The sequence below is a fragment of the Rhinoraja longicauda genome, chromosome 12 (genome assembly GCF_053455715.1).
Source record: "Rhinoraja longicauda isolate Sanriku21f chromosome 12, sRhiLon1.1, whole genome shotgun sequence".
In the NCBI taxonomy this organism is placed as follows: domain Eukaryota; kingdom Metazoa; phylum Chordata; class Chondrichthyes; order Rajiformes; family Arhynchobatidae; genus Rhinoraja; species Rhinoraja longicauda.
The window spans coordinates 44,075,066-44,219,244 of record NC_135964.1 but is presented as its reverse complement, the minus strand read 5'-3'; the positions used below and the strand labels follow the sequence as shown (position 1 = coordinate 44,219,244).

The 144,179-nt window shown below is 46.8% G+C and overlaps 1 protein-coding gene across 1 annotated transcript; it reads left to right on the top strand.

Moving 5' to 3' along the window:
- Nucleotides 1–57,993: 57,993 nt before the first annotated feature.
- bace2 (beta-secretase 2) lies at nt 57,994–128,903 on the top strand. Its single transcript, XM_078408777.1, has 9 exons — nt 57,994–58,442; nt 67,185–67,273; nt 87,383–87,599; nt 89,787–89,924; nt 93,009–93,143; nt 103,138–103,239; nt 108,216–108,365; nt 114,641–114,809; nt 127,722–128,903. The coding sequence occupies exons 1-9, from the start codon at nt 58,161–58,163 to the stop codon at nt 127,961–127,963; spliced, it is 1,524 nt and encodes a 507-aa protein (XP_078264903.1). The 5' UTR covers nt 57,994–58,160; the 3' UTR covers nt 127,964–128,903.
- Nucleotides 128,904–144,179: the final 15,276 nt, after the last annotated feature.

Below are 144,179 nucleotides of genomic sequence, written 5' to 3'. Positions count from 1 at the left end.
ACGGACCCCTTCAACCTCTTACAACTACCACCTAAGGTCACCTCCTGCTTTAAAAGGACATCCATAGTAACAGGAGGAAGATCAATGATCTAGCAGTGGTTCCAGAGTAAACAATCTTGCTCTCTGTATTAGCAAGACCATGTGGCCGATTGTTGACTTAGAAACGTAGAAACATGGAAAGTAGGTGCAGGAGTAGGTCATTCGGCCCTTCGAGCCAGCACCCGCCATTCAATATGATCATGGCTGATCGTCCAGAATCAGTACCCCGTTCCTGCTTTCTCCCCATAATCCTCTTGATTCCGTGAGCCCCAAGAGCTATATCCAACTCTCTCTTGAATACATGAAGTGGATTGGCCTCCATCCACTGCCTTCTGTGGCGGAGAATTCCACAGATTCCCAGCACTCTGGAAGGGGAAGTGAAGGAGCGTGTACCTTTTGTTTCAGCTGAACGGCAGTGGAGAGAGAGTGTTGACAACTTCAAGTTGCTGAGCGCACGTATGTCTGATGATTATGGCCTGGGCCTTGCGTATTGCAGTGGGATTGGTATTTGTTTATCATTGTCACGTGTACCCACTGGTACAGGGCGGCACAGTGGCGCAGCAGTAGAGTTGCTGCCGAGCAGCAGAAACGAAACAGAAATAAAATCTGTCATTTCATTTTCAAGATAACTTAAATATCATAAACTGCGGCTCCGCACTTCTAAAGTTAATTTCCAGTACTTGAGAGATTGTTCTCCATTATTAAGACATCGCACGGTTAAAAATGTACTTTTTCTGATGAGTTTAGTGGCTCACATCTTCATGGCCTTCTGTGCGTTTCATAAGCTCATAAGTCACAGGAACAGAATTGGGCCATTTGGCCCATTGAGTCTGCCCCGCCATACAATGTAAAATAGGTGAGGTGCATCAAATTGGAACAGCAACACTTACTAAGGTGTAAGGCAGTTCAGGTAAAAATCTCCAGTTCTTCGACGGAAGGAACTGCAGGTGCTGGTTTAAACCGAAGTCTGAAGAAAGGGTCTGGACCCGAAAAGTCACCCATACCTTTCTCCAGAGATGTGCCTGTCCCACTGAGTTACTCCAGCATTTTGTGTCTACCTCCTGTTCTTTTTTGGGGTTCTTTCTTTAGGATTAGGTTTATTAATATCACTTGTACCGAGATACATTGAAAAGCTTTGTTTTGCTTGCAACCCAAACAGATCAGATAGAATAAGTTCATAAGTTGTCGGAGTAGAATTAGGCCATTCAGCCCATCAAGTCTGCTCCGCCATTCAATCATGGCTGATCTATCTTTCTCTCTCAACCCCATTCTCCTGCCTTCTCCCCATAACCCTTAGCCCCCTTCCTAATCAAGAACCTATCAATATCTACCTTAATTCCATACACAGTTCAATCTCAAGTAAAATAGATAGCACAAAGGGGAAGATGCAGGGAGCAGAATATAGTTTGTTTAGATTAGTTTAGTTTGGTTTAAAGATACAGCGCGGAAACAGGACCATCAGCCCACCAAGTCCGCACCGACCAGCGATCCCCGCACACTAACACTGCCGGACACACACTAGGGACAATTTACATTTATTCCAAGCCAATTAACCTACAAACCTGTACGTCTTTGGAGTATGGGAGGAAACCGGAGATCTCGGAGAAAACCCACGTAGGTCATCGGGAGAACGTACAAACTCCGTACAGACAAGATCCCGTAGTCAGGCTCGAACCCGGGTCCCTGGCGCTGTAAGGCAGTATCTCTGCCGCTGCGCCACCGTGCTATCTTTGTGAAAACATCCATGTGCATCAGTTCCATAGGCAAAGTCCAATGCCCTCAATGGGAGAGAGGTGTATCGAACAGTGCCCCAACTTATGGAAGGACCGTTCAGAAGCCTGATAGCAGAGGGGATGAGGCTGTTCCTGAGTCTGGCGGTGCGCGCTTTGAAGCTTCTGTATCTTCTGCTGGACGGGAGTGGGGAGAAGAAGGAATGACCGGGATGGGACAAGTCTTTGATTGTATTCGGCTGCTTTTCCGAGGCAGCGTGAAGTGCAGATGGTGTCGATGGTGGGATATCTGTACGGCTAAATATTTCTGTTCAAAAAATCAAGCTGCAGTCTTCTCATTGCTTTGCTTGTTCCCTTGCTCCTGAATAAACGTGCTTGCTCAATAAAGTCTGAAGCAAGATCTGATGTGATAGTCTGCCACTATTTATAAACGAAAAATAAGATGCTGTGGAGGCGCGGATAATTACGGTGGCTGGACTAATTAATGCAAAATGTTTTCCCTTATTGTTCGAGACAGGATTGAAATGTCAGGAGTATTGCGGAAACTTTGGATGTCAGAAGGAATTAGGATACTTCGAAGAATAAAAATAGTATAAAAATCTCAAGGAGGCAGACAAAAGGATAAAAAAGATAACAAAACTATATAAATGCAAAGTGGTTCGATTGTAATTTGAATCAGTACAATCTGAAATAATCATGTTCTTCCTTAAAAAAAATGATAGAGAATAGATCTGCAGAAAAAGGAGACAGAACACTATTCCATCCAGTGAACAAATGTTATTTAGTTTCATCCTTTAGCAATATTCATTCAATTTAGGATAGTTTGTCTGTTTGTTTTTATGTTGATTGTTTTTGTAAAGCGCTTTGAGCACCCGATAAGGCGCTATATAAAATAAATGAATTATTATTATTATTAATTTAAATTAAATCTAGGTTTCATGAGCATTACTTTTTGCTTTTAAAAGCCTCTGAGCTCGGGCACAGTGATGCAGTGGTAGAGTTGCTGCTTTACAGCGCCAGAGACCCGGGTTCAATCCTGAACTACAGGTGCTTGTCTGTACAGAGTTTGTACGTACTCGCCTGTGACCGCGTGGGTTTTCTCCGGGTCCTCCCAATTTCCAAAAGATGTGCAGGTTTGTAGGTTAGTTCGCTTCTGTATATTGTCAATTGCCCTTAGTGTGTAGGATAGAGCTAGTGTACGGGGTGATCGCTGGTCGGTGCAGACTCAGTGGGCCAAAGGGCCTGTTTCCGCGCTGTATCTCTAAGTCTAAAATCTGTAAGTCTAAAATGAAGGCATTTCAGAGGAAAGACAATAGACAATGGACAATAGGTGCAGGAGTAGGCCATTCGGCCCCTCGAGCCAGCATGTGATTATGGCTGACCATTCTCAATCAGTACCCCTGCCTTCTCCCCATACCCCCTGACTCCGCTATCCTTAAGAGCTCTATCTAGCTCTCTCTTGAATGCATTCAGAGAATTGGCCTCCACTGCCCTCTGAGGCAGAGAATTCCACAGATTCACAACTCTCTGACTGAAAACGTTTTTCCTCATCTCAGTTCTAAATGGCCTACCCCTTATTCTTAAACTGTGGCCCCTTGTTTTGGACTCCCCCAACATTGGGAACATGTTTCCTGCCTCTAACGTGTACAACCCCTTAATAATCTTATACGTTTCGATAAGATTCCCTCTCATCCTTCTAAATTCCAGTGTATACAAGCCTAGTCGCTCCAGTCTTTCAACATATGACAGTCCCGCCATTCCGGGAATTAACCTAGTAAATCTACGCTGCACGCCCTCAATAGCAAGAATATCCTTCCTCAAATTTGGAGACCAAAACTGCACACAGTGCTCCAGGTGCTGTCTCACTAGGGCCCTGTACAACTGCAGAAGGACCTCTTTGCTCCTATACTCAACTCCTCTTGTTATGAAGGCCAACATTCCATTGGTTTTTAAGAGTTAAGAGTCAAACAGTTAAGAGTCAAACAAATACCTGTGATCCTTGGTGGGCCGAAGGGCCTGCTTCCACGCTATATCTCTAAAACTAAAAAAACTAAAACTAAAGCATGGAAACAGGTGCTTTGGCCCACCAGGTCCACACTCACCATCAATCACCCATTCACACTAGTTCTGTGTTGTCCCACTTTCTCATCCACTCCCTGCACACTCAAAGCAATTTTACAGAGGGCCAATTAACCTACAATCTCGCCCATCTTTGGGATGTGGGAGGAAACCGGAGCACCCGGACGAAACCCATGCAGTCATAAGGTCATAAGGAATAGGAGTAGAATAGGCCATTCGGCCCATCAAGTCTACTCCGCCATTCAAATCATGGCTGTTCTATCTCTCCCTCCACACCCCATTCTCCTGCCTTCTCCCCATAACCCCTGACACCTGTCTGTGCCCTTTCCCTTCAACCCCCCACACCCCATACCCTCCCCTCTCACCCCCCTCGCCCATTGGGGGACCGTGCAAACTCCACACAGACAGCTCCCGAGGTCAGGATCGAACCCTTGATCCGAGCACCTCTCGCTACTGAATCATTGTGTGTCACGTTCCCAATATGGATTAAATGGTCTGCACTTGAAGGAGGGTCTCGACCTGAAACGTCACCCGTTCCTTCTCTCCAGAGATGCTGCCTGTCCCGCTGAGTTACTCCAGCTTTTTAATCTTGCGCCTATTGAATGTCAGGGTTTAGAGAATCACCATTACAGACACTTGTCTTTCCTTCCAAATGTATGTGATCAATCAGATTTAAATACTCCAGCTGCCGTAATGGGATTTCAATTCGTGTTCTCGGATCAATAATTACGTGCGGCTTCGCCCATTTGCAAAATGACCATCTCATCTGAACGTATGGTGGATAATTAAGAAGCAATCTGAAACAGGCTCCGTTTCAACACTGAGCCAACATGATCTGCCTCAGAGCAAAAGGTGCCAGGTAGGAAATTAGCCAGCGTGTAGCAATTTGGGAGTTGGCAGCAGAGCAATAGGTACCCAACAGAAAGAGTTCATGCCCTGCTGGTTAGTGCACCAGAAAAACAAGAACTGGATAATATGTGGTTAGGCCGAAGTTTCAAAAGATAATTATAGTCCGCAATGATCAACAGCTCCCTTGAATACAAAACCTCTTCTCCTGCTGTCACCTGCTGGAGGATTTGGTCAGGTTTAAGAGTGTAAACAGTGTGAAGTTTTGCTTAAATAGGCTGAGATGTTGATGAAGCGAGTTTACAGGGACTTTACCCTCTGTGTGCGATGGAACCCATGACATGTGTAAACTGATTTTAGTTTAGTTTAGAGATAAGGCGCGGAAACAGGCCCTTCGTCCCGCTGAGTCCACACCGGCCAGCGATCCCCGCACTTTAACACTCACCTACCCTTGGGACAATTTTTACATTGATACCAAGCCAATTAACCAACAAACCTGTACATCTTTGGTGTGTGGGAGGAAACCGCAGTTCTCGAAGAATACCCACTTAGGTCACGGGGAGAACGTACAAACTCCATACAGACAAGCACACGTGGTCAGGATCGAACCCGGGTCTCGGGCGCCGTAAGCACTGCAAGGCAGCAACTCTACCGCTGCGCCACCGTGTGCCACTGTGCCATTCAGTTCTCGTTTGTTACAGAAGTAACTCTCTGTGCCTTAAAGGATTCAGAATAACAGAATGAGAGAAATATCCACTGATGGGGAAATCCAAGTACGGGAGAAAGTAATCTTAAAATTTAAGACGGCTTTTAATTTAGTTTTAGTTTAGTTAAGCTTAGTTTATTGTCTACGTGTTCTGAGGTACAGTGAAAAGCTTTTGTAGCGTGCTACACAGTTAGTAGAAAGACAATTCTAGATTACAGTCGAGACATCCACACTGTTCAGGTATGTGATAAAGGGAATAACATGAATAACGTGAACTTGGTTTCCATTTTCTTTCTCCTCACAAAACAGCCTGGAGGACAATCCATTCACCTTGTCACAGAGTCATAGAGTCATACAGATTGGAGCAGGCCCTTCGGCCCTATTGGCCACACCGACCAACATGCCCATCTACACTAGTCCCACCTGCCTGTGTTTGGCCATTATCGCTCTAAACCTGTCCTCTCCATGTACTTGTTTAAATGTTTCTTAAACGTTACTATAGTACATGCCTCAATTACCTCCTCCGGCAGCTCGTTCCACACACCCACACACCATTTGTGTGCAAAAGTCACCCCTCGGGTCCCTACTAAATCTAACCCCCACTCATCTTAAACCTATGTCCTCTGGTTCTCGACTCCCCTACTCTGGGCAAGAGACTCTGTGCGTTTCCCCGACTATTCCCCTCATGTGTAGGAAGGTACTGCAGATGCTGGTATGTACTGAAGATAGACAGAAAGTGCTGGAGAAGCTCAGCGTGTCAGGCAGCATCTCTGGAGAAAAAAGGAGGGGCAACGTTTTGGGTCAGGACCCTTCTTCACACATTGGGAGAGATTGGACCAAGGGAGATAGGATGGAAACGATTCCTCCCATGATTTTGTCCACGATCTGATTAATAAAATGCTGGATATATTCACCAGGCAAACATAGAAACATAGAAAATAGGTGCAGGAGTAGGCCATTCGGCCCTTCGAGCCTGCACCGCCATTCAATATGATCATGGCTGATCATCCAACTCAGTATCCTGTACCTGCCTTCTCTCCATACCCCCCTGATCCCTTTAGCCACAAGGGCCTCCCTCTTAAATATAGCCAATGAACTGGCCTCAACTACCTTCTGTGGCAGAAAATTCCACAGATTCACCACTCTCTGTGTGAAAAAAAACGTTCTCATCTCGGTCCTAAAAGACTTCCCCTTATCCATAAACTGTGACCCCTTGTTCTGGACTTCCCTAACATCGGGAACAATCTTCCTGCATCGAGCCTGTCCAACCCCTTAAGAATTTTATAAGTTTCTATAAGATCCCCCCTCAATCTTCTAAATTCCAGCAAGGAGCATCTGTGGAGGAAGAAACAGTTAATATTTATGGTCAACTAGACCAAGTGGACCCGTTGGGCCCAAACCTCTCCTGCATTGGTGCAGCACCCTCTCCTCCCAGCCCCTCCCCCTCCACTCCTTCCCCTCCCCCCCACTCCATCCCCCTCAACCACCCTATCTTCCCCCCTCCTTCCCTCCCCCCTCGGAGATAGATTTAAACTTTAAAATGTGAATAACTTTAAATATATAACACTGATTTCAATGAAGCTTCTTCCATTAGCACCAAAGGGACGACGGTGAGTAAGATGGGCCTAAAATTGTCGTGCTATTGTGTATCGTTTTGCCTGTAACTAACTAACAAACAAACAAACGAGAGTTTTAGTATATAGATGACTCTTCCATTCTAAGTGAAGGTTGCTCAGTTTGCCTGCTGGGCATCCATGAATGCAAGCTTTAACATCTTCATGGTATCTCCATCTTTCATTTCAATGCAGCTGTCCACTTCTAATGTGGTGAACTTTTGATAGTTCCCCTTTTCATTACCCAGTCATCTCCTACTTCCTGGCTCTGAATCTCTCTCTCTCTCTCGCTCTCTCCCTCCCTCTTCAAGATATTGGATGAGCGCCAGTGATCTAAACTAACAAGACAAAGGCACTTTAGTTGTAAAAAGAGCCTGCATTGCACAGAGCAACATTTCTTACAGTGGCTTCGTCAACAGAGACAGATAGCTTCTCTCCAAAGGCAGACAGAGAGACCCTGGAAGCCTCTACACTGAAACATTTGTATCGACGGCATTATGAGAATAGTTGGCCAGATGCGACAATTCCTGAAGGGTTACACACAAATATTACATAAGATGCATTTGTTATACTTCCCAAAATGGGCTCTTATTGCTTGGGTCCTATTCATTCAGGTTTGTGTGTGCAACCTGTCTCCTTATCCAAGTTTGACTGAATGCATCTCAAGGCACTAAGGTCAGTTCATTCACCATTGAATCTATCCTCGTCTATCTTTGCACTATGCGCGCTCAATGCTCATTATATGATAACACTTCCTTTGGGAGTTCAATATTAATAACAGCATTTATGAGCTTGGTTGAATATTCCATGTAGCATGAAAGCAAGGAAAAGCATGAATAATTTAACACCAAATGCAAGATCCAAACAAAGAAGATAGATATCTAAATATTATTCTACTTAAGCAGAATCAGTGCAATGTTGGTCTGTGGCTTTTAGTTTAGTTTAGCTTCGCGATGCAGCGTGGAAACAGGCCCTTCGGCCCACCGAGTCCGCGCCGACCAGCGATCCCCGCACGCTAACACTATTCTACACGCACACACTAGGGACAATTTACAATTTTACCATGCCAATTAACCTACGAACCTGTATGTCTTTGGAAACCGGAGCTCCCCTGAGAAAACCCACGCAGGTCACGGAGAGAACGTACAAACTCCATACAGACAACACCCGTAGTCAGGACCTTCATCTCCCTGCCTGGCTCGGCCGCGGCACCTTCCATCGCCCGGTGGGGGCTCAGGACCTTCATCGGCCTGCTCGGCTCGGCCCTGGGACCTTCCATCGCCCGGCGGGGGTTTCAAAAGTCGAGAGCCTCGATCGCCTCGATCGCCTCGAAGCAGCAGTTTGACTGCCTGACCGCGGGGGAAGAATAGAGGAGGAGATAAGACTTCTCTTTGCCTTCCATCACAGTGAGGGTGTGCCTGGAGGAATCACTGTGATGGTTGTTTGTGTTAAACTGTAATTGTGTGTCTCGTGCTCTTTATTGTTTATTGTTTATGACTGCATGGTAACGACAATTTCATTCAAAAAATTATTTTTGAATGACAATAAAAGCCACTTGAATTTGAATTTGAATTTGAATTTGAAGCCTGGGTCTCTGCAGCAACTCTACTACTGGGCCACCAGGTCCTGGTCTTATTGAGCCCTGGTCTTATTGATTGGTCTTATAATCGTTTCAGCTTCCCCCAAACTTTTGTTAGCTGTTCCCCCACCGTGTGTGGCATTTAATTTGACAATATCTGTTGAATAGCTCGTCGTCGTCCAACTGTCTTATCATATCATATCATATCATATATATACAGCCGGAAACAGGCCTTTTCGGCCCACCAAGCCCGTGCCGCCCAGCGATCCCCGTACATTAACACTATCCTACACCCACTAGGGACAATTTTTACATTTTACCCAGCCAATTAACCTACATACCTGTACGTCTTTGGAGTGTGGGAGGAAACCGAAGATCTCGGAGAAAACCCACGCAGGTCACGGGGAGGACGTACAAACTCCTTACAGTGCAGCACCCGTAGTCAGGATCGAACCTGAGTCTCCGGCGCTGCATTCGCTGTAAAGCAGCAACTCTACCACTGCGCTACCGTGCCGCCCTACTTCTCCCTTCTTGCCTGGGGTCAATGGCTTTTATTAACACGAGCACCTTTTGTCTCACACAAAACCACTCCTTCAAGTCTGAAGAAGGGTCTCGACCCAAAACGTCACCCATTCCTTCTCTCCAGAGATGCTGCCTGACCGGCTGAGTTACTCCAGCGCTTTGTGTTTATCCTTTAATCTATTCCTCTGCCTAATCACAACTTTTCCATTTCCCTTTCTTCACTCCATCATTGTAGCAGAAGACAAATTGAAGGAGCGAGCGACAACCATTAGGCAAAGTGAATTGGTGATCACTGCACCATACAGATTGTTACAGCATTTTGGCTAAGAGTCTTTCGCATCAATCGCGCTCTAAATTACATCAAGAGAGGCAATGGAGTGTTTCATTGTCATACCCACTGGTATTAGAACAATGAAATTCTTACTTGCTGCAACTTTACAGGCACATTAACTCAACAGCACAAGGAAATAAATATACAATAATCAATAATACATTCAATTATCAGTAATAGAGGGATATGGGCCAATTTTAGAGCGATACTAGACCAAGTGGACCCGTTGGGCCCAAACCTCTCTTGCATTGGTGCACCACCCTGTCCTCCCCCCCTCCCCTGTCTCCTCAACCCCCCCCTCCCCTCTCCCCCACTCCCCCCTTCCCTCCCTCCTCCCCTCCCCTCCTTTTAAACTTTAAAATGTGAATAACTTTAAAAATATAACACCGATTTCAATAAAACTACTTGCATTATCACTAAAGTGGCAATGGTGAGTAAGGTGGGCCTAAAATTGTCGCGCTATCGTGTACCGTTTCAGCTGAAGTTCAGTCACAAACAAGATAACAAACGAGAGTTTTAGTATATAGATGTGCCAACCATGAACGAATGGAACTAGCTTAAATGGGGCATCTTGGCCAGCAGGGATGAGTTGGGCCAAAGGGCCTGTTACCATGCTGTTTTACTCTATGACTCTTATACTAGCAACCACACCACAATAGTGCAAAGTACATTGTGCAGCCTAAACAAAGTCCATATTAGATCGTGGCTGAGGCAGTGTTGTGAGTTGGGTTGTGCTGGATGGTTCAAAAGTCTAACGGTTGTTGGAAGGAAGCTGTTCTTGAACCTGGAGGTCATGGTTCTCAGGACCTGTCCCTGTACCTTCTTGCCGACGGTAGCAGCGAGATGAGAACAGCTCGTCAAAAGGATGGTGTTTGTCTTTGAGGATATTAGCTGCCTGCCTTTCTGAGGTAGAGCTTCCTGTAGACCCCTTCAATGGTGCGATGGTCGATACCTGTGAAGGACCGGGTAATGCCCACCATCTCTGCAGCCCTCTTCATTCTTGGGCATCCAAGTTACCGTATCAGGCCAGGATGCAATCAGTCAGCATCTCTCTACCATACATCTGTGGAACCAGCTACAGAGATATGTGCACCTGGTGTGAAAACGCACACCTCCAGGTTCAGGGACAGTTTCTCCCCAGCTGTTATCAGGCAACTGAATCATCCTACCTCAACCAGAGAGCAGTGCTGAACTACTATCTACCTCTTTGGTGACCCTCGGACCATCCTTGATTGGACTTTGCTGGCTTTACCTCGCACTAAACTTTATTCCTTTATCATGTATCTCCACACTCTAAATGGCTCATATGTAATCATGTACTGTCTTTCTGCTGACTGGATAGCATGCAACAAAAGCTTTTCACTGTACCTCGGTACAGGTGACAATATTACTAAACTAAACTGAACAGGAACCTGAAGTGTTGATTCGCTCCACCTCAATCCTGTTGATGAAGGCAGCTTCATAGACCCTTGGCTTTCTCATCCTGAAGTCAACAATCAATTCCTGTGTCTTGCGAAAGTTGACACCAAGGTTATTGTCTGGCACCATTCATTCTGATGATCAATCTCGCTCCTGTACTCTGACTCATCATTACCTGTAATTCGTCCAACAACGGTGGTGTCATCGGTGAATTTAAAGAGCTGTGTCTGACTGCACAGCTGTGGATATTGGGAGAGTAGAGTGGCGATCCGAGCATAAAGCCTTGAGGTATGGAGTCTAAACGGCCATCGTTGACATTCAGTTCTATTGTCACTGCGTCCCCCACCATCAATATAAATGTGGCATGGTGGCGCAATGGGCGGCACAGTGGCGCAGCAGTAGAGTTACTGCCTCACAGCGCCAGATACCCGGGTTCAATCCTGACCACGGGTGCTTGTCTGTACAGAGTTTGTACGTTCTCCCAGTGACCCCTGCGTGGGTTTTCTCCGAGATCTTCGGTTTCCTCCCACACTCCAAAGACATACAGCTTTGCAGGTTAATTGGCTTGGTGTAAATGTAAAATTGTCCCTAGTGTGTGTCGGGCAGTGTTAATGTGCGGGCATCGCTGGTCGGTGCAGACTCGGTGGGCCGAAGGGCCTGTTTCCGCGCTGTATCTCTACACTAAACTGAACTAAGAATGACTGAAAACAACCAATGATTCATTCACACAAATTTTGAAGGTGCCACCTTTAGAAGATCTTTGCCATAAATAGCCAAGGATTCCAATATTGTAGTACCATGTGACAGCCTGGATGGTAGAAGGTGAATAAGTAAAACTTGGCTCTTTCGTCATCCAGAATATCTCGTACTCCTATGTTTAAAAATGTTTGAGATGGAAACAAATGTCGTTATTCTTCCTTTATCCCATCCCATTGAAGGCCTTTCATGGGGACATCTCTTCCTTTAGCAGAAGAAGTGCAGGAGAACTGAGAACGTAGCTTTAAGTTGAGGGGGAAAGATTTAAGATCCTGAGGGGTAACTTTTGCACACAGAGTGCAGTAGATGTATGGAACGAACTGCTGGTGGAGGTAGATGAGGCAGGTAGTATCGCAACACTTAAGAAACATTTGGACAGGTACATGGCTAGGATTGGTTCAGAGGGACATGAGCTAAACGTGGGTAGGTGGGTCTAGTGTGATCGGTGTGGGCAGATTGGGCTGAGGGGCCTGTTTCCACGCTGTATAACTCTATGACTTTACAACAGGCATGAAGTGGGTATCAATACTGAGTCAGGATAAGTTCCCAGAGGACATCATTCAAACACTGTCCCACGGACCGGGGAACGAGCTCTTGCAGGATATTTTTGACCTGACGTAATTTGAACACAGAATCATTAAAGCAGAGATATTGCATTCCCATGATTGATCCCCCCCCCCCTTACCTTTTTAAGAGTTTAGAAAGTTTAGAGAGACATCATGGAAACAGGCCCTTTGGCCCACCCACCCATTCACGCTGGTTCTATGCTATCCCAGAGGCCAATTAGCCTACAAACCTGTACGTCTTTGGAACGTGGGAGGAAACCAGAGCACCCGGAGGAAACCCACGCTGTCGCAGAGAGAAGGTACAAACTCCGTCCAGGCAGCGCCCGTAGTCAGGATCAAACCCGGATCTCTGATGCTGTAAGACAGCGACTCTACTGCAGCCGCCTCCAGAACTACAAGCCTGCGTTAATCGACAAGCCTGCACATCTTTGGGATGTGGGAGGAAACCAGAGCACCCGGAGGAAAGCCACGTGGTCACGGAGAGAATGGACAACCTCCACGTAAAGATCACCTCTAGTCAGGACGGAACCCGGGTCTCTGGCACTGAGAGGCAGCAGCTCTACCAGCTGCACCACCCTGACAATCATTTCACCTGCAAATATTGAACCACAATTGCATCTGCACCTGCAACACTTTCAGGCAGTGAATTCTGGACCAGTGACACAGTGGGCGTGCATTTTGTTTTTTCCTCTCTTCATCCTGAATTGTTTGAGTTATTACCTGAACAGGTGGTTCACTCGCAGCTGTGTTTGCTCATCGTACCTTCGTTTGAATTGCTGTGTTGTTCTGCTGATGATAAAAAGAGATGCCAATAATCTCGCCGGTAAAACGTTCAATACTGAGCGAGTGAATTGGCATTGACACGATTAGCCCACTGCTGTTTGCAAACAGTGTACGATTAAGCAGGGAGGCAAGACGCACCGTGTGACTGACTATTCCTGTCTTCTGAATGTAATAGCTCGAAAGATACATGGGACTATGCAGATGGGAATCAAGAACCAGAAGACATAGGTTTAAGGTGGGGGGGGGGGTAAGATTTAATAGGAGCCTGAGGTGTCACTTTTTTGGGTGGTGGTAGGTGTAGGGAACGAGCTACCGGAGGAGGCAGTTGAGGCAGGTACTGTCGCAAGGCTTGAGAAACATTTAGACGGGTACATGGATAGGATAGGTTTAGAGGGATATGAGCCAAACGCAGGTAGGTGGGACGAGTGTAGATTGGACGTGTTGGTCGGCCTGGGCAAGTTGAGCCGAAGGGCTGGTTTGAACCAGGAATGGTTCCATTTCCCCTGGACAGGAGTATGGCTGAGGGGTGTCCCCACTGGACTCTGCCCCTCGATGTCTAGCAGCAGAAGGACCCTAGACTGTGGTCCTCCCCACAGAACCTTGCCATCAGCTGCACCGAGCCTCAGTGCGTCCCTCAGCACGTACTCCTGCAGTGTGGAGCGGGCCAGTCGGTAACATTCACCGACGAACATCTCACTCCGCTGGGAGGCCAATAGGTTTCAGGCATCTTTCACCGAGCTGATGGTCTTCCACCAGCACTTGATGTCCACCTCCGAATATATCCCTAGGATAAGCCCATAAACCTCTTCAGGATTTATTAGTGCATCAGGCAGTATTAACTAACAGGTACATGGATAGGACAGGTTTGGAGGGATGTGGACCAAACGCAGGCATGTGGGACTAGTGTAGCTGGGACATGTTGGCCCATGTGGGTAAGTTGGGCCGAAGGGCCTATTTCCACACTGTATGACTATATGACTCCATCGGGTTAGCTGGCCAATTGCCGATGGACTCAGGACCTGATGCAGAGTCTCAACCGGACATGTCAACTTTCCCCTGTCACCCACACAGCTGCTTCTTGGCCTGCTGAGTTCTAACAACATTGTGTTTTTTGTTCCAGATGCCAGCACCTGCAGTCTATTTCGACTTTAGATGACCACCACTGGCTCACTCCGCCTTGGCCTTGGCGATCTCCCAGTGGCCAAACATTTCAACTCTCCTTCCCACTCCCACACTGACCTTTCTGACCTGGGCCTCCTCCACTGCCAGGGTGAGGACACACGCAAATTGGAGGAACAGCGCCTCATATTTCACTTGGGCAGCTAACGACCCAACAGCATGAACATTGATTCCTCCAACTTCAACTGCCCCATGCATTCCCTCTCTCTCCATTCCTGTCCCAATCTAGCCCTCTTGCCAACTTCACCATTTGTATTCCTTCGTTATCACCTCGTCCCCAGCCAACAATGGACCATTGTGGGCTCCACCTTTCCTGAGTCATCGATGCAGGCTCTGATTTGTTCTGTACCATTCCCATACCTCCAGTGTCCCCCCTCCCTGACTCTCAGTCTGTAGAAGGGTTTTGACCCGAAAAGTCACCCATTCCATTTCGCCAGAGGTGCTGCCTGACCTGCTGAGTTGCTCCAGCATTTTGCGTCTAACTTTGGTGCCAACCAGCATCTGCAGTTCCTTCTTACACACTGGATTCTGTGGGTCTGTCATAGAGTCATAGAGTGATACGGTGTGGAAACAGGCCCTTTGGCCCAACTTGCCCATACCGGCCAACATGTCCCAGCTACACCAGTCCCACCAGCCCACGTTTGGTCCATATCCCTCCAAACCTATCCTATCTGTATAGGTAGGATACTGTCTATAGTATCCTATAGACTATAGGATAGTCTAACTGTCTAACTGTTTCTTAAACGGTTAAGAAACTGTCTAACTGTTTAACCGTTTAACTGTCTAACTGTTTAACTGTCTAACTGTTTCTTAAACGTTGGGATAGTCCCTGCCTCAACTACCTCCTCTGGCAGCTTGTTCCATACACCCACCAACCACCCTCTGTGTGAAAAAGTTACCCATCAGATTTCTATCAAATGCAGGAAAAATGTTCCCGATGTTGGGGGAGTCCAGAACTAGGGGTCACAGTTTAAGAATAAGTGGTAGGTTATTTAGGACTGACATAGGGAAAAGGTTTTTCACCCAGAGAGTTGTGAATCTGTGGAATTCTCTGCCACAGAAGGCAGTGGAGGCCAATTCACTGGATGTTTTCAAGAGAGAGTTAGATTTAGCTCTTAGGGCTAAGGGAATCAAGGGATATGAGGAAAAAGTCTGAACAGGGTATGGATTTTGGATGATCAGCCATGATCATACTGAATGGTGGTGCTAGCTCGATGGGCAGAATGGCCTACTCCTGTACCTATTTTTTTTGTTTCTATATATCACCTTAAACCTATGTCCTCTGGTCCTCGATTCACCTACTCTGGGCAAGGGACTCTGCTTCTGCACGATCTATTCCTCTCATGATTTTAAACGGTTCTATAAGATTACTCCTCATCCTCCTGTGCTCCAAGGAATCGAGTCCCAGCCTACTCAACCTCTCTGTATAGCTCACAACCCTCTAACCCTGGCAACATCCTCGTAAATCTTCTCTGTACTCTTTCCAGCTTGACAACGTCTTTCCTATAACATGGTGCCCAGAACTGAACACGGTACTCTAAATGTGGCCTCACCAACGTCTTATACAACTGCAACATGACCTCCCAACCTCTTTACTCAATACATAAAGATCTGTCTGGCTTACATAACAGTTTGCAGTCTGCTAACAGCAAATAAGTTGGTGCACATCTCCTCATTGAAAACGTATAAGATTATTAAGGGGTTGGACATGTTAGAGGCAGGAAGCATGTTCCCAATGTTGGGGGAATCCAGAACAAGGGGCCACAGTTTAAGAATAAGGGGTAGGCCATTTAGAACTGAGATGAGGAAAAGCCTTTTCAGTCAGAGAGTTGTGAATCTGTGGAATTCTCTGCCTCAGAAGGCAGTGGAGGCCAATTCTCTGAATGCATTCAAGAGAGAGCTAGGTAGAGCTCTTAAGGATAGCGGAGTCAGGGGGTATGGGGAGAAGGCAGGAATGGGGGTACTGATTGAGAATGATCAGCCATGATCACATTGAATGGCAGTGCTGGCTCGAAGAGCCGAATGGCCTCCTCCTGCACCTATTGTCTATTGTCTATTGAGTCATCGAATCCCCACTATCACCTATCGTACCTCATGTGGCATCATCAGCAAATAACAACCCCTCCTTTCACATTATCCCACAACTCCACCAATCTTCGTATCAATGGCTGATCTATCTCTCCCTCCCTCCTGGTGACGCAGCGGTAGAGTTGTTGCCTTACAGCGCTTACAGCACCGGAGACCCGGGTTCGATCCCAACTACGGGTCTGTCTGTACGGAGTTTGTACGTTCTCCTCGCGGCTGCATGGGTTTACACTGAGATCTTCGGTTTCCTCCCACACTCCAACGACGTCCAACGAGGTTTGTAGGTTAATTGACTGGGTATAAATGTAAATTGTCCCTGGTGGATGTAGGATCGCTGGGTCGGTGCGGACCCCATCGTGGGCTGAAGGGCCTGTTTCCACGCTGGACCTCGAGGCTAAAAACTAAAGGAAAGTTAGGTGATTTTCTGCTCGACATTTAATTGGATCTGCAACGCGGGGTCCTGATGCAGGAAAATTTAACGATGACGTCTGCAGTTTTCGCTCTACATAATTCATGGCACATCACGAAAAACTGTGCAACTTCTGCTGCTGCTCCTGGAGACTGGGCAGCCCGGCGGAGCACTGTGCGCCACCTGGTGGCAAGCCAGGGAACAGTGGATGAGGAAGAGAGGAAACCTGCATTTTATCAGCTGCATTCACATCTTCAGAGCGTCTGCACACACATCTGTACCAATGACTTCATTTTCACTGCAGGTATTTTTCACCCCACCCCCGATTTTCCACCACTTAACTCGGGGAAATCTGTCCAATTCCTACTAAAATAATACATAATAATAAAATGCCATTTAACAGCTTTGTCCACCGTTTATTTTCTGACCTTCTGTGAAAGTCATCCAGCACAACCAGAGGCAGCTCCTCAGAAATTCAGCCCCCGATTCTACATGCGTATGCGCCAGGTAATCCAGCAGCTGGTTCATATACATTCGACAATAGCAGGAGGTTTACAAGAACGATCCCAGGAATGAGTAGGTTAACCTGTGATGAGCTTTTTGTCGGCACTGGGCCTGTACCCGCTGGAGTTTAGAAGGATGAGGGGGGGTCCTCATACAGAACAGTGAAAGACTTGGATGGAGTGTATGTGGAGAGGATGTCTCCACTAGTGGGAGAGTCTAGGACTAGAGGTCGTAGTTCTTTTCGGAAGGAGATGAGGAGAAATGTATTTAGTCAGAGGTGGCGAATTTGTGGAATTCTTTGCCACAGAAGGCTGTGGAGACCAAGTCAGTGGATATTTTTAAGGCCGAAATAGATACTTGATTAGTACGGGTGTCAGAGGTTAGGGGGAGAAGGCAGGAGAATGGGGTTAGGAGGGAGAGATAGATCAGCCATTGATACGAAGATTGGTGGAGTTGTAGACAGCAAAGATGCTTGCCCAGGGATACAGAGGGACATAAATTGGATAGAAAGTAGGGCGCGGAAGATAACAAATGGAATTTAATTCAGACAAGTGTGAGGCATGAACGCTGATTTCTCTAATTTCAAGTAACACCTGCATTCCTTTTCCCCCCTTTTCTCCCTCCCAACCCCCCTCCCCCCGCACTAATCATTTTACTGGTTCCACTGTTCGCATCCTTGTACCTCTGTCATTAGCACCTCTTCCCCAGCCAACAATGGCCCATTGTGGGCTCCACCCTTCCTGAGGTCATCTGTTGCCAGCCCTGCTTTGTTCTGGCCTTCTCTATCTTTCAGTCTGAAGAAGGGTCTCGACCTGAAACGTCACCCATTCCTTCTCTCCAGAGATGCTGCCTGTCCCGCTGAGTTACTCCAGCATTTTGTGTCTATCTTAAAGTGTGAGGTAAAACATTCTGGGTCACTTAATACTGGCATACATCTGCAGTAAACGGCAGGGGCTTTAAGAACATTGATGAACAGAGGACCTGTGTGTGAAAATGTAAAGCCCCCATGAAAATGGCGACACAGGTGGTTATGAGAGTGAAGAAGGTGTTTAGAGTGCTGGAAGGAACTGGAGATGCTGGTTAAACCGAAGATAGACACAAAATGCTGGAGTAACTCAGCGGGACAGGCAGCATCACTGGTGAGAAGGAATGGGTGACGTTTCAGGTCGAGACCCTTCTTCAGACTGAAAGTCATGGGAAAGGGAAATTAGAGATATAGACAATGATGTAGAGCATTATAGAATGACAATAGCGTTGAGAGATAGCCCTAAGAGCTAAATCTAACTCTCTCTTGAAAACATCCAGTGAATTGGCCTCCACTGCCTTCTGTGGCAGAGAATTCCACAGATTCTCAACTCTCTGGGTGAAGAGGTTTTTCCTCATCTCAGTCCTAAATGGCCTACCCTTTATTCTTAAACTGTGACCCCCTGGTTCTGGACTCCCCCAACATCGGGAACATTTTTCCTGCATCTAGCCTGTCTTATCCTTTAAGAATTTTATATGTGTCTATAAGATCCCCTCTCATCCTTCTACATTCCAGTGAAATCAAGCCCAGTCGACCCATTCTTTTATCATATGTCAGTCCCGCCATCCTGGGAATTAACTGGTGAACCTACGCTGCACTCCCTCAATAGCAGGAATGTCCTTCCTCAAATTAGGAGACCAAAACTGCACACAATACTCCAGGTGCGGTCTCATCAGGGTCCTGTACAACTGCAGTAGGACCTCCTTGCTCCAATACTCAAATCCTCTTGCAATGAAGGCCAACATGCCATCAGCTTTCTTCACTGCCTGCTGTACCTGCATGCTTACTGACGTTCAAGCACACCCAGGTCTCGTTGCACTTCCCCTTTTCCTAATCTGACACCATTCAGATAATAATCTGCTTTCCTGTTCTTGCCACCAAAGTGGATAGCCTCCCATTTATCCACATTATACTGCATCTGCCATGCATCTGCCCACTCACCCAACCTATCCAAGTCACCCTGCAGCCTCATAGCATCCCCATCACAGCTTACACTGCCACCCAGCTTTGTTTTATCCATAAACTTGGAGATGTCACATTTAATTCCCTTGTCTAAATCGTTAATATATATCGTAAATAACTGGGGTCCCAGCACCGAGCCTTGCAGCACCTGCCTGCCATTCTGAAAAGGACCCGTTAATTCCTACTCTTTGCTTCCTGTCTGCCAACCAGTTCTCTATCCATGTCAATACCCTACCCCCAATACCATGTGCCCTAATATTGCACACTAAACTCTTGTGTGGGACCTTGTCAAAGGCTTTTTGAAAGTCCAGATACACCACATCCACTGGCTCTCCCTGATCCGTTCTACTCGTTACATCCTCAAAATATTCCAGAAGATTAGTCAAGCATGATTTCCCCTTCGTAAATCCATGCTGACTTTGACCGATCCCGTTACTGCTTTCCAATAAGTATTGGACAGGACTGAAAAAGACTCCATACAGTGTCAGGCAAACATTTACCCAACCATACCTGGGCAGCGAGATCAGGGGTTGATGTCCTATCCAGTGAAGTGTCACCTCCAACAACATGGTCCTTCGTTGGCACTGAGAGGTCAGTCTTACGTCACATGTTCTACTCATGAGAGAGACTTGAATCCATGAAAGCCAAGCTGACATTTAGCTTAGAGCTCAGAGACACAGTGCGGAAACAGGCCCTTCAGAGTGTGGGAGGAAACCGGAGCACCCGGAGGAAATCCACGCAGGCCACGGGGAGAACACACAAACTCCGTGCAGACAGGATGGTACCTGGGTCTCTGGTGCTGTAAAGCAGCAACTCTACCATTGCGCCACCCTGCCACCCATTTAAAGTGATCTGGAGTTTGCATTTGATCCACCTCCTGACTTTAAACAAAGTTACCACTTGTCCCATACCTCCAACTCAATGAAAGACTTTGCATTTATTTACAAAGAAAAGACTCATGTATTTTTAGAGCGCCTTTCATGTTCCATTCAAATGCATGAAGGCACTTTACAGCTAAATAAGTACTCTTAAAGTGTTGTCATTGTTGTAATGTGGGAAATGTGGCAATTTGCACTTAGCCACCTCTTGAAGAGGGGAACACAAAGTGCTGGAGTAACTCAGCGGGTTAGGCAGCATCTCTGGAGGACATGGATAGGTGACGTTTCAGGTCAGGACCCTTTTTCAGACTGATTGCAATGGGGGGGGGGAGAGCTAGAAAAGAGGTGGGGGCAGGACAAAACAAGATGTCTTTAAACTGGAACGAGTGCATTCAAGAGAGAGCTAGATAGAGCTCTTAAGGATAGCGGAGTCAGGGGGTATGGGGAGAAGGCGGGAACGCATTGATCACATTGAATGGCGGTGCTGGCTCGAAGGGCCGAATGGCCTCCTCCTGCACCTATTGTCTATTGTCTATTGAGTGCAAAGAAGATCTACAAGTATATTGCCAGGACTTGAGGGGCTGAGCTATGGGGAGAGTTTGGGAAGAGATTGGATCTTTGTAAGCGCTCTTTATAGGTGACAATTTGCATACCTTGGGTATGCAAACAAAGAATTTCACTGTGACAATAAAGTATTCAATTTGATTCAATTCAGGCTAGGACCTTTATTCCTTGGAGTACAGGAGGCTGAGGGCGATCTAATAGAGGCGTTTAAAATCATGAGGGGTATAGATAGTGTAAATGCACAGAGTCTTTTATCCAGGTTAGGGGAATCAAAACCAAGACATATATTTAAGATGAGAGGGGCAAGATTTAATACGAACCTGAGGGGCAACTTTTTCACACAGAGGGTAGTGAGTATATGGAACAAGCTGCCAAGGGGAGTAGTTGTGGCATGTACTATAATGGCATTTAAACAACACTTAGGTACTTGGAAAGGAAAGGTTTAGAGGGATCAGGGACAAATGTAAGCAAATGGGACTAGCTTAGATAGGGAATCTTGGGCTGCATAGACAAGTCGGGGTAAAGGGCCTGTTTCCATGCAGTCTGACCCTATGACTATAACTAGCTATTTATTTAGCTTGAAGAGGGAAATTGATGCCAAATAATCTCTCTTTTGGTGCTGATTGAGGGGCGAATATTTCCTTCACTTTTTGTTTATGTTTGAGGCTGGCAACTGCCCTCAGATGGTTCACCTCTCAAAGGCAAATCATACTATAACTGAGTGACTAAATCTTATGAGGACGAGCAATTGAGGAGCAGAGAAGAACTGCCAACCCAACTAGCACTTAATGGGATAGTGGTGATCCGGTCCAACTGAGTTACTGCAGCTCATCTTTAATTTAATTTAGTTTAGTTTAGTTTAGTTTAGTTTAGTTTAGTTTAGTTTAGTTTCGTTTAGTTTCGTTTAGTTTAGAGATACATTGTGGAAACTGGCTCTTTGGCCCAACAAGTCCATGCCAAACAACGATCACCCATACACTAGTTCCGTCCTACACGCCTGGGACAATTTACAATCTTTACGAAAGCCAATTAACCTACAAGCCTGCACGCCTTTGGAATATGGGAGGAAACCGGAGCCCCCGGAGAAACCCACGCAGTCACAATCACAGTACAAACTCCGTACGGACAGCACCCGTAGTCTCTCTGGAGCTATAAGGCAGCAACTCTACCGCTGCACCACTGTGTTTTGGGCTGGTAGGTATCATGCCTTTTGATGCAACTTAGTGGTCACGTTAGAGCCTCACCAGGTAAGTAAGGCAGATCCTGCCTTTAGATGCTTGTTTAATTCACTGCCACTTCACACCCAGTGACATCATCACTTTAGCCTGATGTCTCTGACTCTCCATGGATGCTGCCTGACCGGCTGAGCATTTCCTGCATTTTCCATTTCCTTTTTATTCCTGATTTCCGGCATCTGTACAATTGTGCTTTTGAACTGTGGCACACTACCTAAAAGACATTCGTGTATCAGGACAGCCGGATGGTTTTATGGTCACCATTAGTTTTCTGTTCCAGATTCGCTTAATTCAATTTAAATGTCAATGTGGAGTTGAATCAATAATCCACCTTGTTTGGTGCCAAAAATGGCAGAGTCTTGTAATATATGTAAAACGAATTTCACTGTGCAGTTGCATGTGTGATAAATAAGCACCATTGAATTGAAGAAGGGTCTCGACCCAAAACCTCACCTATTCCTTTTCTCCAGGGATGCTGTCTGACCCGCTGAGTTACTCCAGCTTTGTGTGTCTATCTTCAGTTTAAGCCAGCATCTGCAGCTCCTTCCTGCACACCATTGAACCATTGATAACTATTCAGTTCCCTCGAAGGAAGGAATGGAAAGGTCGCCTGATGCTATCAGTAAGATAGTATCAGTGTGGAGAAGTTGTGCCTGGAAGTAATTGGTTTTCTTCACGTGCATTAACTCGGAAAAGTACTGACGTTACCCTGTTCAACTCATCGCAGGTGAACAATAAAGATGAGAAAGAGACCCTGTCCTATTCATGTGCAGGAAAGAACTGCAGAATCCGGTTTACACCGAAGATAGACACAAAAAGCTGGAGTAACTCAGCGGGCCAGTCGGCATCTCTGGAGAGAAGGGATAGGTGATACTTTGGGTCGAGCCCAAAGGGCCTGTTTCCACGCTGTATGACTTCATGACTCTATCTATCCGCCTATTGTCACTCATAACCATACCCCCACCTGCCCAACCGCCCAATCATGGCAACAACAAAAGGCAGCAATGGAGCATTGAACTTGGCAAAAAAACTCCTTGATTTTAACTATGTTCGTAACAAATTAACATCATCACATCCAGGACAGCAAGGATGATGTATGCCTTAAACAATATTCATGTTTCAAGAATGACCCTGACCGGAGTGGGTAAAATAGATTTATGGAAACTGTGCTTGGATTTCTAGTGACGTTAAATAGTAGCAAAATAATTCAGCATGTAACCTTTGATAAAATGATTATAAATTATGCTGTGAGTTTGCATTCTGTTGATTGATGTTGGTGAGAGTGTCGAATTAAAGCCGTGTGTGACCTCATCTTAGAAATCACCAAACTACATAAAGCATGTGCTTTGGAAGTAGATTAAATGAGTTTAATGAGTTTAGAGAGAATCCAGAAGAAGCAAACATAGCAATATAATTTATGATAGTTCATCCGGAAATTGAACAAACAAACTTCAAAGTGCTGTTGTCATTTGGGAGTCAATAGAAATTTCGGAACTGATAGAGTCATGGAATCACAGAGTGATACAATGTGGAAACAGGCCCTTTGGCCCAACTTGCCCACATCGGCCAACATGCCCCATCTACACTAGTCCCACCTGCCTGCGTTTGGCCCATATCCCTCCAAACCTGTCCTGTCTAAATGTTTCTTAAACGTTGTGATAGCACCTGCCTCAACTACCTCCTCCGGCAGCTCGTTCCATACACACACCACCCTTTGTGTGAATAGTTACCCCTCAGGTTCCTATTAAATCTTTCCCCCCTCACCTTAAACCTATGTCCTCTTGTTCTTGATTCCCCAACTCTGGGCAAGAGAATCTGTGCGCCTACCCGATCTATTCCTCTGATGATTTTGTGCACCTCCATAGGATTAGATCTTTGTTTAAATTAGGGTGTTCAGAGAATTGGAACCAAGACTTTCTAAAGTAGGAAGCAAAATGATTTCCTTGAATGGCAGGACAAAGTCTAAAGGAATTGGATAGGCTTCTCCTGCTGCGATGAAATCCATAACAATGTTGTAGTAACAACAGGCGGTGCCCCCTTTAGAATGATACCTTACTCTCCCGGGGAACCCACCTGAAGGCTCGTCGGGAGGGAGCTGGAGATGTCAGCCATGGGAAGCAAGGACCAGTAGGCAGGGATAACCCGGCTATTCCCTCCGGCGCCTTCAGGACTCAAAGATGGCTGGGCGAGGAGAGGAGAGGGACGTCGGTTCACGGGAACTGCTCCAGTACATCGAGCACCCAGGGCCGAGCGGACTTTGGACTTGACTGCGGAGGAGTTGGCTGCGCCTAACGGCTGCGGCTCTCTGGCAGTCTGTTGTCTTTTTTTCTTTTTTTTTTGTTTGTGTCGGTGTTGGGATGGTTTTTGTTTCTGTTTTTGGCTGTGTATGTGTGGTGGGGGTGGGGGGTTGTGGGGTGGGGGGGGTGGGGGGTTGTGGGGTGGGGGGGGGTGGGGGGTTGTGGGGTGGGGGGGGGCGGGGGGAAACCTTTCTTTTATTGGGTCTCTTCCCCGGGGCGCGGCTCGGCTGTGGGCCTTAACATCGCAGGCGCGGCTCGGCTCGGCTCGGCCGCGGGACATTTCAGTGCCCGGTGCGGCTCGGCCGCTGGACTTAACATCGCCCGGTGTGGCTGCGGGACGTTTCAGTGCCCGGTGTGGCTGCGGGACGTTTCAGTGCCCGGTGCGGCTCGGCTGCGGGACGTTTCAGTGCCCGGTGTGGCTTGGCCGCTGGACTTAACATCGCCCGGTGCGGCCGCGGGACGTATCAGTGCCCGGTGTGGCTCGGCCGCTGGACTTAACATCGCCCGGTGTGGCTGCGGGACGTTTCGGTGCCCGGGGCGGCTCGGCCGGGGGGCCTTCCATCCCCTTGCGGGGGCTGTGCGTGTCGTTTGCCTCGGTAGGGGTCGAGCTGCCTGTCCGTGGGTGCGGGGGGAAGAGAGGGGAAGTTTTGTTGCCTCCATCACAGTGAGGGGAGTTTGGAGTCACTGTGATGGATGTTTGTGTTGGGGTCGGGTGTCCTGTGTTCTTTTCTTTTTTGCTGTGTTTTGTGTGACTGCTGAAATTTCGCTCGGTGTTGTGCCGAGTGACAATAAAGTGTTGTTATGTTATGTTGTTATGTTACAGAGAAACATGGAAGCATCGAAACATAGGTGCAGGAGTAGGCCATTCGGCCCTTCGAGCCAACACCGCCATTCAATATGATCACGGCTGACCATCCGAAATCAGTACCCCGTTCCTGCTTTCTTCCCATATCCCTTGATACCATTAGCCCAAAGAGCTAAATCTAATGTAATTCTCTCTTCCTTGCTTTATAGTTAATAGCTTTATGGCTAATTCTCCTTGCTTTATGGTTTTAAAATAAATGATCATTTTTCATGACACTTGGCTGTGCATGAATGTGTTGCTGTTTCCTCTCATGAACCAACAGCAACTACAAATAAATGCCTTTGAAGTGTTTTGGGCTAATTCCTTCTACGGTATCAGCCAACTTTCAACGTTCAAAACTCTCCTCTTTGCTGCGAGGTGCATATATAGAGTGCAATAAAGTTCTCACCCGCCTCCTTGGAATGGCACATCGGATATCAGGCTTTGAATAAGGCTGCCAAAAATGGTGGTGCCCGCGTGTGTAATAAATGCAAAACGAATTTCACAGTGTAGTTGCATGTGTGACAAATAATGCACCATTGAACCATTGAACCATGCCGAGGAAAATGGTCTCTAGCCTTGGCTCACTTTCACTGTCGGCCCATGATCTGTGACACTTGAACTGGTACACGGTGAAATAGAGACAATAGAGGCTGTGGGCCCTGGAATCTGGTGCAATACAATAACTACTGGAAGAACCTGGGGCAGCTTTACAGCGCTTCCGGCGCCGGAGACCCGGGTTCGATCCCGACTACGGGTTCTAGCTGCACGGAGTTTGTGCGCTCTTCCCGTGACCTGCATGGGTTTTCTCCGAGACCTTCGGTTTCCGCCCACACTCCAAAGACGTGCAGGTTTTTTTTATTGTCGAAGGAATGTTAGAATAATATCTCTATATACAGCCAAACTTGGGCCTCCAAACTGTTAAAGAAAAAGGTGAATCATTCATCCTCTGTGATAAGCTGCAAAACTGCATCACAATCTGAAAGAATTAAATTATTTTCAAAAGGACATACCATTTTAATCTCTAAATTCTCTTTCCCTTGCAACACACACTCCCTCCCACCCAGAATTACCATCCCATCACGACATCACAAATTAAATCATTGAATTGCCCATAGATTTATGGGCGGCACGGTGGCGCAGTGATAGAGTTGCTGCCTTACAGCGCTTACAGCGCCAGAGACCCAGGTTCGATTCCGACCACGGGTGCTGTCTGTACAGAGTTTGTACGTTCTCCCCGTGACCTGCGTGGGTTTTCTCCGAGATCTTCGGTTTCCTCCCACACTCCAAAGATGTACAGGTTTGTAGGTTAATTTGCTGGTATAAATGTAAATTGTCCCTGGTGTGTGTAGGGTAGTGTGAATGTGTGAGGATCATTGGTCGGCGCGGACCCGGTGGGCCGAAGGGCCTGTTTCTCTACTGCCTGTATCTTTAAACTCAACTAAACTAAATTAAATGAGCCTCCATAATGAGCGTACAGCATATAATCCTCTGACATTTTCGCTATAAAACTCACTAGGGTCTCCTCGATATCCCACAGCTCCGCTCTTGCTCCCCTTCCCCCCCATTCGTAACAAGGACAGAGACCCCCTTGTCCTCAGCTTCCACCCCATTGGCCGTCGCATACAGCATATAATCCACTGACATTTTCACCACAAAATCTAACGGGATCCCACTACTGGCCACATCTTCCCATCTCCAATCCTTCCTGCTTTCCACAGAGACCATTCCCTCCGCAACTCCCTGGTCAACTCGTCCCTTCCCACCCAAACCAGCCCCTCACCAGGTATTTTCCCCTGCAACCGCAGGAGATGCAACACCTGTCCCTTTACCTCCCCCCTCGACTCCCTTCAAGGAGCCAAACAGTCTTTCCAGGTGAGGCAGAGGTTCACCTGCACCTCCTCCAACCTCATCTATTGTATCAGGTGTTCTAGGTGTCAACTTCTCTACATCGGCGAGACCAAGCGCAGGCTCGGCGACCGTTTCGCTGAACACCTCCGCTCAGTCCTCCTTAACCTACCTGATCTCCCAGTGGTTCAGCACTTTAGCTCCCCCTCCCACTCCCAGTCTGGCCTTTGTGTCCTGGGCCTCCTCCATTGTCAGAGTGAAACCCAGTGCAAATTGGAGGAACAGCACCTCTTATTTTGCTTGGGTAGCTTACACCCCAGCAGTATGAACATTGACTTCTCTAACTTCAAATAGCCCTTGCTTTCCCTCTCTCTCTCCACCCCCTCTCCCTTCCCAGTTCTCCCACCAGTCTTACTGTCTCTGACTACATTCTATCTCTGTCCTGCCCACTCCCCTGACATCAGTCTGAAGAAGGGTCTCGACCCAAAACGTTACCCATTCCTTCTCTCCAGAGATGCTGCCTGTCCCGCTGAGTTACTCCAGTATTTTGTGTCTACCTTCGATTTATACCAGCATCTGCAGTACTTTCCTACAGATTAAATGAGCCTCCATATTGATTCTTATAAGGCAGCCCCTTCTGTGATTCATTCGTGCCATTAAGGTGCAGTTATGACCGCACTCAATCAATGTTGTGTTTACAAGCTTAACGAACTACTAAGGCTAGGCAGATACTATAAGACTTTACTGGAAGGCACCAAACTTCATATCATTGAATCGTGATGACATAGAAAGAGACCATTTGTCTCAGTGACTTTATTTTGGCTCATTGAGTCATGGAGTGATACAGCGTGGAAACTGGCCCTTCAGCCCAACTTGTCCACACCAGCCAACATGTCCCAACTACCCTAATCCCACCTGCCTGCGTTTGGCCCATATCCCTCCAAACCTGTCCTATCCCTGTACCTGCCTAACCGTTTCTTAAACATTGTGATAGTCCCTGCCTCAACTACCTCCTCTGGCAGCTCGTTCCATACACCCACCACCCTTTTGCGTGAGAAAGATCACCCTCAGATTCCTATTCAATCTTTTCCCCTTCACCTTAAACCTATGATTTCTTTGTCCTCGATTCACCCGCTCTGGGCAAGAGACTGTGCATCTACACCAACTATTCCTCACATCAGAGAGCAATTCTGGCAAACGCCCCTGTTCTTCCCCCCAGAAATGTGCGATTATTCTCTCTCACAGGCCTATCCAGTTCCATTGGTAATTCTTCCTCTGGGCCTATCCCCAGAGTTCAGCCAGAAACTATCCAGCCGGAGAAAAACCAGTCAGCGCGCACAGTGCAACACGGCCCGGACCTCTTTTAAAAGTTTATGAACACCAAGCAAAGGCCACAAATAAAATACAAATATTATTATTAATATTAATATTAAAATAAACACACTACAAATATTTCATCACAAGATGTTGCTAAAGACGATATGACATTCAACACAAGTTGCAGTACGTTTATAAGACCTCTCTATTCTGTAGTGTTAACCCTTTATTGTAACATCTATGTTGACTCCATGCAGGTAATCAACACCATTAACAGATCCCTGAAAGTGTGTTCTTTAGATATTACTCATTCATTGACTCTTTACAGATAATCAATTCTATCCTTAGAGTCCGGAAAATTGACAAGTTTATCTTGACTTTATAATCCAAAATTCAGATCAGCAGTGGTTTGTTTGATGTAACCTGATGATTATATAATCTTTGGTTTAGTTTAGTTTAGTTTAAAGATACAGCGTGGAAACAGGCCCTTCGGCCCACTGAGTCTGCGCCAACCAGTGATTAACCGTACACTCGTTCTATCCTACAGACTAGGGGCAATTTACAGAGGCCAATTAACCTTTGTGGGAGGAAACAGGAGCACCTGGAGAAAACCCTCGTGTCCACAGGGTGAAAGGACAAACTCTGTACAGACAAGTACCCTTAGTCAGGATTGTCCGTGGATTGTCGCGTTGTTGTGGTGGAGAAGCTTGTGTGGTCCAGAGATCCTGAGAGTGATGCCGTCTGGAGCTACGCTCCTGGTAGGGTCACCCACGGCGTACGGTTGAGGGGGAGGTCCCTGACAAAGAACAATCCAACCAAGACCTCAACGGTGGAACAGACGGAGGATGATGGCTGACTTTAGTGGAGCGTCACAACGGCTGGGAAGGCTGATGAAGGCTGCAGCAGAAAAGGGTCCCCGGTCGTCTTGGACTCCATGCCACTGGATCCTGACCCAGATCTGTCAAGGACCGTGTGGTGGCTGTCTGTGCACCAGTCTCCCCACGTTGAACAAAGTCACGCACAGGCGTGCTCCATCAAGAGGACAGTCATATGTCCTGGTTGGGTTGCTCCTGGGCCTGGCCAAGCTGGCCATCCGCGACTCACGGCGCCAGGCAGAAGAGGGCTCTGCCCGAGCCAGCTACCTACCCCTTTTCCGGGGTTACATCCGCGCCCGGGTGGTGTTGGAGAGAGACTACTCGCTGTCCACGGGCACCCTGGAGGATTCCCGGGACCGTTGGGCACCGCGGGGGATTGGATGTATCCTGGATGGGGATTATAATATAATTGTATAATAGTTTCAATTGGCATATTTGTTTGTATAGTATTCTGGTGGTGGGTTCTGTTTTGGTTTTATTGTATTGTATATATTATTTTAATATTTGAATAAATATTTTTGATTGTTAAAAACATTTAAAAAAGAGGACAGTCATACTCGCTTCGAATGACCGGCGATGATGAGTCAGGATTGAACCCGGATCTCTGGAACTGTACGGCAGCAACTCTACCGCTGCGCCATTGTGCTGTGGGCTGCTCGCTTGCTTCAAGTCCATGAATTGTTTGATTTGGAGATTGACTGCTGGAACACCAAAAGTGTTCTAGTGGGAAAAAGTCAGCTTTCTTAACTGCAAAGTTAGTGATGGCAACATGTCTGAGTTTCCCATCTTCAAAGACAAAACTGGCCACACCAGGGCCACTTGAATGATCTGTAAATTCCTGGTGATAACCAGGCTGCAGGGGTTCAACATTGCAAGCCTGTGTTTACATAAACGCGTTCTTGAAGATGCCCTCTCGGCTTATTGTTTTAAAGGTGTGTTCGAAAAATCCAACAGTTTCTGGTGGCGTGCTGGGATGGAACCTTTGGTCAATTTTGGCTCAGCAGGAGTTAAATGCAATCTTGTAAATGTTTTTGATTGCAGGCAGGAATTCCGTACCATAACTTCTCTCAGTGTAACATACTCTTTACTCACGATCCCCCCCGTGGCTGCAAACGTTTGTCACTTCACGAGTCTGAACTGTGAGGAAGATGCTATGAGGTTGCAGGGTGACTTGGACAGGTTGTGTGAGTGGGCGGATGCTTGGCAGATGCAGTTTAATGTGGATAAGTGTGAGGTTTTCCACTTTGGTGGTAAGAATAGGAAGGCAGATTATTATCTGAATGGTGTCAAGTTAGGAAAAGGGGACGTACAACGTGATCTGGGTGTCCTAGTGCATCAGTCACTGAAAGGAAGCATGCAGGTACAGCAGGCAGTGAAGAAAGCCAATGGAATGTTGGCCTTCATAACAAGAGGAGTTGAGTATAGGAGCAAAGAGGTCCTTCTGCAGTTGTACAGGGCCCTAGTGAGACCGCACCTGGAGTACTGTGTGCAGTTTTGGTCTCCAAATTTGAGGAAGGATATTCTTGCTATTGAGGGCGTGCAGCGTAGGTTTACTAGGTTAATTCCCGGAATGGCGGGACTGTCATACGTTGAAAGACTGGAGCGACTAGGCTTGTATACACTGGAATTTAGAAGGATGAGAGGGGATCTTATCGAAACGTATAAGATTATTAAGGGGTTGGACACATTAGAGGCAGGAAACATGTTCCCAATGTTGGGGGAGTCCAGAACCAGGGGCCACAGTTTAAGAATAAGGGGTAGGCCATTTAGAACAGAGATGAGGAAAAACTTTTTCAGTCAGAGAGTTGTGAATCTGTGGAATTCTCTGCCTCAGAGGGCAGTGGAGGCCAATTCTCTGAATACATTCAAGAGAGAGCTAGATAGAGCTCTTAAGGATAGCGGAGACAGGGGGTATGGGGGGAAGGCAGGAACGGGGTACTGATTGAGAATGATCAGCCATGATCACATTGAATGGCGGTGCTGGCTCGAAGGGCCGAATGGCCTACTCCTGCACCTATTGTCTATTGTGTATTGAGTCTCTGTGTTGTTTCAGCTGCCCACTATGTCCGTCCAAGGGATCTACAAGAGTCGCTGCCTCAAAAAGGCAGCCAGCATCGTCAGAGACCCACACCACCCTGGCCACGCACTCACTTCACCCCTGCCCTCATGAAGAAAGTACAGGAGCCTGAAAACTGTAACGTCCACGTTCAGGAACAGCTTCTTCCCTTCAACCATCAAGCTATTAAACACCACAACCTCTAAATCGGCTCTGAACTATATAGATTTGGGAGCATTATTTTGTGACTTTGCATAATTATTGTTTATTTATTTGTCCAATTGTTTATATATATATACATTTTCTTTTAACCAGAATATGTTATTTAAATACGTTAAAATTACATTTTAATTTTTTTATTAAATATTTAAAATATTAGCAAGAATTTCATTGTTTGCGGTTGGGAACACATTGCCTTAAAACATTCTTGCCTGTCTTGACTCTTATCTCATGTTCATATCAGTTTATTCAGATTAGAAATGGTAGCAAATTGTGGACGCAGCCCAGACCATCACACAAGCCGACCTCCCTTCTATTGACTCCATCTACGCTTCACGCTGCCTCGGCAAGGCCACCCAGCATAATAGACAATAGACAATAGACAATAGGTGCAGGAGTAGGCCATTTGGCCCTTCGAGCCAGCACCACCATTCAATGTGGTCATGGCTGATCATTCTCAATCAGTACCCCGTTCCTGCCTTCTGACATTCTGGCCTTCCATCACAGTGAGGAGGAGACTCACTGTGATGGATGTTTCTTTTTTTTTTGTTTTGTGTTAGTTGTGGTTGTGTAATTGCGTATTTTATTGCTCTTATTGTTGGACTGTGGGTGACGAAATCCCGTCCAAAAGACTTGTTTTTTGGATGACAAATAAAGGTAATTCTGATTCTGAATTCTGATTCTGATACCCCCTGACTCCGCTATCCTTAAGAGCTCTATCTAGTTCTCTCTTGAATGCATTCAGAGAATTGGCCTCCACTGCCTTCTGAGGCAGAGAATTCCACAGATTTACAACTCTCTGACTGAAAAAGTTTTTCCTCATCTCCGTTCTAACTAAATGGCCTACCCCTTATTCTTAATCTGTGGCCCCTGGTTCTGGACTCCCCCAACATTGGGAACGTGTTTCCTGCCTCTAAAGTGTCTAACCCCTTAATAATCTTATATGTTTCGATAAGATCCTCTCTCATCCTAAATTCACGTGTATACAAGCCATTCAGATCAAGGATCAGTCCCACCCTGGTCACTCTCTCTCCTCCCCTCTCCCGACAGGCAAGGAGTACAGATGTGTGAAGACGCCAACTACCAGATTCAGGAATCGTTTCTTTCCAGCTCTCATCAGGCAACTGAACCATCCTACCAACAACTAGAGAGATGCCCTGAGTTACTATCTACCTCAATGGAGACCCTCGGACTATCTTTAATCGGGCCTTACTGGATTTTATCTTGCACTAAACATTGTTCCCTTTATCATGTATTCATACACTCTGCACGGCCCAATTGTAATCATGTATAGTCTTTCAGCTGACAGGGTAGCACGCTACAAAAAAGCCTTTCACTGTACCTCGGTACAGGGTGACAATAAACGAAACAAAACGAAACAAAACTAAAATTCATGCACACCCGGGTACAATGAACCTCGCTCGTCCTTCCTTGCCTGAAGCTGATGGAGTGTACAGTCTACATAGTAATGGTGGATGCAACAATGTGTGCACCAACAAATGCAAAACAAAAGAATGGTGCATAGATTGTAGTGAAGACTGAAGTAGTGCAAAAACGACTTTTCTCCTATTTTAAGGTAGACACAAAATGCCGGATTAACTCAGCGGCCAGGCAGCATCTCAGGGGAGAAGGAATGGGTGACGTTTCGGGTCAAGACTTCTTCAAACTTTCCTATTGTACCACACTTCCAAATTTAACGTGGTCCACGGCCACAGAAGTTTTGTCCTGCAAATCCACGTCTGCCGCTTTAATCCACACTGATCAAGGCAGTGGTTCCAGCACTATAATTCCTGATGACCAGCCCCACCTCATATCCTCCAATCTGAAACAAAAATAAACCCCTCTTTGTTTTTTGGCATCAAGCCAATTAATTCCTTATCCACAGTGCTCGTGACTCTCTTTCCTTGTGGTGGCTGCAACGTTGCTAAACTGCCTCGTGTATCATATGTCAGCACAGACAAAGAAATTCAGAATAAAGAAAAAACATTATGACTATGGGAAGGCAGGCAGGGCCCAAACAAAAGATAAGGCCTCTTGCAATCATGTAAACAGAATGCTTAACGAATCAAACTTTAACTCGTTTTCACCTGGCCCACAGCTAACAATGGCCTGTTTCCTTTATCATTGTTACTTTTTTGCATATATTTCATTCATTTGTTCTATCTCTACTCTTTATCACCTCGTTTCCCTTTCCCCTTTTCCCCGACTCTCAGCCTGAAGAATGGTCTCGACCCAAAACATCACCTGTTCCTTTTCTCCAGAGATGCTGTCTGAGTTACGCCAGCTTGTTGCGTCTTTCTTCAAACGATAGTTACCATGGGCATAACCCTGTACCAGAGAATACATCCAAGACTGGTCGGGAGGTGTATCAAATGTCACTGGTGTGAAATGAGGGTTCACTGTTTAAGCTCTGAATATTCCTTTCAAACACATGGACACAGGGTAGAGTTGCTCTATTACAGCGCAAGAGACCCGGGTTTGATACTGACTACAGGGGGCTGTCTGTACGGAGTTTGTATGTTCTCTCCGTGACTTGCGTGGGGTTTCCCCGGGTGCTCTGGTCACCTCCCACACTCCAAAGACGTACAGGTTTGTAGGTTAATTTGGCTTCGGTAAAAATTGTAAATTGTCCCTGGTGTGTGTAGGATAGTGTTAGTGTGCGGGGATCGCTGGTCGGCGCGGACTGGGTGGGCCGAAGGGCCTGTTTCCGCGCTGTATCTCTAAACTAAACTAATAATGGAAAGGCTCTAGAGAAAAATACTCTGTATTTTTATATATACTCTGTATATACTCTGTATATTTCAGCGGCGGTGTTGGTTTATGATTGCGTGTGTGTTATTGCTTATTTTTATTGCTCTTATTGTTGGACTGTGGGTAATCTTTCATTTCACTGCACATTTATGTGTATGTGACAAATAAACTTGACTATTGACTATTGACTTTTAATTATTTTGTTGCAATCAAAATTTGACTGTCAATCGGAGGTCATGTCCAAACTTCTCGACACTGAGACCAAGTTTAACCTCAGTGCGTGGTGATCCAACCCTTGGTGTTTGCACACTCACATGATGGAGCCACACATAAAGTTGGCCATTGGGACACGTTGGACATGTTTGGCCATCTTTTGTTTGGAGGATCCTGTCGTGATACACGTGATTAATTTGGATCCTCGAATGAAGAGTACTAGGGGTCATGTGGCAACTGAACAGTGTATGGGCTACACTTTTTTTTTCAAAAAATATATTTTAATCATAATTTAAACTCGTTGTGATGGCAAGAATTCCATTTTTGGTTCAGTCACTTCAGAAAGGAGGTGAGGAGACATTTCTTTAGTTAGAGGGTGGTGAATCTGTGGAATTCATGCCACAGACAGCTGTAGAGGCCAAGTCAATGGATAATTTTAGGCGGAGATTTGACGGATTTTTAATTAAATAGGTGGCGTTACAGCGCCAGAGACCTGGGTTCGATCCTGACTACGGGTGCTGTCTGTATGGAGTTTGTACGTTCTCCCCGTGACCTGAGTGGGTTTTCTCTGAGATCATCGGTTTCCTCCCACACTCCAAAGACGTCCAGGTTTGTAGGTTAATTGCCTTGGTACAAATGTAATTTGTCCTGTGTGGGACAGTATTAGTGTGCGGGGATCGCTGGTCAGTGCAGACACAGTGGGCCGAAGGGCCTGTTTCCACGCTGTATATTTAAACTAAAGTGAACTACAAAGGGCGTCAAAGGGTTATCGGGCAAAGGCAGGAGAACGGGGTTGAGAGAGAAAGATAGATCAGCCATGATTGAATGGCGGGGTAAACATGATGGGCCGAATGGCCTTATTCTGCTCCGAGAACCTCTGAAGTTGCTGTTGAAACCGACCATTCATGCCTTGCTTCCTCTTTGCTTATTCTAGCTAGAAAAGTCCAGGCAAGTCTCCCAACTCCAGTCTTATGTAAATCTACACTCACCAATCATCAGATCTAAGAGATTGTATATGTTTAGTGTCATTAAGGCGTGGATTTACACAGCCACTGCATGACTGCTGGATGTCACTTCAATTATGCAAACTTCATAGAGCTTATTTTATCAAACACACTCCGCTCTCCTTGAAAGTGAACGTTGCTCGTGTATTTGTGTTACATTCAAAGCGACTGGGGCTGTGGCTTTGAAATTTTCAACTGAGTTCTGCTGTGACATCTTTGCGACGGGTCTTTCATGCTCGGTGTCATAAGAGTTTAATGTTAGCACATGATGAACTTGTTCAGTGACACCTTAACAGGCTTCTCCTCCGCGCCTCTCTGCGTCTCAGCAAGTCGGCAATGTGGTGGGTTGTCCACATCGCTGACTGATTCCACAGGCTCCAGCCATTCAACGCAAGGGAGCAAATTCACAGCTGCTGCGTTTATAAGCGTTTTTGCCTCTCAACCTCGTGCAACAGTTTTGGCAGTTACCGCCTGCTTCATTTGGACTAGTTTGATATGGAGAGGGCACAAGTGCTGGAATAACTTTGCTGGAATCAGGCAGCATCTTTAGATTTTTTAGATTTAGAGATACAGCGCGGAAACAGGCCCTTCGGCCCACCGAGTCCACGCCGCCCAGCAATCCCCGCACATTAACACGATCCTACACCCACTAGGGACAATTTTTTACATTTTACCCCGTCAATTAACCTACATACCTGTACGTCTTTGGAGTGTGGGAGGAAACCGAAGATCTCAGAGAAAACCCACGCAGGTCACGGGGAGAACGTACAAACTCCGTACAGACGGCGCCCGTAGTCAGGATCGAACCTGAGTCTCTCAGGCGCTGCATTCGCTGTAAGGCAGCAACTCTACCGCTGCGCCACCGTGCCGCCCAAAAGACAGACACAAAAAGCTGGAGTCACTCAGTGGGACAGGCAGCATCTCTGGATAGAAGGAATGGGTGACACCCTTCTTCAGCGTCTTTATTTTAGTTTAGTTGACAGATGCAGTGTGGAAACAGGCCCTTCGGCCCATCGAATCCACGCCAACCAATGGCCACCTGTACACTAGTTCTATCCTACACGCTGGGGACAATTTATAGAAGCCAATTAACCTTAAATCCTGCACGCCTTTGGAATGTAGGAGGAAACCAGCACACACAGAGAGAAACCACATGGTCACCGAGAGAATGTACAAACTCTGTACAGACAGCACCCATGGTCAGGATAGAACTTGGGTTTCTGATGCTGTAAGGCAGCAACTCTACCGCTGCACCACTGTGCCAGCCATGAAGAAATTACATCTGAAGAAGTGTCCCGGGCCAAAAGGTCACCTATCCATGTTCTCCAGAGATGCTGCCTGACCACCTGAGATACTCCAGCACTATGTGTCTTTTTATGTAAACCAGCATCTGCAGTTCCTATTTTCTACCTATTGACTGCTCGACTTCGATATGGAGAGGCAAGGGTTCTTGGGGTAAATTAACACTCTTTAAAAGAAATGTTTTATATAAAGCTTGTCCTCTCTGATAGGTGTCCCAAAGTGCATTGCAGTCAATCAAGTGCATTCTGAAGTCCATGTTGTAATGAATGATATACAACGGACACATTGTACACAGAGAGCTACCACAAATAGTATCGTGATAACTAACGAAGGAGCGATTTTCAAGTGATCTCTGTTGTGGATTAAATATTCACCATATTCCCTGTCCTTCTTTGAAACAGTGTCATTAGATTTCTGTTTCAGCTTCATCTAACTCACCTTCATCAGTTGCAGGTTGTCAGGTCTGCTTTTGCTCAATGGAGTCACAGAGTCAAAGAGTGATACAGTGTGGAAATAGGCCCTTTGGTCCAACTTGCCCACAACGGCCAATATGTCCCAGCTACACTAGTTCCACCTGCCTGCGTTTGGTCCATATCCCTCCAAACCTGTCCTATCCATGTACCTGTCTAACTGCTTGTTAAACGTTGGAATAGTCCCAGCCTCAACTACCTCCTCTGGCAGTTTGTTCCATGCACCCACCACCCTTTGTGTGAAAAAGTCACCCCTCAGATTCCTTCACCTTAAACCTATGTCCTCTGCTCCTCGATTCAACCTACTCTGGGCAAGAGACTCTGTACATCTACCCGCTCTATTACACTCAGAATTTTATACACCTCTATAAGATCGCCCGGGTTCGATCCCGACTATGGGTGCTGTCTGTACAGAGTTTGTACATTCTCCCCGTGACTGCATGGGTTTTCTCCGAGATCTTCGGTTTCTTCCCACACTCCAAAGACGTACTGGTATGTAGGTAAATTGGCTTGGTTATAAAAATGTAAATTGTCCCTAGTGTGTGTAGAATAGTGTTAATGTGTGGGGATCGCTGGTCGTTTGGGTCTCGGTGGGCCTGTTTCCACGCTGAATCTCAAAACTAAACTAAACCCCTCATCCTGTTGGAAGGAACTGCAGATGCTGGTTTAAATTGACGATAGACACAAAAAGCTGGAGTAACTCAGCGGGACAGGCAGCATCTCTGGAGAGAAGGAATGGGTGACGTTTCTGGACGAGACACTTCCTTCAACCCCTCAGCATCCTGCGCTCCAAGGAATAGAGTCCCAGCCTATTCAACCTCTCCCTATAGTTCAGGCCATCACATTAGATGTGATGTTTAAGATGTATTCATTTCACAGTAAGTCACACACAACGGCAGCATTTATTATCCATCCCTAAAATAACTGCTTCCAGGAAGAGACGGTTAAGAGTCAACTATATTGGTGGGCTGGTCACATAGGTGGGCCAAGTATGGTTTCTTTCCCTGAAGAGCACAGTGAACCTGATGATTTTTTTACAAATGTTCCCGTAACTTCACAATTACCATTTCCAAGAGTAACATTTATTAAACTTGTATCGGTATTGTGTTTTTTTACAGTTATGGGCACAGAGAAAAGCTGTTCTGCGAGCTATCCAGGCAGACCATCGTGAGTGCAATCATACCATGCATAACTACAATACGATCATAAGATCCTAAGTGATAGGAGTAGAATGAGGCCATTCGGCCCATCAAGTCTACTCCGCCATTCAATCATGGCTGATATATCTCTCTCTCCTAAACCCATTCTCCTGCCTTCTCCCCATAACCTCTGACACCCGTACTAATCAAGAATATATATCTATCTCCGCCTTAAAAATATCCACTGGCGTCCTCCACAGAAAGAATTTCACAGATTCACCACCCTCTGACTGAAGAAATTCCTCCTCATCTCCTTCCGAAAAGAACGTCCTTTAATCCTGAGGCTGTGGCCTCTAGTCCTAGACTCTCCCACTAGTGGAAACATCCTCTCCACATCCACTCTATCCACACTTAATCCACTCTATCCACACTTAATCCACTCAATCCATCCATAGAAGCAAAAGACAAAATAAACAGAGTGCTGAATATAGTATTACAACTACAGAGAAAGTGCAGTTTTTTTTAAAAAGTGCAAGGGCCACAACAAGGTCAATTGGCAGATCAGGAGTATATCTTTAGCATATGAAAGATCTGTTCAAGAAGCTGATAACAGCAGGGAAGAAGCTGGTTCTTGAAAGTGTTTTTTTGTATTTAGATGTCCCATTATGAGATTCATATTCATGTGCACAACGCAATGGCCCAGAACTTTACCTGTTAGTCCAATAACTCCACTGCTCAGCTCTTGTTCCTCCTATTGATTAACAGGGTTGTCCCTGCACGCTTTCCATAGTTGGTCCAGTTGGATTTGCTGTGAGTAATATCTGTCTGTTTTTTCACATCGCAGTTGATAATCCTCTGACTACATTTAGACTTCAAAGTAAAGCAAGGATCTAACTGCTGACAAGCATCGAGGTTTGCCGGTGAATCTCTACACTGCCACCTGGAGATCCTTTATGAATTATTCAATATCCTATTGTCAACAACCAACAGCACTCCAAGAACATTATTACTGTTTTCTGATCGTGAGCCATGATCTGAGTCAGTTATGGGGTATGGTCATCATTAGCAAATCCACGGTTTACTGCTCATCTTTCTTTGCTTTGTGGAGATGATAATTGAGTTCATAAGTTCATATGTCATAGGAGCACCATAAGGCCATTTAGCCCATCGAGTCTGCTCTGCCATTCAATCATGGCTGATCTATCTTTCCCTCCCACCCCCATTCTCCTGCCTTCTCCCCATAACACTTGATACCCTTACTAATTGAGTACCTGTTAATTTCTGCTTTAAATTTTTTGTTTGCTTGTTTCTCATGTGTATGTATGCGTGTGTGGGTGTGGTTGTATATACACACTGGACATTTTTTTCACATTTATTATATTTACACTGTAATGGATGTTTGTGTTGTATTATGTAGTTGTGTGTTTTTGTTGCTGTTTTGGTGTTGTGACTGCCTGGTAACTAAATTTCGTTCAAACTTGTTTTGAAGACAAATAAAGATATTCTGTTCTATTCTATTCTATATTCCTTTTTGCTGCTGCAAGTAAAAATGTCATTGTTCTATTTGGGACATATGACAATAAAACACTCTCGACTCCCTTGACCAAAAATACCCAAAGCCTTGGCCTCCACAGCCGTCTGTGGCAATAAATTCGCTAAATTTCGATGCTTTCCTGAATGCTATAGTTCTTGTGGTATTTTGAGGCAGATGCACATCAAATATTGAATTCAACCTTGCATTGTGGTTGTTAAGTATAGATATAGAAAAGGAAGAAAGTGCAATTATCTATGTACTAAAACTCGTTTGTTTGTTTGTTTGTTCTTGAACTACAGCCAAAACGGTACACGATAGCGCGACAATTTTAGGCCCACCTTACTCACCGTCGTCCCTTTGGTGCTAATGGAAGAAGTTTCATTGGAATCGGTGTCATATTTTTAAAATTATTCACATTTTAACATTTAAATCTATCTCCTAGGGCGGGAGGGGGGAGGGAGGAGGGAAGGGGGTGGAGGGAGGGGGGGCGGGAGGGAGGGAGGGGGGAGGAGGGAGGGTAAGGTGGGTTGAGGGGGATGGAGTGGGGGGGAGGGGAAGGGGGGAGGGGAAGGGGAAGGGGAGGGGGAGGTGAGGGGAGGGGGAGGAGGGAGGGGGAGGCGAAGGGGGAGGGAGGGCGGGAGGGGGAGGGGAGGGGGAGAGGGGGAGGGGGGAAAGGGGGGGGGGGAGAGAGGGTGCTGCACCAATGCAGGAGAGGTTTGGGCCCAATGGGTCCACTTGGTCTAGTCTCTATTAATCTTTCCCCCTCTCACCTTATGGCTCTGCCCACTAGCATTGGACATTTCTACCCAGGGAAAAAGGTTCTGACTGTCTACCCTACCTATGCCCCTCATCATTTTATATGCTTCGATCAACTCTCCCCTCAACCTCTCCCCTCAACCTCCGATGTTCCAGAGAAAGATGATTTGATATTCTGTAGGCAGTCACTCTCTAAGCCTTCACGGGGAATGAAAAACTAAAAAGGACTGGGGAGGAAAATTAAACAAAAAAAATAATTATTACGTCACTCCTTCTGATAAATCCGAGATTTTTTTTTTTAAATGTGAATGCTGAAAATCAGACGCAAAACACTCAGCAAGTTAGGCATCATCTGTGGAATATTGCAATATTGTCCGAAGCTGGCACAGGCGGGGACCTTACCTGGAGAGGGAAGACCACTGAGCCAGGCCCCTCCTCACCCCTAGAGACCAGGAATCGGAGAGGAAAATGGAGGGAGACGGTAAAAAGAACCGGGGTGGTCTTAACTTCTGTACCCTCAAGGACAGCTGTAGGGCGCACCCTACCGCCCACCCCCCAACACCCCATTACCCCCCACCCCACCTCACCCAACCCCCAAACCACCCACCAGCCCAGCCCCACGGCCATAACCCCACACCCCCCTCCCAACCCCCCTACCCCACACCACTCCCACCCCCCCTCCCCAACCCCCAACCCCAAGCCCACAACCCCACCCCCCACAACCCTCCCACCAACCCCTCAACCCACATCCCCATCCCACCCCCCCCCCCCCACTTATACCTTGAGCCAATTAACCTACAAACCTGTACGTCTTTGGAGTGTGGGAGATAGAAACATAGAAAATAGGTGCAGGAGGAGGCCATTCGGCCCTTCGAGCCAGTACCGACATTCATTGTGATCATGGCTGATCATCCACAATTAATAACCCGTGCCTGCCTTCTCTCTATATCCCTTGATTCCACTAGCCCCTATCTGACTCTCTCTTAAACCCATCCAGTGATTTGACCTCCACTGCCCTCTGTGGCAGAGAATTCCACAAATTCACAACTCTCTGAGTGAAAAAAGTTCCTTCTCGCCTCAGTTTTAAATGGCCTCCCCTTTATTCTAAGACTGTGGCCCCTGGTTCTGGACTCGCCCAACATTGGGTCCATTTTTCCTGCATCTAGCTTGTCCAGCCCTTTTACAATTTTGTATGTCGGAGAAAAACCCACGCAGTCGCGGGGCGAACGTACACACTCCATACGGGCAGCACCCGTGGTGGGGATCAAACCCAGGTCTCCGGCGCTGCAAGCTCTTTGGGGCAGGAACTCTACCACTGCGCCAGGACAGGTGGACGTTTTGGGTGGGCCGAAGGACCGTTTTCTGTGGTGTTTGACTCGATGACTCAATGGTCATGTCAAGTGAAGGAGTGAATTTCCAATTAAGCCGTTCCCATAGAGCACACGGTGGGGCTCATCTTACACTGGTAATGCAACCGCAGTTGTGAATCTCAGCCTACAACCTGGCATTACACATCTCTGGTTCTGTCCCTGTCAAGCATGAGCCATTGGGTGCAGAGTACAAATCAATAGCCTTCCTCGCATTTCTTCAGCCTCAGCTGTTAATACCCACAGATTCGATTTACAGGGCAAACTATCAATCAGCCCGACAGATAATCATTTAACAGCCCGTATACACTGTTTGGAGGCACCTATCATTAAAAGACCAAAGGATGGGTTGGCTAACATCAAATTCTCATCTTCTCAAGCACCTTGGGGTGTTTTACTATGTTAAAGGCACTATATAAATGCAAGTTGTTTTTTTTCTTCAATTTAACAGCCTCAGAAAAGTAGGATAACGAGCACAGCATTACAGGTGTACTGTATATGGGCCCTACATTTCAATATGAGATGTCAGATATTTGCTTCTTGGACTCACTAATATCATAAGTGATAGGAGCAGAATTAGGCCATTTGGCCAATCAAGTCTACTCCGCATTCAATCATGGCTGATCTATCTCTCCCTCTCAACCCCATTCCCCTGCCTTTTCCCCCATCGCTCCTGACAGTCGTACTAATCGAGAACCTATCTATCGCTGTCTTAAAAATATCCACTGACTTAACCTCCACAGCCTTCTGTGGCAATGAATCCCACAGATTCACTACCCTCTGACTAAAGAAATTCCTCCTCATCTCCTTCCTAAAACGTCTTTTTATGCTGAGGCTGTGACCTCTGGTCCTAGACTCTCGCACCAGTGGAAACATCCTCTCCACATCCCCTCTATCCAAGCCTTTCACGACCTAATTCTCTGTCGCTGTCCAGATCATACAATAGACGAGAAGCTAATGATGAGTGCAGATCTGTTCTCTTGTGCGATACATGTTGTGGACGAGAACTGAAAAATTGTACAAGGCTTTGGGGAGGAAAAGTGAAAGGGTAAATTCTATCTGCTCGACCTTTGTCTTTCATTACATGTGACAAGTGTGCAAAAGATTTTTTTTAGCTCTGGTTGTAACATTCAAATCTATGAAGGTAGACACAAAATGCTGGAGTAACTCAGCGGGTCAGGCAGCTTCTCGGGAGAGAAGGAATGAGTGACGTTTCGGGTCAAGACCCTTCTTCAGACACTTGGACAGGTACAAGGATAGGAAAGGTTTAGAGGGATATGTGCCAAACATGGGCAGGTGGGATTAGAGTAGTTGGGGTATCCAGGTCATAGAAACATAGACATAGAAACATAGAAAATAGGTGCAGGAGTAGGCCATTCGGCCCACCGAACTTGCACCGCCATTCAATATGATCATGGCTGATCATCCAACTCAGCATCCCATACCTGCCTTCTCTCCACACCCCCTGATCCATTTAGCCACAAGGGCCACATCTAACTCCCTCTTAAATATAGCCAATCAACTGGCCTCAACTATCTTCTGTGGCAGAGAATTCCACAGATTCACCACTCATCTTGGACAAGCTGGGCCATAGGGCCTGTTTCCATGCTGTATGACTCGAATGGGTAGCATTTTGAAATCAGGAAGAGTAAAATGAGTTGTGTGCATTGATAATGTGAAAAGTGCAGGAGAGGGTCTGTTTTACAATGATGGCTTGAAAAGTGGCGTTGTACAGATGTCCAGCATGTTGGAGTGAATGACCCCATTGCGGAGGTTGGTCCAGGATCACTTCCATCATCATCAACACACTGCTTGTGTTCCAGGCATGGCTGCATTGTAGCCTTGCAAAGTGATGGATGTGTTTCATTTGTGAAATAGAGAAAACCGAGGCACAATACCAGAGGTACTCCTTGGAGAGAGAATGATGTTTAGTTTAGTTTAGTTGAGTCTAGTTTCAATTAGTTTAGTCCACTGGAGTTTAGAAGGATGAGAGGGGAACTTATAGAGACATATATAAGTTATAGAGACATATATAAGGGCGGCACGGTAGCGCAGCTGTAGAGTTGCTGCTTTACAGCGAATGCAGCGCCGGAGACTCAGGTTCGATCCTGACTACGGGTGCTGCACTGTAAGGAGTTTGTACGTTCTCCCCGTGACCTGCGTGGGTTTTCTCCGAGATCTTCGGTTTCCTCCCACACTCCAAAGACGTACAGGTATGTAGGTTAATTGGCTGGGTAAATGTAAAAATTGTCCCTAGTGGGTGTAGGATAGTGTTAATGTGCGGGGATCGCTGGGCGGCACGGACTTGTAGGGCCGAAAAGGCCTGTTTCCGGCTGTATATATATGATATGATATGATGATATGATAAAATTATAAAAGGACTGGACAAGCTAGATGCAGGAAAAAATGTTCGCAATGTTGGGCGAGTCCAGAACCAGGGGCCACAGTCTTAGAATAAAGGGGAGGCCATTTAAAACTGAGGTGAGAAGGAACTTTTTCACCCAGAGAGTTGTGAATTTGTGGAATTCTCTGCCACAGAGGGCTTTGGAGGCCAAATCACTGGATGAATTTAAGAGAGAGTTGGATAGAGCTAGTGGAATCAAGGTATATGGGGAGAAGGCTAGGCACAGGTTACTGATTGTGGATGATCAGCCATGACCACAATGAATGGCAGTGCTGGCTCGAAGGGCCGAATTGCCTCCTCCTGCACCTATTTTCTATGTTTCTATGTTTAATTTATTATTGTCACATGTTCCAAGGTACAGTGAAAAGCTTTATGGTGCTTGCTATCCAGTCAGCAGAAAGACTAGTCATAATTACAATCAAGCCGCCCACAATGTACAGATACAGGATAAAGGGAAATAACGTTTAGTGCAGGGTAAAATCCAGTAAAGTCCAATTAAAAATAGTTCCAAGGTTTCCAATGAGGTAGATGGTAGTTCAGGACCGCTCTCTAGTTGGTGGGAGGATGGTTCAGTTGCCTGACAACAGCTGGGAAGAAACTGTCCCTGAATCTGGAGGTGTGCATGTTCGCACTTCTGTACCTCTTGCCTGATGGGAGAGGGGAGAAGAGGGAGTGACCGGGGTGAGACTGGTCCATGGTTATGCTGGTGGCCTTGCCGAGGCAGCGTGAAGTGTAGATGGAGTCATATGAGGCTAATGCCGCTCATCCTCTTAGCAATCATAAGGAAGAATGGGAGCAAAATAAAGAGAGTTTACATCTTTGAAAGAACCAGTGCTACTTTGCAGGTACAACTTTATAGGACAGTTGCAAATGAGGCGTATTAAAACAGTCTTTATTTCGTCGTCTAAGGAATCTACTGGAACACTAAGCTGGACGTTTATTCTCCATCGAATCCAAATGTCTGGACAGATGACATGGGGACACAGGTTCAAATCTCACCATAGCAACTACAGAATTATAAATTCAGTTGATTGAATAATCTGCCGTAAAGGTGCAAAAAACTCGTGTTAATAATGGTGACCTTGGATTACCTGATTATAATAGAAACGCATTTGCTTCACTAATGCCCATTAGAGTTGGCAATCCGCCATTCTGACCTCATCTGGTCTTTTAGACTCCCACGGCCATCTTAGAACTGTGGAGATACAGTGCGGAAATGTGTCCTTCAGCCAACCGAGTCCGCCCCGAACAGCAATCACCCCACACACTCGAACTAGCCTACACACTTGGGACAATTTACAATTTCACCAAAGACAAATAACCTACAAGCCTGCACGTCTTTGGAGTGTGGGAGGAAACCGGAGCACCCGGAGAAAACCCACACGGTCACTGGGAGAACGTATAAACTCCGTACAGACAGCGCCCGTAGTCAGGATCGAACCCGGGTCTCTGGCGCTGTAAGGCAGCAACTCTACCGCTGTGCCACCATGAAGCCCCTAACCTGTAACCTGTGCTCTAAGCAAGCTGCTCAGTTGTACAAAACAAGACAGTGCCTTACAGCACTTACAGCACCAGAGATCCGGGTTCGATCCCGACTACAGGTGCCGTCTGTACGGAGTTTGTACGTTCTCCCCGTGACCTGCGTGGGTTTTCTCCGAGATCTTCGGTTTCCTCCCACACTCGGCCTCGGCTATGAGGAGAGACTGAGCAGACTGGGGTTGTTTTCCCTGGAGCAGAGAAGGCTGAGAGGGGACATGATCGAGGTGTACAAGATCATGAGGGGCATAGATAAGGTAGATGGCGGGGAACTTCTTCCACTGGTGGAAGGTTCAACAACGAGGGGACATAGATACAGGGTAAGGGGAGGGAGGTTTCGGGGGGATGTGAGAAATAACTTTTTCATCCAGAGGGTGGTTGGAGTCTGGAATTCACTGCCTGGGGTGGTGGTGGAGGCGGGAACACTCACAACGTTTAAGAGGCATTTGGATGGGCACTTGAAATGCTACAACATTCAGGGCTACGGTCCAAATGCGGGAAAATGGGATTAAAATCAGACTGTATTTGGTAACGGGCGGCGCGGACACGATGGGCCGAAGGGCCTCTTTCTGTGCTGTAGGACTCTATGACTCTATGACTCTATGACTCCAAAGACGTACAGCTTTATAGGTTCATTGGCTTGATATGACTGTAAATTGTCCCTAGTGTGTATAGGACAGTGTTAGTGTGTGGGGATCGCTGGTCGGTCACTTGGGACTCGGTGGGTCGAAGGGCCTGTTTGCTCTCTGCATCTCTGAAACTAAACTAAACTAAAAGACATAACCACTCACTGCCTTGTTGCATCTTGGCTGGGCCTTTACCGCATTAGCTGCCGTGGTTCAAGTCGAGAAGCTCGCTCCCCACTAACATCCCAAGGACCTTGAGAGATCAGCAGTAAAAAAAATACCCTTGCTGGCAATGATTGCAGCCTGTAGATGAATGAAAAACGTCAGCCAAGGAGAATTTCTTCATAGTCCCTCATTTACCAGCTTTGAGAGGCTGGTCCTCTCACACATCAAATCCAGCATCCCTGACTCACTGGACCCACATCAATTTGCAGACAGGGCAAATAGATCCACAGAGGACGCCATCTCTCTGGCTCTTCACACTGTCCTGACTCACCTAGAGAGACAGGGCATGTACGTGAGGATGCTATTCATAGACTATGGTACGGTAGCACAGCGGTAGAGTTGCTGCTTTACAGCGAATGCAGCGCCGGAGACTCAGGTTCGATCCTGACTACGGGTGCTGCACTGTAAGGAGTTTGTACGTTCTCCCCGTGACCTGCGTGGGTTTTCTCTGAGATCTTCGGTTTCCTCCCACACTCCAAAGACGTACAGGTATGTAGGTTAATTGGCTGGGTAAATGTAAAAAATTGTCCCTAGTGGGTGTAGGATAGTGTTAATGTACGGGGATCGCTTAGCGGCACGGACTTGGAGGGCCGAAAAGGCCTGTTTCCGGCTGTATATATATGATATGATATATGATATGACTATAGCTCCGCCTTCAACACGGTCATCCCCACCAAGCTCATCACCAAACTCCACCAGCTAGGCCTCAGCTCGTCATTATGTGACTGGATCCTGGACTTCCTGCTGGAACGACCGCAGGCAGTGAGAATGGGCCTGTACCTGTCCTCCACTATCACCCTGAGTACCGGCACACCACAGGGCTGTGTTCTGAGCCCCATGCTCTACTCCCTCTTCACACACGACTGTGTTCCTGCATTCGACACCAACACCATTGTCAAGTTTGCAGACGACACAACGGTGATCAGGCTTATCACCAACGGGGATGAAACAAACTATAGAGCGGAGGTGCAGAACCTGGCGGACTGGTGCTCTGATAACAACCTGTCCCTAAATACCACCAAGACCAAGGAGCTGATCATCAACTTCCGTAGGTCACATAACGGGGAATATGCCCCGATCTCTATCAACGGGGACAGTGTGGAGAGAGTCCAGCTTCAAGTTTCTGGGCACTCACATTTCGGAGGACCTAACATGGTCCATTAACACTGCTGCGCTGGTCAAGAAGGCACAACAAAGACTGTTCTACTTAAGAACACTGAAAAAGTCTGGTCTACCCCAACAGCTGCTGACGACCTTCTACCGCTGCACCATAGAGAGCATCCTAACGCATGGCATCCCTGTGTGGTAACTCAGCTGCACGGAGGCAGAAAGGAAAGCTCTACAGCGGGTAGTCCATAGAGCTCAGAGGGCCATCGGAACACAGCTACCAGACTTGGAGGGCATCTACAACACACGATGTCTCAGAAAAGCCACCAGCATCCACGAAGACTCTTCACACCCCTGCAACAGTCTGTTCGAACTCCTTCCATCGGGCAGACGATACAAGGCCTTCTACGCCCGCACCTCCAGACTCAGGAACAGCTTCATCCCCAGGGCCATAGCTGCTATGAACCGGTCCTGCTGAGCCGGATGGCCACAACGCATAGATCAACTTGCACTTTACCCTGTCTAAAACTGTTACAATTGTTTCGTTTCGTTGGGTTGCTGTTGTCTAAATTACTTAAATTATTGCATCGTATGGGAGGCGCATTCCCAATCTCGTTGTACCCCTGGGTACAATGACAATAAAGATATATTGTATTGTATTGTATTGTATTGTATTTACCTTGCATCATTGTGAATCCACAACCTATGTTTTACTCTCGCAAGTAATTTAAGGCCTGCCAGGGAAGCTTTTAGTACAGATTAATACAAATGGGTAATTTAGAAGTATATTAAAGAGCCTCTTACAAAGGTTAAACATGCTACATTGTGTTGAGTCTCAACAAGCCCGATTGGAGGTTTAAAGATTATTTGCAGCCTGTACCGTTTCTAATACCCTAATTTGCTCAATGTATATTTAAGGCAGATTTATAAATGATTATTATTATCCTTACAAGTCAACAGCACCGCTTACATTTTCTCTGCTGACTGAAAACTCGACATTGCCGTCGTCAAGGCAGTAAGGTTTTCGAGCACTGAAATTGGAAACATGTGGTCAGGGATTAAGGAATATTGCTTTAATCCAGGATTTCCCATCTATCCCTGAATGTAATTACAGCGAATCCAATACCAAGCGCAAACGAGAACAGATGCTCAGTGTCTCAGAAAAGAATTATGTACTTAATATATCCCTGATGCTCTGAATTAACGCAGTAAATGGAGGTCAACTATCCCTTCCAAAACCTAACGATACAGTTGAAATTCTGGATTATGCACAGACCTGGTGTGTGGACATATTGGTGGGTGTGCAAATTTAAATTGAACAGAGAACATCGACATGCAAGTAATCGCCCAGCAAGTAATCCACATTTGTTTAGGTGGTGCCAGAGGTACCTCGATCCTGTGTAATTGTGTAGGAAAATGACAGGGCAGTGGCCTAATCTCAGGTCGTCTCGAAAATCTCGGTTGCAATGTAGTTTAAATTAGTGTAGTTTAGCTTATTTTTATTTTACTTTAGCTTAGCTTAGTTTAGTTTAGTTTAGTTTAGCTTAGTTTCATTTGGTTTTGTTTCGTTTCGTTTAGTTTAAACCGAGGATAGAGACAAAATGATGGAATAACTCAGCGGGACAGGCAGCATCTCAGGAATGGGCGACCTTTCGGGTCAAGACCCTTCTTCTTCGGTCAGGAATCACACAGGGGGAGCAACGAGGGAAGGTGTTCCAGAATGCTCGTCAGAGAGAGGGGGAGAACCTCTTCAAAGTGGGCATACCTTGAGGAGATTTCGCAATGGAGCAGACGAAATGTGTAGGAAGGAACTGCAGATGCCGTTTTGCACTGAAGATAGACACAAAATACAGGAGTAACTCGGCGGGACAGGCAGCATCTCTGGCCAACTATGGTCAGCTTAGTTTAGTTTAACTTGGTTTAGTTTAGTTTAGTTTAGTTCAGTTCAGTTCACTGGTGCAGCACTTGAAATAGGCGCTTCATCCCACCGAGTTCACGCCAACCATTGATCACCCGTTCACACTAGTTCTATGTTATCCCACTTTCTCATCCACTCCCCACACATTAGGGACAATTTTACAGAGGCCAATTAACCTACAAACCCGCACGTCTTTGGGTTGTGGGAGTAACCCGGAGCTCCCAGAGGACACTCACAGGGAGAACGTGCAAACTTCACACATACAGCAACCAAGGATAAGATCAAACCTGGGTCTTTGGTGCTGTGAGTCAGCAGCTCTACCAGCAGCAGCACTGTGCCCCTCTAAAGCAGTATCGCATCAAAGGAAAGGAATGAACGGAAAAACAATGGAAAGGAAGGAAATGAGGAAATTCCTGTGTCCGTGTGGGTTCCCTCCCACACCTCAAAGACAAACCGGTTTGTAGGTTAATTGGCTTTGGGAAGAGTTGTAAATTGTCCCTGGTGTGTAGAATAATGCTAGTGTACAGGGATCGCTGGTCTGCACGGACACAGTGCCCGGATCCGCGCTGTATCTCCGAACTAAAATGAAACTGAACTAAACTTTGATTTTTGTGCTCAAGTTTCTAGACTGCGACTTGGACCCAAAGCTTTAGTGGGGCAGGGATATTTAAAATGCCACCCTCCTCTTTCTCAAAATTCTTATATGTGAACATTGCCAAACAACTGCTACCTCACAGCTGGCTAAAACTCACGAGGAGTCAACTATGCGTGATCTGGACATGCTGGTGGGGAACATGGTAACCCTTCAATTTATTAGAGGTATTTATTCACAAAATGCTGGAGTAACTCAGCAGGTCAGGCAGCATCTTAGGAGAGAAGGAATGGGTGACGTTTCGGGTCGTGACCCTTCTTCAGACTGATGTCAGGGGGGCGGGACAAAGGAAGGATATAGGTGGAGACAGGAAGATAGAGGGAGAAACTGGGAAGGGGGAGGGGAAGAGAGGGACAGAGGAACTATCTAAAGTTGTACCAGCATCTGCAGTTATTTTCTTACATTTTGTGAATAAATACCTTCGATTTGTACCAGCATCTGCAGTTATTTTCTTACCTTCTCTTCCTTCTCTCCTGAGATGCTGCCTGACCTGCTGAGTTACTCCAGCATTTTGTGAATAAATACCTTCGATTTGTACCAGCATCTGCAGTTATTTTCTTACGCCTTCAATTTATTAGAAACAGAGCCTAAAGCCAGCACAGTCCCAAACCTGACAGCTGGTAGAATAACGGCCCAGAATGGCCAATTTGGTAGGACTATCTTTCATTTTAAAAACATCTTTGAAGGTTAGGGTGCGCAAAAAACTTTGTAGTCTCACAAAGACAGTGTAAGGTTAGTTCCTGCGTCCTCAAATTCACCTTCACCCCACCCTTTATCCCTACCTTTGCTAGTCATTGTGGGTCAGCATGGTTTCCCACTGCTCTACATTCACAGTGCTCTACTGATCAAATTCTGACTCTTTCCACCTGCTTCAAGCAAGAACCATTATAGATGAGCTCACCTGAGGTTAGTCCTTTGAGGAAGTCCATTCACAGCTGGTGGGATGGTTGGTGTAGGGCAAGAGGTAGCATTTATCCTTTTCTTGGCCAGAATGAAGGTCCCAACTGCATTTTTGGTGATATGGCAAGAACATGGGAGGAATAGATTGGGCAGACGCACAGAGTCTCTTGCCCAGAGTACGGGACTCGTGAACCAGAGGACATAGGTTTAAGGTGAGGGGGGAAAGATTTAATAGGAACCTGAGGAGTAACTTTTTCACACAAAGGGTGGTTGGTGTATGGAATATGCTGCCGGAGGAGGTAGTTGAGGCAGGTACTATCACAACGTTTAAGAAACATTTAAACAGGTACATGGATAGGACAGGTTTAGAGGGATATGGACCACAAGCAGGCAGGTGGGACTAGTGTAGGTGGGACATGCGATCAAAGTGGGCAAGTTGGGCAGGAGGGCCTGATTCCATGCTATAAGACTATGAATCTATTATATGGATAGTCCCGTCTAAGAACCATTCTTTAGACCATTTTATTGCCCATACCAGTGTGTGGTGGTACCTGTTACTAACTGAAACATGCTTCTGGTTTATGCAAACCCATCTTGAGTTGGTTTCTTTTCTGGCACTTGGCCTTCTCTGTAACAAGAAGATTTTCTATAGACAGTTTGAAGTACATTTTCAACAACTTACTCAATAGGGCAAACAGCTGAAATCTCTCTCCACCCCCACTCCACTATTGCCACCTGTTGTAATTTATAAGTTGTCATTCTGAAGATATCAACAGGAATTAGTAATACTGGAATCAGACTAAACTAGAAGCATGGAGTCGTACTGCATAGAATGAAAGAATGAATGAATGAATGATACTTTATTGTCACATGTCACAGGTCACAGTGAAATTCTTTGTTTTGCATCCTCAAGGTATGCAAAGAGTCGCCACCTAAAGGACGCTGACAAAGTTACAAGTTTTCCATGTTAACACAAGCCATTTTCAACACATTCCATTTGCGGTTCCCCTTTGTTCTTGGTGGTGTCCCCCACGCCGTCCTCCTTTGTTCTCAACAGGCCCCTTGTCCATATTGACAAGAGGCCCCATCTAAGCGAGTCCCATTTGCTCATATTTGGCCCAGATCCCTCTAAAACTCCCCTATCCATGTACCTGTAGGAATGTATTTTAAATGTTGTTATAGTGCCTGCCTCAACCACTTCCTCTGGCAGGTCATTCCAAATACCCACCAATCTGTGTGTGAAAAAGTTGCCCATCAGGTTCCTATTAAATCTTTCACCTAGACAGTCACACCTAGAGAGTCATAAAGCGTGGAAACAGGCCCTTCGGCCCAACTTGCCCACACTGACCAACATGTCCCATCTACACTGGTCCCACCCTGCTTGCATTTGGCCCAGATATTCTTGTATCTTAGACGTTGCAATAGTCCCTGCCTCAACTACCTCCTCTGGCAGCTCGTTTCATACACCCACCGCCATTTGTGTGAAGTTCTTACCTTAAACCCAAGCCCTCCTGTTCCGGAGCGACTAGGCTTGTACACACTGGAATTTAGAAGGATGAGAGGGGATCTTATCGAAACATATAAGATTATTAAGGGGTTGGACACGTTAGAGGCAGAAAACATGTTCCCAATGTTGGGGAAGTCCAGAACCAGGGGCCACAGTTTAAGAGTAAGGGGTAGGCCATTTAGAATGGAGATGAGGAAAAACGTTTTCAGTCAGAGAGTTGTGAATCTGTGGAATTCTCTGCCTCAGAAGGCAGTGGAGGCCAATTCTCTGAATGCATTCAAGAGAGAGCTAGATAGAGCTCTTAAGGATAGCGGAGTCAGGGGGTATGGGGAGAAAGCAGGAACGGGGTACTGATTGAGAATGATCAGCCATGATCACATCGAATGGCGGTGCTGGCTCGAAGGGCCGAATGGCCTACTCCTGCACCTATTGTCTATTGTCTATTGATTCCCCAAACATGATAAAAAAAAAGACTCTGTGCATTTACCCTATCTATTCTTCTCATGATTTTATACACCTCCATAAGATTAGCCCTCAGTCTGCTGTGTTCCAAGTCCTAGCCTGCCCAACCTCTCCCTGTAGCCCAGGCCCTTGAGTCCTGGTAACATTTTCAGAATTCGCCTTGGCATCTTTCCTGTAGCAGGGTGACTAAAACTGAACCGAAAACTCCACGTGCATCCTCACCAACGTCTTGCATGACTGTAATGTAATGTTTCAAATTCTATATTCAATTACTTGTCTGATGAAGTGACACAAAAGCCTTCTTCACCACCCTGTTTATCTGCGAAACCACTTTCAGTATCATCCGACACTTTTTCAACATCAATGTCTACCTTTGCCATGAGGTGGCACTCTAGATATGAGGTGTTGTTATCAGAGGACAGTGTGTCAGGGAAAGAAAAGTAAGGTTAAGGTTGGAGAGGAGCTATGTTTAGTTTAGAGTTTAGTTTAGTTTAGAGATACAGTGCGGGAAACAGGCCCTTCGGCCCGCCAGGTCCACACCGACCAGCGATCCCCGCACATTAACACTACCCCTACACACACTAGGGACAATTTACAACTATACCAGGCCAATTAACCTACAAACTTGCACGTCTCCGGAGTGTGGGAGGAAACCGAAGATCTCGGAGAAAACCCACGCAGGTCACGGGGAAAACGTACAAACTCCGGACTGACTGCACCCGTAGTGAGGATCGAACCCGGGTCCCTGTAAGGCAGCAACTCTACCGTTGCGCCATCGTGCCGCCCAAACGCGTCTTAAGGATCTTGCATGTGTGGCCACCCTCTGAGATAGAAACAGAAACATAGAAAATAGGTGCAGGAGTAGGCCATTCAGCCCTTCGAGCCAGCACCGCCATTCATTGTGATCATGGCTGATGTGTCCTCAAAAGCTTGGAGCTGGGCTTCTGAACTTCAACAAACTCAAATGTAATCTCTACAATGCAGCTCTGCCATCGTGACTTGGGGACCTTGATTCGAGATGCATTCGTTTTGGTCATCGCATTGTAGGAGAGATGTTGTCGAGCTGGAAAGGGTGAAGGGAAGATCTATGAAGATGTTGCCAGGACTCAAGGGCCTGAGCTTAGGAAGAGGTTGAGCAAGCTAGGACTTTATTCCTTAGAGCGCTGGAAGATGAAGGGTGATCTTATAGAGGTGTACAAGATCATGAGAGGAATAGATCAGATAAATGCACAGTTGTTTGCCCAGAGAAGGGGAATTGAGAACCAGAGAATTTAGGTTTAAGTTGAGGGGCGAATAATTTGCTAAGAACCTGAGGGGTAACTATTTTTGAACAAAGGGTGGTGAATGTATGGAACAAGCTGGCAGAGGAGATAGTACTATCATAACGTTTAAGAAACATTTGGACAAGTACATAGTTAGGATAGGTTTAGAGGGACATGGAACAAGCACTGGTAAGTGGGACTAGTGTGTATGGGGGCATGTTGGACCCCATTTAAAACTGAGGTGAGAAAAAACCTTTTCACCCAGAGAGTTGTGAATTTGTGGAATTCGCTGCCACAGAAGGCAGTGGAGGCCAATTCACTGGATGAATTTAAAAGTGAGTTGGATAGAGCTCTAGGGGCTGGTGGAATCAAGGGATATGGGGAGAAGGCAGGCACAGGTTACTGATTGTGGATGATCAACCATGATTACAATGAATGGCGGTGCTGGCTCGACGGGTCAGATAGCCTCCTCCTGCACTTATTTTCTATGTTCTATGTTTCTATGTTTCATATGCAAGTTGGGCCGAAGGGCCTGTTTCTATGCTGTATGACTTTCTACGGCAAGAATAACCACATTTTTAGTCTGCCCTCCATGAAGTGGCTGCCTCCAGACCATCCCACACCAGAGTCATCCTCCTCTCACCTTAAAACCATGCCCTCTAATTTTTCATTCCCAAAGCCCCTGGGAAAAAGATTCAGTGCATTCACCCCCTCTATTTCCCTCCTGATTTTATACACCTCCAAATCTTGGCTGGGTACGTCCTTGGCCAGTGGCTCTTCCGGAAGGGCAGGGTATTTATGCTTTCAAACACCCTGCCCATGCTCTGAAATGAACCACTGTGCCGCCCTCGAAATCTCTTACTCCTCATCTTAAACCGGAAGAAGTCCTCTGATCTTAGTCAGGGCTTCCATGGGGGGAGAGTTTCCCACTACCTTCCTTGTCCACGTCTCATGATTTATATTCCAGAGCCAAGAGTTTAATTCGTACTGAAACCACAACAGGGAAATTCTAACTTGCAGCAGCACAACAAGCTTGTAAACACAGCAAGCAGGCAGCACGCATTTTACACGTTTGATTTATGTGTTTTTGAAATAACGTGCTTGTTTAATTAATACCAAAATCTAAATTACATAGTTTATCTTTTAAATAGTGTGCTCAAATTTACACCTCCTTAGATGTACATGTTTAATTGACGTGTTTTTGAATTACGCGCAGCTCATCGGGACTGCCGCCCCTGCGTAAAACGCACGATGCCTGTACATAGACAATAGTGTTATCGTATTAGAGTCTTGCAGCATGGAAGCAGGCCCTTCGGCCCAACTTGCCCACATCGGCCAACATGTCCCATCTACACTAGCCCCACCTGCCTGCAGTTGGCCCAAATCCCTCTTCCTTTTTTACATGCAATTCAGTAACAATATTACTATCCATAATCGTATTAAGTACACATGTATAGGATTTTATTCACAAAATGCTGGAGTAACTCAGCAGGTCAGGCAGCATCTCAGGAGAAAAGGAATTGGTGACGTTTCGGGTCGAGACCCTTCTTCAGACTGATGTCAGGGGGGCGGGATAAAGGAAGGATATAGGTGGAGACAGGAAGATAGAGGGAGATCTGGGAAGGGGGAGGGGAAGAGAGGGACAGAGGAACTATCTAAAGTGGGAGAAGTCGATGTTCATACCACTGGGTAGGAAGCTGCCCAGGCGAAATATGAGGTGCTGTTCCTCCAATTTCCGGTGGGCCTCACTATGGCACTGGAGGAGGCCCATGACAGAAAGGTCAGACTGGGAATGGGAGGGGGAATTGAAGTGCTCGGCCACCAGGAGACCAGTTTGGCCAACGCGGACCGAGCGCAGGTGTTGAGCAAAGCGATCGCCGAGCCTGCGCTTGGTTTCACCGATGTAAATAAGTTGACATGTATAGGATTAGTACTCTAAGACCATATACAAGACTATGTTTTGGCGCCATGTTTCAAGATTCAGGTCAAAGAGTCATACAGCACAGAAACAGGCCCTTCAGCCCAACTTGCCATACTGGCCAACTTACATTACATCTACATTACATTACATTACAACTTAAATTACATCTACATTAGCCCCACCTGCCTACATTTGCTCCAGATCCCTCGAAAACCTGTCCTGTCCATGTACCTGCCTAAATGTTTCTTCAACATTGCGATAGTCCCTGCCTCAACTACCTCCACCGGTAGCTCGTTCCATATACCTATCACCCTTTGTGTGAAAAAGTTACGCCTCAGATTCCTATTAAATCATTCTCCCCCTCACCTTAAACCCACGTCCTCTGGTTCTCGATTCCTCTACTCTGGGCAAGAGACTGTGTGTCTACCCGATCTATTCCTCTCATGATTTTGTGTACATTTTACAGAATACAGATTTTGTCTAATGTATAATAAATAGAAATTCAATAAATGAATAGCAATAATACTTGCGGAAATAAAATCCCAAAGTCTTTTAAGTGCAACCAAAGACAACCCATAGAAGTTCATAATTGAGGTTTGAGTTGTGTTGTGTTTTTAAAGAGTTTGAAGGTTGTTGGGAATAAACTGTTCTTGAACCTGGTGGCCACAAAATGCCCTGCCCGGGTTTGAGGGACAGTGCCGAGGGAGTGCCGCACTGTTGAGAGGTTTCGACCCCCCTTAACTACTTCCACGGTGGGATTCATGGGCAGTTCAAAGAGTCATTGGTTATGAGGAGAAGGCAGGAGAATGGGGTCAGGAGGGAGAGATTGATCAGCCATGATTGAATGGGGGAGTAGACTTGATGGACCGACTACTCCTATTCCTTAAGACCTCATGTAAGTTTGCAGATAACACTAAAGTGGATGGCATTGTTGATAGCGAAGACGGTCAGCAAACATTACAGCAGGATCTTATTCACAAAATGCTGGAGTAACTCAGCAGGTCAGGAGAGAAGGAATGGGTGACGTTTCGGGGTCGAGACCCTTCTTCAAGAAGGGTCTGAAGAAGGGTCTCGACCCCGAAACGTCACCCATTCCTTCTCTCCCGAGATGCTGCCTGACCCGCTGAGTTACCCCAGCATTTTGTGAATAAACACCTTCGATTTGTACCAGCATCTGCAGTTATTTTCTTACAGCAGGATCTTTGTACCTGATCTTCAACCACTGAAGGTCACCTCACCTTCTGTCTCCTTTCTCTGTTCGTTTACTTATTTATCTATTTATTCACTTCCCTGTGTTCTTTAAATCCCTGTAAAGCGTCTTTGAGTGTATGAAAAGCGCTATATAAATGTAATGCATTATTATTAATCAGTTGGGGCAAGCAGGCTAGGGAATGGTTAATGGAGCTTATTGCAGATAAGTTCGAGGTGCTGCGTTTTGCAAAAATCAAACCGGGGGGGGGGGGGGGGGCAGGACCTTCGTAGTGAATGGCAAGGCCACTTATGATCTTTAGCGAGTGAAAAAGTTGACTTCTAGCCTAATGCTTTCAGCTGCGCGTTTGCTTTGCCCAGCCCTTTTTGAAGTCCCTGGTCCCATTTGCTCGTCACATCCGCTGAAAGTAAAGTTTGGGAAGTGCTTGAGGAGGAGGGGGAGGGTTGGTGTTGGGGGAGAAAAGTTGTCGAGAAAAGTTTTGATGCAAAAAGGCGAGGAGAAGGATATTGCCGTGGAGTTTCAGTGCGGCCGCGATGTGTCAGTTTCCAGGCGGGCTGGCACAATGAAATAACATTGGGCGACATTCACAGAGAAGAGTTGAGTGGACCTGTACATCACTGGGATTGAGATGAAGACACTCGCCAGGTTAATGCTGCCCTTCTTCCTCTGGGCGCTGGGCTGCTGCCGAGAAGGCTACCTGCGGCTGGACCTCAGGGTCTCCCCAGTCTCCAACATCTCCGTAGAGTTGCTCTTGGAAAGGAGGACCCCCTCCTTGCTGGATGGCATCTCCCTCGCCTCTCAGCCCGGCGCTGGTGGTTCGGTCAGCTTCATAAACATGGTCAACAACCTGAAGGGAGACGTTGGCAGGGGCTACTATTTCGAGATCCTAATGGGGACGCCTGTGCAGAGGGTGAGTCAGGAGCACTTTCTTTGTTCAAGTTTAATAGGAGTTTGGGGGAGAGGAATGGGCGACTTTTTCATAATGGGTCTCTGACGATTGCTGGCTGCCTTTTTGAGGCAGCGACTCTTGTAGGTCCCTTGGACGGACATAGTGGGCAGCTGAAACAACACAGAGACTCGTGAAGTGACAAACTTTTGCAGAAAGTATTAGGAAAGACAATAGAAACATAGAAAATAGGTGCAGGAGTAGGCCATTCGGCCCTTCGAGCCTGCACCGCCATTCAATATGATCATGGCTGATCATCCAGCTCAGTAACCTGTACCTGCCTTCTCTCCATACCCCCTGATCCCTTTAGCCACAAGGGCCACATCTAACTCCCTCTTAAATATAGCCAATGAACTGGCCTCAACTACCTTCTGTGGCAGAGAATTCCACAGACTCACCACTCTCTGTGTGAAGAAATGTTTTCTCATCTCGGTCCTAAAAGACTTCCCCCTTATTCTTAAGCTGAGACCCCTGGTTCTGGACTTCCCCAACATCGGGAACAATCTTCCCGCATCTAGCCTCTCCAACCCCTTAAGAATTTTATATAGCCTCTGGGGGAAACCCATTTGGGTCTGAAGAAAGGTCTCGACCCGAAACATCAACTATTCCTTCTCTCCAGAGATGTTGCCTGACACGCAGAGTTACTCCAGCTTTTTGTGTCTACCTTCGGTTTAAACCAGCATCTGTATGTAGTTTCTTCCTACATATCTCCAGTGTATATCTCGAGTGGGATAAATGAGGACATAGAAAAATAGAAAATAGGTGCAGGAGTAGGCCATTCGGCCCTTCGAGCCTGCACCGCCATTCAATATGATCATGGCTGATCATCCAACTCAGTATCCCGTACCTGCCTTCTCTCCATACCCCCTGATCCCTTTAGCCACAAGGGCCACATCTAACTCCCTCTTAAATATAGCCAATGAACTGGCCTCAACTACCTTCTGTGGCAGAGAATTCCACAGATTCACCACTCTCTGTGTGAAAAAAAACTTTCTCATCTCGGTCTTAAAAGACTTCCCCCTTATCCTTAAACTGTGACCCCTTATCCTTAAAACGGTGGACGATGGACACAAAGTCTGTTTGCATCCCTCGGGTACAGACAGCATCTCTGGAGAAGTTTAAGTTTAGTTTATTGTCACGTGTATCGAGGTACGGTGAAAAGCTTTTGTCGGGTGGGTGACGTTTCAGGTCGGGACCCTTCTTCAGATAAATAAGGGCAGATTTATCAGCTCTGCCCCCGCCCGGGTGGGGTCTGCATCTGAGGCAAACGGTTGTGCGTTTCATTCGTGCACTTGGCACCCTATCACAATTTTTTAAAATCCGTGCTGACTCCAGCCAGTAAGTGTTGTACTGCCTCTGTTTGAACGACCAAACCAAATCCTGGGTCTGACCACTTGGGTGGAGGAAGATGGTGTGACACTCATTCCAAAAAAAAGACATTGTAGTTGCCCACAGTAGCCTAAACTATTGGAGGAACAGCACCTCATATTTCACTTGGGCAGCTTACACCCCAATGGTATGAATTTTGATTTCTCTAACTTCAAGTAACCCTCTCTCTCTCTCCGTCCCCGTCCCCCCCCACCCTGGTTCTCCAACTAGTTTTACTGTTGGTAGACACAAATTGCTGGGGTAACTCAGTGGGTCAGGCAGCATCTCAGGAGAGAAGGAATAGGTGACGGTTCAGGTCGAGGCCCTTCTTCAGACTGAGATTCAGGGGAGCGGGGAAACTAGAGGTATGAATACGTACAGAATAAATCACAGCCGGCACTGATGACCAAGGAACGTCGGAGCCCACAATGGTCCATTGTTGGCTGTGTAAGAGGTGATAACAAAGTGAAACGAACAGTGAAACGAGCAGGGCGACTATGATGGAGAAGGGATGGAGGGACAGGGGGAATGCAGGGGGTTACTTGAAATTAGAGAAATCAATATTCATACCGCTGGGTTGTAAGCTGCCCAAGTGAAAAACTGAGGTGCTGTTCCTCCAATTTGCGTGTGGCCTCGCTCTGACAGTGGAGGAGGCCCGGGACAGAAAGGTCAGGGTAGGAATGGGAATTGCTTGAAAAAGATATTGTGACCAACGCCCAAACCAGCCAGCAGCTTGGAGTGAGTATGTGAGAGTGACTGTGGTTTCCAAATCATCTCGTACTGGTTTATTTTCACTGCTCTGCTGTCAGCCTCGAAAACATTGTGCCCCGTGACCAGAAACGATTCATAACCTCGTTAAAGTGACCATCAACTCCTGATTACATTTTCTAGAAAGTCTGAAGAAGGGTCTCGACCCGGATCGTCGCTTATTCCTTCTCAATAGACAATAGACAATAGGTGCAGGAGTAGGCCATTCAGCCCTTCGAGCCAGCACCGCCATTCAATGCGATCATGGCTGATCACTCTCAATCAGTACCCCGTACCTGCCTTCTCCCCATACCCCCTCACTCCGCTATCCTTAAGAGCTCTATCCAGCTCTCTCTTGAAAGCATCCAACGAACTGGCCTCCACTGCCTTCTGAGGCAGAGAATTCCACACCTTCACCACTCTCTGACTGAAAAAGTTCTTCCTCATCTCCGTTCTAAATGGCCTACCCCTTATTCTTAAACTGTGGCCCCTTGTTCTGGACTCCTCCAACATTGGGAACATGTTTCCTGCCTCTAATGTGTCCAATCCCCTAATTATCTTATATGTTTCAATAAGATCCCCCCTCATCCTTCGAAATTCCAGTGTATACAAGCCTAATTGCTCCAGCCTTTCAACATATGACAGTCCCGCCATTCCGGGAATTAACCTCCAGAGATGCTGCCTGATCCAGCCTTTTGTGTCTACCTTCCTACACTCCCTTCCATTGACTCCATCTACACTTCACACTGCCTCGGCAAGGCCAGCAGCACAATCAAGTACGAGTCCCACCACGGTCGCCTCCTCTTCTCCACATCTCCCATCAGGCAAAAGGTGCAGAAGTGTGAAAACGCACACCTCCAGATTCAGGGACAGTTTCTTCCCAGCTGTTATCGGGCAACTGAACCAACCTACCGACAGCTCGTGAGAGATTCTAAGCCACTATCACCCTCATTTGGAGAGCCTCGGACTATCTTTGTTCGGACTTTATCTTACACAAAATGTTATTCCCTTTCACATGTGTCAGTCTACTATAGATGACTCGATTGTAATCGTTAGCATGTGACTGATTAGCACGCAACAAAAAGCTTTTTGCTGTGCACGTGACAATAACCTAAGCTAAATGTTCATGTGCCTATCTAAAAGCCTCTTGTACACCATTGTGGTATCTGCTTCAAACACTTCCCCTGGCAGTGTGTACCAGGCACCCACCACTCTGTAAACAAAAACGCTTGCCCCATACATCTCCTTTAAACCTTCCTCCTCTCAACTTAAAGCTGTTTCCTCTGGCATATGACATTTCCACCCTGAAACAAAGGTTCTGACTGTCTACCCCATCTATCCCCCTCATAATTTTATAAATCGAACAGGTCTCCTCTCTGTTGATGATGCTCCGGAGAAAACTATCCAATTATGTCCAGCCTTTCCTTTTGGCTAATACCCTCTGATGGAGGCAGCTGTTCTGATAAACCTCATCTGCACGTTCCACACATCCTCCACAACCTTCCCGTGGTGGGCCAACCACAAATGTACGCAATACTCCAAATGCAGCCTAACCAAAGTTATACTCGGCTGCCATGTGACTTCCTGACCTGTACTCAATTCCCAGACTTGTGAAGGAAAGCAAACCATGAACATCGACTTCTCCAACTTTAGATAGTTCCTCTGTCCCTCCCTTCCCCTCCTCCTTCCCAGATCTCCCTCTATCTTCCTGTCTCCACCTATATCCTTCCTTTGTCCCGCCCCCCTGACATCAGTCTGAAGAAGGGTCTCGACCCGAAACGTCACCCATTCCTTCTCTCCCGAGATGCTGCCTGACCTGCTGAGTTACTCCAGCATTTTGTGAATAAATCGATTTGTACCAGCATCTGCAGTTATTTTCTTATACCTTCTTTACCACTCTTATCTACTTGAAATCGGCCTTCCCCACCTGCTTTGGTCTAGAGATGATCTACACTAACATGGTTGGTTCTGATGTGAACTGAGTAGCGTAATAGACCCACTTCTAGTCGTAATTAGAATGGGGAATCATTTTTCAATTTGCCATCAACATTCACATTCTGCAAATTCTAATGCAGGGCAGCACTGTGGCGCAGCGGTAGAGTTGCTGCCTTGCAGCGCCAGAGACCCAGCTTCGATCCTGACTCCGGGTGCTGTCTGTACGGAGTTTGTACGTTCTCCCTGCGACCACCTGGGTTCTCTCCAGGTGCTTCGGATCCCTCCCACATTCCAAAGACGTGCAGGTTTGTAGGTTAATTGGCTATTGTAACATTGTAGATTGTCCCTTGTGTGTAGGATGGAACTAGTGGATGGGTGATCGTTGGACAGCATGGACTCGGTGGGCCGAAGGGCCTGTTTCTGTGTTGGTATCTCTAAACTAAGCACAGCTCGTAGTGTTGGTGCTGAACATGTCAAGTTAAAGTATTCTCTTCTGCCTGCACATGATCCTTGTTCCTGTCGTTCCCTGTATACCACGTAGATTTTGACTATTCCATTCTTGCCGCACCCATCCTGCCAGCTTGTTTGTCTCTGATTCTTGTCTTTCCTCCCCCCATATTAAGCTCTGTTTGCTTAAGGAGGCGACCTAGATAAATGTAACGCCCTCCCAATATCACACATGTCTCGGGGGGGGGGGGGGGGGGGGGGGGGGGGGAAGAACTGATCTGAAGTGGCCAACTGATAAGGAAGTTAAGTGGTGCTGCAGTCCAGGAAAAAATCAGAAGATAAACACAAAAAACTGGAGTAACTCAGCAGGTCAGACAGCATCTCTGGAGAGAAGGAATAGGTGACGTTTCAGGTCGAGACCCTTCAGGCTGAGAGTCACGGCAAAGGGAAATGAGCGATACAGACGGTGGTATAGAACTATAGAACAAATTAATGAAAGAAATGCAAAAAAGTACCGATGATAAAGGAGCCGGGCCATTGTTAGCTGTGGGCTAGGTGAATATAGGAAAATAATGGCAGATGTTGGTACAAATCGAAGGTATTTATTCACAAAATGCTGGAGTAACTCAGCAGGTCAGGCAGCATCTCAGGAGAGAAGGAATGGGTGACGTTTCGGGTCGAGACCCATCTTCAGACTAGGGCTAGGTGAAAATGAGTTACGGACAATGAGACTCAACAAGACGAATTGCCAAAGGTTTTGAATCAAAATTGAGATTGCCGTTTTAAAACCTATTCTCACCTCCAAGCTGGCCTTAAGAGGTCTGTTTTAAATGATGCTTCTTGCAGCATCGAAATAATTAACATATTCTGAGCTGCTTTGAGTAACAAATTCTATTTTTATGCAAAATAGTGGCACAAAAGCACCTCTGAACTCACAGAATCACACACAGCATGGAAACGTGCCCTTTGGTTCACTGAGTCTGAGTCCACCCTAAAGCTCCCAGTTACAATAATTCCCCACTGAACCAATTTTGTTTTCATTCTCCCCACATTCCTATCAACGTCTGCAAGTTTATCTCAATCAACCCCACACTGGGGATAATTTACAGAGCCAGTTACCGATCAACTTGCACATCATTGGGTCATGGGAGTAAATGGCGATTAAACCATGCATTTTAGTTTAGTTTATAGACAATAGACAATAGGTGCAGGAGTAGGCCATTCGGCCCTTCGAGCCAGCATCGTCATTCTCAATCAGTACCCCGTTCCTGCCTTCTCCCCATACCCCCTGACTCTGCTATCATTAAGAGCTCTGTCTTAATTTAGTTTAATTTATTATCATCACGTACAGCGAAAGGCCTTTGTTTACAAGTTATCACAAGTTCACAAGTTATAGGAGGAGAATTAGGCCATTCGGCCCATCGTGCCTACTCTGCCATTCAATCATGGCTGATCTATTGCCTCCTGATCCCCATTTTCCTGCCTTCTCCCCAGAACCCTTGATATCCATTCTAATCAAGAATTTGTCCATCTCTGCCTTAAAAATACCCACTGACTTGGCCTTCACAGCCCTCTGAGTTCCACAGATTAATTACCCTCTGACTAAAGAAGTTCCTCCTCACCTCCTTTCTAAAAGAGTGCCCTTTAGTTCTGAGGCTACGACCTCTGGTCCCAGACTCTCCCACCAGCGGAAACATCCTTTCCACATCCACTCTATCCATGCCTTTCATTATTCTGTAAGCTTCAATGATGTCCCCCCTCAACCTTCTAAACTCCAGTGAGTAGAGGCCCAGTGCTGTCATGTGTACATCATATGCTAACCCACTCATAGACAATAGACAAAGGAGGAGGCCATTCGGCCCTTCGAGTCAGCACCGCCATTCAATGTGATCATGGCTGATCATTCTCAACCAGTACCCCATTCCTGCCTTCTCCCCATACCCCCTGACTCCGCTATCCTTAAGCATTCCTGGAATCATTCTTGTTAACCTCCTCTGGACCCTCTCCAGAGCCAGCACTTCCATCCTCAGATATGGGGCCCAAATTTGCTCACAGCACTCCAAATGCGGCCTGACCAGCCAAAGAATAGATTCTCCATGAATACAATCAAGCTGTCCACATTGGACTGCATAAAGTGTAATAAAGGCAAAAGTAATTTCACTCTGCAGTTGCATCTGTGAAATATAAAGCACCATTGAACATTGCACAGAATAAAGGGCACAACATTTTTCAGGATAATGCAAACTCCACATAGACAGCACCAGAGGACAGGGTTACGAGGTTGTGAGACAACAAGTTCTACTAGCTGTGGATAGACACAAAATGCTGGAGTAACTCAGCGGGACAGGCAGCATCCCTGGACAGAAGGAAGGGCATCCAGAGATGCCTGTCCGGCTGAGTCACTCCAGCATTTTGTGTCTATCTTCGGTGTAAACCAGCATCTGCAGTTCCTTGCTGCACAGTTCTACTAGCTTTATCATATTTCCAAATTATTTGCCCAGTGTTCTTTTTTAAATGTGCGTGGTTTTTTTTTCTGTATGTATGTTCCCTGTCTCCCAATTATGTTCGCAGTGCGGTTAACTGGATTTAATTTCCAACAATACTGTGATCTGGTAGGATTTAATATACTGGCATTTTGCTATGTGGCTGTCTAATTGCCCCTCTGTGAAGTGTCTTGTATGCTTCACTACTTTAGGCTCACAATGGGAGTGCAAGTTTGACTGTAATGTATATTTTAACTAAAGCCGAATGATTCTTGCGCTTAATTATGGAGACGTTGACACACGAAACAAGTCTTCCACTCGCAGGGAATGACACAACGGGAAGTCAATTATCGTGCAGTAGACGATCTATGTCTAATTCAACCAACCCCTTCAAACACGTCTCTGAGTTCTGCCTGTTTAAAATGTTGCAATCCGCAGCGCGGATTTCAGCTTGTGAAATCCTCTTTCCCTTTTATCACGCAAAGTCTCGGCCCGATTTTACAGAGGACACAAATCAAGCCTTCGGGCTCCCAGTTCAAAGTGAGCACATTCCTGAATGAAAGCGCACTTTCAGTCCTCCTGCCTCACATGGTTCCTCATGATTCAAGTGGGTGTGCTCCATGTGACCGGGATGTTCACACAATGCGCTTCTCACACACAATCCGTCGCCTTGCCCTGCCTCCTGCACGTAGAATCGGCCTTCGTGAACAATTTAACCTGGGATTCTGACAAAGTCACTCCAGGTTCAAAGTGAACAGGCGTTTTCAATGGCTCAATGGTACTTTATTGTCACGTGTGCTGAGGTACCGTGAAAATCAATTTTCCATACAAGTCAATAACAATATTACTATACATAGGCACGTTCATTGTTCAGTACAAGTGTGTGGGAGATATTAAACTGAGACAGTATACAAGACTTGCCATGTTTTGGTGCCATTTTTCAAGGTTCAGGTTATAGAGTCGATGAGCGTGGAAACAGGCCCTTTGGCCCAACTTGCCCACATCGGCCAACATGTCCCATCTACACTAGTCCCATCTACACTAGTCTCACCTGCCTGTGTTTGGCCCATAACCCTCTAAACCTGTCCTATCCATGTACCTGTCTAAATGATTCTTAAACGTTGCAATGGGACCTGCCTCAACAACCTCCTCCGGCAAGCTCTTGCCATACACCCACCACCCTTTGCTTAAAACAAAAAGTTCCCCCTCAGGCTCCTACTAAATCTTTTTCCTCCTCCCCTTAAACCTAAGTCTGCTCGTTCTTGATTCCCCCTACTCTGGGCAAGACACTGTGCTTTTATCCGATCTATTTCTCTCATGATTTTGTGCACAGAGGCCACAGGATGGGTCCGTATGGAATGGGAATTCTGAAGACGGGAAAGAGTCTGAGAAGTGACCATTCTGAAGACATCAGTGAGGGAGGTCTATAGAAACAAGGAACTGCAGATGCTGGGTTACACAAAAGACACAGAGTGCTGGAGTAACTCAGCAGGTCGCGCTGCATCTCTGGGGAACGTGAATGGGTGATTTTCTTCTGGTCAGAACCCTTCTTGAGCCTCGGAATTGGAAGGACTTGCTTCAGAAGAAGTGAGGGAGGTCTACTACTCCTCCCCATCTCCACTTTCTGAAGGTCGAAGGCTACACCAAGACGTTAAGCCCCACCAGTGTCTTTGTCTCTGCCTTTCTCGCTTCCAATTAACGATTGCTGTGTTTCCTTTGCTTGCAGATGAACATACTGGTTGACACAGGCAGCAGTAACTTTGCTGTGGCTGGAGCACCCACTAGCAATGTGGAGACCTTCTTCAACCCAAAACTGTAAGTCCATACGAGTTGGCGATGGTGGGCCTCCATTTGGTGGGAGTGGTGAGGTGGGGGGGGGGGGGGGGGGGGGGGGAGGGCGTGGTTGCTGTGGTTGCGGTGTGCGGTGGTTTGAAGAGGGTCTTTGTGCAGCGTAGGCACTAGTTCCGAGCTTGCAATATAATCGCTGCAATCTGCGACGTTTGTCATCATGTGTGAGAAGATTGCCTGCATTGGATTAGTGGTCCTCAGTGCGGCTACGTTTAATGTTAGTATTGTAGAGCTCCGCAATGGAGTTTGATGTGAGAGAAGTTCAGCATTCAACTTGAGAGGCAGGAGAATGGGTTTGAGCGGGAAAGGTAGATTGAAAGGTGTAGTAGACTGGATGGGCCAAATGGCCTTATCCTGCTCCTGTAACCTGTGAACTATTCTACACATTCATGAAATATTTGCAGAAGCCTATTAACCTACAGAACTGCATGCCTTTGGAGTGTGGGAGGAAACCGAAGCACCCGGAGAAAACGCACGCGGTCACAGGGGGGAACGTACAAACTCCATGCAGACAGCACCCGTAGTCAGGATCGAACCCGGGTCTCTGGCGCTGTAAGGCAGCAACTCTGCCGCTGCGCCACTGTGCCGCCCCGAGTTGATCCACCCTTTAGATATCATATAACCCTAATTCATGTAGGCTCCAAATGAATTATTGCAACTCTCTCTGTGTTGGGGGTTATATCTCCTGGGTAGACTCAATTTGAAACTTTCCATCCATCTTGGACAGTGGCAGAAGTACCTCAGTATGATTCTTGTTGTCTCCAGCTGGTTCTTCCTAATGATGAGAAGTAGAAGTATGAATTAGGAATCGCAACTGTGGTCCATGCACCATTGGCTTGTGGTTCAGTGTGTTGTACAAATTTATTATTTGGGTCCAAGTGGATGATGACCGTTTCTGTTTTAAAGTTGTATTAGTTTTTAGTTTTAGAGATACACTGCGGAAACAGGTCCTTTGGCCGACCCAGTCCGCACCGACCAGCGATCCCCACACGTTAACACTATTAAAAACACACCAGGGACAATTTACATTTAAACCAAGCCAATTAACCTACAAACCTGGAGTGTGGGAGGAAACACAAGATCTCGGAGTAAACCCACGCAGGTCACGGGAAGAACGTACAAACTCCGTACAGACAGCACCCGTAGTCAGGATCGAACCCGGGTCTCTGGCGCTGTAAGGCAGCAACTCTACTGCTGTGCCACCTACTTGCAGTACAGCTGTACATTTGTTGGCTTGAACTGATTCCAGTGATGTGCGCCCACTTATCTGTTCCGGCTCGTTGGAAGAGAGCTATGACTATTTGATTCTGTTTTTCTGGATGGTTAGATAATTCCACCAGCCAGCCTTATGGTTTTGATTAGCTGAAATATTTCAGTGAATTTTTGAAAATGGCAAATGTTAAAATGGAAGTAACAAAGGTCAAGCAACTGTGGAGCAAAACACTTATTAGGGGCAAATTCTGCAAATCGCCGGTTTGTTTAATGTGTGAACTAACAGTCCACAGCAGACTATTTTGTCAGGAATATTGAACCACTGCAGAGGGAATGACTGTGAATCCCCCAGATAATGGTATTCTGGACCTTCAAAGGATCTGCTTTGAAATCAAAGGAAGGGATGAGGTGGTTAGTGAGCTATCAATGCTCGTCTTCAATCTTGACTTTGCTGTGTCTCTTGTGTGTGAGGAATTAATTAAGTCTCCAAGGAATTGCTTTCACCTCTGAGAATGCAAGCATTCCCGACTCTCCAAATGTCATGTATTCCGCCAGATATTATTTTGCAGAATCTCTCTGCTTTTGCATCCTATTGAATGTCACATTAAGTATTTAATTTGTTTGACACCAGTAATAACAACACTTTTTTATTAGTTTTGGTAACTTTATGCTTTGGAATGTGGATAGAGGAAAATGTGTGTCAGTTCTCAGTTCCCATTAGGTAATATTGTGATGTTAATTATTAAGTGCAGGACATGTATAGCGCAACGAGCTTATATACGTAAAAAGGACACAGTGTTGGAGTAACTCAGCGGCTCAGGCAGCGTCTCTGGAGAACATGGATAGGTGACATTTCATAGGAAAAAAACTGCAGATGCTGGTTTAAATCTTCAGTCTGAAGAAGGGTCTCAATAGACGGTAGACAATAGGTCATTCGGCCCTCCGAGCCAGCACCGTGATCATGGCTGATCATCCACAATCAGTACCCCGTTCCTGCCTTCTCCCCATATCCCCTGACTCCGCTATCGACCCGAAACGTCACCCATTCCTTCTCTCCCGAGATGCTGCCTGACCCGCTGAGTTACTCCAGCATTTAGTGTCTACCTTAGGTGACATTTCGTGTCAGGAGTCGGAAGAAGGGTCCCAACCTGAAATGTGCCCTGTCCATGTTCTCCAGAGATGCTGCCTGATCCGCTGAGTTACTCCAGTACTGTTCTTTTGTGTAAACCAGCATCTGCAATTCCTTGTATCTAAGTTTATGTAAGTACTTGATTACGTGGTGTAGCATGGTACAGTGAAAAGCTTATATTTATTAGCTGTAAACATGAAACTAAATCACAGGGAAAACAAGTCTTAAGCTATTTTCTGACAGCATATTGTCTCTTAAGTCACTTTATTTAAGACACTTAAAGCAAGATTAGAGCAGTTGAATTTGTGTGCTGTTAGCAATGGCTCAGCAGGAACTCTGTCCACCTAGTGGGTCAAAAGGTTCTGATTTCTATTTGTTTAATTTATTATCGTCACCTGTACCAAGGTACCGTGAGAAGCTTTTGTTGGCGTGCTATCCAGTCAAAGGAGGGACTATACATGAATACAATCAAACCGTCCATGGTGCAGATAAAGGACACAACATTTAGTGCAAAGATATAACCTCGAAGTCCGATTAAAGAATTGAAGTTCGATTGTAACATTGAAGTCTGTTCAAAGGGCACCAATGGGGTAGATGAGCAGTCGGGACTGCACTCTAGAATCACACAATGTGGAAATGGGTCCTTCGGCCTATCTTGCCGACATGTCCCATCTACATTAGCCCGTGTTTGGTCCATATCCCTCCAAACCCGTCCTCTCCATGTACCTGTCTGGCTCTTTCTTAAACGTTAGAATAGTCCTTGCCCCAACTACCTCCTGTGGCAGCTCGTTCCGTACATCCTCCACCCTTTGTGTGAAAATATTACCTCTCAGATTGCTATTAAATCTTTTCCCCTTCACCTTAAACCTATGTCCTCTGGTCTTCGATTCACCTACTCTGGGCGAGAGACTATCTATTCCTAGCTGAAGAGGACTACACTCTATGATAATAATTGGCACGCATGGAGTGGACTTTATTTAGGCAATGGCAAGGGAACCTTAAAAGTCATGCAAGTCAATTCAATTATGTAGTTAGTTCTTTCCTTTTTTTTCCCTTTAAGAAGGATCTGAGAAGGTGGACCAGAGATGACCTTAGATAGTTATCTTGCTGCTGTAAAATCTGTTCCTTGTAAAAACAATCTTGTAAAACCAAGAAGGGTTGGAGAATAATGGCAAATATTAGATTAAAAATGTACTTGAGTGAGACCGGTAGTGACCTAACAAGATAAACACAAGTTAGGTTTATTTTTCGCATGTGCACCAAGGTAGAGTGAAAAGCGTTGTTTTGCATGCCAGGAAAATCAGATTGTGCTATACATAAATACAATCAAGTCGAACTCGAGTACAATAGGTAGAGCAAAGGGGAAGATGGTGTTGAATATAGTTTTGAGCATTGTAGTGTATCAATTCCATGGACAAAGTCCAATAGACAATAGACAATAGGTGCAGGAGGAGGCCATTCGGCCCTTCGAGCCAGCACCGCCATTCAATGTGATCATGGCTGATCATTCTCAATCAGTACCCCGTTCCTGCCTTCTCCCCATACCCCCTGACTCCGCTGTCCTTAAGAGCTCTATCTAGCTCCCTCTTGAATGCATTCAGAGAATTGGCCTCCACTGCCTTCTGAGGCAGAGAATTCCACAGATTCACAACTCTCTGACTGAAAAAGTTTTTCCTCATCTCAGTTCTAAATGGCCTACCCCTTATTCTTAAACTGTGGCCTCCCCCAGCATTGGGAACATGTTTCCTGCCTCTAATGTGTCCAACCCCTTAATAATCTTATACGTTTCGATAAGATCTCCTCTCATCCTTCTAAATTCCATCTCCAATGCCTGCAGATAGACGCAAACAGCTGGAGTAACTCAGCAGGTCAGACAGCATCTCTGGAGAAAAGGAATAGGTGACGTTTCGGGTCGAGACTTCATCAGATTGAGAGTCGGGGGAAAGAGAAACGGTGATATGGAGAGATAACGAAACAAATGTCCGCAATTGAGTAGAGGTGAATCAGGTAGTATCCCAACTTATGGAAGGAAAATTTATCCTATCCAGTCGTATCAGTGTGTTGGTCTATTCCATAATTCCTCCTGTCCCTATTTTGCTTTCCTTCATGGTCTTCTAGCACAATTCCACCCAGATTCTACTTTTGTGTACAATTCTACTCAAATTAGAGACTGTGGGCCTGATGAAGTGTGACAATTGATGGTGCCAGCTCTGTCAGCTTGAGCAGTGAATCAGAACTGGTGTAATGAATGGCCTCTTTAGACTTCTCTTTATACTTTAGAAATACAGCGCAGAAACAGGTCCTTCGGCCCATCGGGTCCATGCCGACCGGCGATCACCCGGTACACTAACACTATCCGACCAGCTAGGGACAACTTACAATTTTGCCAAAGCCATTTAACCTCCAAACCTGTAGATCTTTAGTGTGTGGGAAGAAACCAGAGCACCCGGAGAAAACCCCAGGCGGTCACGGGAAGAACGCACAAACTCCGTACAGACGGCACCCGCAGTCAGGATCTAACCCCAGGGTCTCCAGCGCCTTAAGGCAGCAGCTCTACCATTGCACCAGTGTGCCCTCCTGTAAGAGAGAGATGCAAGGATTCTCACTAGGGCTCAGGAAACCATTGCCGCCCCTTCTGAGATCACCACCACAACAAACACCCCGTCCCCCGGGATCTTCACTCGCACAGAGCCTCCTCCCAAATGGCCTTTGGCCTATTTTGACCCCTACATCAAGGATACTATCTCTATTGAGTTCTAATAAGACGCAGGCTAGATGCAGGAAAAAAAATCCCTATGTTGGGGCAGTCCAGAACCAGGGGTCACAGTTTAAGAATAAAGGGTAGGCCATTTAGGGCTGAGATGAGGAAAAACATCTTCACCCAGGAATTCTCTGCCACAGAAGGCAGTGGAGGCCAATTCACTGGATGTTTTCAAGAGAATTAGATTTAGCTCATAGGGCTAAAGAAATCAATGGATATGGGGGAAAAAGCAGGAACAGGGTACTGATTTTAGATGATCAGCCATGATCATGTTGAATGACGGTGCTGGCTCGAAGGGCCGAATGGCCTACACCTGCACCTGCTTTTCGATGTTTCTATGATGAAACAGGGGGCTGTGGAGGCCGTCATTGGATGTTTTTAAGGCAGAGATAGATGTTGTTGTTGTTCGTCCTTCGGGTTCGAAGATGACCATGACTTCACTTTCAGTTGGAGGATTGGTGACTGTGGGTCCGGAAGTGACTGGTGAGGCCAATCCGGGCCCGGAAGGCACGCCCACATGTAGGACACAAGTGGATGGGTGCTGCAGTGGAAGTGGAGGTAGCCCGGGCCTTGTGCGCGGTGCGTTTCCTCTGGGCCTCTGCAGTGCGTCTGTTCTCTGCTGCACGGGCTCCTGTGGTGAGCTTGCTAAGCCAGGTTGGACGGTCCAGAGCAAGAGACTCCCAATTTCTGAGGTTGATGTCCAAGTCTTTGAGGGACACTTTGAGGCAGATAGATAGATTCTTGATTAGTACGGGTGTCCGAGGTTATGGGGAGAAGGCAGGAGAATGGGGTTAGGAGGGAGAGGTAGATCAACCATGATTGAATGGCGGAGTCGACTTGATGGGCCGAATGGCCTAATTCTACTCCTGTCACTTATGACCTTGTGCCCCCTGAGGTTGTGAATTAAATAGAGTTGCAGCACTGATGACTACCGACATTAGCTCCCCATCTGCTTGTTGTGGAGTCCTGGGTGAGATGAGACAGTGAAGCATGTATCGCCCCTGGCAGAAAAAGGAGTGACATTGTTGAGTCGATCCTTGTTTCTTTTGAGCCCTTGAATTCTGCCGTCTGGGCAGTTGTTCCCACTGAATGGGTTTGATGCATTGCTTTCGGGAACTGCATTGCCATGTTTATGAAGAAACGTCTTTTTTGTGGGAGTAAATGGGAAAATTATTTGGTGGTGTGCCAAGAATCTGCCGGCCTTCAGGTGAAAACTCTCATCAGCAAACAGAATGGTTGTTTTCTTTCCAGAACCCATTCAGAACCTCCCCTGACCCCCAGTCTGAAGAAGGGTCTCGACCCGGAACGTCATCTATTCCTTTTCTCATAAGTTCCTCGGTTGTAGAAGCAGGCCATTTGGCCCATCAAGTCTACTCCGCCATTCAATCATGGCTGACCTATCTCAATCCCGTTCTCCTACCTTCTCCCCTGACACCCGTTCTTGTTGCATGCTATCCAGCCAATGGAAAAACTATACATCGAGCCGTCCATAGTCAGCTACTGTAGGTGAATTCGTTTCACCTCTGTCCCATTGCGAACATTGGATTTATTGCCCAACCTTGGTGGAGGGCACTGAACAATTTGGTTTAGTTTAGAGACACAGCATGGAAATATGGCCTTCAGCCCGTTGAGTCTACGCCGACCATCCATCACCTGTTCACACTAGTTCTATGTTATCCCACTTTCTCATCCATTTCCTACACACCAAGGCATTCTCGTTCTCCTTTCTATACTCCGTCTCATCTTTATTTGATATCCGGCCCGCAACTTGCGTACTTGAAAATTGTGTTTGATTTGTACATGGCTGCACAGTCGTGAGCGTACGAGAAGTAAAGAAGGGGGCTATGAAGATGGAGATGCTGTCTGACCCGCTGAGTTACTCCAGCTTTTTATGTCTGTCTTCCATCAAAATTCATGTCTGACATTCCCAAGCTGCATTAAGAGGAAGTGCAAAGATTACTTGGTTACACAGAATGCCCCCTGGTCTGTATTGTGGTAGAGACCAAAGATAATAGAGCAGAGCAAGATAGACCACTCGACCCTTAAAAACCGTAGTATGTCATGGCGCCATTTTAGTAGGCAGAAACTTGCAGAAACATTTAAAAATAAAAGTATCACAAATCTGTGAATTGACAGATGAGATATATTCTGCATTTTAATGGTATCATCACACATACTGTTCCCTCAAAACACTGATTACACTGCAAGAGGCAGAGCGAACGGCGGGTTTTGCCTACTAAAATGGCGGACGTTACGCTCCTTTGCGTACTACACTCCAGTATAAGCGATTTGGACAGAGTGGTCTATCTTGCTCCTCTAGTATCTTTGGTGGAGACCGATGGGGAAGATTGCTGCAAATTGGTAGGCGGGATTATTACTTTACAACCCGCTGCCAAATATCACATATAACTTGTTTTTAAAGTACCAATAAGATGTTGGGCTTCATGTTTAGTTGTGGGCCATTGATTAGTTGACCTCTTTATTCGGAGTGGTTTACAGTCTCAGAGCAACATAACCTACCTTCTGGCAAGGTGAATGTACGCTTGACTTACCCTTTACTTGTGACAAAGAGTTCCTGGTCTGGTGTATAAAAGTCCTGTTCAGTTTTGACGTATTTCTTCTCTGCTCATTCACACGGCTCATATGGCACTGGTCCCAGACTCCAAACTCCATCCCTTTCAGCGAAGTGTGACTGAGGAAAGGTTAGATGTGGTTGGAAAAAAAAAAAAGGCAAAGGATGTCACCCTTTCACGCAAAGGGTGGTGTGTGGAACGAGCTGCCAGAGGAGGTAGTTGAGGCGGGGACTATCCCCAACATTTAAGAAACAGTTGGACAGGTACATGGATGAGACAGGTTTGGAGGGATATGGACCAAATATGGGACTGATACAGCTGGGACATGTTGGCTGGTGTGGACAAGTTGGCCCGAAGGGTCTGTTTCCGCACTGTATCACTCTGTGACTCTATGATTGAGTGGGGCAGTAAATGTTGGGGGCAGGGAGAGAGGGGAGGGGGAAGTGGCGTTACGTTTTCAGTACAGGATAATGAACGGGTTCTGTTTCTACAGACATTCGTAATTTAATTAATTTTAAGTTAATTTTTATCCCTATATGTTGAAAAATATATAAAATTATCCCATGGTAACCACACCTGCATGGTATTGTAGGTAATAGCACACAAGACTGATTAGAAAAGAACATGTTGTTTTGGTCACTTAAAAAAAGTCAGGTTCGATCCTGATTATGGGTGCTTTCTGTATGGAGTTTGTATGTTCTCCCTGTGACTGCGTGGGCTTGCTCCGGTTTCCTCCCACACTTCATCGACGTATAGGTTTGTAGGTTAATTGGCTTCGGTTTAAAAAATAAAAAAAATTGTCCCAAGTCTGTAGGTTAGTGCTAGTGTGCGGGGATCGCTGGTCGGAGCGGACTCAGTGGGCCCAAAGGCCTGTTTCTAAACGAAACAAAACTTCTTCTTTCGTCTTTCGTCTTTCGTGCGTCAACTACAACAATCAAAAGTGGCAATTGGAGATTCAGAGTACCGTAGTTGACGCTTTGCTACAAATGCTGCCAGTTCTGTAGAACTGCCCAGGGTGATCGACCAGGGCGTAAAGCAGCTCCCACCCCGAAACAAAACTAAACTTGCACTGCAGAGGTTCAAAATGGCGCAGCTCAAGGCTGCCATCATCCAGCGTGGGCTGAAGATCTGACCGCCACACATACATAATCACAGAGCTTTTCCATTAGCAGAACACGCCAAGCAGCCAGGAACACTACAGAAATTACCCACCCACTTTAATTACCTACATACCCTTAAACACCGCCCTCTCGCTCCCCATCTCTCGTTAGTGCCAAGGGTTAGAATCTGGCCTCGAATCGTTAAAATGTCTAATTCTTTTTGGATGGAGCTTTAATTGTACATTTCAGTCCTACAGCGTTTCAAAATTAAAGCTGTGCATGAGCCAAAAATAAATTAAGCTAGTGGGTCTAAGGAGATAGGGATTTCCACAGAGCTGTCAGCAATCAAAAGATTGATGAGAATTCATTAACTCCGTGTGCAAAGACATTCGCTGTATGGTGCAAGCCTGTAATGAGGACACTGTACGATGAACTCGTTGCTGCATTTCTTAGCGGGCATCCATTCTGGAAATGTTAAGTGGTCTCCAATTTTAAGCCTGCCTCAGTTTTCGGGAGATGGACACAAAATGCTGGTGGAAACTCGGTGGGACGCGCAACATCTCTGGGGAAAAGGAACGGGAGACTTTTTCGGGTCGAGACCCTTCTTCAGACTGAGACTGAGAGCCAGGGGAGAGAGGGACTTGAGGTCTGGAAAGGTACAAAGAACAAAAGGTACGAAAGGAACAAATCAAAACCAGCAACGGTGATCAAGGAAAGGCAGAGCCCACAATGGTCCATTGTTGGCTGTGGGAAAAGTTGACACCAAGTAGATACCATTTTCCCTCCTGGGATAAATAAAGTTCTATCGTATAGTACACAAGCAGTTAAACTAAGCAGGACGGCAGTGAAACTAGTAGGACGACTCGGTGGGGGAGGGACGGAGAGAGAGGGAATGTAAGGGTTACTTGAAATTAGAGAAACCTGTAAATATGCGTTGCAAAACCAGACAAATATGAGTCCGGAATGCTCATTTGAACCTCTATTGTTCACTGCAATGGGCTGCCCATCCTGACCCTCTCCCTTTCATGAATCATGGAAACGCAGACATTATCAATCGTATGTCAGCGCGGCATTATCCAGAGAATGGAATGAAAACATGTACAATTTGGGCGGCGCGGTGGCGCAGCGGTAGATTTGCTGCCTTGCGGCGCCAGAGGCCCGGGTTAGATCCTGACTATGGGTGCTATCTGAACGGAGAGTTTGTACATTCTCCCTGTGACCGCGTGGGTTTTCTCCGGGTGCTCCGGTTTCCTCCCACACTCCAAAGACGTACGAGTTTTGTACGCAAAAGATGAATTGGCTGTAAATTACAAGATTTATTGGCTGTAAATTGACCCTCGTGTGTAGGATAGAACTAGTGCACAGATGATCGTTGGTCAGCTTGGATTCGATGAGCCGAAGGGCCTGTTTCCATGCCGTATTTCTAAACTAAACAAGTGAGATACACTGTGATTCAAATCTTTTCCTATGCGGAGGAAAATAATGTGTTTCTTTGCTCTAAAGTGGGATGATATTTTGTGCAGGGCATTGTTCAGTTAACACTGTAGGCGTTTCAGCCAGGCATTCTGTTCATTATTTCCAGTACTTTGTGTTGCCATATAACATTAGTAAAAGGCATCTGTCCTTCAAAACAATAATGGGTTTGGGACTGGCAGTATCGACTCGTGTAACACACCGATGGACGAAATCCAGGCCATGACCCAACCTTTGTACATCGAAGTTGCTGCTCTGTATGCAATGTCCAGCTTTTCATAGGTAGGAGCAGTATTTGCCCATTCGACCCATCAAGTCTACTCTGCCATTCAATCATGGCTGATCTATCTTTCCCTTTAACCCCATTCTCCTGCCTTCTCCCCGTCACCCCTGATACCCTTACTAATCAAGTAGCTGTCAATATCCATTGACTTGGCCTCCACAGCCTACTGTGGCAATGAATTCCACAGATTCACCACCCTCTGACTAAAGAAATTCCTCCTCACCTCCTTTTATTCTGAGGCTAGGTCCTCTGGTCCTACACTCTCCCACTAGTGGAAACGTCCTCTCCCCATCTACTCTATCCAGGCATTCCACTATTCGGTAAGTTTCAATGAGGTCTCCCCCTTCATCCTTCTAAACTCTAGTGAGTACAGGCCCAGTGCCGTCAAATGCTCGTTATATGTCAACCCAATCATCCCTGTGATCATTCTCGTAAACCTCCTCTGGACCCTCTCCAACGCCAGTACACCCTTCCTGGGATATAGGGCCCCAAAACTGCTCATAATACTCCAAATGCGGATGAGACATTTGAACCAAAATCCCACCAGTACCTTGTGAGGTACAGCAGTACTGCAAATATTACTGGAATAACAATCCAGAGGTTCAGGGTGATGACTGAGGGACATGAGTTCAACTCCCGGTCATTCGGCCGGGAATTTAAATTAAATTAATTAGTAATTTATGAGATTGCTCATTTATCCAGGAGATATGCCATCCTAATATTAGTGCTGGAGGAACTCAGTGGGCCGGGCAGCATCTGTGGAGAAACAAGGAACTGCAGATGCTGGTTTAGAAAAAGAAAAAGGCACAAAGTGCTGGAGTTTTTCTTCTTGCGTTTGAGGCAGCAGAAGTTATGTAACGCTTTCCAGGCGCTGAAGCCAGTTAGTCTCTTGGAGAAGGATTGCAATGACTTTGTGGGTCTGTGGCAGATGTTCAATGACGGTGGTCTTTGCCTTGGTGAGGTCTTCCACATTCAGCTGCAGCAGGGTGATGCCATCCGGTTCGGCATCCGTAGGTGCCCGCCCTAAGAAGGGCGCATGCTCCGGAGGTTGGCGCCAAGCGGCAGCGACTGGGGTTGCATTTGAGCTGCAAGCTGTTGCTGTTCATTCGTTGTTATTTCTGCTTCTGCTGTCTCAGTTTGTTGTCGTTCGCCTGACTGAGGTCAGTTGACAGGGCTCACCACGAGGAGGTCCACAACGTGAGCCCCAGTGCTGGAGGAACTCAGTGGGTGACTCAACTCTCTGGAGAACATGGATGGGTGATCCGTCTGAAGAAGGATCCCGACCCCAAGCTTCATTTATCCAAAGATATTGCCTGACCCGCTGAGTTACTCCAGAACGGTCTTGTTTTATAAACCAGCACCTGCAGTTCCTCGTGTCCACATCCACCCTTGGGATCTTGTAACGTCAATTCAGTTCAGTTCAGTTTAGTTTATTGTCACGTGTACCGAGGTCCAGTGAAAAGCTTTTGTTGCGCGCTAACCAGTCAGCAGAAAGACAATACGTGATTACGACTGATCCATTCACAGTGTATAGATACATGATAAGGGAATCGCGTTTAGTGCAAGGTAAAGCCAGCAAAGTCTGAGGGTCAACAAAGGGTTAAGGATAGTCCGAGGGTCACCAAAGAGGTAGATGGCACTTCAGCACTGCTGGGAAGAAACTGTCCCTGAATCTGGAGGTGTGTGTTTCCACACTTCTATACCTTTGACCCAATGGGAGAGGGGAGGAGGGAGCGGCCCAGATGCGACTCGTCCTTGATTATGATGCTGGCCTTGCCGAGGTAGCGTGAGGTATAAATGGAGTCAACAGAAATGGGTGCAGCCAACCTGTTCAGCCGCTCTTGAAATCTTCTCATTCCACAAAGCCAGTCTGGCGAATCTCCTTTGTCTCATTAGATAAGAGAATCAGAACTGTGTGCAGTATTCCTGGTATGGCCTGGCCCGGCCCACACCCAATATCACTGTAACAAAGCTTCTCTAGTTGATAAACCCAGCCCTGTTGTGATAAATGGCAAGATGATGTTTGCTATCTTACCTGCACTTGCTGCACCTGCCTGCACACTTTATTTTAATATTATGCGAAGAGCAGATGGATCCCGACATGTTTAATTCATTTCGACTTTTAAGGTGCAGCGTAGAAACAGGCCCTTTGGCCCACCGAGTCCGCGCCGACCAGCGATCACGCAAACACGATCCTACACGCTAGGGAAATATTACAATTTTTTTACGGAAGCCAATTTATCTATAAACCTGAAGATAGATACAAAGGGAGACTCCAGTGAGAAAAAACCCCACATATAAAATTCTTAAGGGGTTGGAGAGGCTAGATGCGGGAAGATTGTTCCCGATGTTGGGGAAGTCCAGAACCAGGGGTCACAGCTTAAGGATAAGGGGGAAGTCTTTTAGGACCGAGATGAGAAAACATTTCTTCACACAGAGAGTGGTGAGTCTGTGGAATTCTCTGCCACAGAAGGTAGTTGAGGCCAGTTCATTGGCTATATTTAAGAGGGAGTTAGATGTGGCCCTTATGGCTAAAGGGAACAAGGGGTATGGAGAGAAGACAGGTACAGGTTACTGAGCTGGATGATCAGCCATGATCATATTGAATGGCGGTGCAGGCTCGAAGGGCCGAATGGCCTACTCCTGCACCTATTTTCTATGTTTCTATGTTTCTCCTGCCTCTCCCTGCAACTGCTCCACCCCAGGCAACATCCTGGTGAGATCGACACAAAAAGCTGGAGTAACTCAGCGGGTCAGGCAGCATCTCCGCAGAGAAGGAATGGGTGACGTTTCGGGTCGAGACCCTTCTTCAGACTGGTTAGGGATAAGGGAAACGAGGGATATAGACGGTGATGTGGAGAGATAAAAGAACAATGAATGAAAGATATGCAAAAAAGTAAATAAAGGAAACGGGTCGTTGTTAAGTGTTTGTCGGGTGAAAATGAGAAGCTAGTGTGACTTGGGTGGGGGAGGGATAGAGAGGGAGGGAATGCCCCGGCTACCTGAAGTGAGAGAAATCAATATTCATACCACTGGGCTGTAAGTGTAGGACAATAACTGCAGGTGCTGGTACAAATCGAAGGTATCATAAAATGCTGGAGTAACTCAGCGGGTCAGGCAGCATCTCTGGAGAGAAGGGATGGGCGTCTGAAGAAGGGTCTCGACCCGACACGTCACCCATTCCTTCTCTCCAGAGATGCTGCCTGAGTTACTCCAGCATTTTGTGATGCCACTGGGCTGTAAGCTGCCCAAGTGAAATATGAGACGCTGTTCCTGCAATTTGCATTTAGCCTCACTGTGACAATGGAGGAGACCTAGGACACAAAGGTCTGTGTAGGAATGGGAAGAGAATTAAAGTGTCCAGCAACCGGGAGATCAGGTAGGTTCTGGCGGGCTTTGCGTGATTCCAACATCCTGGTGAGTCTCCACCTTGTTCCTCCCAGTGCTTTTACATCCTTCCTATCCCGTGATGATCAGGACTGACTCTGGATGTGTTTTGACCGAGTTTTTGTAATGTTGAAGTGCAACCCCTCTACTCTGTATTCAAAGCCCTGACTAATGAAGACCATTATTCCATATTCCTTCCCACTATGTTATCTAACTGTATTGCCACCCAAGGATCTAAGCATTTGTACTCCTAGATCCGTCTGTTCTACAGCAGTCCCCGCCTCATTAGTGCTCCCAAAAATGCATAATCTTTGCATATTTTCAGGATTAAATGATGCCATTTTTCAGCACATTTCATCGACACGTGGGCGGCTGAGTGGCGCAGCGGTAGACCCACTGCCTTACAGCGCCGGAGACCCGGGTTGGATCCCGGCCACAGGTGCTGTCTGCACGGAGTTTCTACATTCTCCCCGTGACCTGCGTGGGTTTTCTCCGGGATCTCCGGTTTCCTCACACACTGCAAAGTCGTACAGGTTTGCAGGTTAATTGGCTTGGTGTAATTGTAAATTGTCCCCAGTGAGTGTAGGATAGTGGTTGGCATGGACTCGGTGGGCCGAAGGACATGTTTCTGCACTGTATCTCTAAACTAAGCTAAACTAACCTGCTGCCTGACCTGCTGAGTTACTCCAGCATTTTGTGAATAAATACCTTCGATTTGTACCAGCATCTGCAGTTATTTTCTTAAGCTAAACTAAACATCACTATCTCTCTGCAGCCTAAGACTACCCAATTCACTTTAAAGAACTCTTTAATTCACTGCTGCGAGCATGTCCCATTCAAAGTGTAATGTAATTCTATCCTTATGATGTCCTTGACAAAAAAAAGATGCCATATGGAAAAATGTTAGGCTTGGTTTTACTGCCTTTATAATGTCCGGGGCTGAGAGGTGCATTGTGTTCCCTGAGTTCACTGTGACCTTGATGTTGTTTCCACAACATGGCCAGATTACTTGAGGATCTTGCACTTGGCTGCACTTTTCCACCTTCGATTACTTCTGGGGGATATTCAAAGTATAGACCATAGCATTTACAGAATCGCTTTTATTTATCTGTTAGCTCGAAGGAGGACGAGCTGGAATAGTTTTCTCTGGAACATCGGAGGCTGAGAAGAGACCAGATAGAAGTAGATGAAATGATGAGAGGCACCGACCGCTAAGGTGGACGGTCGGACCTATTTTCCCCGAATGGAAATGTCAAGGACTGGCAGAGCTTTGAGGAGAGGGGGTAAAGTTTAAATGAGACGTGCAGAGCAAGCTTTTTTTTAATACACTGAGTGACTTGTGCCTGGAACGTGCTGCCAAGGATAGTGTTTGATGCAGATATGGAGGTGGCATTTAAGAGGCTTCCAGGTGGGCAAGAAATGGAGGGCTGTACAAGAGAGAGGAGAGAAAGGCAGAGTAGATTAATTTAATTGGACATCATGGACATCATGTTGGACGTTATGGGCAAATGGGCCTTCGCTGTATGGGTTCTAAGGTGCCACTTCTATTCTGCATTCTCATCTGTTCAATCTTGCATGATATCTGTGCTTTTACCTTTCAGTTACTTACCATCCCCATCGCCTCTTCCAGCCCTGCATCTCTTCAATAATTCTAAAGCTCTGTCATTCTACCAGGTCTCACGCTTGGCTTTTGATTTTAGTTTTAGAGATACAGCGCAGAAACAGGCCCTTCGGCCCACCGAGTCCGCGCCAACCAGCGATCCCCGTACACTAGCACAATCCCTGGGGACAATTTCACAACTTTGCCGAAACCAAGTAACCTACAAACCTGCACGTCTTTGGCATGTGGGAGGAAACCGGAGCACCCAGGGAAAACCAGTGTGGTTACAGGGCAAATGTACAAACTCCGTGCAGCCAGCACCCTTAGTCAGGATTGACGTTGAGTCATTGGTAACAATACTGTCGCCTTCCAGTAAGCTCTGGAATCTGGGCACTAAACATTCCTGCATTATTAAGTAACTCTTCTGTACCTCAGGCTGTTGTGCAGTCATTGAGTTTCCTCATAACGCAGTATGTGACTGTCATGTTTTGCTTGATAAACTGTGAAGTGCCTGTGGCTGTGTGCTACATTAAAAGAGTTATATATAAACAAGCTATTGTCAGTCGTCACCCATTTAGATAAATATGTTTTTCCTGTCTGCCGTGTCTCTGAATAATTGTGTTTCGATCTCTCTGATGTTCCGGCGAATATCACAAGGAAATGGCATTTTCCACAATACTAGTGATTTGGGGGTTTTTTCCGCCAAAGAAAATATACCTTCACAAGCTGAGCCTTAAAAATATTTATACATGCTGCACTTGGTTTTTAAAAAAAATTCCGCCCAGCCCACAGCTCAGAAGCCAGAATTAAGATTTCACTATAATGTTGTAGGAAGAAACTGCAAATGCAAGTTTATACCAACGATAGACACAAAATGCTGGAGTAGCCCTGGGTCAGGCAGCATCTCTGGAGAGAAGGAACAGGTGGCAGTTTGGGTTGGAACCTTTCTTCAGACCAAAAGATTTAACTCCCTGGTGTGGGACTGAATTCACAGTCTTATGAACTGTGCTGAGTCATTACTCAGGCCCGGATTTGAATAGCTTGATTGATTCATCTAATTATAATTTACTCGACCATGTTAAATTTAACTCTTCCTGCTGCTTGCTTAAAATAATGGCTTTTGTATACTTTCAAATGTCGTTATAGTTTAGTTTGCAGACACAGCGTGGAAAGGGGCCCTTCGGCCCAACGGGTTCGCAATGACCAGTGGTAACCCGTACACTAGTTCTATCCAACACACGAGGGACAATTTACAATCTTTTTACTGAAGCCGATTAACCTGCAAACCTGTCCGTCTTGGGAGTGTGGGAGGGAACCTGAGCACCCGGAGAGAACCCACGCGGTCACACGGAGAGCGGACAAACTCCGTACAGACTGCACCCATAGACAGGATCGAACCCGGGTCTCACGGCGCTGTAAGGCAGCAACTCTACCGCTGTGCCACCTTGATCCATCTTTTTACAATTTACTTGATATTGTTAAATTTGCATACTTCCTGCTTGCTTGCTTAAAAATATCAATCTGAAGAAGGGTCTCGACCCAAAATGTCGCCCATTCCTTCTCTCCAGAGATGCTGCCTGTCCCACTGAGTTTCTCCAGCATTTTGTGTCTATCTTTGGTTTAAACCAGCATCTGCAGCTCCTGCCGACACATGCTTAAAAATATGGCCTTTGTTGTCTTTCAAATTCTGAAAGGGCTTTCTTTCATTTTCGATGATCATTGTTTGGATCTGTGGCAAGGATCAGGTATCGTTGATCACTGGAGCCCCACTTGGCACTGTGCTTTATTTCCTCGTGTTTTCTCCTCCACCTTGCTTTCTGCTCCGTCGTTTGTTTATTTATGTCCCAAGGCCCTCACTAGATAAATGGCCAAGACTCACAACAGTGGATGCATCGCGCGGCGCCCGGTGAATTATTTATTATGAAAATGACCCGTTTGGTTTTGGTGTTTATTGCTCTGGCGCACGACAAATCATTTCCACTCTGCGCTCCTGTTAAATGCTTTAAACTTCAGAGTTGTCTTTCCATGGCTCCTGGCTGTCTGCCAGACTCCCCGGGAGGTCTAATATCTGGTAATTATCGAGCAAGCCTGGAAAAAGTATTGCTTGCTGGGGCGTGAAATACTCCGAATCTGTCCTCGTTGAGAGAACAAAGTGAAGATTGTGCAGTAACCGGACGGAAGGGGTCACTTTGTAATGTTGTCTCCTGCTACCCAAGGGTAACGCGTATCTGGGAACCTCTTCGGGAGTCCACATGACCAGGTTTAGTTCATTGTCACGTGTGCCGAGGTACAGCGATAAGCTCTTGCGGACGATCCGGTCAGCGGAAAGACAATACATCATTACAATCAAGCCATCCATCCACAGTGTACAGATATATAGCATCCACAGTGTACAGATATATAGCACCTTAAAATAGTATTGGGTTTGGGACTGGCAGTGTAGACTCATGCAGCCCACGTGTCCCATGTTAGCCCACCATGTCTGCAATGGCCATCAAACATGCGTTAATCCAATTTTCATCCTGTACTCCCACTAACTTCCTCTTTCCAACGTCCTCACTGATTCTGTCCTCAACCACTAACGCCAGGAGTAATTACAGAGGACTATTAATTTATCAACCTGTATGTCTTTGGGAAATGGGAGGAAATGGAGTCAAAGCGACCGACAACATGGAAACGGGCCCATCGGCCCAACTCGACCAGGCCGACTAGCTTAGCTCATCTAGGCTAGTGCCATTTGCCCACATTTTGTCCGTATCCCACCAAAACCTTTCCTTATTTTAGTTTTGTTTTTTTGTCCCCTGTTCCGAGGTGCAGTGAAAAGCTTTTGTTGCATGCTAACCAGTCAGCGGAAAGACAATGCATGATTACAATCGAGCCGTCCACAGTGTACAGATACATTGATGTAAAGGGAATAACGTGACTGCCGTTTAGTGCATGGTAAAATCCAATCAAAGATAGTCCGAGAGTCTCCAATGGGGTAGATAGTAGCTCAGGACTGCTCTTTAGCTGCTGGTAGGACGATTCAGTTGTCTGATAAAGGCTGGGAAGAAACTATCCCTGAATCTGGAGGTATGCGTTTTCGCACTTCTTTACCTCATTCTCTTTGGGAAAGGGGAGAAGGGGGAATGGCCATTGGAGAGGATGCTTCCAGTAGTGGGAGAGTCCAGAGGGCACAGCCTTAGAACAAATGGACGTACCTTTAGGAAGGTGGTGTTATGGAATTTATTTAGTCAGAGGACAGTGAATCTATGGAATTTATTGCCTCTGACGTCTGTGGTGGCCAAGTCTTTGGGTATTTTTAAAGCGGAGATTGACAATTAATAAGGATGTCAAATGGCACGGGGAGAATGGAGCCAAGAGGGAAAGATAGACCAGCCATGATTGAATGGCGGCGTAGACTCAATGGGCCGAAGGACCTAGTTCTGCTCTGATGACTTATGAACTTGGTGATATCAGGTACCCATTGTGCAATGGCCAATAATCTCAAGGGATTGGTTGTTAACTTGGGCTCTCATCCAGGTAACTTAGGAGATAAAGCAACAATAACCAACCCCTCCCTACACTCTGCTCGAGTTCATTTTGTCTACTGTAGAATGCCACTGAAACCAGTGAATCCTCTCTGTGGGGATTCTCAGGGGTAGTGCCATGGGGTGTTTCTTGTTCACTCGAGGGTAACTCTGAAACTACTGGACTCTTCCATTACTCCACTGGAGCAGGTGATTTGTGTCACGAAGGTGGTATTTACACAAAACTAGCTCTCGGTGCTACCATTGAGCCAAACTGATTTTATTTTGGTGTAGCTTATTTTGAAATTTCATCTATAACGTTATTACATTATGCGTTGATTCTGAAGAAGGGTCTCGACCCGAAACGCCACCCATTCCTTCTCCCCAGAGATGCTGCCTGTCCCGCTGAGTTACTCCAGCATTTTGTGTCTACCATGTGTTGATTGAGTTCTGGCCAGGAGTTTCAATTACATATGCAAGCACCTCACAAATTATACATGTTGGATTTATGCGTTTTTGAAATGCAGTGCTTTTTCTTTTTAATTTGATTTACGCGCTGGTATTTTCGGAATAACGCACTCACATTTACTCCTGGCATCACCTTCGCATATATATTTAATTACGTGTTTTTGAATCACACGCTATTTTTCAATCATGTAACCCCCGTGTAAAACGCGAGGTGCCTGTACGTAGGGTTTAGTTTAGAGATACAGCGTGGAAACGGGCCCTTCACTTCATCCCACCGAGTCCGCGCCGACCAGCGATCCCCGCACACTAACACTATCCTACACGGACTAGGGACAATTTACATTTACACTAAGCCAATTAAACTACAAACCTGCACGTCTTTGGAGTGTTGGAAGGAAACCGAAGATCTCGGAGAAAACCCACGCAGGTCACGGGGAGAAGGTACAACTCCGTACAGGCACCGCCCGAAGTCGGGATCGAACCCGCGCTGTCTCCAGCGCTGTAAAGCAGCAACTCTACCGCTGCGCCACCGTGCCACCCTTCTAAAGCTCTGTTTTTTTGTTTTTTTTCTTCTTGCTCAGATCTACCACCTACAAACCCCTCAGCTTGGATGTCACGGTAAGATACACCCAGGGGAGCTGGGAAGGTAAACTTGGCTCAGATGTCATCACCATGCCTAAAGGTCTCAATGGCACCGTTAAGATCAACATTGCCACGATTCTACAGTCAGAAGACTTCTTCTTGCCCGGAATTAAATGGCAGGGGATTCTCGGTCTGGCCTACAGACAACTAGCAAAAGTAAGCTTGCTTATATTTTAATGGATAAGAAAAGAATTATTGTTCCTGTTATCTTTTCTCCTCGTTTGTCCTTTCTGAAGAAATCCAACTCGGAATAATTGAAAAGAAAGTGGAATTATTGGGGGGGGGGGGGGAAAATCTCTATCCAAAAAAAAAAGATATTCCCTTAACGTAGATGCACAGTGCTGGAGTAACTCAGTGGGTCAGGCAGCATCTCAGGAGAAAACGGATAAGTGATGTTTTGTATCGGGACTCTTCTTCAAACTGATGGTAGTGGGGGGAGCAGGAAAAAAAAACAATAGTAATGCAATAATAATAATAATAATAATAGTCTATTGTGGTTCAGAGCTTATTTTGAGGTTGCAGTATTTAACAGCCTGATGGCTGAAGGGAAGAAGCTGTTCTTGAACCTGGACGTTACAGTTTTCAGGCTCCTGTACCTTCTTCCCAATGGCAGGGGTGAAATGAGTGTGTGGCCAGGGTGGTGTGTCAAGTCAAGTCAATTTTATTTGTACAGCACATTTAAAAACAACCCACATTGACCAAAGTGCTGTACATCAGTTCAGGTACTAAGAAACGAACATACAATGGCACACAAACATAACAGCACATACATAAACAGTTCACAGCGCCCCCTCAGAGGGCCTCAAGATTCAAGATTCAAGATTCAAGATATCTTTATTTGTCATCCAAAAAACAAGTTTTTTGGACGAAATTTCGTCACCCACAGTCCAACAATAAGAGCAATAAAATAAGCAAATTACACAACCCCAACCAACACAAAACCCCCCAAAAAGAAACATCCATCACAGTGAGTCTCCTCCAGTCCCCTCCTCACTGTGATGGAAGGCCAGAATGTCTTTTTCTCTTCCCCTGCCGTCTTCTCCTGCGGTCAGGCTGTTGTCGTTGCCATGTTCCAGGCTGCGCCGGACGGTGAAATGTCCGCAACGGGCCGACCCAAGCCCCGCTGCAAGTCGGGGCGGTCGGGGCTCCCGACATTGAAGCCCCCGCCGAGCAGAGAAAATTCCGTGGCCTATTTCAGGCCGCGCCGGACGGTGAAATATCCGCGGCGGGCCGACCCAAGCCCCGCGATCCGGGGCGGGCGAACACGCTGCCGCTGCCGGAGCTCCCGATGTCGGCATCCACGCGGCCCGAGCCTAAGGCGAGTCGCAGCCGCTCCCGCAGCCTCCGAGAACGGCCGGCTCCGCTGATGGTGAGTCTGGTCCGCGGGCTCTGCGAACCAGAGCCCTGGAGGCCGCCAGCTCCAGGAGTTGGGCCGATGGTAGGCCGCAGCAGGAACGGAGACACGGCCCAGAACACAAAGGTCGGGTCTCCATTCGGAAGGGACACATATTTACAATGTTACAGTTCCCCCCCTCCCCCCCACATACACACATAGTACAAAAACACAAAAACACCACATCACAACTACAATTAAGACAACAAAAACAACGAAAACACAAAGACAAATGGACTGCAGGTAAGCCGCAGCTGCTAGGTCAGCGCCGCCATCTTCCCACTCAAACGCTAGGGAGTAGAAATAGGTTTTGAGCCTGGACTTAAAGGAGTCGATGGAGAGGGCAGTTCTGATGGGGAGAGGGATGCTGTTCCACAGTCTCGGAGCTGCAACCGCAAAAGCGCAGTCACCCCTGAGCTTAAGCCTCGACCGCGGGATAGTGAATAGCCCCAAGTCGGCCGACCTGAGGGACCTGGAGATAGAGTGGTAGGTTAGCAGATTTTTGATATAGTGAGGGCAAGCCCGTTTAGGGCTTTGTATGTGGATAGGAGGAGCTTGAAGTTGATTCTGTACCGTACTGGGAGCCAGTGGAGAGAGTGTGTCTCTGATGATGCCTGCCGCCTTTTTGAGGCAGCGACTTCGATAAATCGCTTCGATGGTGGAACCCAAGAGGGATACACAGTGTGCAGAAAGGAACTGCAGATGCTGGTTTAAACCGAAGATCGACATAAAAGGCTGGAGTAACTCAGCGGGACAGGGCAGGCAGCATCTCTGGAGAGAAGGAATGGGTGACGTTTCGGGTCGAGACCCTTCTTCAGACTGGTTGCGAACTGTGAAGCCAGTGAACAGACTTTTAGTGGCGGATGGGGGAGGTGAAAGGGTGGGGGACATTTGCGTTGCTGTTTCCAGCAGGGATCCATTCAATTGCTATGCGTTTGTTCCTTTTTCAGCCGTCCAGTTCCATCGAGCCTTTCTTTGACTCCTTAGTCAATCAGCTGGAGATTGCCGACGTATTCTCTCTTCAAATGTGTGGCGCGGGCCTGTCTCTGAATACGGAGGAGCAATCGAGGCCCGTGCAAGGCAGCTTGGTAAGTGATGGGGGTGGGGGGGGGGGGGGGTTGCCTTTCCATAATGCAAGACGTTGGTTGTGTGCACAGCCACGTGCTCCAAACCACGGGGACTTCCTAAAGTGTCGCACCGTGTTATTCCCACTGTATTGCAGAGAGCACCAATAACAAAAGATCGAGATGTCCTGGCTGAGTGACAATAGACAATAGGTGCAGGAGGAGGCCATTCGGCCCTTCGAGCCAGTACCGCCATTCAATGTGATCATGGCTGATCATTCACAATCAGTACCCCGTTCCTGCCTTCTCCCCATACCCACTGACTCCGCTATCCTTAAGAGCTCTATCTCGCTCTCTCTTGAATGCATTCAGAGAATTGGCCTCCACTGCCTTCTGAGGCAGAGAATTCCACAGATTCACAACTCTGACTGAAAAAGTTTTTCCTCATCTCCGTTCTAAATGGCCTACCCCTTATTCTTAAACTGTGGCCCCTTGTTCTGGACTCCCCCAACATTGGGAACATGTTTTCTGCCTCTAACGTGTCCAACCCCTTAATAATCTTATACGTTTCGATAAGATCGAATTAGACAGTGTGCATTAGACAGGGAGGTTAAGTATAGAGATACAGGTTGGAAACAGGCCCTTCAGCCCATCGAGTCCACGCCGGCCATTGTTCGCCTGTATACTAGTCTATCTTACCTTACTTGTATCCTACACATCAGGAACAATTTACAGAAGCCAAGTAACTGCGCGTCTTTGGAATGCAGCAGGAAACCCACGGTGTAAACAGGGAGAACGTGCCGACTCAGCACAATGCGGATCGAACCCGAGCCTCTAGCATTGTGATGAAGCAACTCTACCACTGCGCCACCGTGCGTTGTAGTGAAGTGTTAGGGTCATGGAGTCATAGAGTGAATTCCACAGCGTGGAAACAGGCCCTTCGTCCCACACCAGCCAACGTGTCCCAGCTACACTAGTCCCACCTGCCTGCGTTTGGACCCTATCCCTCCAAACTTGTCCTATCCATGTACGTGTCTAACTGTTTCTTAAACGTTGGGCTAGTCCCAGCCTCAACTACCTCCTCTGGCAGCTTGTTCCATACACCCACCACCCTTTGTGTGAAAAAGTTACCCCCTCGGATTCCTATTCAATCTTTTCCCCTTCACCTCGAACCTATGTCCTCTGGTCCTCGATTCCCCTACTCTGGGCAAGAGATTCTGTGCATCTATTCCTCTCATGATTTTGTACACCTCTATGAAATCACCCCTCATCCTCCTGCGCTCCAAGGAATAGAGTTGTAGTGTTGTTCCCACTCTATTGCAGAGAGCGCCAGCAACAATAGATTGAGCTGCCCTGGGTGAATGTGTATCTGGCAGTGAGGCAATAGCAAGCAGAACAGCCTGAGAGCAGAGAACCAGAGAGCAGTGCTGAACCACTATCTACCTCTTTGATGACCCTCGGACTATCTTTGATCGGACTTTGCTGGCTTTACCTTGCACTAAACGTCATTCCCTCATCACGTATCTACACACTGTAAATGCGTTGATTGTAATCATGTACTGTCTTTCTTCTGACTGGTTAGCACGCAACAAAAGCTTTTCACTGTACCTCGGTGCACGTGACGATAAACTAGACGGCTACAAACCTGTAAGCCACAAACAACTGGATGAACTAAACAGTTGTCCAGAGGTTTCTACTGTGGGTTGGGAACAGGAGTTCAGATCCCACAGCAGCTGATTGTATTGTCATGTCATGGTCCAATTGTAATCATGTACTGTCTTTCCGCTGGCTGGATAGCGCGCAACAAAAGCTTTTCACTGTACCTCGGTACACGTGACAATAAAACTAAACTGAGCATCCACAGAATTTAAATTTGTGTCATTGAACTTGGAATACGCAGACCATGAAACTACTTGCCTCCCTAATGGCATTCTGGAGAGGAAATCCACCATTTATTTCTGACCTGGTCTACAGTGACCAACTACGTATTGTAACGTAGAATGATGCCTATCGGCACATCTGGTCCCTGCTGGCTCATATCAGTTCCAGTCGTCTCATTTCTCTGTGGCCCGCCAACTTCCCTCTCAATTGTCTGTTATTTGTTATGCCAGTTGCCCACAATTAAGGAACGACTAACAGTTTAACCTACCGCATCTTTACGAGGTGGGAGGAAACTAGAGCACCCATTGGAAATGCCATGCAAGAAGACATAGGAAGACATAGGAGCAGAGTTGGGCCATTCGGCCCGTCAACTCTGCTCCTCCATTCGATCATGGCTGATGTACACTTTAGCGACAGAGCGTGGAAACAGGCCCTTGATACGTAGAGTATGCAGCAAAAGATCTATATCGTTCTCCCTGCTGACAAATAATCATGTGCAATCGTTGGTGAGCGATGAGGTGAAATCTGACTGTGGTGCTCCTGCAGTTGAAGAGCTGTTGACTTGCTGAAGACTTAACCATGAAGAGCAGCCAGCCCAGTGTGCAATACTGCACCCCAATATGCATTTGTTTCTTTTAGTTTAGTTTAGAGATAAAGCGCAGAAACGGGCCCTTTGGCCCACCGAGTCTGCATCGACCAGCGATCCCCGCACATTCGCACTATCCTACACTAGGAACAATTAACTTTTTTTAATACCAAGCCAATCAACCTGCGTATGTCTTTGGAGCATGGGAGGAAACCAAAGTTCTCGGAGAAAACTCACGGGGGGAACGTACAAACTCCGTACGGATAATGACCTGTAGCCAGAGTAAAACCTGGGTCTCTGGCACTGTAAATGGTGCAAGGCAGCAACTCTACCACCGTGCCATCCTCCATTAGAAAAGAATGGAGGGGTAATAAGAGTACCATTAATTTCATTAGTTTGGTCTCCGTCATTGACAGCAGCTTCCCCTCCACATCTTATGGAGACGCATAAGCTCACAAGTGAAAAAGACAGGGTAAATGCAGTCTTTTGCCCAGAGTAGACTTTAGAGATACAGCAAGTAAACGGGCCTTACAGCTCACTCAGTCCATGCCGATCACAGAAGACTTGATACACTCTTTTAATTATTGTTTACTTTCCAAAAAAAGTGCTGAATATTGTTTATTTTTCCTGTTCTTTTTTAGATTTTGGGTGGAATTGAACCAAGTCTTTCTCAAGGGGATACCTGGTACACCCCCATCAAAGAGGAATGGTACTACCAAATCGAGGTTCTTAAGCTGGAAGTGGGAGGACGAAATCTGAACTTGGACTGCACAGAGGTAAGCATGGTATTAATACAGAGGTGTGGTTTTCCTACAGGTGAGGCCTCACGGAGCCTCACTTTTCCTATCGGTAAGGCATGGGGCGACCTAGTGGTAGATTTGCTGCCTTGCAGTGCCAGAGACCCAGGTTCAATCCTGACTACGGGTGACAAAAGACAATAGGTGCAGGAGTAGGCCATTCGGCCCTTCGAGCCAGCACCACCATTCAATGTGATCATGGCTGATCATTCTAAATCAGTACCCCGTTCCTGCCTTCTCCCCATACCCCGTGACTCCGCTGTCCTTAAGAGCTCTATCTAGCTCTCTCTTGAATGCATTCAGAGAATTGGCCTCCACTGCCTTCTGAGGCAGAGAATTCCACAGATTTACAACTCTGACTGAAAAAGTTTTTCCTCATCTCCGTTCTGGGTGCTGTCTGTACGGAGTTTGTACGTTCTCCCTGTAACTGTGTGGGTTTTCCCCGGGTGCTCCGGTTTTCTCCCACGTTCCAAAGAGGTACAGGTTTGCAGGTTAATTGGCTCTGGTAAAAATTGTAAATTATTCCTCGTGTGTGGTATAATACTAGTGTAGGGAGTGATCGCTGGTTGGCATGGACTTGGTGGGCTGAAGGGCCTATTTCCAAGTCTAAATCTGAAGCAAAGTATCAGAATGTATCAGTTCAGGAAAATGTTAAGACTGATAACTTCAACGAGTTTACACACTCACACATTAACATGACAGGAACTTGAATTCAGTTTGTTGAGAATGTAGTAAAGTAAGTGTTTAATAACCTCATTATTAAGGTTGCATTTCTCGTTTTAAGATAAAGATCCCCCATTTAGAAATGTCTACTTTTTTCATTGATTATATCTCTAGCATGGAGATGTAATCAGTGCAATACTTCCAAATGTACAGCTTGCATTTATAATGCTACATGGAGTCATAGTAATTGAGTCACACAGCATGGAAACTGGCCCTTGAGCACAACTTGTCAATACTGACCAAGATGCCCCACCTAAGCTAGACCCATTTAGTTTAGATTGACATGAAAAGCTGGTATAATTCAGTGGGTCAGGCAGCATCGCTGGGGAAAATCAACAGGTGACGTTTCGGGTTGGGACCCTTCTTCAGATCTGAAACGTCAACCAAACATCTTCTCCAGAGATATAAGAAAATAACTGCAGATGCTGGTACAAATCGATTTATTCACAAAATGCTGGAGTAACTCAGCAGGTCAGGCAGCATCTCGGGAGAGAAGGAATGGGTGACGTTTCGGGTTGAGACTCTTCTTCAGACTGATGTCAGGGGGGCGGGACAAAGGAAGGATATAGGTAAAGACAGGGAGAACTGGGAAGGGGGAGGGGAAGGGAGGGACAGAGGGACTATCTAAAGTTGGAGAAGTCGACGTTCATACCACTGGGCATCAAACTGCCCAGGCGAAATATGAGGTGCTGTTCCTCCAATTTCCGGTGGGCCTCGCTATGGCACTGGAGGAGGCCCATGACAGAAAGGTCAGAATGGGAGGGGGAGTTGAAGTGCTCGGCCACCGGGAGATCAGTTTTGTTAATGCGGACCGAGCGCAGGTGTTCAGCGAAGCGATCGCTGAGCCTGCACTTGGTTTCGCCGATGTAAATGAGTTGACATCTAGAGCAGCGGATCCAATAGATGAGGTTGGAGGAGGTGCAGGTGAACCTTTGTCTCACCTGGAAAGACTGTTTGGGTCCTTGGATGGAGTTGAGGGGGAAGGTAAAGGGACACGTATTGCATCTCGTGCGGTTGCAGGGGAAAGTGCCCGGGGTTGGGGTGGTTTGGGTAGGAAGGGACGAGTGGACCAGGGAGTTACGGAGGGAACGGTCTCTGCGGAACGCAGAGAGGGGAGGGGATGGGAAGATATGGCCAGTGGTGGGGTCCCGTTGTAGGTGACGTATTGTAGATGCTGCCTGACCTGCTGAGTTACTCCAGCATTTTGTGAATAAAAATATTCTCCAGAGATGCTGTCTGACCCGTTGGTTTACTCCAGCATTTTGTCTATTTTTGGAATAAAATGAGCATCTGCAGTTCCTTTTCATTTCATCCCGTTTATGTTATCTTGGAGATAGTTCAAGATAACAACCCACCCAATCACCCCGTACACTAGCACTATCCTACACACTAGGAACAATTTAAAGAAGCCATTTAGCCTACAAACCCGCACACATTTGTAATGCAGGGAGAGGGAACCAGAGCACCCGGGGAAGACCCACACACTCACGGGAAGAACGTGCAAACTCCGCACAGACAGCATGCAAGGTCAGGATCGAGACAGGGTCTTTGGAGCTGTGAGGCAGCAACTCTACTGTTGTGCCACAGTGTCGCCAGATGCATTGCTCAGTGGTGCGATAGGGATGAAACCAAGTTCCAGAGACTTTCTGGACAGGAAGATGATGGGACTCTTATTGTGAAATCACACCTCTTTTTCCACTCGGCTAAATATGTGGTGTAACCTATAAACATTTTAAAACTTTGGGGAAAAGTTAACAGATTGTGTACCTTTTTGAGGGGTGGAGAAGCAAAAAGAACCACTTCACAACACATTTTGTGCAAGTGTGTTTTTTCCCCCCTGAAGTTTCCTTGTGTGTGTTTTTTTTCCACTTTCCTGTGGTTGCTTTTCTTTCTCAAGTTTCCTTTAGTTTTCAAAGGTGCAGCTTGTTATCAGTGTTCATCTTCAATAATTGTTTCCCTGAAAGAGGAGGGAAAGTTTCATCTCAATAGACAATAGACAATAGGTGCAGGAGTAGGCCATTCGGCCCTTCGAGCCAGCACCGCCATTCAATGTGATCATGGCTGATCATTCTCAATCAGTACCCCATTCCTGCTTTCTCCCCATACCCCCTGACTCCGCTATCCTTAAGAGCTCTATCTAGCTTTCTCTTGAATGTATTCAGAGAAATGGCCTCCACTGCCCTCTGAGGCAGAGAATTCCACAGATTCACAACTCTCTGACTAAAAAAGTTTTTCCTCATCTCTGTTCTAAATGGCCTACCCCTTATTCTTAAACTGTGGCCCCTGGTTCTGGACTCCCCCAACATTGGGAAAATGTTTCCTGCCTCTAACGTGTCCAACCCCTTAACAATCTTATACGTTTCGATAAGATCCCCTCTCATCCTTCTAAATTCCAGTGCATACAAACCTAGTCGCTCCAGTCTTTCAACATATGACAGTCCCGCCATTCCGGGAATTAACCTAGTAAAACTACGCTGCACGCCCTCAATAGCAAGAATGTCCTTCCTCAAATTTGGAGAGCAAAACTGCACACAGTACTCCAGGTGCGGTCTCACTAGGGCCCTGTATATATTGTACAATCTATTGTGGCCAATCGCACATTAATTAAAGCCATGCTTACAAGCTCACTGTCTGCCTTTTAAGCCATTTAAACCCCTGATCATCTCATGCCAGCGAGAGGGGGCAGAGACGACAGTCTTGCCCCAGCGAATTTCCTTGCTTGGGCCACACCAGGAGTACTCTGTTGTGAGATGAGGCGTAGGGCGGGATGGAGGGAGATGGAAACGTAGAGTCCGCAGCAAAAGGCCTCACACACGGCAGCTACATCATTCCTCCAGCTGACAAATAATCTTGTGCAATTATTGATGAGGTGAAATCTGATTGTGGTGCCCCTGCAGTTGAATAGTTGTTGTCTTGCTGAAGACTTAACCGTGAAGAGCAGCCACCCCAATGTGCAATATTACACCCCGATTTGGGTATGTTTCATCAGGGCGGCACGGTAGCGCAGCGGTAGAGTTGCTGCTTTACAGCGAATGCAGCGCCGGAGACTCAGGTTCGATCCTGACTACGGGTGCTGCACTGTAAGGAGTTTGTACGTTCTCCCCGTGACCTGCGTGGGTTTTCTCCGAGATCTTCGGTTTCCTCCCACACTCCAAAGACGTACAGGTATGTAGGTTAATTGGCTGGGTAAATGTAAAAATTGTCCCTAGTGGGTGTAGGATAGTGTTAATATACGGGGATCGCTGGGCGGCACGGACTTGGAGGGCCGAAAGGGCCTGTTTCCGGCTGTATGTATATGATGATGATGAAACGAATGGAGGGGGGAATAAGAGTACCATTGACTTCTTTAGTTTGGCCTCCAATATCGATAGCACCTTCCCCTCCACATCTTGTAGCAGTGTACAAATTTATAAGAGGAAAAGATAGGGTAAAGGACAATAGGTGCAGGAGTAGGCCATTCGGCCCTTTGAGCCAGCACCACCATTCAATGTGATCATGGCTGATCATTCTCAATCAGTACCCCGTTCCTGCCTTCTCCCCATGCCCCCTGACTCCGCTAACCTTAAGAGCTCTCTCTAGCTCTCTCTTGAATGCATTCAGAGACTTGGCCTCCACTGCCTTCTGAGGCAGTGAATTCCACAGATTTACAACTCTCTGACTGAAAAAGTTTTTCCTCATCTCCATTCTAAATGGCCTACCCCTTATTCTTAAACTGTGGCCCCTGGTTCTGGACTCCCCCAACATTGGGAACATGTTTCCTGCCCCTAACGTGTCCAACCCCTTAATAATCTTATATGTTTCGATAAGATCCCCTCTCATCCTTCTAAATTCCAGTGTATACAAGCCTAGCCGCTCCAGTCTTTCAACAAACGACAGTCCCGCAATTCCGGGAATTAACCTAGTAAACCTACGCTGCACGCCCTCAATAGCAAGAATATCCTTCCTCAAATTTGGAGACCAAAACTGCACACAGTACTCCAGGTGCTGTCTCACTAGGGCCCTATACAACTGCACCTTCTTTGATAAATGCACAGTCTTTTGCCCCGAGTAGACTTTAGACTTTAGAGATACTGCGCGTAAACTGGTTCTTTGGCCCACTGAATCCGCACTGACCGGTGATCACCCCGTACAGTGGCACTATCCTACACACTAGGGTCAATTTTACAATTTTGCCCGGGTCAATTAACCTACAAATCTGTACGTCTTTGAAGTGTGGTAGGAAACCAGAGAACCTGGGGAAAACCCACGCAGTCACGGGGAGAACTTACAAATTGTGTACTCATATTATATCATATCATATATATACAGCCGGAAACAGGCCTTTTCGGCCCTCCAAGTCCGTGCCGCCCAGCGATCCCCGTACATTAACACTATCCTACACCCACTAGGGACAATTTTTACATTTACCCAGCCAATTAACCTACATACCTGTACGTCTTTAGAGTGTGGGAGGAAACCGAAGATCTCGGAGAAAACCCACGCAGGTCACGGGGAGAACGTACAAACTCCTTACAGTGCAGCACCCGTAGTCAGGATCGAACCTGAGTGTCCGGCGCTGCATTCGCTGTAAAGCAGCAACTCTACCGTTGCGCTACCGTGCCGCCGTACTGATGGCACCCGTAGTCAGGATTGAACCTGGGTCTCTAGAGCTGTAAGGCAGCAACTCTACCGCTGCGTGGTAGAGTGGTGGACATTGTCTACCTGGATTTTAGTAAGCCATTTAAATTCCCCAATGGTAGGCTGATCCAGAATATAAGAAGCACAGGATAAAGTGTCTTGGTCGAATGGAGTCAGGGAATCGAGAGCCAGAAGACCTAGGGTTAAGGTGAAAGAGGGGGAAATATTAATAGGTACCCGAGGGTTAACATTTTCACACAAAGGATTGGTGGGTATTTGGAACGAGCTGTTGGAGGAGGAAGTTGAGGCAAGTATGATCATAATAATATTTAATCACAAAATGCTGGAGTAACTCAGCAGGTCAGGCAGCATCTCAGGAGAGAAGGAATGGGTGGCGTTTCGGGTCGAGACCCTTCTTCAGACTGATGTTAGGGGGGCGGGACAAAGGAAGGATATAGGTGGAGACAGGAAGGGGGAGGGGGGGGGAAGAGAGGGACAATTAAATTAAATAATATTTAAGAGACATTTGAGCAGGATAGGATAGGTTTGGTGAGATCTGGGCCAAGCGCGGGCAGGTGGGACTAGTGCAGATGGGGCATGTTGGCCGGCGTGAGCATGTTGGGCTGAAGGGCCCGTTCCCACGCTGTATGACTCTGACTACCTCTTCAACCACTGGGCAGGGTGACTAATCATTTACCGGAGAGTTACTTGGCAAACAAACCAGTCAGCCAATCTGATTTTAAATGATAAACTTCCAGGTAGCTGACGTGTGTAAGAGAGATCAGTAAAGCCACAGGAATGTTGATTTAAGGTGGTGTACCATCTGTGGAAACTTTTAACGCTGGCACCTGCTGAAACCCAATGGGGGTTTCCTTAAAGGAAACTCTGCAAGTGAGATTGGTGGCAGTCGCTTTCAACAGGAGTAGTTTTGCCCGCTGCAAGCAGCCTTTGACTGGGGGCTGAGAATGCATGTGGGGTTGTGCTGGAATGGGGCGTGGAGTGTACACTGCGGTGGAGATTAATGATTAGACAGATGAGTTTAGCATCGATTCATTCGGGTTTCACGCCCACTTCTGTTGGGGATGGAATGAAAGAATTTGCATGCACAGATCCTTTGTCAACATTGTTAGAGCTGACTCTGGGCTACGCTTTAACTGTTTGGTTACCTTCAATAGCTGAACTTGTTTTTAATGCTTGGCTCGGAATGTGTCAGAATGCTTCTCACCCACATTGAAGTATTTTTGTTTTTCTACAACTTGGTTCTTCTTTGAATAAACAATAGTTTGTTTTTTTAAACCAACGCAGTTAGAAAAACTGCCAGGAGGTGAATTTGGTTTGGGTGGTTAGGTTTAGGTTTTTTTAGTTAAGAGATAAAGGGCGGCTCGCTGAGTCCGCACCGACCAGCGATCCCCGCATATTGACGCTTTCCTACGCACACCAAGGACAATTTTTACATTTACCAAGCCAATTTACCTACATACCTGTACGTCTTTGGAGTGTGGGAGGAAACCGACGATCTCGGAGAAAACCCATGCGGTCGCGGGGAGAACGTACAAACTCCGTACAGACAGCGCCCGTAGTCAGGATCGAACCCGGGTCTCCGGCGCTGCAAGCTCTGTAAGGTAGCAACTCTACCGTTGTGCCCAGTGTATGGTGTGTGATTCTTAATGACCTTTGGATGATAAGGGTATCAGAACACAAGGAAATCCCGTTCAAAACTGACTGCAATGTTAATGTGTAGGAAGGAACTACAGATGCTGATTTCAACCAGAAATAGAGACAAAACCCTGGTGCAACTCAGTGGGTCAGGCAGCATCTCACACAAAAAGGAATGGGTGACATTTCAGGTCAGGTCTGAAGAAAGGTCTCGACCCGAAACATCACCCATTCCTTCCCTCCAGAGATGCTGCCTGTCCTGCTGAGTTACTCCAGCATTTTGTGTCTATCTTCGGTGTGAACCAGCATCTGCAGTTCCTTCCTAAACTTTTCTCCAGAGATGCTGCCTGACCCGCTGAGTTACTCCCTACACTTTATGTCTACCTACAATGTTAATGATTGGCAATAACTCTTAACACAAATGTGAATAAAATTGCTAAATCGCACGATAGCATGATTTGTCTGCACTGACAAAATTCTAGGTTGGCAAGTCAAATCATACCACCCTCCCACAGTAGTATTTGCCGGTTAAATTGTCTGAATTGAGGATCTGGACTATTAATCTAGGGATGTTACTTTAAATCTCCTGCTGACAATTGAGGAAATTGAAATTCAAGGCACTAAATAAGACTTGGAATTAAAAAGCTAGCAACATTATTGTGATGTTTGATGGAATGTGTGGGGTGGGAGGACCCGTTGCTCTTCCCGTGCAGCAGGTGGCGCTGCACAGGACAAAGGGAGATGTTTTGTACATAGTTATCTTGGCTGTACACAGTGTGGAGTGTGCAGTCAGATTGTGGGGTTGCAGCTATTTTAGTTGTCTTGCTGCCAGCATTGAGTTAATGTAATAAAGATTTCTGTTGTACCTTGAAGACTTGCAAAGTTTCATACAGGCATAGAACAAGAACACGAAAGTGGTGTCAGGAACGGGAGGCTTCAGATTGTGTCCAAAGACCCAGATAAGAGCCTATTTTTCGTTTTTTTTGGTTTTTGAAAAAATTATGTCTATGAAAATAGTGAATTGTCATGTAAAACCTGTTCAATTGTTCACTGAAAACCAAAAAAGCCTGAAATAAAAGGAAAATGTAGGGAAACTCTCAGTCACTTTGGCAGCATTTGGGGTAGGAGAAATAGAGTTAATGTTTCTGATTTAAGAAACTCTGTCAGAGCTCATTAAGTTGGATCGGCACTGTAGCGAAATTGATAGAGTTATTGCCTGAGAGTTCCGGTGACCCAGGTACAATCCTGACCTTCGGCATACACTCTCCCGATGGCCATGAAGGTTTCCTCCAGGTGCCTCAATGTTTGGTGGAGCAGTATCTCTAAGATGACACTTCCACAAAGTGGTCCACATTCACTTTAGTTTAGTTTGGAGATACAGCACAGAAACAGGCCCTTCGGCCCACCGAGTCTGCACCGACAAGCGATCCCCGCACATTAACAATACCCTACTAGGGTCAACACGTACTAGGGACAATTTTACATTTATGCCTAGCCAATTAACCTACAACGGCTATGGAGGAAACCGAAGATCTCGGAGAAAACCCACACAGGTCACGGGGAGAACGTACAAACTCCGTACAGACAGCACCCGTAGTCAGGATCGAAACCAGGTCTCTGTCGCTGTCAGGCAGTACCTCTACCGATGCACCACCACCACCACCCACTTGGATTAACTCCATTAATTTGGTTGACTGCAAAATGCCTTCTGACCTGAAGAGACTATCAGGCCAAAATGAACTTCCAACATGGAAATATCAATCCATAATGTACTGATGCAAAATAAACTGTGTGTGTTACCATGGAGTCCAGGCTGAGCACTGATACATACCTTGCAGTTCAGTTCCTATTTGTGTACAATTTCCAAAGTGGTCCGTCAGTAGGTAGGTATATTCGGTGGGCAGAACATTGTAAGTATTTACGTTGTCAGATCAGTCCAGTCCTTTCACTTGGATTTAGATATGTGTTGGCAATCCTTGCCAATTATCATTGAAAGGATATGTGTATAGGCAGACTTGGATTTGCATTTGCTTGTTGCAAATACAACCATCAGGCGATTGAACACTACAAACTCTTAACTAAACTACAAAACTATCTTGGTTGCATGAGGGACTTTGGGCTTTTGTTTAGTCTTACACTATATTGAGGTTTTTTATTGAACTACTTTTGCTTCTTTATTATGTAACCTATTGAGTACGGTGCTGCTGCAAGTAGGAATTGTCATTGTTCCATTTTGGTGCATTCACCAGTTAAACACTCTTGTCTTTCGATCGACACAAAAAGCGGGAGTAACTCAGCGGGACAGGCAGCATCTCTGGAGAGAAGGAATGGGTGACGTCTCGGTTCGAGACCCGAAACATCACCCATTACTACTTCCCAGAGATGCTGCCTGTCCCGCGGAGTTACTCCAACTTTCTCTGTCTATCTTCGGTTTAAGCCAGCACCTGCAGTTCCTAGTTACACACTCTTCTTATGACTCTCTTGGAGTGAGACAATCTAGTTTGGTTTTGAGTTGCAGCATGGGACCGGGGCCTGCAGCCCACTGAGTGCAACCATCGATCGCCAGTTCACACTAGTTCTATGTCATCCCACTTTCTCACCCACTCCCCACACATCAGAAACCAAATAACCGAGAGACCCGCACATCTTTGGATCTCTTTACCTCTCGTGTTTAGTCCAGTTTATAGTCCAGTATTGCATTCAGTAGAACCTGCCATCTCTTTAGGCAATAGACAATAGACAATAGGTGCAAGAGTAGGCCATTCGGCCCTTCGAGCCAGCACCACCATTCAATGTGATCATGGCTGATCATCCACAATCAGTACCCCGTTCCTGCCTTCTCCCCATACCCCCTGACTCCGCCATCCTTAAGAGCTCTATCTAGCTCTCTCTTGAATGCATTCAGAGAATTGGCTCCCACTGCCTTCTGAGGGACAGAATGTGAATTAACATTGGGTTGCTTTCTTTCTCTCCTCAGTACAACGCAGACAAGGCCATTGTAGACAGTGGCACCACCCTCCTGCGCCTCCCAGAGAACGTCTTTCTTGCAGTTGTGATGGCCATTAAAGAAAGCTCACAGGTAAGAGACTCGGTCATGTTCTAGTCCCCCGGACAGGCACTGGGCCTGCACTCGCTGGAGTTTAGAAGGATGAGGGGAGGGGGGGGGGCCTCATTGAAACTTAGCGAATAGTGAAAGGCCTGGATAGAGTGCATGTGGAGATAGTGTTTCCACTCGTGGGAGAGTCTAGGACCAGAGGTCATAGCCTCAGAATTAAAGGAATAATACCTTTAGAAAGGAGATGAGGAGGAATTTCTTTAGTCTTAGGGTGTTGAATCTGTGGAATTCATTGCCACAGAAGGCTGCGGAGGCCATGTCAATAGATATTTTTTACGGTGGAGATTGATTAGTACTCTTGACTCCATTCTCGGGTCTGCTCCCTGTAACCTTTGACGCCCTTACTAATCATCAAGAAACTATCGAAGGTATTTATTCACAAAATGCTGGAGTAACTCAGCAGGTCAGGCAGCATCTCAGGAGAGAAGGAATGGGTGACATCACCCATTCCTTCTCCCCTGAGATGCTGCCTGACCTGCTGAGTTACTCCAACATTTTGTGAATAAATACCTTTGATTTGTACCAGCGTCTGCCGTTATTTTCTTGCACTATCAAGAAACTATCAATCTCCGCTTTAAAACTACCCAATGTCTTGGCCTCCACAGCCGTCTATGGCACACAATACTCCATATCTAGCATAACCATCGTGCTATGAAGCTGCAACATGACTTTAGATTTTTAGTTTGAAACAGTGTGGAAACAGGCCCTTCGGCCCACAGAGTCTATGCCGACCAGTGATCCCCACACACTGACACTATCCTACACACTGTAGGGACAATTTTCAATTGTCCCAAGCCACGTAGCCTACAAACCTGTACATCTTTGGTGTGTGGGAGGGAACTGGAGCACTCGGGGAAACCTCACGCGGTCACGGGGAGAATGTACAGACAGCACCCCAAGTCAGGATGGAATACGGGTCTTTGGCACTGTAAGGCAGCAACTCTACTGCTGTGTCACCTGTGTCGGTAACCTACCCCAGTTAGTAGGTATTTGAGGATTAGCTCAATTCACTTTCAGTAGGAAAAGGCTTAGCCTTGAAGTATGAATATTACTCTACATCAGGGAGAAGCATTGAGGGGAGGATGGGTGGGGGGGGGGGGGGGGGGGGGGGGAGAGAACTGATTACACACTCACGTATATTCTTTTGCACAGCCAGTTCTCAAAGAGAAGCCAGTTCTCGTCCCCCTGATTGGATATTACTGATTGTGTGCTGCGGTGTCATCTTCAATGAACCATTCTACATTTCCTTATCACCATCTGCTTTGATCTGTCGTGTTCACACCTTGCCCTTCTATATCTCTCTCGACTCCCTCCTCCCCTGACTCTCCGTCTGAAGAAGGGTCTCACCCCGAAACGCCACCCATTCCTTCTTTCCAGAGATGCTGCCTGTCCCACTGAGTTACCCCAGCACTTTGTGTCTATCCTTGGTGTAGACCAGCATCTGCACTTTCTTCTCACGCAAGAGAAGCCAGTCGCAGACGCAGACACGTGCAGTCATTCCGTTAATTGGCCATTGTTTGCGCGCGGTGCAGTAATTGTACTCGTGAGCCGAGCTGTCAAGTGCTGACATTTGTTCCCACTGTTACTAATTGAAGGAGGTAGCTTCGGGTAGCTAGCTTTTGCCAAAGCATTTTCTTTTGTCTGAAGAAAATCCTTTGCCCACCTCTTGCCCGTTCTCGCTGTTTAGTTTATTATTGTCACATGTACCGAGGTACAGTAAAAAGCTTTTTTGTTGCGTGCTATCCAGTTCGGCAAAACGACGGGGCACGATTACAATCAAGCTGCCCACAGTGCACAGACGCAGGATAAAGAGAATAACCTTTAGTGCAAGGTGAAGTCTGATAAAAGGTCTCCAAACCCACGTGGTCACAGGGATGAACGTACAAACTCCGTGCAGACAGCACCCGTGGTCAGGATCGAATCCGTGTCTCTGGCGCCACGAGGCAGCAACTCTACCGCTGCGTAACCGTGCCGTCCCGTTTGTTGAAGTCTCGCACGTTTGCAGGTTCAACGTGCCCCAACTTAACCTCCTGCCCCGTACCCCTAGTTATTAGGCCACAAGAATGTACAGCACAGCACAGGAACAAGCCCTCTAGCCCACAATGTCCAAGCCGAACATGACGCCCTGTTAAACGCCTGTGTCTGCACGGGATTGCTGTACTGTTTCTTGAAGCACTCCTGGTGTCCTATCACCCGCCTGCGATGTGTAGAGTTCGTCGGCTCTCTGGGTTGACAGCTGACAATCTTATCATTGCCCCAACCCTAACCTTGGGACTAAAGAATTTGTGCTATTCTGCTTAAATCAAAGAATGCATGTCTTCATCGAAACAGACACTGGTTGAATGTGAAGACAGACACAAAATGCTGGAGTAACTCAGCGGGGACAGGCAGCATCTCTGGAAAGAAGAAATGGGTGACGTTTCGGGTCGAGACCTTTCTGGACAACAATCCCTGTACCAGGCGTACACCGGCCCCATCCCCGAACTTCGCTATGTTAACGACTGCATCAGGGCCACCTCCTGTACAAATTTGTTGCGTGCCTTTTCATAGCTCTACTTTCCCTCCGCCCTGACTCTCAGTCTGAAGAAGTGTCTCGACCCAAAACGTCACCATTCCTTCCATCCAGTGATGCTGCCTGTCCCGCTGAGTTACTCCAGCATTTTGTGTCTATCATCAGTTTAAACCAGCATCTGCAGTTCTTTCCTACAGCCAGTTGAATGAGCCTGCATTTTGAAGGGGGAAGTTTACTCTACATTGTTCCATTGCAAAATCTCCTCAAAGTCGGCTGACTTTGAAGAAGTTCTCCTCCTGTCTCTGGGAGTTCTGCAAAACCCTCTCTCGCTATTCCCCCTCTGTGATTCCACCTGCTCTCCCCTGACTCTCAGTCTGAGGAAGGGTTTCGACCCGAAACGTCACCCACTCCTTCTCCCCAGAGATGCTGCCCGACCCGCTGGAGTTACTCCAGCATTTTGTGTCTCCATAGATTTCATTTTAATCCTTTCAATAACATTGTGAATCGAGTGCTTTTTGCAAACAACTGTTCCTAAAGCACTACATTTCTGAAAGCCACCTGCATACATAATGTTTGCCCGATTAACATAATGGCTCCTTTGGCTGAGTTGTTGGGTCAAGTGTAATGTATATAATTAGCATCTTATGCAAATGTGACCTTTCACCCTTCCAGGAGTAGTTTTTCTATCAGCATAATGAGCTGAAACATGTTGTTAAATGTTTCCTAGAGCTGTACTTGGCAGTCAGGGAACGATTTTGCACCTTGGTTTAATAAAGGCATGTTAAAGAAAGCAGTGTGAGAGGACTGTGTGGGAAGGAACTACAGATGCTGGTTTCAACCGAAGATAGACACAAAATGCCGGAGTAACTCAGTGGGACCGGCAGCATCACTGGAGAGAAGGAATGAGAGTACGAAGAAGGGTCTCGACCCAAAACCTCACCCATTCCTTCTCTCCAGAGATGCTGCCTGTCCCGTTGAGTTACTCTGGCATTTTGTGTCTACCTTCGACTTAAACCAGCACCTGCAGTTCTTTCCCACACATCCCTTGTATCTCTCTTCCCTCTCACCACAGTAAGTCCGGTCACTGAGGCCGCATCTGCTCCAATTTCCTCTGCAACCCCTCCACTCATCCACCACTCCACCCTTGAAGGCCCCCTGCCTCGCAGTTACCTTTAGCCTCCATTTTGTTTGCCTACTTCATCTCTGAAGCTGCAATGATATGGATATTATAATTTTAGGAAGTCAGTGGTGACTCCAGATTATAGGTTGTAACGATCGACACAAAATGCTGGAGTAACTCAGCAGCTCAGGCAGCATCTCTGGAGAGAAGGACTAGGTTGCGTTTCGGGTCGAGACCCTCCTTCATACCGAGAGTCAGGGGAGAGGGATACTAGAGGTATGAAAAGGTACAGAACAAATTTGTGCAGGAGGTAGCCCTGATGCAGTCATCAGTGTAGCGGAGATAAAGTTCGGGGATAGGGCCGGTGTACGCCTGGAACAGGGACTATTCAACGTAACACACAAAAGAGGCAGGCATAGCTGGGGCCCATGCGAGCGCCCATGGCTACGCCTTTGATTTGGAGGAAGTGTGAGGTTGTCGAAGGACAGGTTGTTGAGTAGTAATGAAAGGTTCTGCAAATCCGTGGGGCTGCAGTTGACGAAAGCGTTCCCTTCGTACATTTATCCATGTTGTGTTGTAGAATACTCGCTAACCTATCCAAATATTGATCTTCAGAATGGCGAATTGCATTATAAGATGTGACTGAAGTGAGAAAGGTTTGGAGTAATGACTCCGTTCAATTGACATTCCCCATGCGTTCTCACGGCTTTTACTTAAATTACATTCACTGTCATGAGAGGAGGGAAGCTGGCGTGATCCAGCTACTCGCTGGAGTTTGGAAGGTTGAGGGGGGGGAACCTCATTGTAACTTACAGAATAATGAAAGGCATAGATAGAGTGGGTGTAGAAAGGATGTTTCCACTGGAGGGAGAGTCTGGGACCAGAGGTCACAGCCTCAGTATTAAAGGGCGCTCTTTTAGAAAGGAGGTGAGGAGGAACTTCTTGAGTCAGAGGGTAGTTAATCTGTGGAACTCATTGTCACATAGGGCTGTGGAGGCCAAGTCAGTGGATAGTTTTAAGGCAGAGATAGACAAATTCTTGATTAGAACAGGTGTCAAGGGTTATGGGGAGAAGGCAGGAAAATAGGATTCGGGGACAGAGATCAGCCATGATTGAATAGTGGAATAGACTCGATGGGCCGAATGGCCCACTTCGACTACTATAACTAGTGATATCGAGTGAGGACCTAACACTTGGGGCCTGGGGCAGAAGCCTTTCGCAGCTTGTTTGATCATCACGGACATAGATTAAACTTGAGCTCTTTATTTGCTCTCATAACTAATTCATACAACTTGTTCCGTTTGACAGGTTAACTCATTTGCCGATGGGTTTTGGTTAGGAAGTCAGCTGGCCTGCTGGCCACAAGGATCAAAACCTTGGTCTTCCTTCCCCAAAATCTCCGTCTACCTTCGAGGAGAGAATTCCACCCAGTCTTTCCGCATCACCATCTTGCCACAGGTAAGACCGGGCCTGAATTAAAGGCATTCACAGAGTCGTAGAGTCATACAGCACGGAAACAGGCCCCTTTGGCCCAACTTGCCCATGCCGACCAACATGCCCCATCTACACTCATCCCACCTGCCCACGATTGGCCCAAATCCCCCTAAACCTCTTTCATCCACTCCGGGCAGCACGGTGGCGCAGCGTTAGAGTTGCAGCCTTACCGTGCCACAGACACGGGTTCAATCCTGACCGTGGGTGCTGTCTGTACGTACATTCGCCCCGTGACCTGCGTGGGTTTTCTCCGAGATCTTCGGTTTCCTCACACACTCCAAAACCACATAGGTTTGCTGTTAATTGGCTTGGTATAAATGTAAAAAATGTTCCAAGTGTGTGTGTGTGTGTGTGTGTGTGTGTGTGTGTGTGTGTGTGTGTACAGTAGCGTTAGTGTGCGGGGATCGCTGGTTGGCGTGGACTCGGTGGGCTGAAGGGCCTGTTTTTGCTCTGCATCTCTTAAAACATAAACTTAAAATACATTGTCTATGGAACTGATGTGCTGCAGTTCTGAGAATTACATTCTGCTCTCTGTTTGGTTAGTTCGAGTGTCAGGGATTACGGGGAGAAGGCAGGAAAATGGGGTTAGGAAGGAGAGATAATTAGCCATGATTGAATGGCAGAGTAGACCGTATGGGCCAAAAGGCTTAATTCTGCTCCTATCACTTATGACCTATTGTACTTGAGTTTGCTTTCATGCATTCATCTATTGTATTATCTGATCTGTTTGGATAGCATGCAAAATGAAGCTTTTCATAGTACCTCGGTACACGTGACAACAATAAACATAGATTCATAGAGTGATACAGCATGGAAACGGGCCCTTTGGCTCAACTTGCCCACAACGGCCAACATGTCCCAGCTACACTAGTCCCACCTGCCTGTGTTTGGTCCATATCCCTCCAAACCTGTCCGATCCATGGACCTGTCTTAACTGCTTCTTAAATGTTTTGATAGTCCCTGCCTCAACTACCTTCTCTGGCAGCTTGTTCCATACACCAGCCACCCTTTGAGTGAAAAAGTTACACCTCAGATTCCTACTAAATCATTTCCCCTTCACCTTAAACCTATGTCCCCTGGTCCTCGATTCCCCCTACTCTATAACCATATAACCATATAACAACTACAGCACGGAAACAGGCCCGTTCGGCCCTACCAGTCCAAGCCGACCACTCTCCCTGACCTAGTCTCATCTACCTGCACTCAGACCATAACCCTCTAATCCCCTCTTATCCATATACCTATCCAATTTACTCTTAAATAATAAAATTGAGCCAGCCTCCACCACTTCCACCAGAAGCCCATTCCATACAGCCACCACCCTCTGAGTAAAGAAGTTACCCCTCATGTTACCCCTAAACTTTTATCCCTCAATTCTGAAGCTATGTCCCCTTGTTGGAATCTTCCCCACTCTCAAAGGGAAAAGCCTACCCACGTCAACTCTGTCCGTCCCTCTCAAATTTTTTAAAACCTCTATCAAGTCCCCCCTCAACCTTCTACGCTCCAAAGAATAAAGACCCAACCTGTTCAACCTCTCTCTGTAGCTTAAGTGCTGAAACCCAGGCAACATTCTAGTAAATCTCCTCTGTACCCTCTCCATTTTGTCGACATCCTTCCTATAATTTGGCGACCAGAACTGCACACCATACTCCAGATTCGGCCTCACCAATGCCCTGTACAATTTTAACATTACATCCCAACTTCTATACTCGATGCTCTGATTTATAAAGGCAAGCATACCAAACGCCTTCTTCACCACCCTATCCACATGAGATTCCACCTTCAGGGAACAATGCACAGTTATTCCCAGATCCCTCTGTTCCACTGCATTCCTCAATTCCCTACCATTTACCCTGTACGTCCTATTTTGATTTGTCCTACCAAAATGCAGCACCTCACACTTATCAGCATTAAACTCCATCTGCCATCTTTCAGCCCACCCTTCCAAAAGGCCCAAGTCTCTCTGTAGACTTTGAAACTCTACTTCATTATTAACTACACCACCTATCTTAGTATCATCTGCATATTTACTAATCCAATTTGCCACACCATCATCCAGATCATTAATGTAAATGACAAACAACAGTGGACCCAACACAGATCCTTGGGGTACTCCACTAGACACTGGCCTCCAACCTGACATACAATTGTCAACCATTACCCTCTGGTATCTCCCATTCAGCCATTGTTGAATCCATCTTGCAACCTCACTATTAATACCCAACGATTTAACCTTCTTAATCAACCTTCCATGTGGAACCTTGTCAAATGCCTTACTGAAGTCCATATAGACAACATCCACAGCCTTGCCCTTATCAATTTCCCTGGTAACCTCTTCAAAAAATTCAAGAAGATTAGTCAAACATGACCTTCCAGGCACAAATCCATGTTGACTGTTTCTAATCAGGCCTTGTTTATCCAAATAATTATATATATTGTCCCTAAGTATCTTTTCCATTAATTTTCCCACCACAGACGTCAAACTAACAGGTCTATAATTGCTAGGTTTACTTTTAGAACCTTTTTTAAACAAAGGCACAACATGCGCAATGCGCCAATCTTCCGGCACCATCCCCGTTTCTAATGACGTTTGAAATATTTCCGTCATAGCCCCTGCTATTTCTGCACTAACTTCCCTCAATGTCCTAGGGAATATCCTATCAGGACCTGTAGACTTATCCACTTTTATATTTTTCAAAAGTGTCCGTACCTCCTCTTCTTTAATCCTCATAATTTCCATCACTACTCTACTTATTTCGCTTACCTCACATAATTCAATATCCTTCTCCTCGGTGAATACCGAAGAAAAGAAATTGTTTAATATCTCCCCCATTTCTTCCGGCTCAATAGACAATAGATAGACAATAGACAATAGCTGTCCACTCTGACTCTCTAATGGACCAATTTTATCCCTCACTATCCTTTTGCTATTGACATATCTGTAGAACCCCTTGGGGTTTACTTTTATATTACTTGCCAAAGCAGCCTCATATCTTTTTTTCGCTTTTCTAATTTCCTTCTTAAGATTCCTTTTACATTCTTTATATTCCTCAAGAACCTCATTTATTCCCTGCCGCTTATATTTATTGTATATCTCCCTCTTTTTCCGAACCAAGTGTCCAATTTCCCTGGAAAACCACGGCTCTTTCAAATTATTATTCTTTCCTTTCCACCGAACAGGGACATAAAGACTCTGTACTCTCAAAATTTCATCTTTAAATATCCTCCATTTCTCTATTATATCCTTTTCATAAAACAAAAAGTTCCATTTCACTCCTTTTAAATCCTTTCTCATCTCCTCAAAATTAGCCTTTCTCCAATCCAAAATCTCAACCCTTGGTCCAGATTTGACCTTCTCCATAATTATATTGAAACTAATGGCATTGTGATCACTAGACCCAAAGTGCTCCTCAACACATACCTCCGTCACCTGACCCGTCTCATTTCCTAACAGGAGGTCGAACACTGCCCCTTCTCTGGTAGGTACCTCTACGTATGGCTGCAAAAAACTATCCTGCACACATTTTACAAACTCCAAACCATCCAGCCCTTTAACAGAATGTGATTCCCAGTCTATATACGGAAAATTGAAATCACCCACAATCACTACTCTGTGCTTACTACTAATATCTGCTATCTCCTTACATATTTGCTCTTCCAATTCTCGTTCCCTATTTGGCGGTCTATAATACACCCCTATAAGTGTTGCTAAACCTTTCTCATTTCTGAGTTCCACCCAAACAGCCTCCCTAATCGAGCCTTCTAGTCTGTCCTGCCAAAGCACTGCTGTGATACCCTCCCTGACAAGCAATGCAACACCCCCACCTCTTGCCCCTCCGATTCTATCACATCTGAAACAATGAAATCCTGGAATATTTAATTGCCAATCGCAACCCTCCTGCAACCATGTTTCACTGATCGCCACAACATCATACTTCCAGATGTCAATCCAGGCTCTAAGCTCATCCACCTTTCTTACAATGCTCCTAGCATTAAAATATACAAATTTAAGGGACCCATCATTTCTTATTCTCAGTTTATTTATTTTCCCTTCTTTCTCTCCTACATATTGGGTCTGAGTGTTTCCCTTTTCTGCCTCCTGCCTCACACACTGCCTATTAGCTATCTGTGTTTGAGTCCCTCCCCCCAACCGTACTAGTTTAAAGTCTCCGCAGTTATTTTAGCAAATCTCCCCGCCAGGATATTGGTTCCCCTCAGGTTCAGATGCAACCCGTCCTTTTTGTACAGGTCATACTTCCCCCAGAAGAGGTCCCAATGATCCAGAAACTTGAATCCCTGCTCCCTGCACCAGTTCCTCAGCCACGTATTTATCCTCCACCTCACTCCATTCCTATTCTCACTATCGCGTGGCACAGGCAGTAAGCCTGAGATTATTGCTTTGGAAGTCCTTTTTTTAACTCTCTTCCTAGCCCCCTAAATTCTCCTTTCAGGACCTCTTCCCTTATCCTACCTATATTGTTGGTACCTATATGTACCACGACCTCTGGCTCCTCTCCCTCCCCTTTCAGGATATCCTGGACACGCTCAGACACATCCCGGACACCGGCACCAGGGAGGCAAACTACCATCCGGGTCTCCCGACTGCGTCCACAGAATCGCCTATCTGACCCCCTCACTATAGAGTCCCCTATTACTATCGCTCTCTTCTTCCTTTCCCTACCCTTCTGAGCAACAGGGCCGGACTCCTTGCCAGAGGCCCGGGCACCGTCGCTGCCCCCAGGTAGGCTGTTCCCCCCAACAGTACTTAAACAGGAGTACTTATTTCCAAGGGGTACAGCCACTGGGGTACTCCCTAGTCCCTGCCTCTGCTCCTTTCCCCCCCTAACAGTGACCCACTTGTCTACCTCCCGTGGTCTTGGAGTGACCACCTCTCTGTAACTCCTATCTATAACCTCCTCACTCTCCCTGACCAGACGGAGGTCATCAATCTGCCGCTCCAGGTTCCTAATACGGTCCCTTAGGAGCCCCATCTCGTCACACCTGGCGCAGATGTGGATGTCTGGAAGACTATCAGACTCCCAGATTCCCCACATCCGCCACCCAGAACAATAAACTGCCCTGGCACTCATACTCCCCAAACAAAGCCCCGTGCTCGGTTACTAAACCTACCGCCCGGCCGCTGCTCCAACCGCTCCAACCGCCCACCCAAAAGAACTGAGTGATCTCCTGGGAGAGGCGAAAAACCGGATAAAAAACCCAGGCCAATTTGGGAAATTCCTCTCCGACCCCAAGCTAGGCGATCGAAACTTGTCCGGGAGATCACACAGGTCTTACTCCTTACTATCCCCACACAATACTTCCCAAGCAACACAGCTTGGTGCTGCTGCTGATTGCTGCTGCTACTGCTGCTGATTGCTGCTGCTGCTGCTGATTGCTGCTGCTGCTGCTGCTGATTGCTGCTGCTGCTGCTGCTGATTGCTGCTGCTGCTGCGGATTGCTGCTGCTGCTGCGGATTGCTGCTGCTGCTGCTGCTGCTGATTGCTGCTGGCTGCTGCTGCTGCTGATTGCTGCTGCTGCTGCTGATTGCTGCTGCTGCTGCTGCTGATTGCTGCTGCTGCTGCTGCTGCTGATTGCTGCTACTGCTGATTGCTGCTACTGCTGAATGCTGCTGCTGCTGCTGCTGATTGCTGCTGATTGCTGCTGCTGCTGATTGCTGCTGATTGCTGCTGCTGCTGCTGATTGCTGCTGCTGCTGCTGGCTGCTGCTGCTGATTGCTGCTGCTGATTGCTGCTGCTGCTGCTGATTGCTGCTGCTGCTGCTGCTGATTGCTGCTGATTGCTGCTGCTGATTGCTGCTGCTGATTGCTGCTGCTACTGCACCTTCTACTACGGGCAAGAGACTCTGTGCATCTGCACAACCTATTCCTCTCATGATTTTATACACCTCTCAAAGATCACCCCTCATCCTCCTGCACTCCAGGGGATCAAGTCCCAGCCTACTCAACCTCTCCCTATACCTCAGACCCTCTAATCCTGGCAACATCTTTGCAAATCCTTTCCATTCGTCACTTCAATTTCATGTTTCATGTATTTTGTGTTTTTATGACTGTTGGCCGATCAATTTCCCTCCTGGGCTAAATAAAGTTGTATCGAATCGTACCGTAAATTTTCTCTGGGCCCTTTCCAGCTTTGACAACATCTTTCCAATAACATGGTGAGACCTGAAGCTAAACCCGCTGAGCCTGCCTATATCTCTGTTCTGCGTTTGTTATCCCGCAGTTGTACATCCAGCCGATGGCAGATATTGGAACCGCGATGGAGTGCTACCGGTTTGGAATCTCCCCGTCGTCCAACGGCTTGGTTTTGGGGGCCACCGTGATGGAAGGTTTCTACGTCACCTTTGACCGGGCCCAGAAACGCGTTGGGTTTGCAGCCAGCTCATGTGCAGGTAGGTCGTAAGGAATAGGAGTAGAATTAGGCCATTTGGCCCATCAAGTCTACTCTGCCATTTAAACATGGCTGATCTATCTCTCCCTCCTAACCCCATTCTCCTACCTTCTCCCCATAACCTCTGACACCCGTACTAATCAAGAATCTATCTATCTCTGCCTTAAATATATATATCCACTGACTTGTCATCCGTAGCCTTCTGTGGCCTAGAATTCCACAGATTCACCACCCTCTGACTAAAGAAATTTCTCCTCATCTCCTTCCGAAAAAAAAAGTCCTTTCATTCTGAGGCTATGACCTCTAGTCCTAGATTCTCCCACTAGTGGAAACAGCCTCTCCACATCCACTCTATCCAAGCCTTTCACCATTCTGTATGTTTCAGTGAGGTTCCCCCCCTCCCTGTCATTCTTCTAAACTCCAACGAGTACAGGCCCAGTGCCGACAAACGCTCATCATAGGTTAACCTACTCATTCCTGGGATCATTCTTGTAAACCTCCTCTGGACCCTCTCCAGAGCCAGCGTATTCTTCCTCAGATACGGTGCCCAAAATTGCTCACAATATTCCAAAGGCGGCCTTAACAACACCTTATGGAGCCTCAGCATTACATCCCTGTTTGTGTAGGCCCTTGCCCTTGGTCAGGCTTCTACACTTGGGTTCGCCGAACACTTTGCACTGTTGCAAGGTGTCACAGTGGAGTTTAAACAACAGCGGCTTGTAATCCTCAAAAGCAGAGGCTGAATAGGCCTCGACCCCAGTGGTTGCGAAAAGAATACGAGGCTTGTTTTTGTTTTTGCAAAGCAAGCCTTTCCTTGAGGAATTGGCTTAACATTTCCAATCCTGCTCCATTATGACAAACTCCTTCTGTTTCACCACATAAATGGGCCCTCTCTGTGAACTTGTGGCTCTAAGCAATGCATAAAGGATGTTGGAACAAAGGAGCAATTAATATTGTATGGCGTATCTGAACCCAGTTCTCGAAAGACTGAGGTTGGCAAAATCACACTATTTTTACACTGTTTTTAGGGACAAAATATAATTGTGAAATGTGTTGGCAATTTTTTTTGCAAAGTGGATTACAAATTATAAAAGATTACCCAATTTACCTACACTGATCATGCTCGGTGTTGTTATCATCTTCCCAAGGTTTATGCTGAGAAACACAAGCAAATAGAGTGGTAAAGATGGGCATATGGTCTGCTTGCCTTCTTTGGTCAGGGCATTGAATACAAGAGTCAGGAAGCCACGATGCAGTTTTAAAGGACTTTGGTTAGGCTGCATTTGGAGTGTTGTTTGCAGTTCTGGTCGCCCTGGTACAGGAAGGATATGGACACTTTGGGGAGTGTGTAGAAGATTTTAGAGATACCGCGCGGAAACAGGCCTTTTGCCCCCCTAGTCCGCACCGACCAGCGATCCCTGCATGTTAACATTACCCTACACGCAATAGGGATAATTTACACTTGTACCAAGTCAATTTACCTACATACCTGTACGTCTTTGGAGTATGGGAGGAAACCGATGATCTCAGACAAAACCCGCGCTGTCACGGGGAGAACGTACAAACTCCGTACAGACAGCACCCGTAGTCGGGATCGAACCCGGGTCTCTGGCGCTGCAAGGCAACAACTCTACCGCTGCGCCACCGTGGCTGCCCCTGCGGAATGATGTAGGAAGGAACTGCAGATGCTGGTTTACACCGAAGATAGACACAAAATGCCGGAGTAACTCAGTGGTTCAGGAAGCATCTCTGGAGAGAAGGACCAGGTGACGTTTTGGGTCGAGGCCCTTCTTCAAATAAGGGAGGAGGGAATACCAGACTTTGGGCCCTTGGCAGAGGAAGAAACCGCCACCAACGGATTGATTAATCCAGCCTGGTGTGCACCAGGACCATTTAGTTTTAGTTTAGGGATACAGCATGGAAACAGGCCCCATGGCTCACTGAGTCCATGCTGAACATTGACCCATCTGCAATAGTTCTGTTGGCTTACGTTTACATCCACTTCCTTCACATCAGGGGCCATTTACTGAGGCCAATTAACCTGCAAACCCACCCGGATTTGGGATGGGAGAGAAAACGGGACGTCCTTTTGTTTCTGGATCATGGCAGCTGACGGAGAAAGCTGCAAAGAAACATTCCCAGTGTTCATACCAAGTGTTAATACCAAGTGTTCAACTTTGCCCTTCCAAAGGGAGTGTGTTAGCAAGGAAGAGTTGATGGCGTGCATGATTCAGACCAGTGAGGAAGTGAGGAAATCCATGCGGTCACAGGGAGGACGTGTAAACTCCACACAGACAGCACCCGAGGTCGGAGTCGAACCCGGGTCTCTGCCGCTGTGAGGCAGCAGTCCCCGCCAGCTGTGTCATTGTTCTTGCCCTTGCCCTGAACATGGAGCCTTATAACATAACATAACAACACTTTATTGTCACTCGGCACAAACACCGAACGAAATTTCAGCAGTCTCACAAAACACAGCAAAAAAGAAAAGAACACAGGACACCCGACCCCAACACAAACATCCATCACAGTGACTCCAAACACCCCCTCACTGTGATGGAGGCAACAAAACTTCCCCTCTCTTCCCCCCGCACCCACGGACAGGCAGCTCGACCCCTACCGAGGCAAACGACACGCACAGCCCCCGCAAGGGGATGGAAGGCCCCGCGGCCGAGCCGCCCCGGGCACCGAAACGTCCCGCGGCCGCACCGGGCGATGTTAAGTCCAGCGGCCGAGCCGCACCGGGCACTGAAACGTCCCGCGGCCGAGCCGCACCAGGCACTGAAACGTCCCGCGGCCGCACCGGGCGATGTTAAGTCCAGCGGCCGAGCCGCACCGGGCACTGAAACGTCCCGCGGCCGAGCCGCACCGGGCACCGAAACGTCCCGCGGCCGCACCGGGCGATGTTAAGTCCAGCGGCCGAGCCGCACCGGGCACTGAAACGTCCCGCGGCCGAGCCGCACCAGGCACTGAAACGTCCCGCGGCCGCACCGGGCGATGTTAAGTCCAGCGGCCGAGCCGCACCGGGCACTGAAACGTCCCGCGGCCGAGCCGCACCGGGCACTGAAACGTCCCGCGGCCGAGCCGCACCGGGCACTGAAACGTCCCGCGGCCGAGCCGCGCTGGCGATGTTAAGTCCAGCGGCCAAGCCGCGCCGGGCACTGAAACGTCCCGTGGCCGCACCGGGCGATGTTAAGTCCAGCGGCCGAGCCGCACCGGGCACTGAAACGTCCCGCGGCCGAGCCGCGCCGGCGATGTTAAGTCCCGCAGCCGAGCCGCGCCGGGCGATGGAAGGCCCCGCGGGCGAGCTGCGCCCCGGGGAAGAGTCCTAATAAAAGAAAGGTTTCCCCCCGCCCCACCCTACACCCCACCCCCCCACCACACATACACAGCCAAAAACAGAAACAAAAACCATCCCAACACCGACACAAACAAAAAAAAAAAGAAAAAAAGACAACAGACTGCCAGAGAGCCGCAGCCGTTAGGCGCAGCCAACTCCTCCTTGTTACAACCACTGGCCTGCATGACCATCCGTATTTGGTTTAGTTTAGAGATACAGCACGCAAGCAGGTACTTCGGCTCACCTAGTCCGCACCGACCAGCGATCCCCGCACATTAACTCTATCGTACACATACTAGGGACAATTTACGCTTACACCAACACGACTTACCTGCAAACCTGTACGTCTTTGGAGTGCGGGAGGAAACCGAAGATCTCGGAAGAAACCAGCGCAGGCCACGGGGAGTACAGACAAGTACCCGTTGTCGGGATCGAACCCGGGTCTCCGGCGCTGCAAGCGCTGTAAGGCAGCAACTCTACCGCTGTGCCACCGTGCGTGGAAGGAAAACGAATGTGCTCCCCTTCCTGACATTTGGAGCATCACCAGCTGGAGCTTGCGTCAGTACGCAGAGGCTATCAACTCTTGTTTCTTTCCATACTTGTGCCATTTGCTTCCTTCTCGGGTTTTGAAGGTGGCTCTTAACACCGGGTTTACAGGTTCAATTGGATCAGGCGCAGTCCTGTGGCCAGGTCCCCATTATTCATGCATCGTCCTTCCTGATGTCAGCAGGCCATACAGTCACTGGGAGTGAGAACCGTCCAGGTTCAGATGGTTAACGGTTTCGTTACTGTCACGTGTAGCAGGTGCAGTGAAATACATTTTTTTTGCAGACAGATCCGCAAGACTTTGATCAGTACGGGTGTTGTTGGGGATTTTGTGTATTATGAGGAAGATGAGCAGCTTATTGTTTGGTTAACCCGGCTCCTCTAGCTGGGGTTGCTCTGAACTTCATTAGAATGACTGATTAGAACGGGTGTCAGGTGGAGAAGGCAGGAGAATGGGGTTAATGAGGGAGAAGAGATAGATTGAATGGTGGGGTAGACTCAATGGGCCAAATGGCCTAACTCTGCTTCTATCACATGATCTATCCCCGTACATAAGCACAATCGCCCCAGTTAGTGCAGTACCCACAGAGCAGCCCAACGAGTCCATATGCAGTAGGTGCCATTTTGGCATCATTTTCTCGTCCACGCTGTAGCTGGCCACAAAGGCCCTTTGCCACCGTCTCCTCCTCCATTTTGGTCGTCCCCGCGAACCGTCATGTATTTGCCGGCACCGAAACGTCGCGAGACTTGTGTAGGATGGAACTGCAGGTGCTGGTTTACGTCGAAGATTGGCGCGAAATGCTGGAGTAACTCAGCGGGGCAGGCAGCATCTCTGGAGAGAAGGAATAGGGTGACGTTTCGGGTCGAGACCCTTCTTCAGACTGTGCACTGCCTGGGTGAGGTCTGCTACATGATTTTACAGAGGAACGTGTGACAAAGGATCATTGATTCATTGAACAGACAACTCGTCTCAGGAACTCAGCGGGTCGAGCAGCATCTGTGGTCAGAAAGGAATCTTCGATTGTTTTGTGTCTAAAGCCTGCAGCAGGACTGCTCTCCCTCGTGCCCCCCACCGACGTTGCTTGACCCACTGAATTTCTTCCGCCAGATTGTTTTAGCTCCAGAGTCCACCCTCTGTGGTCCCTTGTGGGTCCCGACTCTCTCTGCACCAAGCAGTCTAGAGTGTGCGCAGTGTCAGAGTGTGAGTGCGCTGTGTGTCAGTACCCATGTGCTCAAGCCTCTAGCTGATCCCCAATTCCAGCACCTTGTTCAACAACAGTTCAACAGAGCTTTATTTGTCATTCGGTACCAAGGTACCGAACGAAACTACATAGCAGTCACACACAAAAAAGAACACAAGACACATGACCCCAACACAAACGTCCATCACAGTGACTCCAAACACCCCCTCACTGTGATGGAGGCAAAAACTTCCACTCTCTTCCCCACGCCCACGGACAGACAGCTCGTCCCCGACCGACCCGCACAGTCCCCACAAGGGAATGGAAGTCCCCGCGGCCGAGCCGCACCGGGCGATGGAAGGCCCCGCGGCCGAGCCGGGCGATGGAAGGCCCCGCGGCCGAGCCGTGCGCAGCTAAGTCCCGCGGCCGAGCCGCACCAGCAATGAAAAGTCCCGCGGCCGAGTCGCACCGGGCGCTGAAACGTCTCGCGGCCGAGCCGGGCGATGGAAGGCCCCGCGGCCGAGCCGTGCACAGCTAAGTCCCGCGGCCGAGCCGCACCGGGCGATGGAAGGCCCCGCGGCCGAGCCGTACCGGGCGATGTTAGGCCCCGCGGCCGAGCCGCACCAGCGATGTTAGGCCCCGCGGCCGAGCCGCACCGGGCGATGGAAGGCCCCGCAGCCAAGCTGCACCGGGCGATGTTAAGTCCAGCAGCCGAGCCGCACCAGCGATGAAAAGTCCCGCGGCCGAGCCGCGCCGGGCGATGTTAGGCCCCGCGGCCGAGCCGCACCGGGCACTGTTAAGTCCAGCGGCCGAGCCGCACCGGGCGATGTTAGGCCCCGCGGCCAAGCCGCACCCCGCGACGTGAGGAAGAGACCTAAAAGAGAAAGGTTTCCCCCACCCCCCCACCCACACCACCACCCCCCCACCCACACCACCACCCCCCCACATACACAACCAAAACAAAAACAAAAACCATCCCAACACCGACACACAACAACAAAAAAAAAGGAAAAAAGACATACAGACTGCAAGCGAGCCGCAGCCGTTAGGCGCCGCCACTTAAGCCAGCAACACTACTGAATCACTGGTAAATACGTATTGTTTCCACTTGCCCTCGCTCTGCCAAAACCTCCTGGATCTCTCCATTTTAGCTCCCCTTCCCACTCCCACACTGACCTTTCTGTCCTGGGCGTCCTCCATTGCCAGAGCGAGGCCACACGCAAACTGGAGGAACAGCACTTTGTATTGCGCTTGGATGGCTCACAGCCCAACGATATGAACATTGAATTTTCCAATTCTACTTTACTTTAGAGATACAGCGTGGAATCAGGCCCTTCGGCCCACCGAGTCCATGCTGACCAGCGTTCGTCCCGTACACTAGCACTATCCCACACGCCAGGGTAAATTTGCAATTTACAGATGCCAATTAACCTGCAAACCTGTATGTCTTTGGAATGTGGGAGGAAACTGAAGCACCCATACGGTCACAAGGAGAACGTACAAACTCCATACAAACAGCACCCGTGGTCAGTATTGAACCCGGATCTCAGGCGCTGTAAGGCAACAACTCTAACGTTGCGCTATGGTCCGCCCTCTAGGTAACTAACCTACAAACATGACCAACCCTTTTTCCGGAGCACCAAGGCACATTCTTTGTATGTGTACATACTTGGCCAATAAACATTCATTCATTCGCTCATTCATTCCACCTTTATTGAAGAGAGAGCTAGATAGAGCTCTTAAGGATAGCGGAGTCAGGGGGTTATGGGGAGAAGGCAGGAACGGGGTACTGATTGTGAATGATCAGCCATGATCACATTGAGTTTGTACGTTCTCCCCGTGACCTGCGTGGGTTTTCTCCGAGATCTTCGGTTTCCTCCCACACTCCAAAGACGTACAGGTATGTAGGTTAATTGGCTGGGTAAAATGTTTAAAAAAAATTGTCCCTAGTGTGTGTAGGATAGTGTTAATGTACGGGGATCACTGGGCGGCACGGACTTGGAGGGCCGAAAAGGCCTGTTTCCGGCTGTATATATATGATATGATATGATATGATATGATAATGCCAGTGCTGGCTCGAAGGGCCGAATGGCCTACTCCTGCACCTATTGTCTATTGTCTATCCTTTTCTCTGGCTTCACAATTCAACCCTCTTTTAACCTTTATCTCCTTATCTCTTACTTTTTGTTATTTTATCTTTGGCCTTTGTCCAATTGTCTTCCAATCTAAATCCCCCTCCCCTTTATCTGTTCGGCATTGCCAGGCTTTGTCCTGCCCCCACCTCTCTTCCAGCATTCTTCCTTCACTCTCTACCACAATCGGTCTGCAGTAGGGTACTGACTTGAATTGTCACCCATCCATGTTCTCCAGAGATGCTACCTGATCGCTGAGTTACTCCAGTACTTTGTGAATTGTTTCATACCATTTCCTCGTTGTGTATCTGTTTAATTATTGTTTAATTACTGCTCGCAAAGACACCATAACAATAGACAATAGACAATAGACAATAGGTGCAGGAGTAGGCCATTCAGCCCTTCGAGCCAGCACCGCCATTCAATGCGATCATGGCTGATCACTCTCAATCAGTACCCTGTTCCTGCCTTCTCCCCATACCCCATCACTCCGCTATCCTTAAGAGCTCTATCCAGCTCTCTCTTGAAAGCATCCAACGAACTGGCCTCCACTGCCTTCTGAGGCAGAGAATTCCACACCTTCACCACCCTCTGACTGAAAAAGTTCTTCCTCATCTCCGTTCTAAATGGCCTACCCCTTATTCTCAAACTGTGGCCCCTTGTTCTGGACTCCCCCAACATTGGGAACATGTTATCTGCCTCTAATGTGTCCAATCCCCTATAACCTCTGACACCTGGACTAATCAAGAATCTATCTATCTCTGCCTTAAGTATATCCACTGACTTGGCCTCCAAAGCCTTCCTTCTGTGGCAAAGAATTCCACAGATTCACCACCCTGCCGTCACCACCAATAGGCTGCAGTCCTGCCCGTAATCCCTATCACAGAGGTCTTGTCAGTTCAAAGTAACTGATACTTGGCAAAATAGGAAGAGGACTATTTTTCTCAGCTAGGTTTCATCTGGAACGTGTGGCCTAAAAAGAAGGGGGAAGTAGCTTCAACAATAGCACACAACGCAAGATGGGACGGGTAATTGAAGTAGGTAAATGTGTTGGGCTAATGAAGCAGGGGAGTGGAGCTAATCACGGATACCTCACGTGCTATATTTTGATTGAATTGGTTGAGAGATGTACCATGGAATCAGGCCCTTCAGCCCACCATGTCCACGCTGACACCGATCACCAGTTGACAATGGTTCTGTTTTAACCTATTTTCGCATCCGAAGATAGACTCAAAAAGTTGGAGTAACTCAGCAGGACAGGCAGCATCTCTGGAGAGAAGGGATGGGTGATGATTCCGGTCGAGACCCTTCTTCAGAGCTCTATCATATGATCTCCTATATCATACAATTATATATATATATATATATCATGTATCACATGACATGCATATCATATTATCATATGGTATATATATTTATATATATATATATAGTATAAGACTAACTGCAGATGCTGGTACAAATCAAAGGTATTTATTCACAAAATGCTGGAGTAACTCAGCAGGTCAGGCAGCATCTCAGGAGAGAAGGAATGGGTGACGTTTCGGGTCGAGACCCTTCTTCAGACTGTTGTCAGGGAGGCGGGACAAAGGAAGGATATAGGTGGAGACAGGAAGGTAGAGGGAGATCTGGGAAGGGGGAGGGGAATAGAGGGACAGAGGGACTATCTAAAGTGGGATGGCACTTATATATATGTGTTTGTGTGTATATATATGTGTGTGTGTGTATGGTATAAATGACATGTGTGTATATATACATGTTATATGTGTATATATGATATGATGTGTGTATGTACATGAGATATATATATGGTGTATACATATATATATGATATGATATATATGTGATATATGTGTGAAATATACGTGTATCTTATATAATACATATATGTATCATAACTTTTTGTTTATTATATTGTTGCAAGTAAGAATTTCATCGTTCTGTTTGGGACATATGACAATAAAACACTCTTGACCAAACACATTAATCCCCTTGATCTCGGTGAATGTTTTCAAACAAATGAGAGCTGAAGGAAGTGAAAGTGGCAGAGCATCCATCAAAGAGTTTTAGCGTAAATTACACAACGGAGGATATTATGAATGGCACCTCCTGCCCCATCTATGTAAAGGGCTGTGGTTCCTGTGTTGGTCACCTCAGAACCCACAAAACTAGCGTAAGTCAAGAAGAGGCAAATTGCATATAACATAGGGAAAAGATAAATTGACTAAATGAGCTAACCGCTAACTCGGGCTTGCTGAAGTCAATTATCTCTGCATCAATTTCTTCTCAGCTGAGCTTCATAAATGGAACAGGGTTGCTTCAAGTCACTGGTTTATTTTTAGCATTTGCATTTTTCTTTCCCTCAGGTTTTGACAGAAAGGAGACACGTCTTCTATCACAACTTAGCGACTTGCCCTTCAAATGTTCCCCACCTCTTTCCGACTAACTCTGCAATGATGTGTTCCTTACTGTGAATGTCTGTTCAACCTCTGTTGTATGTGCCATGCACGTAGCACTGTAACATCACCAGCAACTCAGCTTCTGATACTCATTTCCAGTGGAATCCAGTTTCAAATGGGAATATCAGTGAGAGGATATGGGTGGCGCAGCGGTAGAGTTGCTGCCTTACAGCGCCAGAGACCTGGGTTCGATCCTGTACGGTGTTTGTACGTTCTCACCGTGACCTGTGGCGGTTTTCTCCATGTACTGTGGTCTCCTCCCACACTCCAAAGACGTACAGGTTTGTAGGGCTAATTGGCTTGGTATAATTGTAAATTGTCCCCAGTGTGTGTGTGGGATACTGTTAGTGTGGGAGGATCGCTGGTTGGTACGGACTCAGTGGGCCGAACGACTTGTTTCTGTGCTGTAGCTCCAAACTAAACTAAACTAAAAATATCTGCATCACAAAATTGACATGTACAACAGCAGACAAATTTGCACAATGGTTAAAAACTGGATAGATACAAACGCTGGTGTAATCAGTGGTTCAGGCAGCATCTCTGGAGAAAATGGATAGGTGACGTTTCGGGCTGGGTCCCTTCTTCAGACTGATTGTAGTTTGGAGAGTGGGGGGGGGGGGAGAAAACTGGAGAAAACTGGGCCTGCAACAGAGTTGCCCACAGGTCATCTAAAACTCTGGCTGAGAATAGTTGTGCTATAGATAGACCACAAAATGCTGGAGTAACATCACGGAACAGGCAGCATCTCTGGAGAGAAGGAATGGGTGACGTTTTGGGTCAAGACCCTTCTTCAGATGCTCTACTCGACTAGAGTGGATGCAGAGAGGATGTTTCCACTAGTGGGGGAGTCCAGGGCCAGAGTCCATAGCTTCAGAATAAAAGGGCGTACCTTTAGAAAGGGGATAAGGAAGAATTTTGTGATGAATCTGTGGAATCATTTGTCGCAGAACGCTGTGCAGGCCAAGCCAATGGATATTTTTAAGGAGGAGACGTTTCAGTGCCCGGTGCGGCTCGGCTGCGGGCCTTAACATTGCCGGCGCAGCTCGGCTGCGGGACGTTTCAGTGCCCGGTGCGGCTCGGCTGCGGGCCTTAACATTGCCGGCGCAGCTCGGCTGCGGGACGTTTCAGTGCCCGGTGCGGCTCGGCTGCGGGCCTTAACATTGCCGGCGCAGCTCGGCCGCGGGACGTTTCAGTGCCCGGTGCGGCTCGGCCGCTGGACTTAACATCGCCCGGTGTGGCCGCGGGACGTTTCAGTGCCCGGTGCGGCTCGGCCGCGGGACGTTTCAATGCCCGGTGCGGCTTGGCCGCTGGACTTAACATCGCCCGGTGTGGCCGCGGGACGTTTCAGTGCCCGGTGCGGCTTGGCCGCTGGACTTAACATCGTCAGCGCTGTTCGGCCGCGGGACGTTTCAGTGCCCGGTGCGGCTCGGCCGTTGGACTTAACATCGCCCGGTGTGGCCGCGGGACGTTTCGGTGCCCGGGGCGGCTCGGCCGCGGGGCCTTCCATCCCCTTGCGGGGGCTGTGCGTGTCGTTTGCCTCGGTAGGGGTCGAGCTGCCTGTCCGTGGGTGCGGGGGGAAGAGAGGGGAAGTTTTGTTGCCTCCATCACAGTGAGGGGGTGTTTGGAGTCACTGTGATGGATGTTTGTGTTGGGGTCGGGTGTCCTGTGTTCTTTTCTTTTTTGCTGTATTTTGTGTGACTGCTGAAATTTCGCTCGGTGTTGTGCCGAGTGACAATAAAGTGTTGTTATGGTTATGGTTATAAATTCTTGATTAGTACGGGTGTCGGGGTTATAGGGGAAAAGGCAGGAGAATGGGTAAGATAGATCAGCCATGATTGAATGGCGGGATAGACTTGATGGCCCGAATGGCCTAATTCCGCTCCTGTAACTTGTGAACTTATGATCTCGTAATTAGGGTTTGATAAGGCCCAGTGCAGTACATTGACACGTTTGTGCCTTAAAATTAGGATGTTATAACAGGAACAGGACCATTTCTCCCCCCCCCCCCACCCTGGTGCACTACCATTTCACCCACTCTCTTTCTTCCCCCCCCCCCCCCCCCCATCTGTACCTACATCCCTCCCTCCAGCCTTCCATTTCACTCCTCTCCTTATCTGACACCCTTATGTCACATCGTCGCTCCTTTTCATCTCCGCCCTTTGACCATCCACCTGCTAATCAAAGCCCCGCAGCCACCTATCACTCGCCAGGCTTTTTGTCCCTCCCCCCCACCTCATTCCTAGCTTTCTTCCCCCGCTACTTGCAATCAGTCTAGATAAGGCCTGAAACATCACCGATCCATGTTCTCCAGGGCTGCCGCCTGACCCGCTGAGTTCCTCAGCACTTTATGTTCCAGTCACGATTCCAGCATCTACGGTCCCTCGTGGCCACAGTTACGTTTAATACCTGAAGTGCCAACATGCGACATCATGAAGGAATGGCTTATGAATTTTGCCCTCGGGAAAATCAGTAAATTCCAAGCAACAAAAAGGAACTGCGGCATTGCTGGTTTATACTAAAGATCGACTCAAAATATTGGAGTAACTGAGTTGTTCTCAGGCAGCAACTATGGAGAAACTGGATGGGTGACTTTTCGGGTCGGGACCCTTCCTCTGGTTGTGACTCTGACTCAGTTCACAGTGGTAGAGTTGCTGCCTTTCATCGCCAGAGACGTGGGTTCGATCCTAGCTATGGGTGCTGTCTATGGAGTTTCTACGTTGCCCCTTGCGACCACGTGGGTTTTCTACAGGTGCTCCAGTTTCCTCCAGAGTCATAGCTCTCTTCCAATGAGCCGGAACAGATTAAGTGGGCGTACATCACTGAAATCATTTCAAGCCAACAAATGTACAGCTGTACTTCAAGTAGGTGGCACAGCAGTAGAGTTGCTGCCTTACAGCGGTAGAGACCAGGGCTCGATCCCGACTGCGGGCGCTGTCTGTACGGAGTTTGTACGTTCTTCCCGTGACCGGCGTGGGTTTACTCCGAGATCTTTTGATTCCTCCCACACTCCAAAGACGTACAGGTTTGTAGGTTAATTGGCTTTGGTAAAAATTGTAAATTGTCCCTTGTAAATTGTAGGATAGTGCTAGTGCATGGGGATCACTGGTCGGTGTGCGGACTCGGTGGGCCGAAGGGCCTGTTTCCGCGCTGTATTTCTGAACTGAACGAAACATGCCGAGTTACTCCAGAATCTTGTGTCTGAACTCTTTGAGCAACTGAGCACTGAATTGGACTTGTTTTTTTCTTCTCTTCCCACAGTCGTCGATGGTGTCTCGGTCTCTGAAATTGCTGGTCCGTTCTCGGCGACTGATGTCTCGAGCGACTGCTTCAGGGAAAGGCCAAGGACACAGCCTGCCCTCTGGATCGTCTCCTACGCCCTCATCGCGCTGTGCAGCATTTCCCTCCTCATCTCCATCATCCTGCTGGTGGTCCCTTGCGGCCAGCGCAACGGCAATGGCCTCTCCGACGGCTCGTCCCTGATCAGGCATCGCTGGAAGTAAACCACCTGCCCCCCACACGCCCACGCGCGCGCACCTCATCGCCAAGAGCACCTTGGAGCCGACGTGGCGGTATTTGCACTAACGGCACCGGCATCCCCTGGTGCCCAACAAACATTGGTGGCTAAACCCAACCTTAACCATGTACTGCAGTTTGCACTTGTCTTTACCCTATAATGCAGACTGCAATGGAGTAAGCTTATCTCTACACCTGTCACCACTTGGAAGTTGTCCAAACTGTCTTAGTAAGAAGAGTCTCGACCCAAAGCATCACCCATTCCTTCTCTCCAGAGATGCTGCCTGTCCTGCTGAGTTACTCCAGCATTTTGTGTCTACCTTGTCTTAGTAAGAAGCCTGCTTGATGCAGGCATTTTTGTGCTGATCATAATGGTGTTATTTCTCTGCCCTCGCACTCTGGAGGATAAGGTCGTAAGGAATTGGAGTAGAATTAGGCCATTCGGCCCATCAAGGCTACTCCGCCATTCAATCATGGCTGATCTATCTCTCCCTCCTAACCCCATTCTCCTGCCTTCTCCCCATTACCTCTGACACCTGTGGGCATTTTATTTGTTGTTTAGTGTGGAGTTGCGAGTTACGAAGTTGTGGGTGGATTTTCTAAGTGCAATATCATTGTCCCTTGTCTTAGGACAACACAGGAGACTGAGCTACATAAAATGCCGCTGATCCCACGATTCTTGTCCACGGCCATTTTGAAAAACCTGACAAGGAAAAATGGACACTTTTTCTAGGCATGCATCCATTATACTTTTTTTTTCTTCCTTCGGATCACAAGCCAATTCAATTGAATGAATGGTGGTTTTTTGTTTTACTTTCCATTTATATTTGAGTGTTTTTTTGCGTAGGAAGGAACTGCAGATGCTGGTTTAAACCAATGATAGACACAAAAAGCTGGAGTGGCTCAGCGGGACAGGCAGCATCTCTAGAGAGAAGGAATGGGTGACGTTTCTATCTGAAGAAGGGTCTCAACCCGAAACGCCGCCCATTCCTTCCCTCCAGAGATGCTGCCTGTCCCACTGAGTTACTCCGGCTTTTTGTGTCTATCTGAAGGTGCTTTTTAATTTTTTTTGCTGTAAACTGTCACGGTTATGGCAATATTTTCATGCTAAACTCTTGGAACTTCAAAGTAACCAAAGTAACTTCAAAGTTTTCCTTGGCACCTCCACCCAGCTGGCCGCAGGTGTCTACGATGTTCCCAGATCTGCCTGGTTGTCTATGACTGGCTCACCGCAGCTTACTGGGCCATACACCTGCGCCCAACTTGTGTTCGTGGGTCTCGTTCTGATCCAGGCCTCCTTCACACAGTGAGACACTTTAAGGCAGCCATGAGCGTCTGCTGCCATCTGGAGCCAGCAAGCGGAATTGCAGCCTTGTAACTTGCTCCACTTGTTTTTAATTCCAGGTGCAGCTCCAACCATGCATGTCTGCACTCCTTTCCTGAACACCCTTTGTGTTGTCTGGGCCAGCACTGTCAATTGTCCGTTTCATGGTCTCAGTTCTAAATTACCGTTGCAGGCCTCAACATTGCCAAAATGCCTCAGCCTAATTGCAGCAACCAAATGGGTCTCCCTTGTAGCTCCCAGACGATGAGATGAAAAGCTTGTACCTTTCGAAGCATCACTGCTGGTTTCGGCTTGCACCACACCATGGATTCTGCAGCCTTGTGTGTAGTTTGCAGAGGGCTAGTTCGACGGGAGATGGGGGGGGGAATTTCCTCGCGACCTGTCCGCAAGACACAGGAAAGTCCCAATCTATTGAGAGAGGATGGTGTATGGGACAGCTCCTCATTGAGATCCCCCAAAATGTGTCTCTTATCCACTGGGAGCTATGACAATGAAATCTGGTCACTTTGAGTGAGAGATGAGGATGACTCGGATGCAGATGCGTCTGCCTTTGAATGACTCCATCATCAGGAGAGTTTGTGACCAACTTTAAAATTGCCGGCGAGGTTGATATTGATGTAGTTATCTGCCTATGGTGGGGTTTAAAAAAAAGATTTAGCTAAGCTATGTGCCGTACTGAACATCACCTATCAGCCTGAGGTATAGAGCCAAGCAAACAGTAAGTTTCTCTCCATTTAGCCCAGGACTCTTAGATATGTATTCCTGCATTGTTTTCAATTGCAACTTCAGTTCTGTCGGCTTGGAAGTTTAAATATATTTCAGAACTTGCGAAACTCATTTCATATAGGGGCCCCCAATAACGAAAATGCAGGTCAGCAGTCACACTGAGAGTTAAGCTCATTCCATGAAAATGAAGGAATCCGAGCCAAATATACGTTTAAGAACAATCTTAAAAGCAACTTCCACCTCATGAAGTGTTTGTCAAATGAGGGGGAAAAAAACTAACGTGCAATCTTGACACTTTTTGATGTCCGAAGGATGTATTTTCTCAGCGTTACACAGCATCCCTTAATCTTGTTCTTAATGATGAAGTCTCTTAAATGTTCAGCCTTAAAGTTTGCCAAAGTATATTTTGATTTTACTCTACTGCAGGACAGCCATCTTGCGATGATGCAAGAGGCAAACCAGTCACTTTAACTGAATAGCACATTCTGGGCAGAAACCCCAGTGTTTTGGGAGTCTTAAATAAAATGGCTGCCAGTGATTTTTGTTGTTGTTGTTCATATTAAATTGAAGATTGATGTAAGTAGAAGAACTTATTTGAATGACTTTGCATTTATAATACTTTTATGAAGATTAAAGAGGCAAAATGTTTTTGCCGGGTAAAAAAAATGCCAATGTTGTAAAACATAAATTTGTGTCCATAAATTGGGAGCTTTGATAATGCTGATGAGTGGGAATGCGCTGATGCTAGCATTTTTTCTTGAAACTGAAATGAGCTTTTGCTAGTTGCTCTGCAGCAACAGATCTTGTGGTGTTACTGTGGCAGGTAGCTGTCTCCTCCGAGTCTGACTGTCGTTTAGTTTATCGTCACGTGTAACGAGGTACAATGAAAAGCTTTAGTTGTGTGCTAACCAGTCGATGGAAAGACTGCACATGATTACAATTGTGCCATCCACAGTACAGATGCATAATTCAGGGAATAGCGTTTTGTTCAAGGTAAAGTCCGATCAAAGGTAGTCCGAGGGTCTCCAATGAGGTAGACGGTCCATATCCCTCTCTATCCTGCATATCCGTGTGCCTATCTAAAAGTGTCTTGAATACCACTATCTTATATATCTGCCCCCACTACCATCCCGGGCAGCGTGTTCCAAGTATTCTTCAAGAGCCGGATAGTTGTCGGGAAGGAGCTGGCATCAAGCCCGCGTACATGCTTGTACTCACTGGAATTTAGAAGATTGAGGGGGGATCTTATAGAAACTTACAAAATTCTTAAGGGGTTGGACAGGCTAGATGCAGGAAGATTGTTCCCGATGTTGGGGGAGTCCAGAACAAGGGGTCACAGTTTAAGGATAAGGGGGAAGTCTTTTAGGACCGAGATGAGAACGTTTTTTTTCACACAGAGAGTGGTGAATCTGTGGAATTCTCTGCCGCAGAAGGTAGTTGAGGCCAGTTCATTGGCTATATTTAAGAGGGAGTTAGATGTGGCCCTTGTGGCTAAAGGCGATCAGGGAGTATGGAGAGAAGGCAGGTACGGGATACTGAGTTGGATGATCAGCCATGATCATATTGAATGGCGGTGCAGGCTCGAAGGGCCGAATGGCCTACTCCTGCACCTATTTTCTATGTTTTCTATGTTTCTATGTTCTTCTCCAAATGACCGAGTGCAGAATGGAAAGCCTGTGAGATCACGTCCACTGTAGATCCGCTGTGGTCGGCAACTGCAGGAGATGTAACCCCTGTCCCTATTCCTCCTCCTTCATGTCCGTGGACCCCAGCAGACCTTCCAGGTGAGACAGAGGTTCATGTGCACCTCATCTAACCTCATCTACTGCATCCGCTGTTCCTGAAGTGGCCTCCGATACATCGGCGAGGCCAAGTGTAGACTCTACGCAGAATCAGTAAGCCACTATTCCACCTGCATGTAGCAAGTAACGAGACCCAAAGCAACATTCAGGGATGGGCTGAGTAACATTAAAGTGCTTGACAATGACCATTTTATTAATGTCTCTGAGGCGTCTAAACGCCCATCATTGACATTCAGTTCTATTGTCACTGCTTCCTCCACCATCAGTACCCCATCAGTAGAATTCAATATTGTGCAGTCACCAGCAAATGTCCCCACCTCCGAGTTCATGATGAAAGGAAGACCTTTGAAGTAGCTGAAGATGGGTGAGCTATCTCCAAGGGCACTGCTCCAACAGCCATCTACCCTTCCTTTGGTGTCAGGTATGAATCTAACCATTGGTTTATTTCCCCCTTGATGTCCAAGGTACCCTGATGCCACATTCGGTCAATTGCTACCTTGATTTTGCTCTCAACTCACCTGCAGACTAAGCTGTGATGAGATCTGGAACCCGAACATTCTTTAGACTGACCAGGGTTTCAGTTACTTAAAAAAATCAAAGTGTTGGAGGAATTCGTGTTGGAAGGAACTACAGATCCTGGTTTACACCGAAGATAGACACACAATGCTGGAGTAACTCAGCGGGTCAGGCAGCATCTCTGGAGAGAAGGAATAGGTGACGTTTTGGGTCGAGACAATTCTGCAGACTGAGATACTACTTGACCTATTGCATTCCTCCAGCAAGATAGACACAAACCGCTGGAGTAACCTAGTGAGTCAGGCAGCACTGCTGGAGAAAAGGAATAGGTGACATTTTAGGTTGAGATAACATGGATAGGCGATGTAATGGGTCAAGACCCTTCTTCGAACTGAGACTCTCCATTCTCCAGAGATCATAAGAGTCATACAGTGTGGAAACAGGCCCTTCAGCCCAGCTTGCCCATGCCAACCAAGGTGCCCCATCTACACTTGTCCCACCTGCCTGAGTTTGCCCCATATCCTTGTAAAGCTCTCCTATCCATGTACCTGTCCAAATGCCTTTTAAATGTTGTTATAGTTTCTGCCTCAACTACCTCCTCGGGCAGCTCGTTCCATACACCCTCCACCCTCCACCCTCTGTGTGGAGGAGATGCCTGAACTGCTGACTTACTCCAGCACTGAAGTGTTTTTTTTTGCTCAGGATTCCGGCATCTGCAACTCCTTGTGTCCAGGGTTCCAATTCCAAGCCTCCCTTTAGAGTTACAGAATTGACTGGGAAATTTATTATCATAGCGTGCTAACAGCTCAGTAAGTAAATAAAAATGTAGCCGTCTCAAGAGAGACGCCAGATGTTGAAATCTGGAGCAGAAAATACATTCTGGAGGAACTCGGTGCATCAAGCAACATGCGCGGGGGTGGAGGGATGGTTAATGATTTTGCCAAGTCCTGCATCTGGACTGGGAGTAGAGAGGGATGTTAGTCTGTTTAGAGAAGTGGCGCAGCAGTAGAGTTGCTGCCTCACAGCGCCAGAGACCAGGGTTCGATCCTCCAGACTGCGGGTGCTGTCTGTACAGAGTTTGTTCGTTCTCCCCGTGACCGTGTGAGTTTTCTCTGGGTGCTCCGGTTTCCTCCCACACTCCAAAGACGCGCCGTGCCTGCTTGCAGGTTAATTGGCTTCGGTAAAGATTGTAAATTGTCCCCAGTGTGTAGGATATTGCCCCCAGTGTTGTCCCCAGTGTGTAGGATATTGTAAAAGGGATAGCTGGTCAGCGCGGACTCAATGGGCTGAGGGGCCTGTTTCGGTGTTGTATCTCTAAACTAGATTAAACTAATAGACAATAGGTGCAGGAGGAGGCCATTCGGCCCTTCGAGCCAGCACCGCCATTCAATGTGATCATGGCTGATCATTCTCAATCAGTACCCCGTTCCTGCCTTCTCCCCATACCCCCTGACTCCGCTACCCTTAAGAGCTCTATCCAGCTCTCTCTTGAATGCATTCAGAGAATTGGCCTCCACTGCCTTCTGAGGCAGAGAATTCCACAGATTCACAACTCTCTGACTGAAAAAGTGTTTCCTCATCTCAGTTCTAAATGGCCTACCCCTTATTCTTAAACTGTGGCCCCTTGTTCTGGACTCCCCCAACATTGGGAACATGTTTCCTGCCTCTAACGTGTCCAACCCCTTAATAATCTTATACGTTTCGATAAGATCCCCTCTCATCCTTCTAAATTCCAGTGTCTACAAGCCTAGTCGCTCCAGTCTTTCAACATACGACAGTCCCGCCATTCCGGGAATTAACCGAGTAAACCTACGCTGCACGCCCTCAATAGCAAGAATATCCTTCCTCAAATTTGGAGACCAAAACTGCACACAGTACTCCAGGTGCGGTCTCACCAGGGCCCGGTACAACTGCACACAGTACTCCTGGTGCGGTCTCACTAGGGCCCTGTACAACTGCACACAGTACTCCAGGTGCGGTCTCACTAGGGCCCGGTACAACTGCACACAGTACTCCAGGTGCGGTCTCACTAGGGCCCTGTACAACTGCCCTACAACTATAAACTAAACTAATTGAGAGGGAAGGATGAGATATGGGCAGGAAGAACGAGAAAGGGGAAGGAGAGTGGGGAGGCAGATGGGTGTCAATTGGGACCAGTAATGGTGGTGCAGCGGTAAAGTTGCTGTCTTACAGCGCCAGAGCCCTGGGTCCCGGGTTCACTCCTAACTACAGGTGCTGTCTGTATGGACTTTGTGCATTTTACCCGTGACCTGCGTGGGTTTTCTCCAAGATCCACGGTTTCTTCCCACACTCTAAAGACAAACAGGGTTTTTTGTTTAATCAAAAAATTTATTCAATGATTTAAAAATAATATTTACAATGCAGTAAAACAAAAACTGAACCCACCACCAGAATACGATACAAACAAACATACCAAATAAAACTATTGTACTAGATTACAATCCCTATCTCTGGAGGGAAGGAATGGGTGACGTTTCGGGTCGAGACCCTTCTTCAGACAGAGTCAGGGGAGAGGGGAACGAATGGCAAGGTGCAAAAACGAGGGATGAAAGGGGACGAAGATCAAGGAAGATGTAGAATAGATCATTGTTAGCTGGGGAAGGTGCCAGAGCGAAGGTGCCATGTACAGCAAAGCCCTCGTTTTAACGGACCTCTTTACGACGGGTTTTGGTTACAGCAGATGGACCTGCTGATGGCTGCCGACACCACACCCGGCTGGTGCCGTCTACCCGGCTACCACCGCGCCACCTCCTAGCTCACACCGACCACTTCCATGCCGGACCTACTGCCGCCACCACCGGCCCACACAGCTTCCTCGGCCACTTCCAAGCCACGCCTAGTGTCACCACCGCCGCCAGCGCCGATCCTTACCTGCACTCTCGCCACCCGCGTGACACGACCACTGATCCGCACCTCTCCCCTGGCCACCAGCAGACCAGGGCTGGCAACCCCCCGAATGCCAGGCCCGGTTTCGATCCTGACTGCGGGTGCTGTCTGTACGGAGATGGTGCCTTCTCTGCCTCAGAAGATTATTAAGGGGTTGGACACGTTCGAGGCAGGAAACATGTTCCCAATGTTGGGGGAGTCCAGAACCTGGGGCCATAGTTTAAGAATAAGGGGTAGGCCATTTAGAACGGAGATGAGGGGAAAAAAATTCAGTCAGAGAGTTGTGAATCTGTGGAATTCTCTGCCTCAGAAGGCAGTGGAGGCCAGTTCTCTGAATGCTTTCAAGAGAGAGCTAAATAGAGCTCTTAAGGATAGCGGAGTCAGGGGGTATGGGGAGAAGGCAGGAACGGGGTACTGATTGAGAATGATCAACCATGATCACATTGAATGGTGGTGCTGGCTCAAAAGGCCGAATGGCCTACTCCTGCACCTATTGTCTATTGTATGTTATCCCCATGACCGCGTGGGTTTTCTCCGGGAGCTCTGGTTTCCTCCCACACTCCAAAGATGTACAGGTTTGTAGGTTAATCGGCTTGGCATAAGTGCAAATTGTCCCTAGTGTGTGCAGGATAGTGTTAATGTGCAGGAATCGCTGGTCGGTACGGACTCATTGGGCTGAAGGGCCTGTTTCTGCACTCTCTAAACTAAACTGTACCTCACGGTATTCAACGCCTTGACCATAACAACCGAAAAGTACACCACTGTTTAAGAAACAGTTAGACAAGTGCACGGAAAGGACAAATATGGAGGGATATGGACCAAACGCAGGCAGGTGGGACTAGTGTAGCTGGGACATGTTGGCCGGTGTGTCCTTGGATATATCTGATCAGGCCTGGGAGATTTATTTACCTTCAGAGGCGTTAGTACATCCAGCAGTGCACAGTAGCGCAGCGGTAGAGATGCTGCCTTGCAGCGCCAGGGACCCGGGTTCGATCCCAACCACGGGTGTTTGTCTGTATGGAGTTTCTACGTTCTCCCCATGACCTGCGTGGGTTTTCTCCGGGATCTCCAGTTTCCTCCCACATTCCAAAGACATGCAGTGTCTGTCGGTTAATTGGCTTGGTGTAATTGTAAATTGTCCCTAGTGTGTGTAGGATAGTGCTAGTGTGTGAGGATCGCTGGTCGGCGCAAACTCGGTGGGCCGAAGGGCCTGTGTCTCTAACCTAAACTAAACCAAACCTCCTCGACCATAATATGGACGTTAACTCCATTAACTGGGGAACCAGATTCTCCAGTCTTCATGTCTTTCTCCACAGTAACAACAGAGGAGAAATACTTATTAAAGTCCTTGCTCATCTTCTGTGGCTCCAAACATGGATGCCCACTTCAGTTTCTGAGGGCCTTATACTCTCTCTAGTTACCTTCTTTCCCTTAATCTACTTCTAAAATACCATTGGATTCTCCTTAATCTTATCTGCCAGAGCTCCCTTGCTCCCTTCCTGCACTCCTGATTCCCAGAGTAATCTTGATCAACTGGTGGGCCAAGGGTCACAAATGGAGTTTAATTTAGATAAGTGCAAGGTGTTGCTTTTTGGGATGTCAAATTAAGGTAGGACTTTCACAGTGAACAGTGGAGACCTGGGGTGGTGTTGGAGGAACCTAGGAGTACAAGTACATGGTTTCCTGAAAGTGGCGTCATGGGTGAACAGGGTGCAGAGGAAAGCTTTTGGCACGCTGGCCTTCACATTGAGTATAGAGGTCGGGATGATATGTTTCACTTATACAATACGTTGGTGAGGCTGCACTTGGAGTATCGTGTTCAGTTTTGATCAGCCTGCTATCGGAAAGATGCCATTATGCTGAAAGAGTGCAGAAAAGATTCACATGGATGGTGCCATCACTGGATTCCACATTCCTCACTGTGATGGAAGGCAATAAAGTTAATCTTCTTCCTCTTTGTTCTCCCGCGGTCGGGGCAGCCAAACCATCCGCATTCGGGGCGATCAAAGGTCGCTAGGGCCCTGTACAACTGCAGAAGGACCTCTTTGCTCCTATACTCAACTCCTCTTGTTATGAAGGCTAACATTCCATTGGCTTTCTTCACTGCCTGCTGTACCTGCATGCTTCCTTTCAGTGACTGATGCACAAGGACACCCAGATCTCGTTGTACGTCCCCTTTTCCTAACTTGACACCATTCAGATAATACTCTGCCTTCCTATTCTTACCACCAAAGTGGATAACCTCACACTTATCCACATTAAACTGCATCTGCCATGCATCCGCCCACTCACACAACCTGAACAAGTCACCCTGCAACCTCATAGCATCTTCCTCACTGTTCACACTACCACCCAGCTTTGTATCATCTGCAAATTTGCTAATGGTACTTTTAATCCCTTCATCCAAGGGACCCGTAGTCAGGGTCTCTGGCACTGCAAGGCAGCAATTCTGCTGCTGCGCCATCGTGCCACTGCTGAAAATGCGTCTGAGAGCGGATCATGTTGGTTGCAAACCAGTTAAATGAGTTTTGTGATGTGGTGACTAGGTTTGCGGCAATTTTGTTTTCCTCTCAAATTACAGTTCAATTGGCGAGATCAGATTTTGTGCTTTAAGCCAACCATAGAAGTCATGGCTGGAGACCGGCGTGCCTTGATAACTGGGGCACCAACGATGCAAAACAAGTCTGTAGGAAGATGGGATACCCCAGGAAACGCTGAACAAAATGGTGCGTTTCTGGTGCGTTCCCTCAAAAGAGAATAATTTACCTGATTACGATCTTTCACATGTTTTACAATCACAGGGATGTTGCCAGGACTCGAGGGCCTGAGCTATAGGGAGAGGTTGAGCGGGGTAGGTGGACTTGATTCCTTGGAGTGTAGGATGAGAAGTGAATTATCTGTAGGAAAATAACTGCAGATGCTGGTTTAAATCGAAGGAAGACACAAAATGCTGGAGTAACTCAGCGGGTCAGGCAGCATCGAGACCCAAAACGTCACCCATTCCTTCTCTCCTGAGATGCTGCCTGACCCGTTGAGTTACTCCAGCATTTTTGTGTCTGCCAGTGAGTTATCTGCGAGCTGTTTAATTGTTGCAAGAGGACGGTATCATGACTATCAGTTCAAAGCATGCAGTGAACAGAGTAGCCACCAGTGTCACATCCTGGCGGATGCATGTGAGACAATGTCACTGATTCCCATCTTACCAGCCACCATCACAGGTTCCCCAAGTGGAAATAGCCAGGGAGAATAATCAGACGCCCCCATCTCATGACCGACCACGAAGAAGGAAGCAATAAAGAAAGCCCAAGAAGTATTAGAATACTGTCTTATCAGCCTGTACCAAGAACTGCAAATAAGAGCAGATATTACGTGTGTTTTACTTACAGCGAATGCAGCGCCGGAGACTCAGGTTCGATCCTGACTACGGGTGCTGTCTGTACGGAGTTTGTACGTTCTCCCCGTGACCTGCTTGGGTTTTCTCCGAGATCTTCGGTTTCCTCCCACACTCCAAAGACGTAAAGGTATGTAGGTTAATTGCCTGGGTAAATGTTAAAAAAATTGTCCCTAGTGTGTGTAGGATAGTGTTAATGTGCGGGGATCGCTGGGCGGTGCGGACTTGGTGGGCCGAAAAGACCTGTTTCCGCGCTGTATATGAAATATGAAAAAATAATAAATATAATATTGCGGTGATAAGAGATCCTGATCAGCGTTGGAACATCTCGGGACTGATAAATAATCTGATATCGCAGTTTAGTTTAGTCTGAAGAAGGGTCTCGACCCAAACGTCACCTATTCCTTTTCTCCAGAGGTGCTACCTGACCTGCCGAGTTACTCTAGTGTCTATTAGTTTATTTAGTTTAGTTTAGTTTAGTCTAGGTCAGTTTAGTTTAGTTTAGTTTAAAGATTTCTGGTGAGAGCAGAGCTGAAGATGGCTTCATGGCGATGTTGTGTGGCCTTCAGAAGGTAAGGGGTCGAGGGAAAGGCCATTTTGCGAAGGGAATGTATGATGAGAATGAAAATATTAACAGGCAACATCATTGCAATGCACAGAAGCGCACAGAGTCTCTTGCCCGGAGTAGGTGAATCGAGGACCAGAGGACATAGGTTTAAGGTGAAGGGGAAAAGATTTACTAGGATTCTGAGGGGTAATTTTTTTACACAAAGGGTGGTGGATGTATGGAATAAGCTGCCAGAGGAGGTAGTTGAGGCAGAGAATGTACCAACATTTAAGAAGCAGTTAAACAGGTACATGTATAGGAGGGGTATGGACCAAATGCTGACAGATGGGACCAGTGTAGCTGGGACATGTTGGCCGGTGTGAGCAAGTTGGGCCGAAGGACCTGTTTCCACACTGTATCACTCTATGACTCCATGGCTCTATAGTCAAGACCTCTCTCTGCCTCTAATAAGGAAGGAAGATGCCTTTCGTTCATTCAGCCCTTGGATGAGAGACAACTTGAAATGATTGACTTCAGAATCGTGAGAGCCTTGGGGTTAGAACGAAGGCTTCCTTTAGGAGATTGAAGGAAAAATTAATATTAAGGAAGGGCGATCCGAGACATCGGCAGCGACCACCCAGGAACGACCATCGCAAGTGGGAGGGACCTGAATTCGAAACTCAGAAGACCGCAGAGTGAGTGAGCCTGGCCAACTCATTCCTATGGGTATTGTCTGAGTCCAAGTCATGAGGTTTGTGATCTAGTTTAAGAAATGATCAGTTGGAATAGTAGAGCAAATGAAAAGTTATTCGAAGTCAATGGGTTGCATTCACGTAACTAAGTTCAGTTCAGTTTCGTTTATCGTCACGTGTACCGAGATACAGTGAAAAGCTTCTTTTCACGTGTGAGCAAGTCAGCAGAAAGACAATACATGATTACCATCAATCGACAGTGTATAGATGCATGATAAGGGAATAACGTTTAGTGTGTGGCGCGTCGAAAGAGGCCCGAAATAAAGGCGAGGAGCCAGGTATTTCAGGAGGTTTGGTTTTATTACAGTTATCAGACCGGTCAAGTCTGCTGGAATGACTTCGAGCCCAAAACCTCGTCCTTTATATCCGTAGCAAAGGGCCGCCCCCCTGGACCGGTTCATTCCCGTGCCAAGGGGTCGGTAGAGGTATGGCCCGACCATTGGGAGCCGCCACAAGTGCAAGGTAAAGCCAGCAAAGTCCGGTCAAGGATAGTCCAAGGGTCACCAAAGAGGTAGATAGTAGTTCAGCGCTGTTCTCTGGTTGTGGTAGGATGATTCAGTTTGGAAGAAACTGTCCCCGAATCTGGAGGTGTGCGTTTGCACACTTCTATACCTTTTGCCTGATGGGGGAGGGGAGAAGAGGGAGTGGCCAGGGTGCGACTCGTCCTTGATTATGCGACCGGCCTTGCCGAGGCAGCGTGGGGTATAAATGGAATCAATGGCGGCCACGATGGCACAGCGGTAGAGTTGCTGGCTTACAGCGAGCGGAGTGCCGGAGACCCGGGTTCGATCCTGACTACGGGGGCTGTCTGTATGGAGTTTGTACGTTCTCCCCGTGATCTGCCTGGGTTTTCTCCGAGATCATCGGTTTCCTCACACACCCCAAAGACGTACAGGTTTGTAGGTTAATTGGCTTGGTAAATGTAAAAATTGTCCCTAGTGGGTGTAGGATAGTGTTAAAAATTGTCCCTAGTGGGTATAGGATACTTCCAGTATAGTCCCTGGTGGACTCTTCGGAAGTGATGACCACAAGATACAAGAATAGAAACTCAAGTATTAATAACGATAAAGTTGTAGGAGACCTTGGTTTAGATTCTTTTGTTGGTCGACGCATCAGTTGTTACCCTGTACAAGTAATAGTTTCAACACTCCTTTAAGACACTCCTCACCATTTACCTCATTGATCAAGTTTATGGTCATCTACTCTAAAATCTTCTTCTGATCTTATTATAATTTTTTGTTTTCTAGTACTCTAATGTATCCTCACAAATATTACTTCACCTCCAACAAACCTATAACTGAAACAATTTTTTTACTGACTAACCTATTTTCTCCACAACAATGGTTATTTTACTTCATGTCAGAAGTGATAGGAACAGAAACAGGCTGTACGGCCCATTAAGTCTACTCTGCCATCCAGTCATTGCTGATCTATCACTTCCTCCTAACCTCATTCCCCTGCCTTCTTTCCCATAACCCCTGACACCCATCCTAATCAAGAATTTATCTCTGCTTTAAAAATATCCATTGACTTGGCCTCCACAGCCTTCTGTGCCAAAGAATTCCACAGATTCATCACTCTCTGACTAATTCCTCCTCGTCTCATAGAAACGTAGAAACATAGAAAATAGGTGCAGGGGGAGGCCATTCGGCCCTTCGAGCCAGCACCGGCATTCATTGTGATCATGGCTGATCATCGACAATCAGTAACCCGCGCCTGCCTTCTCCCCATATCCCTAAATGAATGTCCTTTAATTCTGAGGCTATGACCTCTAGCCCTAGACTCTCCGACTAGTGGAAACATCCTCTCCACATCCACTCTATCCGCGTTTAACTATTTGGTACGTTTCAATGAGGTCCCCCCCCTCATTCTTCTAAACTCCAGCGAGTACAGGCCCGGTGCCGTCAAACGCTCATCATATGTTAACCCATTCATTTCCTGTTTTGCTCCTTTGATTATCACATGTCTGTCAAACTTATTTTTGACGAATTCATGCACAAGCACTTTCGTGTTCTTAGTGCCTGACTTTTACGCAAAATTATGCTGCAAAGAAAAGTGTGAGAAAAATACAGATCTTGGACAGTTTACCATCTTAAATCTCCAGGGAAAGATTCCATTCTTTATTGGGTTTGTTGTTAATATTTTTAACATATCACCGTATTTTCACAAATGAAATTTGGTTTGCTTTGGCAACGCTCTTTGCAGAAACTCCCACTTCCTGCTGTTGCACGGTTTAACCTGAGCAGGTTAGACCAGTAGTGCTAACTTCTGTTTCCATAGAAATCAATCCTACTGTGTGGCTTTGTGTACAATCTCTAACCTTCATCGATGTATTGTCACATCTATTTTTGTTTTTTTAATTAATTTTATTTAAATTTTAACAAAACAAATACATGTACCATAGCACACGATGGTACCTACATTCTAAATTCGATTATACATATTAAATTCGATTATACTTGTATTGTTCTGTATTATCGCCCCACCCACAATCCCCCTCCCCTCCCCACCTCCCAGTTAGAAAAAAGAGTAAAAAGGAGGTGAAGAAAGATTAAAAAAATAAATAAATAAAAAGGGAAAGAAAGAAAGAAAGAAGAAAGAAGGAAACCTGGAGACAAGAAGGAAACACTTCCGGCTAATTTCTTATTGAATTCTTTTTAGGGGTATCAAAACAATCCTGAAATTAAATATTTCCAATTCTTAATCCTAGTTTTAAAGTGAATGGGTTCCAAAGTTTCAAAAAGAAATCATATTTATTTCTCAGATTATAAGTAGCTTTTTCTAATGGGATACAACTACGCATTTCTGCATACCATCTTGCAATTCTTATTTCATTGTGATCTTTCCAAGTGACCGCCACACATTTTTTTGCTATTGCTATTGCTATTTTGAGAAATCTTTCCTGATATTTATCTAAAATTAATATTGGTAATATTCCTTTAGTATCTCCCAATAAAAACAACCTTGAATCCAATGGTATGGTCTTATTCATCAATTGTTCCAAAAAGTTTTTTAGGTCTTTCCAAAAAGGAGTTACCTTCGGACATGCCCATGTGGAGTGTAAAAAAGTTCCCACATCCTGGTTGCATCTAAAACAAATTTCCGGTAAATTTGGATTTAAATTGTTTAATTTTTTCGGAGTTAAATATAGTTGATGTAAAAAATTGTATTGTACTAAACTATATCTCACATTAATAGTATTTTTCATACTTTCTAAACATAATCTTTCCCAACTTGGTTCATCAATGCTAATATTCAGGTCTGTTTCCCATCTTTGTCTTGATTTTTGAATTCCTGTCTTTGGACTAGATTTTTGTAACAATTTATACATTGAAGATATAAATTTTTTAGTTCCCTTGCCCTGAATCAGGGATTCAATTCCTTTAATTTGAAATAAAAACATTGAATTACCTAACTTTTCCCTTAAAAAAGATTGTAATTGATAATAGAAAAAAATACTATTCCCTGGAATTTGATATTTGTTTCTCAATTGAGAAAATGTCAAAAAATTATTTCCTTCGTAGCAATCTCCTATATGTTTAATACCCTTCTGTTCCCAGACTTGTAATATTTGATTATTCCAAGCATCGGCAGTAATCTATTTTTTACTAATGGAGTTTTAGCTGTTAGAAAAAATCTTTTATCATTAGCTTTAACTGTTTTCAACAATATATTAATTAAATGTTTTAGCAAAGGTGACTCTTGATCCTTAACTAATAGCTTCACTTCCCATTTATAGATAAATTCTTCTGGGCATAGTTCTTTTATTTTATCCATTTCAATTTTAACCCATGCTGTTTTTCCACCCTCTTGATAAAAGGATGAAATAAAACTCATTTGTGCTGCCAGATAGTAATTTTTAAAATTTGGTAATTGCAGTCCACCTAATTCAAATTTCCATGTTAATTTTTCCATAGACACTCTTGGCATTTTACCTTTCCAAAGAAAATTTCTCACAATTTTATTCAATTCTTGAAAAAAATTATTTGGTAAAGGTATAGGCAGTGTTTGGAATAAATACTGTAACCTCGGAAAAATATTCATCTTAATACAGTTCACTCTCCCTAGCAATGTAATTGGAAGATTCATCCATTTCTTCAAGTCCTCCTCAATTTTTTTAATTAGTGGTTTATAATTTAGTTTATACAGATTATTTAATTTATTATCTACTTTAACCCCTAGGTACTTCATGCCTTCTTTTTGCCATTTAAACTGAC

Coding starts and splice junctions, on each gene's coding strand:
- bace2 (XM_078408777.1), top strand. CDS start 58,161: ATGAAGACACTCGCCAGGTTAATGCTGCCCTTCTTCCTCTGGGCGCTG. Junction 67,274..87,382: donor ACCTTCTTCAACCCAAAACT/GTAAGTCCATAC, acceptor CTTCTTGCTCAG/ATCTACCACCTACAAACCCC. Junction 108,366..114,640: donor GCATCACCATCTTGCCACAG/GTAAGACCGGGC, acceptor GTTATCCCGCAG/TTGTACATCCAGCCGATGGC.